The 123,012-nt window shown below is 45.0% G+C and overlaps 5 protein-coding genes across 8 annotated transcripts; all 5 read left to right on the forward strand.

Annotated features, from left to right (window-relative positions):
• Nucleotides 1-62,578: 62,578 nt before the first annotated feature.
• si:ch211-159i8.4 (matrix-remodeling-associated protein 5) lies at nt 62,579-75,580 on the forward strand. The gene is made up of 9 exons (XM_062476401.1): nt 62,579-62,852; nt 64,580-64,668; nt 64,802-65,064; nt 66,528-66,657; nt 66,876-67,114; nt 67,338-67,489; nt 67,835-71,386; nt 71,755-72,706; nt 73,145-75,580. Exons 3-9 carry the CDS (start codon nt 64,832-64,834, stop codon nt 75,048-75,050), a joined length of 7,164 nt encoding a protein of 2,387 aa, XP_062332385.1. The 5' UTR covers nt 62,579-62,852; nt 64,580-64,668; nt 64,802-64,831; the 3' UTR covers nt 75,051-75,580.
• Nucleotides 75,581-75,727: 147 nt separating this feature from the next.
• rab33a (RAB33A, member RAS oncogene family) lies at nt 75,728-78,695 on the forward strand. Its single transcript, XM_062476402.1, has 2 exons — nt 75,728-76,506; nt 77,360-78,695. Exons 1-2 carry the CDS (start codon nt 76,234-76,236, stop codon nt 77,807-77,809), a joined length of 723 nt encoding a protein of 240 aa, XP_062332386.1. The 5' UTR covers nt 75,728-76,233; the 3' UTR covers nt 77,810-78,695.
• A 911-nt stretch (nt 78,696-79,606) lies between these two features.
• On the forward strand, nt 79,607-82,885 carry selenot2 (selenoprotein T, 2). The gene is made up of 6 exons (XM_062476558.1): nt 79,607-79,949; nt 80,533-80,643; nt 80,774-80,900; nt 81,002-81,089; nt 81,547-81,698; nt 81,835-82,885. Exons 1-5 carry the CDS (start codon nt 79,738-79,740, stop codon nt 81,666-81,668), a joined length of 660 nt encoding a protein of 219 aa, XP_062332542.1. The 5' UTR covers nt 79,607-79,737; the 3' UTR covers nt 81,669-81,698; nt 81,835-82,885.
• A 559-nt stretch (nt 82,886-83,444) lies between these two features.
• Nucleotides 83,445-87,343, forward strand: rnf4 (ring finger protein 4). 3 transcript variants are annotated; one of them, XM_062476804.1, is made up of 8 exons: nt 83,445-83,579; nt 84,699-84,815; nt 84,990-85,128; nt 85,484-85,566; nt 85,796-85,808; nt 86,024-86,174; nt 86,261-86,312; nt 86,488-87,343. In XM_062476804.1, the coding sequence occupies exons 2-8, from the start codon at nt 84,804-84,806 to the stop codon at nt 86,635-86,637; spliced, it is 600 nt and encodes a 199-aa protein (XP_062332788.1). In that variant the 5' UTR covers nt 83,445-83,579; nt 84,699-84,803; the 3' UTR covers nt 86,638-87,343. The 3 variants fall into 3 exon arrangements, with proteins under 3 accessions (XP_062332788.1, XP_062332789.1, XP_062332790.1); XM_062476805.1 differs by having other exon boundaries at nt 86,048-86,174; XM_062476806.1 differs by lacking the exon at nt 85,796-85,808.
• A 767-nt stretch (nt 87,344-88,110) lies between these two features.
• On the forward strand, nt 88,111-120,414 carry fgfrl1a (fibroblast growth factor receptor like 1a). 2 transcript variants are annotated; one of them, XM_062476169.1, is made up of 8 exons: nt 88,111-88,369; nt 88,500-88,568; nt 89,293-89,388; nt 100,254-100,526; nt 114,844-114,921; nt 116,319-116,618; nt 117,577-117,930; nt 118,221-120,414. In XM_062476169.1, exons 3-8 carry the CDS (start codon nt 89,325-89,327, stop codon nt 118,634-118,636), a joined length of 1,485 nt encoding a protein of 494 aa, XP_062332153.1. In that variant the 5' UTR covers nt 88,111-88,369; nt 88,500-88,568; nt 89,293-89,324; the 3' UTR covers nt 118,637-120,414. The 2 variants fall into 2 exon arrangements, with proteins under 2 accessions (XP_062332153.1, XP_062332154.1); XM_062476170.1 differs by having other exon boundaries at nt 88,111-88,342.
• Nucleotides 120,415-123,012: the final 2,598 nt, after the last annotated feature.

Genomic DNA, 123,012 nt, shown 5'->3' on the forward strand with positions numbered 1-123,012 from the left:
GATGATGTTGGATGAATACATTTTCTCTGAGTCAGACTGCAATGAAGGCAAGCAGAATTGGGTTAGCATAAATCACATGCCTACCTGAGGCCATACAACCTTCACATTGAGTGAAATGTTTTAGTTTGTTGTATGTTCAGAAGATCCTAAGTAAACCCAGAGTAGATAACTTTATTCATTTTTCAGAAAATGATGAACTTCAAAAGGTAAATTAGTCAGTTTCAAGGACACAGCCCACAGCAAAAGGTGCTTTTGAGGCACAAAATAAAGAAAACATTTGATAGATTTCATCAATTCAGCTTGTCCCATACTGTACATTAAAAAAGGGAGCAATTACAACGTGTGGAATTTCAGAATTCTGCTTTCGACTGGACTAAACAACCAGATAAAAAATAAATAAAAATTAAATTAATATATGTTTTTCTGGATGTCGAAGCCAGCAACAATGTAGCTTCTCTGGCAAGACAGCTTGCAGGCTTAATGAGGAGGTTTCCTCAGAGCTGTGACTCAGAGCCACTCGGTTCCACTGTGGAGGAATGACGTGTTTGCCTCCACTTCTTCTCCCTGCCCCCACATTATTTCTCTCTCTTTCTCTCTCCATCTTTCGCTCTCTCTGTCTCTAACTCTCTCTTTCTCTCTCCCTCCTTCGCTCTCTCTGTCTCTAACTCTCTCTTTCTCTCTCCCTCCTTCGCTCTCTCTGTCTCTAACTCTCTCTTTCTCTCTCCATCTTTCGCTCTCTCTGTCTCTAACTCTCTCTTTCTCTCTCCCTCCTTCGCTCTCTCTGTCTCTAACTCTCTCTTTCTCTCTCCCTCTTTCGCTCTCTCTGTCTCTAACTCTCTCTTGTCTCTCCCTCCTTCGCTCTTTCTATCTCTAACTCTCTCTTTTTCTCTCTCCCTCCTTCGCTCTCTCTGTCTCTAACTCTCTCTTTCTGTCTCCCTCCTTCGCTCTCTCTGTCTCTAACTCTTTCTCTATCTCAGTTTTTCTGTTTCTCTCGCTTTTTCTTTCTCTGCTGTGTCTCCTCTGCTACTCCCACTTTCTCTCTCTCTTTCTCCCTCCCACTTCTCCTTAGGACCCTCTTACTCTCGCTCTGTCACTCTGTCTTTTCTTCTATCTCTTATCGGCACTCTTTGTATCAATACAGGCTGGACCTTGAAGCTGCATCCCTGGCTGCCACAGAAAAGTGTCCTCCCACACAAGAGACACCTCATCCTTTCCCAAACTACAGAATACTGTTTGTATTGCGGTCAAATTTTGCATTCAAGATAGAGGTTGCTGAATTGAATTAGTGTGCCTATGGAGGGGAGTACTGTGTAATGAACAGTTAGGAAATGTGTTATAATTGCAATTATCTCAACTGGTTAGGAAACAAATAAACTTGCAGAGAGAAGCAATAAAAAATTGGTTGATTGGAGGTAACAGCTTCTTACATCTATGTCTTGCTGTGCTGCCACCATCTACTCAAGTTTATACTACCCATACCCTTTATCTCATTATTTAAAGATTGAATTTACTTATTTTCAAATTCTCTTTTTTGATGTAAACCCCAAGCCTGGAATAAACCTTCTAATTCGAATACCCCCTATTTTTACTTCTGAACATTCCTTTTTGTTGCTGCATGGGAAGGACTCTCATCAAAGTGTGACAAAAGGTCCCTACACAGACAATATTTACGTAACATGACAAACAGGCTTAGTGTGGGGTCTGCCTTCCTCTCTCTACACACTCAGTAGGTCAGCACAACGAGCCTTTAGCTTTTGCTATAGCAGCTACCTTAAACTCTCGTTCTCAGGGTCCACTGGGGCTGTATTGTGTCCCTGACAGCCTGTCAGGAGGCCTCTCTCCCTGGGCAGTAAAAACTAGAGATCCTTCCTGCCCACCAGGAAGCCGATGCTAACCATGCCTAGCATGCCCAAGGCCACCAGGGAATACCTTGTGAGGACCCACTGACGCAGGGCCTGACGGAAGATCATTTAAATGATAACACGGCTAGCAGTTTATACCTAACCCATTGTCGGCCTGGCAGCCTTAGCAATCTCTGGGGTGTTTTTCCTTTTCTTCCTCCCGCCTCCACACTGACTTCCTCGGAGAAGCAAAGCACCCTGAGAAGCGAGATCCAGCCTTTTATTTTTGCTTATCTCTGCTCAACATCCAAGTCTGAGTCAAATACAAAGGCTGTTATTGTGCACATGTCATCACTCCTGTGCTGTTTGCTGTGTAACCATACACTGTATATCATCTTGGATATCATACGCTTTCCTTCCCTTCACAGAGTAGGCACAAATGTTTGCTCTCTATCACCGCAAAGCTTATTGTGTTCTGAAACTTCACTTCGCTGTTCAATGTAGCTGCATACAAACTTCCTACAAATAGATGTCAACATTTAGCCCAGTTTCACATCAACAAGTCAATTTATGTCAGTCCACATTCAGATAAAAACATCCAAATAACATTTCAAGGGATTTAAATGTTTTCCATGAGTCAGCTGGAATTAAGTCAACTGGCCCCAGACCAGGCCATAACAATATGATTGGCAATGTCATCCACCTCTGTTGGAAGGTGACCTCTACCAAAACTCACGTAAAACTGTGTCATTGATTGTGATGTGTGGGCAAGCACGTGGTCTGGAGTACCCTGATGAAACTACAAATGAGAGACCACATCGATCGCGATACCAAGACATTTTGTTAAACACAAGCATGTGTACCTGCACACAATTTATTGTTGGCCCTGACAGCATTGTTTGGAGATAATGTTGCCACAATGATGCAGAAGACGAGTTTTGATTAGGTTGTGCAGGAAGCAGTAATGTTTGGGGTTCTGGGTTTACAGTTTGTAGATAGTGGAGCAATTACGTAAATGAGCACATTCTTAACCTCTTAACAAACAAGGGGACTGCTTGTGTTCCCTCCTGACGTGGAAGCAACAGTGACAAATTGAAGCGCTGGGCGAAAATTGGTGTTGCTGGGCCTTTCTGTGTCAAGAAGGACCTTCGGTTACATTCATAAAGGTTGTCAATGTCTCAAGACCATGTCAGTGTGTGTTAGTGCATGTGTGTCTGTCTGTGTGTTGTGTGTGTGTGTGTGTGTGTGTGTGTGTGCGTGTGTGTGTGTGACGGGAGGGAAGGGGGGTTAGAGGGGGGGTTGGAGTAGGGGTGCCTATGAGTGTGTGTGCTTATGTGTGCAAGCGTGTGTGTGTGTGTGTGTGTGGGTGTGTTTGTGTGTGTGTGTGTATGTGTGTGTGTGTGCGTGTGCGTGTGTGTGTGTTACATGTGAGGGTAAATGGGAGCAGAAGTACAGAGCGCCATTGTAAAATGTGTGTGAGTGTTGGCTTTCATCCCCAGGCTGAGAGAAAAAGGACTCTGGGGAGTAACAGCGTCTTTGGTATTGAACAATAAAGACCTCTGCTCTGTGCCAACACACACACACACACACTCACACACACACACTTGCACACACACCCTTGTACACACTCTCACATAGACTCTACACTTTTCTTTTTAACTATCATTGTTGCAAGTCAGTTCAACTGTAGCAAGGTTGGTTTTCAATAGATTGCAGCACTGGATAATGCAACTTAACTCCCAGTTTGATGAATACACTTTATGCCCAGGAAGATCTATTAGGTAATTAACAGCAGGCCGAGGGGTCATTTTTCTAATCCAACCTAACAAATAAACAAAAGAGTCTTATCAATTGCTTACAAATATTTAATGATTAGAGGGATTCCGAGAAAAAGTGCAAAAGGAAAATTACTCAAATGGCCAGAAGGATGAACCTGTAGCTCAACAGATGCGTACCACTCTTGACATGATTTCAGAAAGTTATGCTGTAAATCACCGCACCTTTACTTTCAGCACTTGCTTCATGGTCGAATCGAACGGACATGCAGGAGAACCCCTCTATGTACACTGTCATATGTTTTTCGTTTCCTTCGTGTGTGCTGCCTGATCCTGAGCTTTAAGAATAAGGAGAGAACATTTAGCAGAAGGGCCTAATAAAACATGTTATATACTCCACTCCATACATTTAGTCATTTAGCAGACACTTTTATCCAGAGCGACTTATAGTAAGTACAGGGACATTCTCCCCGAGGCAAGTAGGGTGAAGTGCCTTGCCCAAGGACACAACGTCATTTAGCACGGCCGGGAATCGAACCAGCAACCTTCAGATTACTAGCCCGATTCCCTAACCGCTCAGCCACCTGACTCCCTAAAAACTGATATATTTTGAAATTACATCCTTTTGGCATCAGTTAACTAATAGGGTGTGTTTGTATATGTTCTGGATTGCTTCAAACACAAATATATATGGTATAAATGTGTCTGAGACAGATCATTTTGTTGAATCTCCAGTCTGAGGCATATCCAGAAGGTTATGGAGCACCAATCAATAATGGAAAATTGTTTGACTCATAGAGGAGCCACTGTTTATCCTCGGAGGAGCTGGAAAAGGAGCTCCTTTGGGATGTTTTTTTTTAGATGGTGGTCTAAGCCAGGACTTGTTGTACTGTGATTGGTCGTGGGATTACCTTGGAGATGGCCAGAGAAAAGAAGGTGAAAAGTGGAGAGATAGTGTAGGTGGTTCAGGGTGTCCAACAGAGAACATTGTACAGAGAGAAACCAGGAGAGAGAGAGAGAGAGAGAGAGAGAGAGAGAGAGAGAGAGAGAGAGAGAGAGAGAGAGAGAGAGAGAGAGAGAGAGAGAGAGAGAGAGAGAGAGCTACGACATCAGTTTGATTCCGAGAGGGGATAATTGTGCACAGTGCATCACAAAAGCCCAGGTCTCAGTCGTTTAGAACTTCAATGCTTCTGGTCTGAATTACTTCTGCCGTACCTGAGCTGTGAATAGAACCTCATACGTCTCATGATGTGACTCCCAAGGCTGTCCAGCACAATGTCTCCCTTTCCCTGGGAGACCTTGTGTACGATATTCACCAAGAAAAGAAAGTTATGATAGAAAGTGTGGGAGTGAGTTTATAAGCATAGACGACTCAACACCATTTCATTTTGACACTGGAAAATATGTGAAATGAGGACAAGGAGATGTAAAGTATGTAAAATCTTTCCATTTCACTTTGGTACAACAAATAAGTGTGGGTGCAGTGGAGGTTACACCAGAACGTCCTTGGTTGCTTCCATTAGAGTGGACTCGCAGAGGCTTCTCCCAGCTTCTCCCAGCCACTGACGCAGTCCCTATTCACAGTCTGAATGAACACCCGCCCACTTGTGCTTTTAAAACCCACTATCCAGGAGAACAGGAGAGTGGTGCTTCCCTCATCCCTGCCACCTTAGACAGACGAGAGGCACAGAGGCAGAACACCTCCTAAAGAGGTGACAGATTGACAGAGTTTGTACTGTTCAATCAATCAATCACTCAAACTTTATTTATATAGCTCATTTCATACCAGAAGGCAACACAATGCGCAACACAATGTTCTTTTACATTAGTAATGGATTATATCTACTATATACAGTATATACAAGTGGAACCAGGCAATGTTTTTTTCCTATACACAGTGCAGTCCATCGGTATTTGGATTTATATAAAAGTAGATAGCAAACGAGCCAATGACAATGCAATTTCTACCCTTCTGAACAATCCTTATTTCCCTGAAGATCAGTAATTCAAAGTCTCCATAACTTTATCTATTCGGCTATAAAGCACAATTTACCAGCATGCTGGTAAAACTTGGGCAGGGAAATGAATGACTGGGATGTTCCAGGTGACTTGAAATGGTCATCCCAATCTACATTAATGAGATGTTTGTGGCTCTCCATTGTCAAAATATGGAAATGTGGTTAAATGATTGAGTCCAGGTGAAAAGATTGTCGTCAAGTGTTTCACATAATGGTTTTCAATTTTTAAAACTGGTTTACAAGATGCCCGATAACATGCTAGTGTAAGTCTTTCCCTAAAATTTGAAATGCTGAATCTTGAAAGTGTCAGTTTTAAAAGTGTCAGCATTCCATGTGGTCAGTCACAAGAATTGAAAGCATTTGAAGACAAATGGGCAATGTTGTTTACAAGGGTATGGAAAGTGGAAAAAAGTAGCAGTTGAAGCTTTTAACACCCACGAAAGAGGTTGTCATTACTCCCCTCGTTTGAACTCAAGGTGAGATGAGAAGAGGGAGCCCAAATGAGCTCCCAGGCAGTTGGGACAGTCTCACAGAGTTGAGCAGTGGTCTGAGAGCAAATTAAATCCGAAGTCTGTATTGTCTCAGCAGACACAACCCAACTAACAGAGGGGAGGAGATGGCCTGGGTCTGTCCTTCTTAGAGACTTCCAAATGTCCTCAGGAGGAAGAGAGTGAAGGAAAGAGACAGACAGAGAGACAAATGGTAAATCATCCCAGCTCACCTCTGCTAACTATCAGGGGAACAACTCCAAGTTATGAGTGGAAAGAATTACATCCAAAACTACACTGGAGACTTTTAGCAATATTATCTGTGCCAAATCAGACAACGATATATGAATGTGGAAAACGAATTGAATATTAACGCTCTATTCAATACTCATTTGTTCCAAGCACACACACACACACACTGTACAGTGACACACACACGTGATGTACATCCATCACTCGCACACACACACAAGCCACGCTCTGTCAATGCGATTAAGTCAGGGATGGTAAATATCTCTTTCTCTCTACCCAGCAGCTCTCAGTTCTACTCAAAGTGCCACGTCAATGAAAGGCTTAGTGAACTGGCCCACATCCCCTGGAAGAAAAATCCTTAGCTCAGTCCAGGATTTCTGTGCCCAAGATCTGCCAGTCAACAGCAGCTCTGTGTCTTTAATCTGACCAACACTGAAGACCGAAACCTTGAAAACAGGGTTCTTACATACAATATCAGATTAGCTGTCAGAGGCACTCAAAAGACCAAAAATCCAGTGCTGTCATCGTGTCTGTTAGCATAGTGTAAACAGCAGTGTTGAAGGATTCAGGAGTCATAATACAGAGTAAAAACATGGCAGTAAAAATCCATTGGACTAATAGCCACTTGAAATAATAACTAATGTACTATGAAGGCATATACCATATACAATGGTCTGTTAGATCCAGTCATCCTGGAAAAAAAACATTTATTGTTCTTCATTTATTGTCAGAGCACAGTCCAAGTATTGCAAATATGAGAGGCAAGTGTAACTAGTTTGGAAATTCTCAAATTTCTTCTGAAATTCCTCAGTTTATTTATTACTATAACCTTGGGACTCCAGTTCCCAGTGTGGATTACAGGATACGCATGAGCAGTAGTGCGGATCATATGTGCAAACAAAATTAGCATTTGATAAATCATGTAGATGGCCTATCTACTACAGCTGTGAGTTGTGGGTCTTAAGTCTGGTGTATGCCTGTGTGTGCATGTGTGCATGGGGTGTGGGGGGGGAAGCACAGGAACAACATGTAGATTAACAAACTATAACATCAAATTGAAGGTTTTCTTTCTCTCTACATGGTCTTTCTCAACTGAAACATCAAATAATTTAGACATAAGACCATGAATGAAGCCAGAGAATATCTTAAATTTAGTTGCTTTCGATACTTTATTCATGCTGAAGTGCTGTACTGTTAGAGCGTAAGAAGATAGTGTGAAAGGAATATGAATGCTATACTCCAGGCAGTGTGATATCGCCCTCGGTAGGCTATATATTATGACTGCTAATAATTTATTAAAAGTATCTTGGTACTGTTGTCACATGGAGGACTTCTGAGAGTAAATGTAAGCTGAACATTTTTCATTGTAGTTGGTCCCTGTTCTCTTTCTCTCTCTTAGGCTTAATGGAGTGTCAAAGAGCCGCAAACAGTCTTGGGCTTGAATTACGACAGGTCGTTAAGAGGTCGTAACCACAGGGACGGCCCTGGCAGTACTCTGCTCATATTAACCATATTGGGGCAATATTTCAGAAGCACGCGCACATCAGCTACTGAGTTCTTGTAGAAGAGAACGCCCTCTGCTCAAGTGGTGGGTTTGACTGTCTGTTTGGCTGTAGTCATTTGCTACCTTGCCTCTGCGTATGTCAACAAACGTAATTTGTCCTTACACAAGGTGAAAGTTGCTAATCATTCACACTACATAGTGATGCATGTACCACCTGCTTATCTCTGTGTTGAAAGTGTGATCTGTGCATGACGCGTGTTGCCGTGTGGCAGAGAAAACATGGAACTGCTCCTTCTCTAAAATAATTTCACCCAAGGCAGGCCATTTTGACGTGAAGTGGACCGTGGGAAACATTCAACAAACACTTGTTCCATCTGAGATTTAATCCACCAACTAAAAGTAATCAAACTTGGGTCTCAACCCTATTTATTTTTTTCTGACTGTGTCTCAGGTAGTTCTCAGCTAAATGTGCCATTTCAATTTAATTGGGTGCACATCTGATTTACGGAGGGACAAAATGAGAAACATGAAAGCTTTAGACGTGAATAATGTTTGCTTGGCGCTGCCTTGATGAAAAGCAGTGATGACGTGTTCATGAGATTGAAGGAAAATAGAATGACCTTTTCCATGTTTCTGTTTGGGAATGCACGCAAGCATGGGTAAAGCAACGACATACTGTACAGTATTCTATGGATAAAAGTGTATGCGAGACAAACGCAGAAAAGCTGCAGAAAAGCGGTACACGTTTATTCTGCACGTTCCATCCTCACCTAATCACAGTTGTAGCATTATTCAGCGTGTCCTTCAATGCCTCCATCTTAGAAATGAGAGAGTTTGCAACATGTCAAGTCTTAGAAAACAAGAAGAACATAAGAAAATGTCTCCCTGACATGTAAATGTGTATGCACACCGATCTCAGTCGGACCACAAGAAATAAAGCTACCTCTTCTTTTACTTGCTTGTCGTGGACCATTTTCTCTGAGCTACAACTGAAATAGGAATGACAGAAAGAGAATTTTGTCATCATTAGGCATTAGTAGATACGATAGGGTGCAGTTGCTGGTGTGTTGCCTGTGGTAAGCGAGTGTCTGTGTGCCTCTGTGTGTGCGTTTGCGTGTCTGTGTGTGTGTGAGAGAGAGAGTGACAGAGAGGTTAAGCGCGAGCGAGTGGGTTTGTTTTGTCTGCACGGGAGGTTTGTGTCCATCCACATGCTTGTGTGTGTGCGCAAACGTGTTTGTGTAAGCGTGTGCCGGTCTGCGTCTGACGGGATGCGGAGGATGGGAGGTGTAGCCCTGCACACACTCAGATGCTCTCCTCGAAGCCTTCCACTCTGCCACACTCCTGCTCGTCTGCTGGCGTGGAGATGGGGCCTGTTCACTCCAGAGCACCGTCCATCGCGTCCCTTCCTCACAGCTCTCACATATCCATTCATGTGCATAGTTCTGTCTGTCTCTGCCAGGGCTGTATCCTCAATGCTAATGATTTGTGTGTTCCCTTGTCCTGATGCTCGGGTTATTTATAACTTTCTTTTTATGACTTGCCCCTCAGCTATCCTCCACACTCAACCTGACTCACTCTGAACACTGCGAATGCAGAGGAACACCAGGGAGGGGCGGTTGAGGGAGGAGAGGAACCTACTCTATTTTCAGGCACCTCTGTCCCTCAGAAGAACGGATAACTGTCTATTTAAACACTGTGTTTGTGAATGTTTCTGGAGAGAGAGAACGTGAATGTATGCCTGTATGTGTGACAAACATAACACAAGTGTAAACAGACTCTGCATACAAAGGGCTTCCATTGCGCTGGGTCCTCTGTAACCCAGGCTTCAGTTGCAGCGTGGTTTCTTTGTGCGAGCCAGGCCAATATTCTCAGAGTATTACCTGGGGAGCATTGACTGGCAGAGGGAAATGGAGGTTTGATACAGTGTGTAACAAAGAACATCAAGGAAACAAATGTGTGAAAATAAAAATACATGAGAATACACCTGTATTTCAACCTGTATTTCTTCACGGCACGTTTTAGCAATCTATCGTTATATAACTGAGAACGCACACCAAAGTCAACAGTTGGTTTTTAGACACCTGAGATGCAATTGATTAAGGTGCTGTTTGTTCTTGAAAGTGTTTCTTCAAGCTGAAATGGAGCTGGCTAATTACGTATTTAATTGCTCAACAAGATAGACTGCGGTTGTAAATTAGCAATAGCAGAGAAAGAGGACAGGTGATGATGTTCACAGGGTTTTCCTGTTAGAACTCTGTTCGTAAACAATATTGTGTTAGATATGGTTAGTAGGTTTCACACAACTGACATATTCAATGGGAAAGGTGTCCTTATGCTGTGTTTTGAGTCAACATTGTCTAAACTTCCAGTTTAAAAATATGTTTGTTACTCATCCCTTATGCATACATTGTAGTTTTTAGGATTTCAGTGATATGGGTAAACAAATGACCTGTGCCGGATATTGGAACATTTCATGAGATATGTACAGTAAAGGACATTTTTAATGAGATGGTTTGTAATATATCTAACATCATCAATCAAAAAACAAATCTAGTCTTAAACTTAGTCTTAAATCTAGTCTCAACCTAGATTGCCCAATGCTTTCACTTACTCACTAAAGTACGTATATTATTTGCTGCAATCGATTAATTGTTGATTACATCTATGTCCTTTTTACTGCTTTATCTCATGCTGTGACACACTGTATTCTCACAAAGTCAAGATTTAGTAACATAACGATGTACCGGTAGAACCAGTACATGACCAGAACAATTTGTGGTTATGAAGAAAAGCGGTCAGAATTGTGGTTTGTATTTCTTAGTGGAATGTACTCTCTGTAGTATATACGTTTTCCTATGATGATGAAATGGTAAGTGAACAGCATTGAGATGGACAAGAAGAAAGGTGTCTATCAAACGAGTGTCACGTGACAGCAAATGAGTTTAAATTAGTCATGTAGAGGTCATGTGGAGTTGGTGTGTGTGTGTGTGTTTGTGTGTGTGTGTGTATGTGCACACGTGTATGCTTGTGACTGTGTGACTGACTGAGTGAATGAGTGTGTGTATGTGGACAGACATGGGGTCAGGAAGAGGTCAGTCAGGGGGCGGGCTTCCTTCTTTGCTGCCCCCAGGTCAGGCAGCTGTACAATGTCATTACTAGCTGACGGATGAGATCATTGATAAGTGTCAGTCTGCACCCCCTCTTGGGTGGTAATACCAATTCCCCAAAGAAGAAATACATCAAAGTCAGTCGATAACTTCACCTATCACCTCCCTCAGACTGCAAACCCCATCTATGTGTATCCTGACATAGCAGAGCCTAAAACCTGATCTATGTGGTACAATTATTTTTGCGCTGCATTTGTTAATCACAACATGACACTGACGTTTCACTGCCCCTTCTCGCACATGTAGTACAGTATGTGGATCTGGGAAGAAAAGCATTTGAGAAGCCTCAGGATCGTTAAACTAAGAAGTTAAACTGAGATAAAGGTGGAGTTAGTGCCTCATCCTACCTCTTACATTGATTTGGTACCAACGTTTTAAATTGAGTTTTTAGTCAACAACTTAACAACAAGCATGTACATCTCCTCATTTCTCCAACTGAAAAAGATAGTAAGAGACAAGAGAGAGAGATCATTGATCTTAGCTGTAGATGAATACTACCCATCAGTATTCCACACATGACAAGGGCTTGATAAAAGATTAAACTATATTTTTCAGCAAAGCCATAGCCGGCAGAGAAATTAATTAGAGAGTCATAAGAAGATAAACATGTTCGCCCATCTATAACTCCGCAGGATGAAAGATGATTGGACGAGAGACCTCACAGATCTTGACAGCCAATCAGCTCCTGCCAAGGTTGACTTTGTGTTTCCTTTCCTGTCACTGTTACCACAAGGAACAGCCTAGACACGCTGTCTTCCTGTACATAATGATTAAAAGTGACTGCCAAATATATAATTAATTGTATGCAAAAGCCCTGCCTTTATCAAAGCAAAAGCATATGGCAAAATATTAAGCATAAGGGAAATTGCCACTAGGCCTATGCCCTGCTTCATCCCTGCTACACCACCGATAAAGGAAAAAGTTTCCTTAGGAAGATTCGCCAAGCAATCATCTTTTTACTCCTTAAAGCATGCCGACAAATTATTCAGGAAAGAGATGATATCATCGGTAATTAAAACGAGCTTATCTGATCGGCTTGCTCGACAATGGGTGTGAATGAAGTGAGGAGATATTCTGTTGACAAGTGTAGATAGCAGAATATTCCGTTGAAGACTTGGATCAGCCTCACTGAGTGGTCTCACTATAATGATTCTTTTCAAAACTTTTACCTCTCATTAAATGAACCACCATGCTCCAGGATCTCTTTGCAAGAGACGGTTGCTATAAGCTCCAACTTAATCATTGTCCATGGCAAATGACTTCCCAATTACCTGCTCGCAGAAATAAGAGTCTAAACCCTGTTACATCGGACCACTTCAAAGAGTTATGCTTCCTAATAATGCCTTCTTTAAAGACTAATTATAGTTTTGTTTTAATGTTGAAAAAAACTGTCATTCTGTGATAATACTGATATCTTTATGTATTGCACTCTTTCTAATGAGTTTTAGCACTGTCATCGAAATGTTCCCATTTATCGCTTGTGCTTTCATTCATTAAACCAGGTTCGGGTTTTAATTTAGAAGCCCCTGTTTTCAATATTTTTTTATCCAAGCTGTTGAAATAAATGGTGAGAGGGAAACCATACTTAAGTGTAGGCCTACTCTCCTTTTTATGAAACTCCATGGCAACCGCTTTGTTAAACTGAGAGGTGAGCACCACTCTTTTGTCCCTCTGTACTCAGACAGAGAGAGAGCGAGAGAGACATAGAGTGACAGAGAGAGATAGAGAGCGACAGAGAAAGAGAGAGAGAGAGAGAGAGAGAGAGAGAGAGAGAGAGAGAGAGAGAGAGAGAGAGAGAGAGCAAAAGAAAGGTAGGCAGTCAGACATCAATCTTGACCACGCAACTCCAACCTTAGAGAAATCTCCCACCTGATTCATGACAGTCTATCAACAGGCCCTAGCTTAAATACTCCTGAAGGGCACCGCTAATAGCAGAAAGAAGGGAGCACCATTTTTCTCATGTCACAGACTCTGCATTTTCTTGTCAGCCTCTTATGTTTTATCATTTGCTGCAGTCTCACAAAGCTATCCTTTTTTCAGACACAGTCACCTAGAGATATGAAAGATGACATTATATTTATGGTTCAATATTGGTCAATTATGGACCCAGAGGCTGACGTCAAGATGAGAGAAGAATGTTACAGGGTCGGGCGGAGGAGTGAAACAATATCATACAGTCCTTTTTCTCTGATCCTTCCACCACTGAAAAGGTAACATCTATATTTCATAGGTATTGCTTTTGCTCACCTTAGATATTGTCTGAATGATTGTGTTTTGCACGGTGCCTTTCCTCCAATTTCTTGGAGCTATTGTTTTTCCAGGCCTGCCGATGACGGCCAGAAGTCGTTTGAATTCATTGTTCATCTTGAAACTTCTCTCTCCTAAAAACAATATAACATTGCCCATTCAAGAAATTAAACAGTGCTACGTTAATATTCCCCAAAACAAATATTTGCAGAGTGGAACAACAAGTGAGTCAGTGTGTACCATAGATTGTCTGAAAGAATCATTTGCAAACAACACACTCTGTCTAATCTCTTCTTCTTTTTTTTACTGTGTTACTTACTGAAACACCATTCATCAGATGCACTTAATCTGTTCCCGCATCTCCATCCATCCCTTTCTGACTCATCCTTTGCCATGGGCCTCCTGACTCTCTGTCACTCTCTCCTCACCCTCTCTCATCCCTTCTCTCCTCCTCTCCCCCCCTTTCCTTCGAGCCATTATCTATAAAGATGGGGGCTATTATGCGTTGGACTGTGCAATCAGTTGATTAAATGTCGCTTTGACCCCAAGAGTCAATCAGTCAGCAGAGGTTTGAGGTGGTCGGTGGGTGGGTGGGTGACTTAGAAGCCTCTGGATGTCCATGTGCCACCGTGGGCTTCTGAACGTGCTTGAGACTGGCACTCGAGAGATTCACTGACGGGAACTGGAACATACTGCACCCTCCATTGTTCCGTCATTTGTTTGATTTTGAGTTGATCATCTCTGATTTATGGGGGCGTGATGGCTCAGACAGTGCAGGAAAGAGGTCTGCCATTTTCATCTAGAACACCTAAATGCAGTTCCTTTCTTCATTCAGGTATTTTGGGGGGGGGCTCCGTATTCTAGGGTACATGTATACTAACCCTCGCTAAGCTTCATTAAATTCTGACTCGTACATTATGTTGAAAAAAATACTTTTCCACTGCAGCAAAACTCTTTCTGTGCAGATCGCTAGAGACCATTGAGCCACAGCCCCAGTATTAAAATGAAGGACTATAAAGGGTAGGGTGGAGGAGGGAGGCAGCCCAGTGTTAGTGTACAGAGTTGCTGTATTGTGTGGTATTGTAGTGAAGTAGTAGGGGGAGAGAGGGGACAGGAGTTACTGGACCCAGTTTTACGTCGCAATTTGATGGTAAAAGCCAGAAAATGTGCCACGTGCATGTTGTGCAATTGTGGACAGTTCTTAAAATCGACACAGGCCTCTGCACTCGCTGCCGTTTTGTGTCTTTCACTCTCTGTATCTTAGTGTTCAAACACCAAGCCCTCCATGGCAAGAGCATGAATGTGTTGTCTTTTATAAACGCTTTAAACATTGGATAGGCCCGAAGTGTATGCATGTATTAGGTTATGCGTATGAATAATTCATTGAGTTGATATAAAGAGATGTATAATGTTGGTTTAGCATAGGCTCTGGGACTAATGAAATGGTTGGTAACCACACGGCGGAATGGTTAAACAGGGATAACACCCTTATCCCCTGCTCTACAGACACATTGCAAGCCTAACCCAACTAACTCAGAGCATTTTATTAATGAATAACATGTTAATGTAAATGTGCTACATCAGTCCAACTAATTGTAGCAACACATCATCTTCCTGAACACCAGATGTTCTCTGCAATTCTCAAAAGGATGAGATGTAAAATAGCCTTTTTGGAAAATGATCGGAATCCCCTGCTGTCCCCCCCCCCAACCCTCCACTGTCACCCTCGATCCCGGACGTGAGTGTGACGTGAAAATTTGACCTCTCCGCCTTGTATGTTTCTGACCTGTAAACACTTAGGCATGCATAGCCACGCAGTCAGGTGACCTTCATCCAGAACTCTCTCAGACTCGTTCATGTGTATAAGTCTTCAGGCCCCTCGACCCACTTAAGTGAACTGCTACCATATCATCTCCATATAAATATTAAATATCTGCAGTCAGTGGAGTAGGCCAGTGAGTCACAGTATGTGTGTACAAAAAGGGCTAGGCTATTATCTTGGTAATTGTGTTGTACTTTGGAAGCCAAACCTGTGGGTTCGTCACATCACTTGTCCTGGCCCCCGGTCTCCAATGCCAGAGCCCTCCCTTGCCCTGGCCCGATCTCTGTCCATCTGTGTGAAAATTGTCACATTGCAATGAATGTCTCCCCTCCGCCATTATCATCACCGGGGAAGAACGTTCATCATGTCAAGCGGTCTTAATTTCCTCCGCCCCTCCCTCCCCTCCCTGCGAGCAGAATAGAAATAGAACGTGTTGTGGGGGCACCCCCATTGATTTCTGTTTTGGTCCGACAGCTGAGGGGAGCATTGGAGAGCAGGATCCACTCTGCTGGCAAAAAGCATTACACACAGCAACTACATACACCTGTTATGATGAAGGAACTTTGCTGAGCGATAACAAACAGCCAGTGTATGTTGTGTCACAGGCACGCGGCCTCTGTTAAGCTCCACGGACGGCTGGTTCATTAGTGGGTTTGACTAAAGTGCCCTCTAGTGGTCTCCTGATGTAACTCCACTCCAACACCACGGCTTCATCCAGGGCAGGAGGAGCAGCTGTCTCGTTTCTGTGAGCAAGGACTGCGTGTGCTGTACTGCAGAGGACCAATGGATCATCCTGCTAACAAGTAGCTACAATTAAAGTAGGGCTGTCACGTGTACCGTCTCTGAGTGTCTTTCTTGCGCGCTCTCTCTCTCTCTCTCTCCCTCTCTCTCTCTCTCTCTCCCTCCCTCTCTCATGCACACAAACACTCACACACCCTGCCTCTCCCTATTTATCGCTCTTTATCACTATTTACGTACCCCTTTCTATCTCGCTCTCCCTCTTTCTCTCTCTCTGTTGATTCTGTCTCCGTCTGTCGCCGTAAAATGCTGCTTTGTCAGGAACCGAGTTTCCGACACGTTCTCCACAGGCCCTCCCCCTCCCCTGAAGCACTCCGTCAAACAATGCCCCTCATCCAATAAGCAGGCTTTTCAGCAGGCGTTATGCTGAACATTACTGGCGACCGTTAAAGCTTGGTCTAAAGCAGTCCATTGCACAAAACGGTAAATCTGCCATTACATTGTCTATTATGTTAATGAAGGCTGTGTTATACAGCCATCAGTGTGGTATTTACCCATCTGGCATACTGGTTGGAGCCTTTCTGTAAGCTCAGCTGTGAAACAGCAAGCAGTGCTGTACAGTGTAACAGGTTGGGTGAGATCTTTGTACATTTTAATTCAGTGTCTTGCTTGAACTATCACTGTTGTTGGATCAAATTCTAGAGCATGTATGAGTGCTGTATTCCTGTAATGAAAAACAAGTGGTGGTGTTTAGTGTAGCGAGGTTCTTGCAATGCCAAGGTTGTGGGTTCAAATCCCACTCAAATAGAGACTATGTTTTATTCATTAGGCATTTATTATATTTCAATAATTCAAAGTGTACAAAGTAACGCCCTGGTATGGACACAGAATTAGCATGAGGGTGTTCTGTTCAATCTGCTGCAGTTGTTGCTGCCGACTCCCTCAGAGCTGTGACGCTGCCCCTGGCCTCTTTATCACGCTGTCTTCACTGTCTCCGTTAAGGAACTGCCCCAGAATGCAAAATTAGAGTAGCAGCCCAGCACCACTCATTTTCAGTGTCTTTCCTCCTCTCGACGGGAAAATGCGTTTTCTTCAACTGAGACCTCAAACTGTCTTTGAAGCCATACCAGTTAAAGGGACAGTCTGCTCTGAAATCAAAGTTTGTGTCAGACGCGTTATAACTTCAAAGCTGTTTTGTATGATTTGACATGGTAAAACTGTTGCAACAAATGCTGCAACAAATCTATTAGAATATCACTTCACTTCTGAGATTGGATGCACACTGCATTCGCCTCACCACATTTCAGAGCAATTTCTTGATTGTCAATGTAATGAATTATGTTGCGTAGTTCTGTTGCCCAGTTCATGCTACTGCAGATTACACATCAGTGTATAATAGGAGCGCTACCTCTATTTGGGTAGACAAGTGCATGCGTTCAAGTTCTAATTGAAAAGTACGAGACAGTATAGTCGAGTCAACACCCTGCTGTACACAGAAAGATTCATCACACTCCACCCCTCCATCGGTAAGGTTCACTTGTTAGGTTAGTTAGTTTTTTCTGGGAGTGGTGATCCCTGAGGGAAGAGAAGGAAAAGCTCCCTGTTAGTCAGCAGCCCTGTTGTCTCCACCTCCTCTGACCTGATAACAAATGGAAAGACTTAGAGATACTCAGGCCTGAAAACAACAGGACCTGATCATGGCGATTGTAATCTTTCTGCTTACGGTGGAGAGTGGGATCTCTGTGGCTAAGCTTAAAAAATGGAGAATGGGAAGAGAGGCAAGCTCTCTGCACACCGTGTCACAAAGGTTAGAATTGAATCTGGGTCCTCCAACTGAGAGACTTGCGACAACTGGCTAATCCCAATCTTCAGGTCCTCCAATCCTCAAAGGTTCAGCAGAAGTGTGCAGTCATCGATTCACTTCTGGTGCACTGGGTTTCCTCTCAGCTTCCTCTGGGGTTTTTCACGTCAAGCTTTGAGGTCCAGCTGACTCTCCATCCATCCATCTATTCATCCATCCATTCATCCATCCATCCATCAACATCTCCCTCGAGCACTTTCCTACAATCTCCCTTCATCTATAATTCCCACACTGGGCAGCTCAGCACAACCCCTGTAGAAAAGTTCCTCTTCTCTCTTCAGGATGCTGCACCCCACAGAGTACCTCTCTCCCTCTGCCATCCCCCCATCCCAGGCTCTCTACGGAGGTTTGGTCCCAGCGGGGACGCTGTTCCTGGTGGGGGTTGCCTCTTATCTGCAGCCTCTCCTCCCCGCGGGATCTGACACCCCCACATGCTGCTGGAGCGTGGCCAGAGTCAGGGCCAGGACAGGAAGGGGAGGAGGAGGGGGAGGGAGGGAGGGAGATACGACCTGGGAGAGATGAGGGCTATGTGGGTCGGCCAGCATCGTCATCAGAGGAAGGACATAGAGAGATCAGGCTCTCCTGTTCTCTGTGTCTATCTCTCCTTCTATTTTGTTTCCTCTATGCCTAGACAGAGATGGCTTCTTTTTTTTTCCAGACAGGTAATTACGGTTACTTTGAACAAAACTTACTTGGCCACTACATTCTTCCAAAGAATTACCCCGAACTACTTAGAAACTGCAAAACAAGGCAATTTGTGGCAAAAAGTTTTCTACAATTTGGCTAACTTGCTTTCAAAGTCAGACGTACAGTGTTGTACACGCTTAGAACATGCTTTCCAAGCGTGTTATAAATCACCTACCAACCCCACCGCCATGCTAGCAGACCAGTATGTAGGTGGGTGAGAGGGTGATGGTGAAGGGGAACCAAATATTGACTGCGAGGGTTCATATTTTAAATACACTAGTCTTAGGATTGAGCTGCAGTACAGTTTAACATTTAGAACACACTCACATAGCCTCTAATTTACACCTACCACACAGAATTTGTCCACCTTTCATCAAGTAGAGAAAGAAAGAGAAGAGGATTCATAAGTCAGGAGAGGAAGAGATTCTTCAGACAACCTTGAATTCTTCTCTCTTTTTCTCTTTCTCACACTCCATCCATCCATTCATCCCTTTGAAGTCCTTCTGTACAGGCGGATGAACGGCTCAGTAATTGGATTTGATGGAGAAAAAGGTCTTAAGTGATGAGACACGAAATGGGGAGGAGGGTGGAGAGAGGGAAGAAGAAGGAGGACAGGAGGATAGCCCTTCTCATCCTCTCATCCCTGCTGCTCTGCTCCAGCTGGTCCCTGAGATGACAAAGCTGAGAAGTAGCTAGGGGACAGAGAGTGAAAAGCCCCTCTCTCTCTCTCTCTCTCTCTCTCTCGCCCCCCTCAACCTCCCTATATCTCTTTCTCACTCTCTCTCGCCCCCCTCAACCTCCCTATATCTCTTTCTCACTCTCTCTCTCTCTCGCCCCCCTCAACCTCCCTATATCTCTTTCTCACTCTCTCACTCTCTCTCGCCCCCCTCTACCTCCCTATATCTCTCTCGCTCTCACTCTTTCTCCCCCCCTCTCTCTCTCCCTCCTTCTCTAACTCACTCTCTCTCCCCCCCTCTCTCTCCCTCCTTCTATAACTCACTCTCTCTCCCCCTCTCTCTCTCCCTCCTTCTCGAACTCACTCTCTCTCCCCCCCTCTCTCTCCCTCCTTATCTAACTCACTCTCTCCCCCCTCTCTCTCTCCCTCCTTCTCTAACTCACTCTCTCTCTCCCCCCCTCTCTCTCCCTCCTTCTCTAACTCACTCTCTCTCCCCCCCTCTCTCTCCCTCCTTCTCTAACTCTATGTCTCTCTCTTTCTCTCATCCTTGCTCATTCCACTCCTCTTCTTCCCTCCGCTTTGGCCCCTCTTTTCCTCCCTCGCGGTCCCACGAGACGGTGCTGAGCTCAGGGGGTAGCAGAGCAGTGTTCCCAGGTTCGGATGATCCTTAGGCTCTTGGCAGGGGACCAGGCTCAAGCGCCGTCCAGCAAACCAGAGATGGATGATCAGAAAGCAGAAGGAAGGATTGAGGACACAGTGAACGGAGAGTTCTCCATTTCTCCCAGCAGTGTGTGGCACATAGTGAGAAGGAGAAGAACTAAGGTAATTCAGAATAGAATTGAGAGGAGAGGGTAGGTAAGGTAAGGTCAGGTCAGGTAAGGTGAGGGGAGGGGAGGGGAGGGGAGGGGAGGGGAGGGGAGGGGAGGGGAGGGGAGGGGAGGGGAGGGGAGGGGAGGGGAGGGGAGAATCATCTCAGTGTGTCCTCAAACTTGTGAATTGATACATTGCACAAAAATGCACATAAACTTCCTATTGTTACAATATTTTTGAATTTTGAGTGACCATCATATGCTGCAGGTCTCAATGGCCATCTTTTTGTGGCTCAGTGGATGGAATGAGGTGAATGCAAAAGAGCAAAACAAACAGATCTTCACAGAAACATACACTTTCACTTTAAAGAAGCAGTCTGGTTCTTAGATGGGGTTTATAACTGTCGCCATCCAAATGTTGCCCCTTTGACACAGTCACACCATGTTCTTACACATCACCCATGTTATGTTGTCACGCAATCTAGTTTTACATGTAATGAAATGTTTATTTTCTAAAGACATAACCTAAATGTTTATGACTTCATGATGTTGGCTTTATGGCAAGGTAATAAAATGCCTTTCCCATGCCCAAATGATACAGCTGGTGTGTGTGTGTGTACACATTTGTGCGTGGGTTTGTGTATGTGTATGTGTATGGATGTGTGCTCACGTGTGCATCATCCAATGGCCCTTCCATGTGTCTCTTCATATTCATTTGTGCTTTGGCTCAATCTTATGTGATTGCCGTAATTAGAGTTAAGGGGTCATTTTGTTGTTCATAACATCTGTGCTGCTACACTTGTGGGAGGTTTTCTCATAATGTACCGTTAAAGTTTGTTTGTCGTGTTCCACTTTTAATTTGGTTTGATTAAAGCATTCGTCCATTAAAGCTTTTCTTGATGGCGTGTTTTAATGAATACCCTTTGTAATTTTCCCAAATCAAAGAACGAGATGTATCTCTGAGTCCTACTGACTGTCTGTCCAGCTGTGTTTGTGAGTTAGGTCTTGTACACATCGATGAACTTCTCTCTCAGCTCTCCCGGGTTTCTTTCTTGAATATACTGATGCATCTTGGTGTTTCAAAATATATCCAACTGAAACTTTTCAAGAAAATAATAATTTAAATCCAAACCAAATAACTTTCTACTCAAGTCTTTTTTTCCTTTTGTCTGTGCAAAATGTTTTTATAAATTATATTTGATTCTCTCAACTTGATACTACAAGCTTGTTTTGAAGAAATTTAAAGCTATGATGGATGGTGAACTAAACGGGCATTTGCGTCTGTCTGTTCGACAAACTGCTCCTCTGACTCTACTCACCCTCACACAGCTCCCTCCTCACCTCTGTCCTCAAGCCCATCTTGGTCAGCCTTTTCTCTCCCTTCTACCTTTTGTTCCGGAAAGAGGGTCAAAGTTTAATCCAAACTTTCCATGTGTAAACTGCCATTGAATTTGGTTTAATCCAATCCTTTTCTTGCGACTCCCTCTTTTATCATAAAATAGTAAAGACATGGAGAGAGGTGGCCCCATGTGTGGAGAGTAAGATGGCAAATGAGATAAGGAGGGGAAAAGACAGAGAATGCACTTACAGAAAGGGGGGAGAGAGTCAAGATATGAGAGCAAGTTTGACAGAGAGTGAGGGAAGAGAAAGATTAAAAAGTGTGGGTGTGAAGGGATGGTAAAGAGGTGTTTGATAAATGGGAAGCTGAGCTGAACACTATGTACTGTATGTCTTGGCAGAGGGCTCTGTGTGTGTGTGTGTGTGTGTGTCTGTACAAAGATTCTCTTTCTCTCCTTGTTCCTGTCTCCTTTGTATGCCTTTCAGCTGCTGATTTGGAAGTTCACATTTTGAGATCAACATGGACATAGGAATTAGCATATTTAAAGCACCTAATTATATATGCAATATATATTTTGCGATATGTTCTGGTTGAATGTAGGCGTGCGCAGTTCATACCTGGGTGAGGGCATTTTCACAGATGAAGAGTTCAAGCCCCTGGTGTTACGACGCTGTATGAAATGTGTAGCTTGCTTCGTGACTGGCAGGATTACAGTGTCATGTCAGGAAGAAAACGCCCATGTTTGTTCCCTGTCCCTCTCTCATCTCACTGTTTCCATATCTCCCTGTCTCTCTATCTCTCTCTCTCTCTCTCTCTCTCTCTCTCTCTCTCTCTCTCTCTCTCTCTCTCTCCCTCCCTCTCTCTCTCCCTGTTTCTATATCTCCCTCTCTCTCTCTCTCTCTCCCCATATCTCCTTGTCTCTCTCTCTCCCTCCCTGTTTCTATATCTCCCTGTCTCTCTCTCTCTCCCTATATATCCCTGTCTCTCTTTCTCTCTCTTTGCCCTTTCTCCACCCGTAATGAGGATAAAGTGTTACCATGGTAACCTCGGCACTCAGGTACAATTCATCATTGTGAGGCCGTTAACCAATAGAAGGCCCATGCTGGTCTTATGGAAGACAGCAAAGGTTTTCTTGCTTAAAGCATTGGCACTGCAGACACGACTAGAAAAAGTTATTTTTGTCTTTTCTTCTCTTTCATTGGCAAGAAACGCAATTAATTTTACTGGCGCGAGCATAAATACACAAATACGGCTGATCTATGCTAACACCTTTAAATTCACTCAGAGTGCTAGGTTGCTTTTACAGTGAAGAGAAAGCCTGTAATTTTCCGCTCCATAGCATCTTATCTGACTCTTCTTCTCCCCTCTACAATCACAATTAAGCAAGGGATAATGCCTTCAAATGTTAATCTCTCTCCCATAATCACAGGCTCTCAGGGGGAAACAACAACTTATGAAACAAACACCCCAAATAACCACACAAAAAAGCAAGGTCCCACGGCAGCATATCCCCAGAACTCTCCTCGCCATAATTACCTGAGATTTAGCCCAGGCAAGTGGTTGGTATGGCGACCCCCCCCCCATGCTTATCTTCCCTGTCCTTTCTCCTCCCTCCATCCCTCCTCACTGCCAGTGACATGCTGAAATGGAGTTAGATGAATAATGGATGGAGTTTGATATTGTGGCAGGGCGACAGAAGCATTTCTCTCCCCTGCAGAACCTCCCCTTTTAACTTCCTTCCTGTCTTTCTGCTGTGCCAGCGAGCCGGAGTGTCAGAATATATGTGTATTATTTGACTTTAGCAGAGAGGCCGGAGGAATGAGGCCTATTAAGCCCTGCCTGGCTGCGGAAAAGGAAAATGCTATAGCTTCATTGCCTGGAGATAGAATGAAGGTGTGAAAGAGAGACAGTGGGTAGAAAAGCAAGACAGCGTGGATGAAAGAGAGGGAGATCCTCTGAGCCGTCTCCGGAAAGTCCTTGTGGAGGCTAGCCCTCACTTTTGAGTTACCTATCCCCTCCCCCCGCCTTGCTCGGCCTCTCTGTCTCTCTCTCTCTCTTCTGACGCACAAGGAGGGGGAGGGCGGGGGGGGGGGGGAGTTAAGAAGCTGAAAAGGAGATTTAGAAGAAGCTCAGCTTGTTGGAGAGATTTCTTGGATGTCTCTCGACAGTTCACACCTCTCCTGTCAATGCCTTTAGACTTCTGTACTTCTGTACCACTGTGAACGTGAAGTCTCCAACTCACTGCAGAGGCCGCAGGAAAGACAGCTTTGCAGATTGCGATCATCTGACACCCGCAGCTGGGGGGGGGGTCAAATTCACATGTCAAACACTGTGCTCACATGCTGACCTTTCACTTCTTTCAACATTCTAGATTTGACTGGCACCCTAAAATATCCACGAGCAACAAGTGCTCACATGAAGAAAATTTTATTCTTTGAGAAATATCCACGGTCCAGATACAATAGGGAGTTTAGATATCCGTCCGCTGCCCAGACTTCTTGACTTATCTACTCAATTAAGTTGTAAGTTGTGGCAGTTCTATACACATTTTACTGGGGGGGCCAAGGGGGGGCCAGTGTTTAATTAGAGGGGCACATAAAAAAACGGAAACAAATTATATTTAAACATTAAATACTTAAATTTTGCTTTACATTAAAATCATACAAACTGCTCTGGCTCTCCCTCTTCCAGCTCCTCAGCTCTCTCAATACCTTGATATGTTTCTCTCACTTTTGTATTTACTGGGGCAAAAAAAGCTGCCATATCCCTTCCTCGTTTCATGATGACTACTAGAAGAAGAAAAACAACATAAAAAAAATAATATATATATTCAGTCAGCTCAGGGGGGCCACAGGGGGAGCCACAGGGGGGGCCAGGGACATTTTTACAGGGGGCACTGGCCCCTGTAGGCCCCCGTGTAAAACCGCCCCTGACGCACACGGCAAGGCTTTCCTAAAATACACCTCAAGATGTTTGTATTCTGGGATTTGCTCCAAGCTTTCACGCACAAATGAGTTGCATTGGTCACGCTTCAACTAGTGGTGTTCTAGATGTTGATTATGACAGGTAGGCCTCTGGAGCGTGTCTCATCGCTGTCTCGCCACCTTGTTTCCCAGTGCGTTCTTCTTCTTACACAGTAACTCTGAAGCTTGTTTGGTGCAGCATCTTCAATGAAAATACGGTTCACCTTTTGGTTGTAGACTGTACAATGTCTCTTTCTCTCGTAAATGCTCCTGTCTTTGTATTGTACTTTCTAATTGATTTATTTACTGATTGTTAGTCAGAGTCTTGTCCTATAATGCATGTTGTTTAAATAGCAAGTGTGGATTGATGGGTGACGGAAAATATGCCATTTTAACAACTAAGCCCCTCCTTCCAGCGCCCCAGAACATGGCGGTTGTATGAAGACTCCTTGAAGATCCCCTGCATCCAATGAGTAACAGCCCTTCTGCATTTCACAGTAACATTGCTTAGGGAGTGCTTTAACACTTGAGTTTAATTTATTCACTCAACACTTCACACGTCGGCGTCTCCATGGAGACGGTTAAACGCCTGTACCGCGAGGTGCGATGGGACCACCTGCGAAGTTGAATAGGACGACTGGTGTCAAGATCTGATTCAAAGTTCTCTGCAAATCCAGGCTTGCTACCCGGACAGAGGCAAGGCAGCAGCATGGCTTGTATCTTGCTCATTACTGTCTCAGTTAATGAGTCAGTAACTTAAAGAGACAGAATCCGTGGATGTATCATAGAGTCCAGTTTTGCGAGGTTTCTCTGCAGAATCAATCAATTAGAATGAATCGGTGAATTAAAGAACAATTTATTCAGGTGTCAACAGCACATGTCAGTTCAACTGAGATTCACCGTTTCCTCACTTCAAATTGTTTTCCAACTACTTATTTGATCCAAATATTTTTCTATCGTTCAATGAGTTGGTGTTAACCTCATAGTTGGGGTTAGAATAAGAGGGTTGCCCTGGTGGAGGAAGACTCAAGGTCAGTTAGTAGATCTATGGCCACTCCCCCCCTACCCCACCCTTCTCATGCCCCCCCCCCGTACATTTATCTGAAACTACTTGTTATACTAGAGGCAGTTGCTAACAATCAATACCTTCTAAATGTCGAGCAATAAATCTCTGTACCTAGATACATAGAGGATGTCTTGTTTAAAACTTGAGGCTACCATAAAAAATATATATGGGCTTTTAGTAAGCACATTTTAGTAAGTGGATCAGTCTGTGAATCAGTACTTGTAAGCATCTATTTCTAGTTTTTTTATGTCCCTTGATTAATTCTCAAGGCCGAAGCTATTGCTTTTTAAGTAATCTCTTCCTCTGTCGGGGCTAGAAATTAGTTACTGTAGGTTGGTCAGGTAATCCTTTAAATGAAACGCAGAGAGCATTCAGAGCACAATCCTTCTGTCTCCCCTCCTGTCTGTTCTTTCTGAATGACGATCATTTGTGTCAGGGTGGAGGGGACAGGACTGGTGGTGCTGTAGGAGAGGGGGGCTTAAGGTTCAGATGAAGCTTGACAAGGGTGCCATCCCCCACAGTGCCAATTATACAATGACAATCGGGGGGGTCAACTTCTTCTCCAGGGCGTGTATCGACCCCCCCCCCCCCCCCCCCACCTCGGATCTGTTGTTTTTACCTCTTTTGGGGGGTCCAAGTCTTAATTAGGGGGGTCAGACCCCCCCAAACCCCCCCATAATTCGCAACCTGCCACCCCCCCCCCAACACTCATTAAATCTTCCATCAACATGGAATGAGTATGAGTTCAATTCAAAGCACTGAATTCAAATGAATGCAACCAAGGAAACCGTCTTTGTAGCAATCGGAATAACTCTGGAGTCGGCTTGTCCCACTCTATATTAAATATACTTCAATTATTCACACAATGTGGGGGAGGAATGGCGCCGTATTTGGAAAGTCTATCTGATCTGCGGATAGTCTCTTGACCGTAGATCTCTTACAATAGGAAGTGTTATGTTCTGCACTGGCACCACAGCACACCTGCATCAATTTGTTTTGGGTTTGGAGTGCAGGGGCTTTACACATTTAGTTTTATTTCCATCAGATCCATTTCACCAGTGCAAATGTACCTGATGTCTATTTAATCCAGATACCCCCCGTTTCAACAGCAAAGTGCATCCCAAAGCAATTTCACGACATAACCTCAATTAAGGAGTACAGTAGATTTATCCGCACCTAAGTCTATCAGTGTTCATCTATTTCCAAATACTCTTTTGAGACTGGTCAGCGTGTGAGGCCTCCTCTGGGACTGCAGCCTCAGTCTCTCCCCCAGCATCTATCAGACTCTTCATTACAGCAGTATATCATTGTTTGTTTCCTGCGGTATGAATTTTGTATGAAAGACCCTCCCCTGTCATGGAAAATACACATCAAATATTCATTCATTCGTTCTCCTCAGGGGAAATCTGGGGGGCCTAGAGGCTTGGAAAACTCTTTCCAACACACACATACTGTACACAAACAAAACACACACATACTGTGCCCAAATACCCGCAGACAGTCCTCCCCTGTTTCCACGCTATGTATATTCTTATTTCCCCTCTGATCTGCTGGTTAATCTCCCTCAACCGTGACAGTTTATAGAGGCTATCCTCTACGTGCGGTGGAGATGGAGACATGGGAATTGGGGAGAGAAAGAGAGCATACATGAAAGAAGAGAAGAGAAGCGAAGAGAAGACAGAAAATACTGTCCTGTCACTGTAGATTAGCTTGAAACCCAGGGTTGAAACCTCATGGAGTTTGGTTTCAAATCATTAGACATCCTAACGTTCCCATCATGCCTCAGTGACCTCAAGGGCACCTATGGCATCCCGGTGTGGCTCCGGCTTTGTCCTCAGGTGTTTGTATACTTTCATGTAGGAGCTCCTACAAGCTGACACCAGCATATCAGTAGTTCAAGGAACATTAGCTTTAACAGCAACAACATGGCTAGCTAGTGGGAACACAACCTTAGGCCCCTGTTTGCTACCTAATGTCCTCCATTAGTCCTACAGTATATGATCCCAGAGCTGCGATAGGTACAGTATAGTCAGCACATCAAAGTCATGGCTAGTCACAACAGTCTTGTTCCTTAAGTACTTGGCTATGTCTACTATTTGGGAGTCAGGTGGCTGAGCGGTTAGGGAATCGGACTAGTAATCAGAAGGTTGCAGGTTCGATACCTGGCCGTGTCAATTGATGTTGTGTCCTTGGGCAAGACACTTTACCCTACTTGCCTCAGGGAGAATGTCCCTGTACTTACTGTAAGTCGCTATGGATAAGAGCGTCTGCTAAATGTAAATGTACTATGCAACGTGTCTCTGATTGAATGTGAGATTATACATTTTTCTCAAAATCTTCATCTCTTTCTGCTCTTTCCTCCTATTCAACCTGTCCCCTAACATGTCTGGAGAAAACACTCTGTAAAGGCATTGGATTTTCTGGATGTGTTGACCCAGAACCGCTCCCATCAACACCACATCGCTTACTGTCAGCTGAGCCACTCAGGGACCAATCAATAGCTGGTGGACTGAAGCAGTGGATCACAATGGATATACATTTATTTTCCTGTTCCCTGCTCTGCTATACCGGAAACCTATTATTAGTGATAAATGTGCCATTGTAACAAGTCTAATTGTGTCAGGACTTTGTCAGAACTGTTGAGCCATACATTCATACATGAAGTCTGCCTTCAACTGCAGTTCACAAAACGGCTTTGTCAACAATTTTTTTTTTTAAACTAGGCATTCATTACTTTGAAAACATTCTCCCAAACCTAAACATCCAAATACCTCGTATTTTTGCTTCATACAGGTTATGGTGAGTTATATGTTCTCCAATTAATGAAGTTAGGGAATGATCAACCAATCATGGATTGACCATACCATAAATGAGTGTTTTAACGATTACAAATGATCATTGCATGCATGTGAATGCACAAACAAAAGCTGTTGTTTTTTGTGGGTGATTTTACAGACATAGTGTGATATTTTGCTGTGATAAAAACAGCCAGTTGACACAGCTGACTGTTAGGAAACTCAAAGAGCACCTTTGGAAGCCCAGCCCATGGCATGGACATGGGCAGGGGCAGGGGCTGAGTATACCACACTCAGGAGGTGACTGGTGTGTGCTGGGCAGAAAGGGCATGTGGACTGTGCACCCAATAACGTCTCCCGTGGACGGTGGAGTGATGAATAGCGTCAGGGGAACTTGCTTCCTCTGTAGCCCTGTGCCTAGTCACAGTGCTGTGCCTAGTCACAGTGGATTAAAACATTGATCAAATTAATGCTCAAGTGTCATTTGTATCCAGAGTTGCAGCGGTACTAACACTGTTCGCAAGGAGGGAGAAAACAAACTGATAAAATGAGAGAGAGAGAGAGAGAGAGAGAGAGAGAGAGAAAGAGAAAGAGAGAGAGAGAGAGAGAGAGAGAGAGAGAGAGAGAGAGAGAGAGAGAGAGAGAGAGAGAGAGAGAGAGAGAGAGAGAGAGAGAGGTGATTGTAGTTAAAGGGGTTGGGGGACTGAGGGTTGAAGCAGAGGCAAAATAGAGCAATGAGAAGAGGGAGGGAAAAGTAGAAGACAAAATATTTAAATTGAGTGGAGAAAGGGAAGATAAGAGGAGGGATGAGAATGGTGGAGAGGGAGGGAAGTGAGGAAAGATGGAGGGGACAGAGAGGCGTGGGCAGTCAAGCAAAGAGGAGGGAGTGAAAATAGGGAGTGAGGTATCCAGGGAGGGAGGGAGGGAGGGAGGGGAGGCCTGGGAGGGAAAGCATTTGTAAGGCTGTGGCAGAGTATCAGCATTGATGGGAGACACCGTCTTATTTTAGTACTGCTGCATGACTCATAGGCCGCACCATTGTTGGCCTGGTCGAATAAATAAAGTCATGGCATATTTAAATAACAGATGAACATCACTTATTAATTCCCCCCTCCACCCCCTCCACCCCCTCCACACACACACACACACACACACACACACAGAACATAGATACTACTACACTGTGTTTACATGTACAGGTAAGCACCTACAAATAGAGTTTTCATTAGGCCTTTCTTTTCTTTGTTAGTTTTGGGGTTTGTTGTGGCTGTGTGGCTAGTCATTTGCACAGAGTGGGACGTGCTGTTCATTAGCCTGTACCGTGTGCTCTGCTCAAAGAAGACGAGAGAGGGAGAGAGACAGAGAGGGAGAGAGACAGAGAGGGAGAGAGACAGAGGCTGTATAAAGAAAGACAGCCAGCAGCTGGTTAGCTAACTGGCAGGATGGAGTCAGAGCTCCACTCAGCCTGCAAATCCTCCAGGAGCGTCCACAACACCGCAGCACAGATTAAAACCTGGAATAAGGATTAAAAACTCTTCCTCCCTCCTCCCTCCCCTCTTTCCATGCACTTGAGCACAGCAAAAGCCTGCTGGTGTGCATCAGTACAGAAAAACGACACATTTTACCATTAATGAATAGCACCACGGCATCCTGTTGAGAAACAGTGTAAACGATCTAAACTGTGTTACTGAGGTACTGAGTCTCATAGTATGTTTTCTATGGTAGTATATTTTTTTAGGATGTAGAATTGTTTGACGAAAGTTTGCTCTTGAAAGCCTAGAAATATGTCAATCACAAGGTAATCAGTAATTGATCAGTAATTGTATCAATTAATTACAATGGTAAACTTACAAAGGTACACCTTAGCCATCAATTACACTGTAGTTTAATGTTGTGTTCTGGTTGAGAAACCGTTGTTTCCAAACGATTTGATGAAGGTAATCCCACCACATGGCTCTCTCTATCCCCCAGATGCACAATGATGACATCATCAGCAAAACCCATGGTTTTCCACCCACATAAATGAGCCTGCTGACCCTTTTGTAACCTGTGTATATGTATATTAGTCATTATTAGACCGCCTCCTCAAACATGCAGACTCCCGGTGCCACCCGACAGAGGCAGGTTTGAAGAGTAAAGGTGTTCCAGTAATGCCACCTTCTTCTGGAAAGGTCCTGGGTGCCTCGGGAGTATCACTATAATTATCAACTGTCAGGGGCTTTGACCTCCGCCCCCCAGCCATATTCATGAGCCCTACACTGTGTTTAATGAAGGACCTGAATACATTAGAACGGTTCCGAGGAGACGAGACAGCGTTTTAAGTCCTCCACAACCCCACGGCTCTCTCCTACAGTCAGGCTTAAAGTGAGACTCGTCATTTGATTTTTCCCTTTGAAAAAGATGAATGGGTCTGTCATACAAATAGACAGGCACAGGTTGGGTAGAATGGGAGCTTCCTCAGTTTAGGTATAATACGGTCTGAATGGTTGCGGGTGTACTGTATTTAATCTGAGTAACGTTCCCAAGTTGACTGAATTCTGGATTGCTTTTGTTCTCATGCCGCCTTGAGTGATTGGAGACATGGAGCATTTACCACATCCACTCTGTATTCACAGAATAATTTCAGAGGCTATTTTGTTTATGTTCTTCTGTCCTTCATTCAGTCTGTGTGTCTGACTGTCTGTGTGTCTGTCAGTCAGCCTGTGTCTGTCTGTCTGTCTGTCTCTCTAGGAGAGATAATGCTTGCTATGGTCCTGTTGCCCCAGGGCCAGCACCACCCGTCAGTGGGTTTGATCCTACCGTCGTGTCATCTGCTGGCTTTGGCTAGCCCTCACTTTGTTCTTAATTAATTATGCATATACGGCTCCCGCAAAACAGACCTCCGCCTACGCTCCGCGGCCCGTGTTGTACGTCCCAGAGGGACTGTCTAAAAGGGTGCTAGACGGGGCTCAGGAAGGAGGAAGACACTCTCACAGCTCCTCTTCTCCGTGCTAATCCACCTCCCGCTGAGCCCTTCCTCTGCACTCAAGCTCAGTCCTTAGAATAACCTTGAATGACATGTTTGTCTGTCTGTCTGTCTGTCTGTCTGTCTGTCTGTCTCTCTCTCTCTGTCTGTCTCTGTCTGTCTATGTCTGTCTCTGTCTGTCTCTGTCTGTCTATATATATTTTGCTCCCTTTCTCCCTCCCTCGCTTGTTCGATATCTTCATGTAAGCACTGACAAAAGGTGAGGTGTAGAGTCATTAGCAGTGAGCGGGGGGGGGACTCTGAACCCGTGAAGTGGTCTGACTGGGCACTTCATCATGGATGTCGAAGGCCTTTGGATCCCACTGCTTTTAAGACACACTATCCTCAACATTGTTTTCATTACGCTAATTATCGAAAGCAGGGTTTTGCTAATTTGATTGAAGTGCCTCTCTTTTTAATGTTTGGCATTTTGGCCAGCTCCCCAGTCGGATGTGAATTGATGGAGAAGGTGTCTGTCTCTGTCTCGCCTCCATGTTACAGCAACGCTGCACCAAACAGACATCTGTCTGCCACGTCACTGCACACTCTTGGTAATGCATTTTCAAGCAATTAGTAGCTGTACTTTTGGTTTTGTGGGGACAAACAATATTTACTCAAGCCTAAGTAGAGGGAACGCTTCTGTAAAGTGATGAATTGTGCTGTTCTAGAATTGTGTACAGATGCTGTGTTGAAGTTGTAAACATATCTTAAACATATTTCTTCCATTCTAGTCTCTTATTACATTAAATACATTGTGTTAGGAAGAATACACAGAATACATAGAGCAACCTGGCCACCCTGCTCTCTCCATTAGTCAACCACAAGCATTTTACAGTCAGGCCCCTTGATTCAATCAGAAACTAATGCCTTTTACCCTTGGTTGCCCTATAGAGAGAGCACACTTGTTTAGTGCAATCCCTCATGGTATGTCAGCAGAATGCACTAGAATGAATGAGGTGAATTTCAGGACTGTTTCTCATGGCAAATTAGTCTCCAGCAAGATAGTTGTGTGTTTGTGGAGGCTGTATGAGAAACAGATCCTCACACTCACGAACACACACACACACACACCTTGTGTGTGCTCACTATACACTGGTCATGAAACTGAATCCAAATGCACACACATACACACAGGCAGACACTCCAGCTGCACTGCAGTATCCAGGGTCTTACCTTCTTATCAACCATTTACATGTTTGACTAATACCCCTAGTGGGAAGGACCAACTTCCTGTGTCACTGCATTCCTAATACACAGAGCGAGTGTCACATTCGGAGTCACTGTGTGTGCAACAAGACTGTGCTAAACTCATCATGTTGCCTTGCCATTACGAAAGGTCAGCAGGCCTGGCGAGACGCTGTCTGATTCTGGCTCTACTACCGTGGAGTCACTCCAGAGTCTAAAGCAAGGGCTGTGTTTTGGATAAGCTGAAGCCAGAGGCCACTTTAGTATTCATCCCCTGCCTGGGACAAAGGGCTCTTAAAATAATAATAATAGAACCAAATACATTTAAGAGGGGGTTTTATTCCCTCTTTTGCATATTTACTTTTTTTTGTCCTTCTCCTTCATCCCTCCTTGATACAAGTGCACTAATATCATTAATGGGTTTTTTTTCTTCTTTTAATTTCGGCGATGGATCTGTGGATCAAAGGCAGCCAGGTGAGTGCGATGCAGACAGATAAAGAGCTCAGGCCGTCTGAGAGGGGAAATTGTTCCTCGGAATTGTTCCTTCTCTTTCCTTTTCTTCTTGCCTCGTTCACGGAGAAGCAGTTGAGGAGTCTCCTCAGGGAGAAAAGGAGATGAATTGACCAAAATCTCAATGCCTTCGAAGCCCAGAGCGGTGTACTCCATAATCATCACCTCAGCAGTCCCAAGTTTTCAGTGCTATTTCTTTTGCAGTGGCAGACATGGTGTGTCTTCTGTGACTTTTGGTTTGAGAATAATTATTTCCTTCTGGGATCAGTCCTATTTCGAAGTCAAAGGCAACAATTATATTATAAGCAAAATTATATTCTGAATCAAACCCACAGGACAAGCAACAATGTACTATGAAGATGTATAGCTCACCTCATTTTCACACACTCTGTCATTTATACATGCATGCACACATACATATCAAGACAAATTTTTTAGGTGAACTGACACACAATGCTGCAATCAACTGTAATGGCAGGCCATTCTTCTGTGATTTCCTGTGGGAGGTTGATGAAGATTAATGCTTTTATTTCCCAGGCTCATAAACTCTTTCCAATCTAATTTTTCTCTCTTTTGACATGATTTGCTCCAACTCCGGTAAGTTGAAGAGTGTCATTTAGAATATGCACCCACTCAGTCTAACACACATAAATGTACACACACACACACATACCTTATTTAAACAAGCTATTGAAGGTTTTCAGTAGAATGATGCTGCAGTTCTTACTACACACCTTCATAGACCTAGATATTTGATGTCATTTGTAAATAACTTCCTAATTTAGTCATATTTAGCACTAAGATTTTTTTATTTTGCAGGATTTCACTAAAAAGTTGAGAATTCAATTTTCATGCTGAATTCTTCCCAAGAGGTTTAAGTAGATTTAATATGTCTCATTTGGAAGTGATTACCTTTCATAAACAGCGCATTGGCTATAGAGACCTCTATGAAACTCCCTTCCCAAAGGAGGACTGTGTGTAATTTCAATAAAGGAGTCAAAGATGTTTCATTCAGAATGCTTTAATTACATTATACATTCTATACATGATACACAATGAACTGAGGACGTAGGTCTGTGATGTGTTTATATATATATATATATATATATATATATATATATATATATATAACTATCTCTTCCTCTCTCGTTTCCCAAAATCTTTCCTCTTTCAATCCTTAACTGCCTCTCCCCTCTCTCTTTACTTTTCACTCTTTTCTCATTGTATCCCTCCCTCTACTCCATCTCTCTCTTTTTTTCACTCTCTCTCTTTCCCTGCCTCTCCCTTCCCTTCCTTTCCCTAACCCACCCTTTTCCAACCAGGGTGACTCATAGTGATGAGGACAGAAGCTTGTGACAGGGGACAGTGTCATTATGTAGTCCCCAGGCGAATTCTGTTGTCTCTGGGATGAGTTTACCACACGTAGGGGTGAAGGGGTACGCTGGGACGGAAGGCTAATGTTTGTCTCTCTCGGCATGAGGGCAGAGATGTGTGTCTGTGTCCGTGTGTCTGTGCGTTGACTGCATATGATCTATCGATATGTTTTTGTCTCACGGATGTCGATAGGCCGGCTGCACTCTCGGAAACACATCCACCACTACACCACAATACACCATCTCAGCCCGCCCCAAGCTGACCTCACATGGTGCTTTGGCAGTTCCCTTCCCCTCCCCCTTCAACCTAGCCAGAATTCAGCTAAAGCCAACTCTCCCTGACATTCAGTGCCCTTACAATTATACCAGGGACTGGAAGGGAGGGGAAGGGATAAGACAAGTCCCCTTAGCCCGCAACGTTACTGAAGTAGAGGGCAGCCATGGCCGTAGTCCTCAAAGTGTGTTGCATTCTGGACGTGTGCGTTTTGCTGTCACGGCACGGTGCTCTGACACAGCTGTGGGGTACAGAGTGCAGGACAGTGATGTGACAAGTTCCCCGAGAGTGGGTGCTCGGCAAATGTCACCCAAACCAGCAGAATTCGTCATACGTCGACAGTGTCTGACTTGTGTGTAATGACTCTTGGTCTAATGGCTGATGTGTTTCGTTGCTGTTTAGGAGACCTGGGGTCAACCGCCAGGCAGTAAATCCCAGTTATGTAAAGAAATTATAAAATACTGCTCTAGAGAATCCAGCTGCTCCAAGCCATCTTGTGTCATCATCACCCTAAACCTTCACATGTGGAGAATCATAAGCAAATGTACAAACAGTCGAGCCGGGCAAGTCTGGATCTTGGCGCTGGGATGTGCATGGTGGGCGTTTATCACGCCTCTTACCCGCAATCCTGCATGGGTGGCACTAGGCCCCACAATGTGACGGGAGAGTTGTGTGCGTGTAAGAGAGCGAGGGCATGTTTGTATGTAAATGAGAAGCAGTGGGTGTAAGTATGTCTCTCCGGGTGTGAGTGAGAGAGAGCGTCTATGAATGGATGTGTGAGTGTATGTGTGTGTGTGGCTTGAGTAGAGTCACAGTATGTGTGTGTGTGTGTGTGTGTGTGTGTGTGTGTGAGTTGCAGTGTGTGTAGCGGAGGGTGGGTTAAGCAGGCTGCTAATGCGCTTGTGTTTGAGAGGGCTGCTGTGTCTGCTGCTGATGCGTACTGGAGGCTTGCCGTGCCCCTAGGTGGAAGACACACTCCCCTGGATGCACAATCCATTTGCTATGCATGATTTAAGAGATTTGGTGCTGGGGTACAAATGGAAATCCTAAGAGTCTTTTCTTTTTTTTCTCCTTCTCTGCCTATCCTTTTACTTGTGTTGAGTGTTCACTGCTGGAAACACCCTGGCGGAGAAACAAGAGAATGTTGACAACATTGTGCCTTGTTAGCGTTAAATTGATTGATAGCCTAGCGTCAAGCTAATCACTAACTATTAGCATATGTGCAAACCCTGTTTGACATGTTCTAATCTTTCGAAGCAACTTTTATCTCTTACAGTAGCTCTACTGATGCAATGTTTGATTTAAGGTTTTGTAATTGTACAGTTTATATGAACTACGTTTTGCCCTATCACTACGTCGAGTGATAGGGCTAAACTAGCCTGGCTAACGGAGGTCACTTTCTCAGGCAAATGACGAATGAAACAGGCTCGGTTAAAGAGATGCTGGCTATCTTCAGCAGGCTCGTATCTACATAAGGCAGTCCTCCCTGACGATTTTACTGTAGAATGGAGTGAACGGGCAAAACTAGGCTGGCTAGGGCAAAACTAGCCTGGCTAACGAAGGTCGCTTTCTCAGGCAAATGATGAATGAAACAGGCTTGGTTAAAGAAATCCGAGATGCTGGCTATCTTCAGCAGGCTTGTATCTACAAAAGGCAGTCCTCCCTGACGTTTATAGTGTAGAATGGAGTGAAATACAACATTGTGCACACTGCCAGTGAGCGACCCGAGTCTGACTGAGGCTAACGACGTCAAAACAGTGTAACGGGGACGCAGTCTCACTCGCCAGTTTTACACAAATCACAAAAATAATCGGACCAGCTGGCTAAAAGCAGAATTCCCATATCTCTTTAAAGCTGCCCTGCTTGACTTTTTAGGTGTATAATTGACTGTAAAACTGTACAATTCTGAACTAACATGACGTGAAGACATGGCTGCCGCATAAGATGCGGTCTACCGGGCGACATTCTCACTCAAATTTCAAGACTTTCGTAACCCAAATCAAAATCCTAATGTGACAGATCAATGGGGAATCGCCTTTTCTCTTAAAGGCTGTCCTCCTCGACCTTTTTGGTCTTTTTAAATCGAACTATTTGTATAATCCGTGTACTTCTCTAGCCATTATAAAGGCTATCCTTTCCCGGTTTTCTGCAGCCACATAGCGCGCGCATCCCGAATGTTTACAAACAAATAATTGGTCTATACAATAAAACACATTTATACTTCTACCACTCAATACACTAAAAACACATCACCAGTCTTCATTTTCGTTGCGAATGACGGGTCACTCTTTATGTTAGCTAGCAGTTAGCTAGCTAGATGACGTTTGCTAGCTACAGAAGCTACAGGTTGTTGCAGCCGTTTGAATTCGAGTCAATGAGAGAAACTAGCGATGCCATGGTGTAGACTAGGCCCAGTGTTCTTTAGCTGGCAAGGTGACAAGAGTGTTTGTGTCTACCGAAAGGTACTCAATGCACGTAGCATAGGCTAGCTAACATTAGGTTAACCCAGTCAATCGCACCATAGCGATTTTGTTATGTCTGCAGGGTTCACACACACACAAAAGCGGAATTTGCAGATGGAATGATCAAGGCCGCAAACATTAACAACTAGCTAGCTAGCACCTACTGTAGTTAATTTACAGCACTACTTTTGGTGTTCCCCCTCAGAAATTGCTCTTCAGAAAATGTTATGTAATTGTCCCCCCAACAAGATTTTCGCCCCGTTACATATATGGCCCACAGTGAATCCACATTTGCTAGTAAACCACGTCAAATTCTTCGATACAGTATCATAGGCTTAGTCTACACCTTCATTATTCCCTGTACTGGTCAGTGAGCCACTTTATACAAAGTAATCAAGTGAGGTACATTAATTGATTATCACTCTCAGGGTCAACTTCACACAATCTTTTAAGTCACTGCACTTCTTAGGGTTGTCAATTATTGCTGAAAGAAAAACTGTTCTGGTATTTCAAAACACCCTTAGGCCTACCTCTGGAACAAGGGACAGGACTCTTCCAAACAACCAATTCCTCCATAGCCTATTTTGACCAAAATTCTTAAATCTCTTTCTCACAATGCAACTCATTTGTAGATACCAGGGCCTATTGTGTTGTGGCCTTGAGCGTAATGCCAACTGGCACAGACAATGACTGATGAATGAAAGCTATTTCATATAGTTTAGTTTAGGAATCAGCGAACCAGATAATAAAAATCCACAATGTTCATTGGTTTCTGATTGAATATAAAAGCTGGAACGAGTTCGTTAAAAGAGACAAACCTCTTTGTCAATAATTTGTATGATAATCATCGATCTTTTTGTTGGTTTTCAAGAGGCGAGTTGGTTCCAGAATGAGACTGGCATCAACTATTGGGTGCAAGTAAATACATCAAGATCGGTTCAGATGGAAGATTCTCATGGCATAAACAGGGCAGTTACCAGGGAACTCAAACTTATCTGACATTGCCGCTAAGTGTGTCACTACTATACTGGAGCCGAGTGCACCAGCTGGGCGTAAAACAGTTGGTCTTAACTCCTACGTCGGTCTTGCTACGTCCGACTTTGTGATTTGAATTTACACCGAGTGCACCAAGCTTGACAGGCCACTGTCGTAGCTACGCCTGGTTTTAAGATGCGCGTCCTTGTGAAAATGCGAAAGCGTCGATCGTTGCCAAGCAACACATTTAAGAGCCATATCCAAAGCGCGCTTAGCTAGCCTATCTCCCTTCAAAACAAGCCATGGATTTAAAAAAGAAAGAAAAGGAAAATACATTTTACTGATAGAGAAATTAGAAAACTTCTAGAGTTGTTTACTCAGAATAGAAGCGTGCTCACGGGGAAATGTAATAATATCAACACAAACAAACAGAAACAATCAGCTTGGAAATCGATCACCAATAAAATTAACAGTGGATTTGTGCGATCACGGACAACTTTTTCTCGCCTTAATGTCCTTTCCATATGTTGCCTACAAGACGCGCTGCATGTGCGATCAAACTGTTGTACATTATAATTACCATGGATATTAGTCCGATTTTCCAACTTACGCCTGCTCCCCACTAGGCGTAAAATCTACACCCAGGTGCAGCACATAAAGGGCTTAAGTCTAACTGGTGCACTAGTCGTAACTTTAAGTTAGTCGTAACTTTCAGTTCTACGTCGGACGTAGCGTTACACCCAGGCGTACGCCCAGCTGGTGCACTCGGGTACATGTAGGCTACATGTAGCCTACATGTACTCCACAAGATAGCCTACAGTTAGGAGAAGTAAAAATAATAATAAAGTTAATTAAAACAGAATAGTTTTTGTCTTACTCATCCTAACTCTACCTCAGGTGAGAAGGTACCTCAATGGGGAAAATGTATTTACTGGTTTAACCACAGTACAAGAGTACTCCTCTTACTTGCCTTCCTTATTTTTCAGCTCCTTCTCTCCTCCCCCCATTGAGCATGAGGCTGTGTCAGGCCTTCTCAACTCAACAGGAATAAACCATTGATTACCTTGTGTAAATTTCATTTGGCAACACAGCACCTCGTTGTTGCATTGGAATGTGAGGAGAATAGCAAATAGGAACGTTGAGACCTTGGGCATCCTCTCTGAATAATGTGCGGCAACTGTGATCAAAATATGGACATTCTTTGATAAAATGCTGTCTGCTCTGTATCCGCAAAGGCTGTTGAGATGGAGGATATAAATATTCAAATGAAGCTGAGCAGGGGATTGAATAAAAATGTTTTCTGTTTTTTTGAGAATGTTAGGAATTTCACAGGAGGGGAGCAATAATTTTAGAGCTGTACAGTTAGAGAATTGTGTATATTCTCTATATTCTCATATAGAAACAGGTCTGAGATAAAGTAGAACCTGCCATGCGTGAAACTGACTGAGACCATCCATCCTATGTAAGTGAACATCATGCATCTCTGGAAAGCCTTTGTGTTTTAATTAATTTTATTTTTATGGCTTGATATTTTTTTCACTAGTGTTTTTCAGCTCAACTCTCACGGATGAGTAGCATATGATTTACCATTTCATTTTACTCAATAATTCACTACATCACCTGATAAAACCAAACTGACTGAGAATCAATACGTTATCTTTTAATGTTATCTCAGTATGTCACCATCACCTCCCCATACATTTTCTTTGAGCAAACCCAATCAATATCCAGTGGGAGTGAAGGTTATATATGTGTGCTTGCTTGCGTGAAGCGTGTGCGTAAATGTGTGTGAGTGCGTGGGCAGGTGAGTGTAAGTAAGAGCCTTTGTGCGTACCTTGTCATCTGCGTGCTCGGATGTCGGAATAAGGCCTAGCAACAGCGTCATTCTTCCCAACCCATGTGTCAACGTCTTCCTCTGGACTCATTATTGTAGCAGGTTTGATGTAAGATAAAAAGGTAGACAAGAGGCGGTGGTTCAACTGTAGTCCTGAGTCTACTGAGTCTGTGGCAAATGCCATGCAATTACTCGTTTACAATAACAGCACACACAGAGACAGAAATGCTCTTCCTAGGGGATTGAAACACTGTAAATTGCAGACCATTTCGGATCTCCTCCAGTACATCTCATATTTTGTTGAGTTGTTGCCATGGTATATCAATTATAGGTTGCTTCAGTACACATGACTCATTTGGTCTTGTAAAATGCATGAAAAAAAGTTAATTCAAAGTCAACCAGCTATGTGTGAGCCTTGTTAACTTCTGCTTTTTTTATCACAACCTTCAAATAGATGAAAATGAAAAGAAATGGAAAAAGTTCACTATCAAAATGAATGCAAAGGACTTGTGTTTCAGCAAGTGTGATCATTACTGTGTGTGTGCTTTGATACTGTTGACACACACACACACACACTCACACCTTAATCACCAAATAAGGTATACCTGTGAGCATATACACACAGTCTCTCTTTCAATCATACACACACATATGCAGTACACATCCCACATCATCTAATGAAGTGTTTGAACATCTTCCTGTGATGTGGTTTCATCTTTTATGGAATAAGACTCTGGTGTTGATGCTACCATCTCCCTTTCAATACCAGTCCCATCAACACTCAATATGCCCATAAGGTACATTCTATCCCTTCCTCTGCTCTGCTCTCCTCACTCCTCTCTTTTCGACTCTCTGCTCTGCTCTCTTCACTCCTCTTTCTTCGCCTCTCTCCTCTGCTCTGCTCTCCTCACTCCTCTCTCTTCGCCTCTCCTCTGCTCTGCTCTCCTCACTCCTCTCTCTTCGACTCTCTGCTCTGCTCTCTTCACTCCTCTTTCTTCGACTCTCTCCTCTGCTCTCCTCACTCCTCTTTCTTCGCCTCTCTCCTCTGCTCTGCTCTGCTCTCCTCACTCCTCTTTCTTCGACTCCTCTGCTCTGCTCTCCTCACTCCTCTTTCTTTGACTCTCTGCTCTGCTCTCCTCACTCCTCTTTCTTCGACTCTCTCCTCTGCTCTGATGAGCTCTTTTTCCCACCTACTCTCTCCTGTCCTCACCCTTCTCTCCTTTCCCCTTTTGTCTGCTGCTTCCAATCAGAAGGACCTGTTAATTATGGCCTTTTGCTCTAACATACCAGCAGAGGCTCAGCTGTAAATAGACTCTTAGATCTAGGCTGCCGCAGTGTGTGTGTGATGCCCCGTTCATGACTCGCCTAATGTTCCTCGCCCTGGTGATGGGCATAACTTGTCTGTCCATCCATCAGCTCCAAATGCCAGAGGAATATGAATGTGGTGTATATGTGTGCACACGCATGTGTGTTCACAAGTGTGTGTGTGTGTTAGGGACATCAGGGCTGACTGCTGTGTAATTAAGTGCAGGCTAATTGTGGCGGCTGTTGCTGTAGTGACAGGGTACAAGATCAGTGCTCAGGGCAGCTCCCCAGGGTGAGGAATTCAGGCTGATCTCAACACTTCTGCCATCTCATGATGGACACACAGGTACCGCTTGTGACCCGCAGTCGTTTTCTAAAAACAACTTGTCAAGTTGTCAAGCTCTGACCTCATCCAAAGCCAAATAGTTTGACCTTGGACTTTTCAGAATTTGTATCATGTGGGAGTGTTTTTCTCTCCCTGGGACTGGTCCCAACTCGTTTGCACTCTTGTGGACACAAGCTATCAACTGAACACAGTAATGAGGAGAGGCTTAGTCTTGTCACTATCAAACACCTCACACCATGGGAATTACAGTCTATCATGCTCTCTAACAGCATATCATGCAGCCGTACAAGAACAATGGCATTATCCAGGGCATAGTGAACACTCACACACACTAGTTATCATGATCAACAAAAGAATTGAATGGGCATGTTTGGATAAGTGAACAAGGTGTTAATCATCATCGTGTAATGTGTATACACTGTGTGTCCTAACTCTACTGTACTCCACACACACACATATACACAAAGACGCACACAAACTGTACACTGACATAAACACTGGTAAAATAACACACTGAGACCCCCAGTCACTCACAGTCACCTCTGTGTATTCTCATCAAACCGTGGTCCATGGTCAGACCTGATTGTCTGACTCTGATGTGGATCTATGGGGCCCCCAAAGGGGGCTTGTTGTGAAGGTAATGATGAGATCACAGTCTTCTCTAGGCCGGGCCCCAGCACCAGTACCAGTACCACACAGCCAGGCCGGAGCTGGACATGGGGGATGCAAACTGACAGGTGCCCTTGGCTGGTCACAGACCCAGGTGAAAACTGGTCACGAAAACAAGGCAGTAAGACTGGAATTTCCCTTTGATTATTTGTTTTTTTGTTTTTGTCCGACGGAATTGACCATGGGAACGAGAAAAACCAGGAACTGAATTGATCCTTCGATTTAACTCCCACATGCACGCACACCCACACGGACGGGGTTCTGGAAACGGGCCAGACAACATGGCCGTTTCATCTGCTAGCTCTTCATTGTTTGTGTGTGTGTGTATGTGTGTGTATGTGTGTGTGAGTGTTTTTGCTAAAGGAGACAGAGTAGTGGTAGCCCTTTGCCAGACAAAGCCATGCATTGCTTATGTTCCTGAGAATTCATTACTAAGACAGAAGGATTCTAATGCTGTGCCTGCTTACTTAACAGGCACAGCCATGCCAATGTACACACAAGCACAAACTTGACACTTTTCTTTCTGTGGGTAAAAGAACTGTAAAGGAACTGTGGTCTGTTGAGTTCAGACTGCAAAAAAAACGTTCCTATTTAAAATTCACTGCTCATTCTAAATAGGCTGTTTGTCTACACAAAATAAAGCACAATCAAACAAACCATTAGCTTGAAATGTAATGTGTGCATGTCGAATGTGGTAACAGTTGGTGATTTAAGGTTAAGGTGGGGTACTCTAACCTTAACACACAGACATGACCGTGGTTAGAGTAAGGGTTAGTAAGAAAGCACATCAGTAGAACGTGGGACTCAAGGTTGCACTTGGCTGTTTTTAAAAACTAGGATTTTGTCTGAAAGACAAACATATTGAACCTTTGGCCACCCCCAGCATATTACTTTAATCAGCATTTGTTCTAAAAGTTCGTTTTGTGCAGCTAACACATCGCCAGTGCTAAACAACAGAGAAGACACTGTAGCAGGATTCATTTAACAACAATAATTAACGGATCAAAATTGTAAGTTAGAAATTACCGTCCGGTGCCTAATTAGTGTATGCATTGTAAAGCATCCCCAACAGACCGTGCGATTGGGGTTGTCCAATACCATTGAGACAATTTAGCTCTGTTCGTTTTTTCTGTGTGATGTGAAGCAGTGATATATCACTCGTGTGAGATATATTGTCTGAGAATATGGATTTCAAAGCAATAAAGACAAATAATCACAAAAAGAGTGCCAGTGTATTTGATGAGCAGCGCAAGCAATTAGTGAATTAAAGCATCTGTCTTTGTTGGCTAATGAATCAGGCGTTCCTCAGCATTGCGTGAAGCAAACGATTTTCTGTGATTTATGCCGGCCTAAAAAGTTCCGGGAAAAAGCCATAATTTACAGAAACCCCTTCGTCAGACTTGGAAGGCGCCATGCTGAAATCTCCTTTCCGCAGATTGGCCTCGTAAATACTTGGTGAGAGGGTGCACGCGTGTGTGTGCACTGGGGTTCCACTGTTCCAGGAAGCCGCTGAGAGGGAGAAGCCAGCATGCTGTGTCTGCGCTCTGGGGAGAAGGAGTGAAGGAGGGAGGGGTGGGGGGGGGGGAGAACAGTGTCTCACATGGGCACACAGGCACAACACCCAGAGCTTTTCATTCCAATGGAAACCTGGCCAATTACTACTCACCTACCACCCCTGCTGCAGCCTGGGGGGTTGAGGGTGGGGGGGGGGGGAGAAGAAGGGAGGAAAGAGAGAAGGATAGAGGTATGAAGCCAAGCTAGGCTGACTGAGAGAGAAATTAGAGAATGAGCAGGGAGGGAGAGAGGTAAGGACCGGGCTGGGCTGAGAGAGAAGGGGGAGGGGGACGGGGGCAAGGGGAGGAAGGCTGCGGTTGCTGTTTACACATGACCTATTACCTTGGGGCAGGGGGTACTGGTGTTTAGGAGAGCAGCCCAATGGCTCTGTGAGCAGGACAGTGGTGGATGGAGAGAGCGAGGATGATGGGAATGTAGAGGTAGGGTAAATAACAGTATGGGGTTGTTAAGGTCAGCCAGGTGTCCAGGTGGTCTGTCATTAATAACGTAACCCGACCCGGGCAACGTTATCCTATTTCTTCCTCCCCCTCTATCATTTTTCTCCCTCTGTCCCCCTCGCACAAACATTCATATACACACAAAACTGTTCTGCACTAAGAAAAGATGCACACAATCACTCATCTCTCCCTCTTCTTCTTTCTCCCCACGTCTCTCTCCCTTTTTTCATTCAGCCCTGGCCGTCTCCTCTCTGTAGTGGATGCTCTCTTGGGGCTGGTTTAAAGCCCTTCGTCTTGGCTCAGAAGCTCAAACAGAAGTAGTGACACAGGATTCAATACCAAAAATGTTCACATTCAAATTACCCAACCTAATATCTAATATATACAGTTGACTGTGACTTAACTGACTTTTCAAAAGGCAAGCTCTTTTTTTAGTCAAGCAATCTCATATTTGTTCCAATTCTGCTAACTAACAAGCAACACATCCATTTTGACTGTGCCACGGGAAACGTGTTTGAGCTTTTTAAAATCTACAGAGAACCAACTTTTCTTTAATGTGATGTTATCCAGCGAAGACTGCAGTGTTCCATTTATACCTTAATCTACCGAGGGTGTGGAAATTGTGGTTTTTCTTACACGGTTTACACAACATTGCGCTCCTCCCACTCTCTCTCTCTCTCTCTCTCTCTCTCTCTCTCTCTCTCTCTCTCTCTCTCTCTCTCTCTCTCTCTCTCTCTCTCTCTCTCTCTCTCTCTCTCTCTCAGGTGAAGGAGAGGTTGTGTACATATCCCTGTAGAGGGGTGGACAGCCAGCACGTCTGCCAGGCCTGGTGTGTAACTAGCAGATAGAGGTATTAATGAGACGAGCTACTACAGTACATACCAGCCAAGGATACTGACTAAAAATACCCAACCTGTCTGTGCCCTTGCCAGCCTGCCTGCCTGCCTCCTTTACCTGTCTGTCTGCCTGCCAGCCATGCCTGCCTGCATGCTGTCCATCTGTCTTTGTCTGTCAGTCCATCTGCTCATCTGTCTGTCTGTCTGCTCTCCTATCTGTCATCCTTATACCTGACACACAACCCTATCGTCTCGTTTGACTGGCTAAGAGGCTTATTTGTTGGGGACCTACAGTACCATACAAACTGCCAAACAGTGTCCCGTGCAAGCATGCTGTCAACCTCAACAAAATCTCAGTGATTTGTAGAAGCTCGACTCTCCAGTTTCTGTTTCCCTCATACACTTCAGACTGCCTCTATTTAAACTTCAAAAGGCTCCCCAGCCTCCATTGTTAGCGGACATCTTCAGAATTGGGGATTAGCCGGCACAATAGGAGAGTCAAATGGCATTGAGAGCAGAGAAGTAGCAAAGCCCCTTTGATGTTGTCCTGTGTAACAGGTGTAACCCTTTTATCTCTGCCAGCATCTGAGGAGACTCTTTGTAATAATCAAGCCTCGGCATCACCAGATCCGGAGGGACGAATACTCGAGAGTTAATGAGCGAGGGGGCAGAGGCACTCAGAAACACTAACATACTCTTATGCATGTGGGGAGGTTGTTAAAGATACAGGTACATGCACACACATAGGGACCCTGACTCACTCACGCAGGTAGACAATTCCGCCCACAGACACATGCCATTTTCTTTTGTCCTGTAAAACGGGTCCTCTCTTGTCCTCTCTTGTCCTCCTCTCCTGTCGTCGCCGGCCCCCGAGCACGCCAAACCGTCCCGTCCTCTCATCTGACCTCCCTTCCGCTGCCCGCGCTAATCCGTGACAGTTCGCTTTGTGCCTCCCTGATAAAAGAGGAGAGAGGGGAGGCAGAGTGCAGAGCGTCGCCTGTCTGATGTGTAATCCTCACGCGCGCGGGCCTGAAGAATGAAATCAAGATAACCCCATTTTCTCTAAAGCCCCTTGTTGTATCCATGCCCACTCAGCTTAACTCTTTAACATAGCTCTCCCAGAGCGTCCAGTGCACAGTCATTTCAATCCTGCTTGGTGTGCTCTTTCGTGACATGGCATTTCAATGTTGACGTCACGCGCAAGTACACGGCCTCACAGTAATTACCGGACGAAGGAGTGGGGACTGGATCTTGTCCCAGACAGCTTCTGCACTGTAGGCCACGTTAACCAGCAACAACATACACTGTTGTTGTACACAAACTGTTGTGCATGTGAATTCTTCGGTCCCTCTTTCTGGTGGAGAAAATTAGTCTGAACATTTGTATCTGTATTTTCATGTAGATCTTGAACTATTGAGAGTGAATTCTCTCTTTTTGGGGGGCTCAAACAGCATGCATAATTAGAAGCTAAGAATAGTGCCCGCTAGGGTGTATGTGTGCGTGTGTGTGTGTGTTTCCACTCGTTGACATGCCAACTGTTTCTAGGACACCATATGAAGAATTGAACTGTGATTCCCCTTACAGTAGTCTCAAACAATAACATCACGATTGAAGATGCCAGATCCACAGTGAGGTGAGATGAAAGTCATATTATATGAAAAATGTCTCTGCAATCCAACAAACATAGTATGTCATTGACATTATTTTTTTTAATAATAAATATTTTCTCATTCAAATACTACTTGTTTACTGTGAGCTACACAACATATTAAGTCAACACCAGACGTAAGATTTCCCAGGTATGGTTCATTTATAATGTATATGTTATTTTGCAGTAAGGGATAATAATATTAAAAAGGAATGTCAGCCCTGTCCCAGGCAGAATGGCTATTGGACCATAATTTTATTCTCTGTTTTTGAGGCAGCTTCGTGTATGGTACTTGATGCACTTGTCTGTCAAAGGGGCCATGGTTATACTTATCAATGCTAAGTGTCTGGCAAAGGGGCACTAGACACCATTTTCACATCTACAATCATAATGTTCCTCTGATCATCGAAATCCCTGTGTATTATAATCGTCTTCCAAAAATAAACCCATACCATGTCTTCACAAATCTTGTTTGTTTACTGAGAAACACCACTAATTGCAGAAAAAAGCTTTTTTTCACCAGTTTGGTCTTGACATCAGACCATCGACTGAACTCTAAGTAGGAAATCTATTCTCCTCCACCATGTGACTCCAGGGACGATGCTCCAAATACCACTGTGTTGCAACAGTGTTTGTGTGTGTGTCCAATTGAGAGGCCTATGTTTGAAAGATGCTGAGTGTGGCCCAATATCTTTTCTTACTACCCCCCCCCCCCCTCTCCCATCCTTCACTCAATAAAGTGCTTGGCTGCTCTTTCCATTCCGGCCTACGTGTCGATCAATCCCCAGAAACGCGCATGGCGGCCAAAACCACAGCTGCCTTGTGGGCTCAATACCTGGCATAGAAGCACTCTGTCATCGGCCAGTGTTGCTACCAACACATTGGGTCTGTGGACGCCCTGGTCTTTAACAGGAGGCTCAGGAAGACCCTGACCTTAGCCTCACCTCTTGGCGGGTCAGATGCTTATTGGATATTGATCAAATACACTACTTAGTCTTTGAGGTAAACTCATGATAGTATTTTACTGCTCTTTAGTACCGCCTTCTACCCCACGGCCTAGGGTCACCGTCTAAAACACAGTGGCGACCAATGTGGAAAGCTTTTTTGGCAAATGTCACACACCTTCTCTTCCCCTGAAAAAGTATGTATCCCTGGTTTCTGGCAACAAGTGCCCGTGTGTGATTTTGTTTCACCTCTTTCTAAAAGTTGAAATGTAGACGAAGCATCAACCACACATTATTAGATATGAACCGTCAAGGGCCTGTAAACCTTTCCAAATTCACACATATTTACAGGCTGTGTGAGTGGATTCTGGATCTGTTTATCCTTTCCCCTACTGATGTCATTGCTTTAACACCACTGTAATGTAACAAAATGAGGTTAGTGACGTTGGGATTCGTCAACCTTCTGTTGTGTCAGTGTGCTTCACTCCAACTGAAATCACTGTCACAGTCTTTGATGACATCACTCATCCAGCTTGTTATTTCCTGAACACCGCGGGACACCGACGATCTTCAGGTGAGTGTGCCAGGTTTAGAACATCTCCACCACCCCCACCCCCTCATAAGCGACCCCCTCGCTCATCTTACTCAGCCTTTGATTCATTTGAACTATTACTTCCAAAGAGCAGGAGAGAGAGAGAGGGAGGGAGAGAGGGAGGGAGAAACCATTTGTTCCCTTATCTTATCTTACCATGGCGAAGACCTAGGCACTACACTCCTTACACATCGCAACGCCCCCCCTCCCCCCCAACTCCCCCAGTTACCAAGGTAACAGATATTAATTCAGCTTTCCATCGATTCGAAGTTATATGTATTCATCATCCCTCTGTAAGCAGAGGCCTCGGCAGCTGACACCACGCTACTGGCCACATGGAAAGAAACCCAGAGAATATCGATCCTTCTGTGATGAGGGCCTGTCTGGATGAAAGCTCTGGTTGTGTACGAGAAAGTATCTCAGCCATGTCAGGCAGTCTGCAGCGGTCGGAAGGATACTGTACAAAGAACAGTGCGCAGCCCTCATACAGTACAACACCAGGCTGTCAGTGTAACTTTGGCTTTGCTTGGGGGAAACGATGTACACCACCTCATGCACACACTTTGTTGCAATAATTCACAGTATTTGACTCGAATACACACATAGAGTACACACCCGCCTCTTCTAATTTCATTATGTGTGCTCTGAGATCAGAATGTGAGCAGGCACCATGGTAACCAAACCAGCCAAGGAGACAGGAGAGATCGTGCCGACTATAGTCCTTTACACCGGCAGGTTGCCAGGCGGATGGCTAGGAGAGTGGAGCAGGAGGGAGAGAAATGACGCCAGAGAATGGAGAAAAAGAGAGAGAGGATGAAAGAATTAGAAAAACGAACGAGAGTGAAAGAAAGAGGAAAACAATGTTGCAGGGAACAGCAGAGAGGGACAGGGTGATTAATTTAATGTTGTCTTGAAGAGAAGAGAGAGTGAGAGGCAGAAAGAAAGAGAGGGAAGGTGGACACCTGTCGAGACCCAGAGCTCCCTCACTTACCAAGGATAATTATTGTTATTCCAACAGGTTTCTCTGTGGCAGATTTCTTTCCATCACCCCCCCCCCCCCCCCCCCGCCCCCCTCACCCCACCCGCCCACCTCCCCCTGCCCCTAGAACTCAGGCCTACATGGCAGACTTGGAGGGTCTTTGTTGACTCAATAATACCGGACGGAAAATATACCTGGCGGTGGGGAGGGGGGAGAGGTTATTTACTGCATGTGTGTGTGGGTGACTCCAGCCAAACACCTAGCCTTTTTCTCTCCATCTCTTCATCCATCCATCCCTCCATTCCCCCTCCGGTCTTGTGCAGTGCATTGTCCTCATAATAAGACCTAATATCTGAGTGAAAGATACAGAGGCATGTTGTGATGTGGGTTGGCATGAGTGACTGAAATCCCCCCTCTGGTTTATAATGATATCACATACAATGAGAGGAGGGCAGAAGAGACAGTCTCTGACTGGTTGTGACTTGGCCTTTTGTTGCACCACCTGGGCTCCCCCGAGCCATGCCATGCCCACAGCCTTGGCTGCGGTTCTGGTGAGCAGTACTGTCTCAGACCCCTCCATCTGTGCCCGTGTGTGAATCCCTGACCCTTTGCGCCAGCATCAGACCCGAGGGTTCGGACAGTACAGCGGTGAGCACAGGGGTTTTTTGCTTCTGCAAGGGTTTGAATGTGATACTGTGCGTCTGTGTACACCCCTTACCCTTCCTCTCTTTGTTGAATCAGTAATCTGTTGGAGAAAATGGAATTTAAGTAGCCTCCAGCCTTGCACAACAGGCTTTGGGTTTTGTGTACACAAAGTGGGACTTCTCCCACTGTAAAATTGAACGAGGCTACAGGTCTAGGATTTGTTTATGCCCCTTAAATTCTCTCCCTTAACAATTACTGTTCTGCAATGGAATACCGACCCCCAGATCAGCCTCTTAAGGGAAACAACTTCTCTCTCCTTTTTGCTAAACCACAGAGATTGTGTAATGACAGGGAAACTCAGATGTCTCATTCTGCGACTCAGGTTCTGACATTGTCATGATGAGGGAGAGAGAGGGAGAGGGAGAGGGAGAGGGAGAGAGAGAGAGAGAGAGAGAGAGAGAGAGAGAGAGAGAGAGAGAGAGAGAGAGAGAGAGAGAGAGAGAGAGAGAGAGAGAGAGAGAGAGAGAGAGAGAGAGAGAGAGAGAGAGAGAGAGAGAGAGAGAGAGAGTTGTCTCTTCAGGTACAGAGCGACACCTACTGGCTGGGTAGGGAGCACTCAATGAGTCATGGAATTTGATTAAGGCCTTTTTTACTTTGGGAGGTTGATGTCATTGGTGTTATCACAATTCTGTATGGAACAGTAGTCTGAAAGAATGCCTGCATTAAAAGTCATTTGAGTATATATTTACATTTACATTTACATACATACTGTATACATATCTGTGTGTATATACTGTGTGTATATAAAGAATTGCTTTTACAGTTCAAGCTCTTCAATGTGTGCATATGTATAAAAATAACTACTGCTTTAATCCTTGGAATGAAAAAATTATTACGAATGAAAGAACAATCAAGCAATGCGAGAGGTTCCCTATCACAAGCACAGCTAAACGTATGCTTGCCTAAAGGCAAAACATCAAAGGTCACTTGAAGCTCGGCAATGAGATTTAAAGAGATCTATGTTTGCATTAAGTGCATTACGGTCAGACTTTAACTCGGAGGGCTTACACCGGCTTGTGTCAAGCAGAAGAACCAAGGTTTAAGCTTATTGTGCCCCTGAACCGTCCTGTGCTATGCATATCTCCATGCTGCTGCTGAAATGCTGACTGTCTGCTTGGCTAGGATAAAACTACAACAAAATGAGAAAGGGAAAAAAAAGCCTGAAAAAGGAAATATCTGCTGTATATTCAGACTCACTCAAGAGTCACCTCTAGCAGAGGAGTGTGTGTGTGTTGGGGGGGTGGGGGGGTGTGTGTGCATGGGTGTGTCTGTGTGTTCTTGTGGGTGAGTTTGTGGGTGCAAACAAGCATATTTTATATTTGTAAGTCTGCATGAGGAGTGTGTGTGTATATATATTAGGTAGAGAGTGTTTTATTGAAGGGAAGCGTGCCAGTGGGGTTTAAGTTAGTGAGCTGGGAGGCTGAGGGAGGGAGCCTTTCCCCTCTTGCCAGGGGAGACAGACTGCAGTGTTGGCAGCTGTCAGTAAGGGTGGGAGCCATGTGCCCACACTCCCAAGGCGGCTTTCCTCACCCAGGCCCCGGAGAACTCAAGCCCAGGAGACAGTGCCCCAGCTGGGCCTGAATCAGCCAGCTCTGTCCCTGGCCACAGGCCCGCCTGGTGGATACGAGATAGACATGACTGGTCAAATCCGGAGGCCAGCAGCACAGTCGAGACTCATATGAGGTAGTGATCCAAGAGTAAACACAAATAACTGCCATCTTTATGAAGCCATCTCGACTGTTTGGAGGGACATGTCCTTAGAGCCATGTAGCAAAACGCACATGACTCTTCTGAACAGAGAAGCACACACAGGCGAGGCAGGGCAACACCTGGACATTTCCTGAGGGAACTCAGGCCAGATGAGGTGTATTAGAGTAAGGAGCAGAGAAGGCCCAGAGGGCTGTCCTAACCCAATCATACCTCATATCATCTTGCTGCTCTGGTCGCAGGGATACAGCAGGGAAGGGGATCAACATGGATGTTCGGATTTTCTGCGTGTAGGGTTTGTTCACGTGATTGATGATTGATGCCATTGCTTGATTAACATTTTGTAATTTGTGAACATATGTCTATGTCTTTGTCTTTGTCTGCATTGGCCATACACCAGCAAAAGTGGCAGATTGTGAGTCTTTACTGCATATCCCAAGCAACAGTCTAAACCAATCTGACCAGGTCTTTTCAGTGGAGTGGAGCATCATCTAGTGGAGAAAAGATGAACTAGTGACACAAATTCAATCGCCCAAGAGAGAGAAAAAAACGGAACTATGAACTCTTTCATAACAGAGTAAAGGGCTGTAACAGCTAAATCTGTTGGTTTTCTCATGGTAACAAATGGGTCCATGTGGCACCATTTCACACACAAAACATGAGCTACCTCCATGGCTGTTGGAGCTTGGGGCTAAAGGGATTGGTGAGGGTCATGGTGTACATGACTCTTCAAGGCAGTCATGTGTCCAGTCTATCATGTGCTGTTCTGGAGGCGAGAGGGCTCCACCGCTGACAAAGTTGGTCCCAGTAGCCAGGGCCTTGAACCACATCGTCCATGCTGCTCCCCAGTGCCCAGCACCAGACCAACTGAACCTGGAGGTGTAATGGCTTTTCAAGCTGTGTTCCTGCAGGCATTCCTTCCCCGGGACGAGGCTTGGTTGGGTCTGAGCGGAGAAACAGAAAGAGGGGAGGAGGAACAAATAGAGATGGATGTGTGAGGGGGGTCGAAGAGCTCCGGAGTTGCCCCTTTAGGGAAAGGGGGAATGGGGGCAGTGTATGAATGTGTTTGTGCGTGTTTGTGCGTGTGTGTATGCGTGTGTGTGTGGGTGTGTGTGTGTGATTGGGTGTTAGGAAGTGTTGTTTGTAGGAAGCCCATAAATCAGACCTAATCCCCAGGGTGTGGCTGTCAGTGTGAGGAGGACAGACATGACCCTGGCTGTCTGCAGCCATGTCGACCTGCAGACCTGCAGGCCTGCAGATGTGTACACCACATCTGGGTCTCCCATCAGATAGACAAGCGTCTGTCTGCTGCCTCATGGGGGGGCCCTCTCTCTCTCCCCTCTCTCTCTCCCCTCTCTCAGGTAGCTGTCACTGTCACTCAAACACAGGCACACAAACACAAAAACATACGCACACGTGCTAACTCCAGCACATCCACTCTCAGGCACTCCAAAAAAACACCTTGGCCCTCCTCCTCTCTCCCACACTATTTTCTCTTTCTGTCTCTCTCACTTTCTCCTGCTCTCTCTCCGTTCCTCCCTTTCTCGGTCTCTATATCTATTTCTCACACACATGCAGCCACAATGGGATGAGCCCACTTACCCGCCACTGAGCCTCCCTCCTGCTTGTGTCTCTAACACACCCCAGATGAGATCCCAGACAGTCCAGTCATTGTCGAGACTGCCCAAAGGACTTAATCGCTCATTCACAGGTTGTGATTCCTTCTGTGGCCAAAACGAGACCTCTGAGTTCAAAGGCCCCCTTCACTTGAATTGTCCTTCCCCTGGCAAGCACCATGTCTCTTTTACATAGCTGCAGTGCATTTAGCGAGTTAGCATCCACCGGCGCCGCGCGCCAGAACAATGTCCTGCCACACGTGACGACTGATAGGAAGCAGCCGCGGTCAGTCAGTCTATGTTACCGTGAGGGGGCCGCACGGCACAGAGAAGTGTTTTGCGAGGGGAAAAAGGCGTCCATATTTCTACCTCTCACCGTCTCATCGCTTCGTTGTGTAGGCTGAGACACAAGACGGGTGGGGAATTTAGTTCATTTCCCCCCAGAGTAGCGCATACGGCTCTGTTGTCAAAGAAAACGAGGGATGTAAAACAGTTTAGATAGATCAGTTGTTCATTCTGGAGGCTCAAGTGTGGGGTCTGAATCAGATGTAGGGAATGGAGAACAAGTTTCGGTTCTCGCAAACTAAACTCTTGCCTTTGTGCCCTCGAGCGAGGCACTGGAACAATTATACATTGTTCAGTATACTTTCTTACCTCATTTCAACCCGGTGATTCAGACAAGCACACCTAAACAGATGCTCTTTTTCTCCCATGCATTTCTAAAGTCCACTTCTTGAAAGTCTCTCATGTATAAGCTTTGCAGCACAGTTATCTTGATAGATCAGAGGGTTTTTGTGTGAGAATCAAACCCATCTGCAGTAAGCCCACACAAAGTCCACAATCCCCCTGAAATGGCCATGAAGGATTGGGCCATAACGGCTCCTGTTAGTGTGAGGGTCTGGACTGTGAACAGTGTGTGTGCATGTGTGTGTATGTGTGAGTGCGTGGGTGTGTGTGCGTGGGTGGGTGCGTGCGTCGGTGTGTGTCAGGCTGTGAGACGTGAGATCCCAGGCTGGAGAGTGTGAGAAAGTGTCTAAGTCTCCCAGGTCTTCTGCATGATCGAATAAGGGCAACCTGATCCCGTGGATGCCTGGGAATTACTGCAGACAAGCCAGTCAAGGCTAGCCTTGTCCAGAACAGATCAGAGGTATGAACAGAGACAGGTCTCTGTCTGGAATGGTGAAAAATGGTATTGAAAAGCAAGAAATGGATGAAAACGACAGAATGGATGACCCCTGACCTCACGTACGGTTGTAGCATCAACATGAATCCAACCCTGCTTGCATGAGATGGCTTGTCCCATGTTGTGCGTTGGAATGCGAGTGCGTGTGCGTTCGGCATGTGTGTTTGTGTGTACATGTGCGTGCAGGCAGCCTGCGAGCCCCAGAGAAAAATGGCAGGCCCATTTATCTGTTCAGCCCTGGGGTCATCACAGGTGAACATAATGCAATGTAAATCAGGCAGGATGAGGAAAGCAGTTAATCTGATGAAGTCAGAAGAGCTCCCTGTCTATCATTCTCCTGCTGTACAGCTCCATTCCCCGGGTCCCATAGAGCTCTGACTCACAAGTGTTGGCACTCGTTGAGAAGCACTCTTCACGTTTCAAACTTTTATGATAATTGAAGTCTTCTGAGCCATCATTAGTCCCATTTGCATCTTTCAGTAGCGTATGGGAATCTCAATCTCATTTTGCAGGCATGTTATGGCCCCAGGCAAGGCCTCTGTTCAGTCAGGCAGCTGTCTCTGCCTGTTTGTTTAAACGCTGAACACGCACGGTATCGATGCTAGCGCGCTTCACAAGTACAATCAAAAGTGTATCAGTGTTAACTGTCTTTAAACATTTTTGAAAACAGACTGCACTTGAGAGGATCACAGTTGACACAAAATGCATTGAAAAAGTGTCAATGGGAAAAGTGGCAAAGTCTGAAGTTCATCAAAAACATCAAAGTCCTTCAGTGTATTTGATCTTTGCGGACAGTGTTTGTGCCAGGGTGAGTGGACATGTAAACAAGACTTGGTAGGCGTGTACCCTGCATAGCTGAAAAACATTTAAAAACTCAACATATAGTTGGATTCCAATTGAATCCTTGCACAATGCTTAGTCACAACAATGTATTCATAAATTGTTAGCATAGCCTTGAGCACAGCCTTTCCCGAACCTTTTGCCAAGTGTCTTTTGGCTTCACAGAGCATCAAAAAGATATAAACACTGGTGATACAGATTGGTATCAAATGTCTTTGTTCAGTGTGTCAGTTAGAGAAGTCTTCTGTAACCACGCTAGATGTTCACCGATCCAGCTCCTCAATTCAAAGGATTAAGGCTCCAAGAAAATTTTGGTCCAGAACAAAATTGAGGTTTATAAAGTGGATTTTGCTGTTTATGCTGAGATGTTCTGGGAAGATAGTGAGCATTCTCCATGCTACAGCTGTTTAATCTCTATAAAGGACACACCACCGTGTCGTTTGTGGACTCAAAGGGGGGGAAGTATGAAACAGATGGTTTTCATTTCACTGGCTTCCTGAAGTTGTTCTGTAAATTATGTTTCAGAGGCTTGTGTGATGGTGGTTTTGGCTTCTTTCTGCAACTTTAAAATACCAGATACCACTTTCAACTGCTAAAGGTTGGCAGAATGTTTCAGAATGTATTTGTATTTATATTTGTGGCAAAATTTGCTGGGCAACACTTACATGAAGGTTATACTGACTACTTACTGAATTGCAGTTCCTTCATAACTACAATGTTGTTGCTAATTTTATGTAGTTACAAGATAATTAAGACAGCCTTAATGTAAAGTTTTGCCATTTTTTGTATGGTAGAAAAGGACCATCAACACATTGTTTATCAGAGAAAAGACCACACCAATGCAAAAACAAGACTTTTATCCTCAGAGGAAACATGACCACCAAATGACAATACCACACACTCCAAGATCAGAAAAACATCCAGCGTGACAGTACTTGAGTTCGGTCCAGAAGGGGATCCTAGTCCAATCCCTTCCAAATCCTGTGTATGACAAGATACAGTGGTTTTGGGAAGAAAAGGCTAACCTAACACCAGCCAGCAGTACACCGTTTTTGACTGCATCAAGACAACAAAGAAATATAGAGGTCTATTCACAAGCCTTGTGGGGCTGGATGAAAGAATGGGGTAGGATATAAAATCCAATTTTATCATCCATTTCACAAGCGTATTATATTGCAGAGGAGATTTTCTGTGCCCTGTGTTTTGTAACCAGAACCAGGTCACTCATGGTTGCATGTTTCCACTGCTGTGACCAAGAGTGCAGGTGCGATACCAATAACCACTCTTGTACAGTTAAAACAATAACGAGCTGTCATCCAAACTTGTTTATTTCAGACCGATCGCTATGACAATTAAAATAGATATTTTCCAACAAATTGTCGTCTCACAGCATAGCTCGTCTCAACAGTAGCCAGAGATGAGGCTAGCGTGAGTATGGTGCCACAGTGCGTGCTGATGGAGACAGTATTGCATTACCCGGCGGTGGGACTGCGGCCAGCCCTGCCATATGGAGAGATGGCTGAGAAGCTGTGGGGCGAAGGGAGGGAAGCCAGGAAGGCATTTCACACATATGACACGAAGCTTGTACAAGCTGCTGCCTACAGGACCCTATGTTGGCTTGTTGGGATGCAGTTGATACAATGGGCTTTAGCTAACATGTGTTTTCCTTTGTTTGCTAAAGCTACTGGGAGGTGAATGCACCTGGTGTAATCAATATGTTTACAGTAGGTATTGAACCCCAATAGTGTTTCATACAGCATTGAAGACAGAGGGATAGGCATCTTAATCTGGGTATGCCATGATACAATGGAAATGGGATACAGTAACCATATTCTCACATTTATATATATATTAAAAAAAAGGTTATATTAAGTGTAAGACAATATACCACAAGAAGCTGAGGTTGAGTTTATAGGAAGGTCAGGACTTCACACAATCAAATCTAGTACAGCTACTGTACAAAGAGAAGCCCGGCCAGTCCCTGGGGCTGTGAAACACACACTCTGGAACCAAGATATCAGCATCCTAGAGATATACCGATTCAACAACATTCTGTAGCTCTCCTCTTTTCCTTCTGTGCAGTGTAATAGGCACAGTATTGGCTTTCGATCTTGGCAAAGGTGTGGATGAACAGCAAGGCATGCTATCTATCCTCTTACCTCCTCATATCAAGCTCGCTCCATGGAACCCCACGGCTGTCCAGTCATTCCCACATCGATACACATGTGCAAGAATGCATCCAAGCATCGGGCCAGACGTCTTTCCACCCAGAAGCCTCGTCTGGTATTAATTATTGATCCAGAGTGGAGTGCATCAGGCCCCCTGCTGTTGATTGATTTACTGAGATTCCCCACTGTTGCTTGAAAGGAAGACTCTCTCTGGGGAGAACACTGATATGATGGATACACCATCGTTGCTCTGCTTTATGTTCACAGTAATCCAGTCCTGTTCTAGTGCATTATCCATTGTTTTCATTTTTACATGCAATGTATTGCCATACTAAAACTGATGGGAAAGATAAGTTGCAGTTTATCTCCCTTCTCAAGTCCTCTTTGTCTACCGCTCTCTCTCTTTCTCTGTCTGCACTCCTAAACAGAGAAAGAGAGATAAAAAATAGAGGAAGGAATAGATGGCAGGGAACCTGCAGGCCCTGAGGCTCTCCTGGAAAGCCGTCCTCTACGAGCTCTGTGAGTCTGTGAAGACCAGCTGGGCCAGACAGCGGCCTCTCAGCAGGTGAGAGCTATTATAGACAGACACTACCAAATCTCTTTACAGCCCTGCCCTGCCTGTTTGTCTGCTTCCCTGCCTTCCTGCCTTCCTGACTGTCTGCCTGTCTGCCGGCCTGCACGCCCGCCCGCCCGCCTGCCTGCCTTCATCTGGGGGTGATGAAGGAACGGGCTACGGGGAAACACCTGCTAGCGTGACCTCTCCCAGTCCTCTGGCAGGGCATTGGCACTCCGTACAGGGAAATGAAAGACATCCGAGGCTCTTTTCCCTGACACGTACTGTCGGCATGAAAATACATCCACACACCGTGTACTCACAAAACATGTCTGGCCTTTTAGAGAGCTCATGTATGTGGTTGTTTTCTGTTGGTGTTGTTGTTGTTGTTAATTGTGGTGTTTGAGTATTTAAGGACAAAAGGATGTACTGTACTGTATGTGCTGAGAAGAGACATCTGCAGTCCTTCTTGCCTTGTTCCAACTCAATAAAAGTATAGGAGTCTAAATCACGACAGAGGGTGTCAGGGCTGTGCCGATGATGGATTGTTCCTTTCCTATAAAGCTAGTCCGCGTCAGAAAACTTGGCTGACTGACTGCCGGCACACATGGACCTGAACACTGGCACGCACACACATGCACACCGGCAAAATCACATACCCATACATATACACTGAAAACAAGTAATACTGCACAAGTAAAAGCAATACACATGCAATAATACAATGATATACTATGCAATAATATCATATCATGTAATAATACAAGCTTGACAGAGGCTGAGCAGCCTTGGACAGTATATCTCCTGTTCCCATCTCTTCTCCAGATCCCCCCAGCTGCCCAGGCTTATCCTCCCAGGGATGACTAACCATCTCTGGGCTTGGCCCTGCTCCACAGCTGGGCTGGGCTGTGGGAGGCGGTGGGGGAGCCTAAGCCCTGGGAGGGGAGGGAGGTGCCGACAGACACGCAGACTGACAGACAGAGAGAAAGGAATCTAGAAAGAGACTTAGTTGAGACATACCTGGAGTCCTTCAGTTCTAGTGTTCAGTGTACTCTACGTGTATTTGCATAGTGTATGTGTCCTTTTACTCCTTAAACTCTGTTTAGGGAGAAATGTCTTTCTTGACTCAACAAAGGAAAAGAAAATAAAGAAACTTAAGACGGGACAGTAATACAAATTAACCTTCTCTGAAGAGGCAGATATCTGACAAAGAGCCATGCCACTGGATCCGAAAGATTGGTCAAGGACACTGCTGAAGGGAACAATCACAGAGATTATCCTTCAGCCAGACTGGTAAATGCCCCCAAATTTTAAACAAGGATAAATAACCTATCCGAGTTAAGCAGCTTACCAAAGAATGAGCTCTTTCTGACTCTTTCTGAAAGATGACAAGACCAAAATACAGAGTGTAAGACAATAACAATCCCATGTTTCGAACTATTCACTTCTCTTCCAATGATCTTGGCTTACTTCTAGTGAGTAGAGCGTGAGAAGAGATGTCTCCCAGACAGGAAGGAAGGGGAAACGAAGGCATGTTGGTAGAAAAGTCATTTAGATCCCAGTCAGGCAGTGGACTCATCATGATTCTGGACACTGTGATTTTAAGTGCAATTTGCTAAATCTGTTAAGTGTGTGATTGGTTAAACCTGGATAAGTGTGTGATTGGTTAAACTCTTACAATGTAAGGGAGGCTGTCCAATCATCCTGACCCTAATTTGTTCATTATACACTCCACTCTTCTTAGCAGGGGATGGGGGAGCTTTCAAGGCTAAGAGAGTGGGTTGCTATACATCACTCTGCTACATTCCACTAATCCCAGTGTTTCCCCTAGGTTTACAGCTTTGGAGGGGGGGGGGGGGTGGACCATGTGGAGACAAAAATGACATGCCGTCGTGTAAATTAGATAAATAACATAAGACCATTTAGTTTGTTTAATAAAAGAGAAAGCTATAGACCTGTTTTATATGAAAGGTATCCTTAAATGACTTATTTTGTGATCGGGCGCTATATATATATATATTATTATTTATTTAACTTGACCTTCCAGGGGGTGTGGGGGGTGCCGTTGGGGGGGCGGGGCGCCCCCTTAATATAATGGTAGGGGAAACACTGAATCCCTAATGGACTGTGGGCTCTGGTGAACTAACGGAGCAGGACTCACAATCACAAGCAACTAGCAAGCACCGGAATGTTCATCGTTTGAAATGTGGAATTTGTGTTCAACAGTTCAACAGACATTGAGGAACACTGCATCTCACATGTCCAACCTTAAGGGAAGGTAGTGTGCGCTTGAGCAGTGAAACTGCAGATTTCTTTTCTTGTGACCTTTCTAATGCTTTACAATGGTCTATCCAAGTCCTTTTGAGTGTAGGTGAAAAATGATACAAGCCCACACTTTGGAGAAGGGGTGGAGCATTTGTTTCTATTGTATACTGTAGGATAGATAAAACTCCTGTTTTCACCCTACGAAGCGGAACACAAGGTCTAATCCATATTGTCTCGGCTGGAAAGCGAAACAGTAGAACAGGGGCGCATCTTAGGGCTTGTTGTATAAAAGTGTTTGTGTGTGTGTGCGTGCGTGTCTGTGTGTGAGTGTGTGTGTGCATGCACCCGTGCGTGTATGTGTCTGGTGCGTGCAGCATCAGATCTGTTCTTGAGTACTGGTGCTGAAAGCATGGCTTGGTCTTCCACTGACAGGAGCCCCAGCATGGTGGGATAATGAGCTGCGAGACAGAGAGATGCCTTGTCCCTGGAGCACGGAGGAGAAAGAGAGAGGGTGAAAGAGGAAGAGAAGCCAGATCCGTCTCCAGACTATGAAGATGAGAGACTTGGGGAGGGAGAGAAACAGACAGAGAGTGTTCTCTGGAGAGAGCCATGAAAAGTGACGAGGGAGTGCGCAGGAGGGGTGGCGGCGTGTGGAAGAGAGAGAAAGGCAGTGAGCGTAAAAAAAAGAAGAAGAAAAAAAGATAGAATTAAGACAGAGAGAGGGACAGTGAGCAATGCTCTGGATGTAGAGAATCCTAACTTCTGAGCCCATCTCCGGCCTTTTCACCACCTAGCCACCTGGGAGATAACACACAAATGACATATTTCTACACATCTCCAGTATCTGGGGCAGCACATTGCAGATCCCTTGTTAGCAGCCTAGCACAAGCATTCTCCTATTTCTCTCAGTCATCCATGTAGATAGAGCAATAACAAATTAGAATTGGATGGAACCAAGCCCAGAAAAGAGGAGAAGATGGAGAGATCCTTACACACATTCTTCATGTTCTGAGCACTTCTCAATGGGCAACGTTTGCAGACTGGTGTCTAGACCGGTTCTTTCAATCATCCGACTTTAGCTAGTCTCTCAAATATTACGTCTTTCAACTGAAACTGTGACCGAAACTCAGTAAATTGTCAATTACTGTAAGACCAAAGGCCAAAGACCTGCAGGAAGCAATTCGAAGCATAACATTTGTGTCATTGTGAACTTTTAATGCTCAAAATTGCCAAAAATAAATTAAAATGGAATACAATTACAAATTGACGAGTTAGATGGCTTTAAACCTCCCTGGCTTGTTCAGGCGTAGCTAAACTTATTTACTTTCTTCCACAGTTTGAATACCTCCTAGCATCCCCTTTGTGGCTGCATCTCACTTCAAGCTACTCGTCGAGTCAAGCAGCAGCCCAGGGATATCTCGTCGACAGAGAAGTTCGAGAAATTGGCTATTTAGCTATTTATTCACTTTTCAAGGTTCCTCAAGGTCTGTCTGTGGCAGTGTCTTATTATCTTAGCCTGAGGCATCGTCAGCCCTGCACTGAAACATAGAAATCTGTTTTAGAGGTAGAGACAGCCAAATTAATTTGCCAGATGCAGCTGAGACATGGCCAGAATGATGAGTGGACAAATCTTATACTCTGCCCCCCCCCCCCCCAACCCCCACCACCGTCACACACACAAACACACACATACAAACACACACACACAAACACACACACACAAACACACACATACAAATACTCAAAAGGCGCATGTACACATAGATTTCACTTCACACTCCAATACTGCAGACACCAGAGGAGAGACAGAACAACAGTGAAGAAATGGGGTCAATGACGAAAAACTTGACATTACTAACAAGCGGCTGGTAATTGGTCTGAGGGAGGGGCAAAGGGTGGGAAGGATAGAAAATACGTGTGACTTAGGGTTGTGTGTGCCAGTGGGGTGTTTCTATTACTCAGGAATTTCCCAGGTCCAGGTCTCGGAGGACTGATGACAGAAGACATCAGAGATGAACAGACTATTTAACAGACGAGTTACACTGCAACTTCTGAATTGTACACCAAAAACTCTCAAAGAAATTGTGTTCTGTCTTACTTGTTATCGAACGTTCATTTGATACATGATGATGATACATGATTTGATAACACCGCATGTTAGTTTTGAGAATGATAAATGGAAGGTCAGAAAGTCACCAAGACAAAAGTCAAGAAAGAAAGAAAGAAAGAAAGAAAGAAAGAGATGAAAAGCTACCGAGCAAAAGCGGGAAACTGAAAGAGATACACCCAAAGAGGGAGGAGAAGGAGGAGGAGGTATGAGGTGTTTATGCAGAAGACAGCGAGAGGTAGAGAGAGAGAGAATGAAGGGGGTTGAGAAGGGCCAGTAAGCAGCATTCCTCTCCTGTACAGTGGGGTTCTCAGGGAGGGAGAGAGAGAGAGAGAGAGAGAGAGAGAGAGAGAGAGAGAGAGAGAGAGAGAGAGAGAGAGAGAGAGAGAGAGAGAGAGAGAGAGAGGAGAAGAGAAGCGAGAAGAGTGGAGAAAGGCAAAAAGGAGAGAAGTTGATCTGTAATCCAGATGTTGGGAATGCTGGGAGGGATAAGTGGACCAAAGATTGAGTCCCACCTAGCTTACACACAAATACATTCACACACTCCTCTCTTCCCTTACTCCTTACAGAGACTGACAAGCTGTATTGCAGAGGGAAACAACAGAGACACTTCGACACTCACTGGATTATTTCACTGCTTGTTCATTTCAAATTATTTGGACTTGTCAAATTCTGAATATTGACAGCTGTCATTTCTTGGAGTAATTTTCAGGTAGGTCTCTCAAGGCAAGATGGTGAATGTGGTTATACTAAAAAGTTCTCGTTGTAGTCATTGCAAAATGTTTCTTCCTAAAGTTACATTTTTTTAATTTAATATTTAAATACCCATCGTATTGTTAAATTGTTGAAATGATTGAGTCTGATATTTAGCAATTTGAAAATATACAATGTCAATCGTTTTTTGGCACAGTAAGAAAAAATCCATAATTTGTGTGCATAAAATCATTCCTATTTTACTGTTGTTTGTTATGAAGTGATTGATATGTGCTTGGGATGTCCATAAACATTAATCATTACAGTGGAAACAGATCTTGTCCACGTGACAAAAAAGACCACTTACATTTTACAGCCAGTCACGTGAAATTTACGATTTCTCTCAAACCGAACATCCTAAACACTAACTTCAAAGTCCAGAATGGCTTCAATTTAATCCAAATGAACGTAAAAGATGTATTGACCGTGCCCTGCCCAGCGCATTTCACATGGGAAAAATATGTCTGTCTTCTTATAGGACTCGGACGCCTACAGAACATCTGATTTTGGTATGAGTGAGATCCCCTCTACTGTATGTAGGTCGTTCACGGAGTTTTGACAGTTCCTGATGATTTGTAGCTCATGGAAAGCCCCTCTCATGAGGTCTGACATGAATACATGTTAAACCAATCAAGAAGGAGAGGGACGGCTTCTTTACCAGACTACACTCACCTGTTTTGAACCCTTCAGAGTCCAACGAGAAGTCACTGAGTACACTTTGGTTCGTAACATACCACACTTGTACACATATTTAGAGTATTCTAGTTCACTCACACAAGCACGTACAAAACAGCTATTTCGCAAAGGCAATCAACATTTAAATAAGCTTCCTGTTGGAGCATGACCTGATCTCAGGTGTGTAGTAGAGATAAAGATGAAAGTACACAAAAACAAAACCATCTGAAAGATCACTTGAGGTGTAGAACTTAGGGATCCTAGTGAACACAACTGTATGTTCTGAGAACACCCAAAGTACATGATGCAATGTACTTATACAAACAGCCCCTAAACATACCCAGACCCAATGGGGAACTAATTGTTTACATACCATCTACTTGCATTGTGTCAAAGCCCATGTGGGCTCTAAGGGGGCCAGTTTAGGGGCTGGTAGCACAGGCTGGCGATGCTGCTGGGTTTCCTGCACTCAGAGCTAGGGTCTAATTCAACAAGCAGCTGGAGGGAGCAGGAGAAGGTAGTGTGTGTGTGTGTGTGTGTGTGTGTGTGTGTGTGTGTGTGTGTGTGTGTGTGTGTGTGTGTGTGTGTGTGTGTGTGTGCGCGACAGGAAGAGAGGAAGTGAACAGGCTTATTTTGGCCCCGGCCTAGGTCATTATCCCTGGTCATTATCATACTAACGACAGACTGATAATTCATGGTATCCTGGTTGCTTTCCCTCTAAACAGACACAGGCACACACACACATGCATCTATTAACCTTTTACCATCAAGATCAAATATTTTGTTCAGGCTAAGGTCACAAATACCTCAAAGCATTATGCTATGAGTCAGTTGGGAGACTTGTAAAAGTCAGCAAAAAGTGTTTCAATGTTTTTTGGGAGCTGAGGTTTTTGTCTTAAAATCCCAAATTTCATCATTATGAGTTTCCAAAAGTATCATAACACAAGCATTTTACAACAAGCCAACCCACTGAGCTGGCAAAAATGCTTACTTGTTTTATTTGCCCTGCAGGTGAATATTCTGGCACTGGAGAGGTTCTGAAGTTGTCATCAGTTTTACTCTCCGAAGATCTATTTTTTCAAGGATAATTGAGCTCTTCAGTATGTACTAGCACAGACTTGTGCATGAATTTATTGCTGTGCATTTTGTTAAATGCTAATACCGGTATATACCTGCAGTAATTGTATTCTACGAATTTGACGTGTGTGTATGTGTGTGTACGTGTGTTTGCAGGTAGTGGTGATGGCGTGAGGAAGGCCCATCATGGCTGTTGAGGGTGTCCTGGTTTCCAAGCTTAGGGCAGCCTGGCTCCTACTGCTCCTCTCCCCCCTCTCCCTGCTCTCCTCCTTGGTCTCCACCCAGGCCCAGGCCCAGGCCCTGCCCTCCTGCCCCAAGAGGTGCAGCTGCCCCGGCCAAAAGGAGGTCCATTGCACCTTCCGCCACCTCACCTCCCCACCACGCAACTTGCCGAAGGACACCGAGAGAGTGAACTTGGGGTATGGGAACAATTAACAAATGAATGAATGTGCAGTGCTGGAATCTTTACTAGTGCCTCAAAAGTGTGAGACTTCTGAAATTGAGTCTGTGCGGCATAGGTAGGAGAATATTGTCTCCAACAAGGTTACTTAATACATAGTAAGTAAGTAAGTACATTTTATTTATAAAGCACACTCTCAACACAGCAAGGCTGACCGAGGTGCCGAACAGAAGCACACAAATAATAATAAAAATACATTTAAAAAACACTATAAAATACATAGTAAAAACAAAATACAAAACAGTCAACAACAGCAAAACAAGTAACATCACAACTCAAGTTGTGGGAAATGCCAGAACATATAAGTGGGTCTTAAGCCTGGATTTAAAAACAGACAATGAATGAGCCTGCTTAATAGACAGGGGAAGCTGATTCCACAGCCTAGGACCAGCAACTGCAAAGGCCCTACATGTGGTGAGATGTGGTGTGGGTGACTGTACAGTACCCATGTGACTGAACAAAACTGGACCTAGAATCTCTATGTCAGTTGGTCTGAAGTCCAGTCAGACATCATCAGACGCAGATCTCATCCGCTTTTTTCAAAGTCTTAGTTAAGATATCACATGTAGGTTATCTGGTTACTTGGGGTAACAGGAGGATAACATGGGTTTGGCACTGAGGTAGAGGATTTATGAAGTTATTCAGCTCTCTTAAGCTCACTAATAACAACCTACTTGAATCAGCTGAAGAATGTTCTTGTACTAAAGCTAAACAATACATGACCTTGAAAAGGTTCATGCGGTATATGAAGTTGGATTAGTGCCGATATTATAAAAATAAATGATGTGCAATAGAGGTTGATGTAGACTGTAGTGTGCTTTAAGCTGCCAAACTGTTTACACATGGGAGCTTCTGCTGTTGGAATGGGTCACACTAGTGAGGTCTATTATAAATACCTTGAGCCCACAGAATGGATTACATTATATTTTCAATGTCTAGGGAATTTGTATTCTTTGGGCTCACGACTTGGTTTCTATTTTATAAAGCTTTTACTCATGGGATAGGAATAGCTTAGAGGTAGAGCATTTGACTGGAGATCAAAAATTGCAGGTTCAAATTCCCATCTGTAAGTTGCTTTGGATGAAAGCATAAAAAATACATTTTATGATGGGATTTTGAAAGAAATATCATTCTGGTTAACATGGTTAAAATAGAAAAGCTATAATCCAACTTTATGGAACACCATCTGGTGATAGCTGTATGTTAAAGCAGATAAAAGTGTATTTTGAGAACACTAATTAAGTGAAGTTGATGGCAAAATTATCTTTGGGGTTTTGCACATAAAAAAAAAAAACATGGAGGGTGTTTGAGACCATTCGAAACTTGATGTGACTAGTTTCAACTTGTTTAAACATGTTTTTCTTGTGTTGTTGTTTACACCTCGTTACTCATTGCTGCTAACGGTGTGTTTCCTGTGTGTAGCTATAACAGCTTGCAGGCGGTGGAGGGGTCAGAGTTCACACACCTTCGCCTGCTGGAGATGCTCATGCTCCATGGCAACGACATCACGACTGTGTCGCAAGGAGCATTTTACAGTCTTCGGTCGTTACAGGTCAGACCTCTTTTGACCTTGGCTGTTTGTCATTACAAGAAAACAAAACAACATAAAGTGCTGTTTCTATTTTGTGCCAAGAATGCAAGAGAACACATTTTTACCACAGTTATTCAGTTTAATATGTTCAGTCTCTCACAGACTTTGCTGATATACTGTAACTCTGTCAATATTAAAAGTTATTTTATTTTTCTAAAGTATTTCTTTCACCCACATAGATTCTGAAACTAAGCTACAACAAGCTGAAGACAGTCACCCCAGGCATGCTTGAGGGCCTGGTCAGCCTGGTTCGTCTTCACCTGGACCACAACATCATCAACTTCATCGAACCCTACTCCTTCACCGGCCTCACCTCCCTGAAGCTACTTCAGCTGGAGGGCAACCAGTTGGCGGACCTCCACCCTCACACCTTTGTGACGCTCTCAATACTGGGCACCTTCTGGGGTTCTGGTCTGCGGTAGGTAGCCATGAATTTGGAATAGCAGTACAAGGGTTGCTGGTCCATATCCAATACACAATTACATTTTTTTGTAAAAACCCTTTCTACTGAGTTTCTGTGAGTTCCACCAACCAACAGAGCATAACGCATAACTTTAAAAAGAGACCAAATTGAAATTGTAAACTGTGAGAATGTACCAATCTTTCAACACATTTTCCCTGTGAAATGTTTGCTTGTCTAGACACCTCCACCTGTCAGACAATCATCTGCAGTATCTCCAGGCTGCAGTGCTGCAGCCTCTGACCAGGCTGGAGATGCTCACCCTGCATGGAAACCCCTGGACATGTGACTGCCAGCTGCACTGGCTTCTAGAGTGGAACTCCAAACATGAGGGTGAGGATGGATTCATCATAATACCCTCCATTCATTTACAAGAGTGCTCGGGTCTGTTTAGTAAGGTCTGCAACAGCATAAGTGAATAATTAATCATTGTATTTTCACTAAACATGTATAATTAGGACCACGTGAAGGGGCTCTTTGCATGTTCTCTGTTTATAATGTGTCACCATGTTTATGGTTGTCTCCTCAACAGAAATGAAGAAAATGTCATCACAAGCTCGAATAATTACCTTTTTTTTATGTACATGACATTAAACTTCCCCTGATCCTAATCACACAAATAATTAGAAAAACTCTTCTCAGAAATATACTGTTTCTGTTTCCATCTCTTTCTCCTAGGTGTTATCAAGTGTAAAAAGGAACGTGAGTCGGGCTCCAACGAGATATGTGCTGCCTGCTTCTCTCCTCAGCCCCTCAACGGCACCCAGATCCTGGGTTTGACCACCGAGAAGCTCCCCTGCCTGCGGCCTTCCATCGAGTCCCCCCTCAAGCAGTGGGACAGTCCTGGGTGGAACGAGGATGACTCAGAGCCTGACCTTCCCTACACCCGCGACCTGGAACAACCCCTGGGCGCCCTGACCATCGTCCTGTCTGACAGCCACGGCAACACGGCCCACGTCCAGTGCGACGTCCAGCGTCCCAGCGAGAGCAGCTCGTTGTCGTGGGAACCCCTCCGCTCGCCCGGGGAGGTGTCTGTCAACGTGACGCTCGTGAGCGTTCTCGAGTGTGAGATCGACAGGGACGCCTTGCAGAACTTGTGGAGGCTGGTGGCCTACTACTACGAGAGCCCTGCCATTCTAGAACGAGGCCCGCAAAGGGAAGACACCAACCAAACCACATTTAAGTACTCTCAGGCAGTAAACGAGGACTCGCCCTACTTCACTGACTTGAAGGGGCATCTCATGGCCAAACCTACCTGGCTCCTTCAGCCTAGAGTCACTCTCCAGCTTAACAGACGACAGACCACGACTAAGAAACTAGTGCTAGACTTCACTACTGTCATCTTCAAACATGTCGGAGGTCGAGGACAACAGGAAGAGGAAGATGGTGTAGACGACATCACTTCCTCCTGGGCACTGATACAGCGAGGGCGGGAAGGGCGGATCCAGACCATCCTGGAGGGGTCAGAGGTCAATCTGGAGTGTGACATAATTAGCTCTGCGTCGTCACCGACTGTGCAATGGATGCTACCCGACCTCTCAATCCTGGAGGCATCCAACGCAGTCATGGCCGTGTCGGAGAGAGGAGGGCTTGTGATCGGCAACGCCAGCGTGTCGGACGCCGGTTTGTACCACTGTCTGGTGCGCTCTCAGGTGGGGGTGGATGTAGTGCCCGTCAGGCTGACCGTCAAGGAGCGCCTTCTCAGCCCCAACGCTCTCAACGGGAAGAAGATGACCGTGAAGAGCGGAGAGTCCCTCTCCCTGCCCTGCTCCGTGACCTCCACCCTGCCCAGCCTCACCAACTGGTACCTGCCCAACCACCACCCCTTGCTGCCCTCCCAGCAGGCTGGGAAGGTGTCAGTGACCCTCAACGGCACCCTCCTGATCGGAAAGGTGGGTCACGAAGACGCGGGGGAATACAGCTGCGTGGCCTCGAACCTGTATGGGGTGGACATGCTCTCTCACCTGTTGGTTGTCGTGGAGGACAGAGAGGAGGAAAAGACAGGTGCTGTGGACACAGAGAGAGGAAAAGTCCTCCTGTTGGTAGAAGAGGAGGAGGAGGATAGAGAGGGGTCAGGGTTCCAGGAAATCATACGCCATTACACCACGCAGTCTCCCAAAAGGTTAGGCGGCGGACAGCAGAGGAATGCCGGAGGCGGTCTACGTCCTGGAATGAAAGGGAAAAGAGTAAAGGATAGTAAGAGGAAACCAAATAAATCTGTGAAGGAGCTAGACCCAAACCGCTGGGCTGAGATCCTTGCTAAAGCTAATGCCAAAGCTCCAACTGCACAGTCGACAGCCCCACCACTGACTGTGCCCTCGACCAAAACAACAACTAAGATGACAACTGAAACCACTGTTACTACTCCTACAACTACTGCTGCTCCTACAACTACTGCTGCTCCTACAACTACTGCTGCTACTACAACTACTGCTGCTACTACAACTAGCCCTCCACCAGAAACAACTCCTGAAAAGAATCCTATGGAAACAGTTGATACAACAAGTAAACCTCCTACTAAAAGTAAAAGTAAAGTAGTAACTGTCACTCAAACTCCACATCTACCAATCACACGGACAAAGGACAAGCATGTGGGAGAGGGGAGAGTGGGCCCAAAAATGCCTCCTGGCTGGACGAACAGACGCAGGCCCCCTTACAGACGTGGGAGACCACCACTGAGACCGGTCCATCCTTTAAAACCCTCAACAAACAAGCCCCAGAGGATCCTCCCGCTACCTTCAACTGTAACCACAGCGACAACGACAACAGAGGCAACATCAAAGGAGGACGACCAGAATCCAGATGAATCAGACCATTCCAAAAGAGTGGACAGTAATAAAAAGCCTGTATCAACTTTATCAATTGACAATGATAAAGAGGAGGGTAACGATGACAGCAAACCCCACGGTGCAATTGGTAAACCCGATATCATTCACGTAAAATCTACAGTGGGTAAGGAAAGTGTCATATCTACTAGGCAACATGTTTCCAGACCAAACATTATCCCCACACCAGAACCTCATATCAGACCAGAACCAACCACCAAGGTGTACATAGTCGAACAAGGCCGAGATAGCTCCATTGAGGAGGAGGTTGTCAAACAGATGGGCAACAAAAAGCAAACAATACCACAGTTAGCCACAACAACGCCATCCCCTACTCTCAATTATGAAATGAACTTCAAGCCCCCACCTTCATATCATGCTGTTACAATGGCAACATCTGTCTTGAGAAACCTTGATGTGTCAGACAGCAAAACAGCGCAGAACCCAGAGACGTATTCGATAAACAAACATGAGTCCCACTCTCCATCAAGACACAAGGAGGATGACACACCTCCGAAGACGTCAATAACGCATGATAATCCTTCCAGGCAAGATATACAGAGACAATACCACACCAACAGAGACAGAAAAAAAGAGGTGGAAGAGAACTTTAAACCGATTACAGAGAGTCCTGGGTACCCCAAGGCCCTTCCAGTCCACCCCTGGATGCACCAGCACAACCAGAGGAGGGGCCAGACACTGCCGTCTCCACGCTCCCCCTATCACACACCACAAAAGCCATCCTTTCACTACCCTGGGGGGTCACGGGTTCAGGAGGGCCCGCTTCCTGTCGGCACACACCGACCCCGGCCCATCCCCCATCTGTGGGGTCAGGGGTCATGGGTGACCAATCGACCAGAAATCACCGCTGAGACCGTCAAGCCCACGGCTTTTATCTCTGGTTCCTCGGGTCCCCACGTCGCACCACACGGCCCCCTGACCCCCCAGACCCCCCTCATCAGTCAAACCCGAGACCTTCTCCTGCTCTCAAAGCTCAGGAACAGATACAGGCAAGCTCAGCTCGACCGCATCGCCCAACTGGGAAAGCGAGTCACACCCAGGCCCAGGGTGGTCCACCCTACCCCTCGTCCCAAGCTGCCAGTTATAACAACCCCCACCCACCTCTCCTGGCTTGTCCCTGCCACCACATCTCCCCCCCTCCCCAGGCTGCACCCTACGGCCAGCATCCTGCACGGCAGCCACTGGAACCACGGCCGCTGGAGCCCTCCTCAGAAGCAGGGAAGCGTGCTGCCGTTCCCAGGCCTGATGGGGAACGGGGGGAAACCCCGGATCACCACGGTGAACACCGTCAGTGTGTCTGCTCTGGCCGAAAGCGACGTGTTCCTGTCCTGCGAGGTGTCTGGTGACCCTGCTCCAGCCCTATCCTGGACCAAGGTCTCCACAGGTACAGCAAACACTAGCATTGAAGACAAGCATATACTTTAATACTACTATTAAACATGACTCTTTGTAATTCTTAGTAAATCTTAGTAATTGCATCCCCCTTCACCCAAGTAAGAACAGAGGCATTTTGAGAACATAGAGGCCTTATTATTTTGAATATTGTGCACACAGCTAAAGGACATTAGCCACAGTACCCCTCTTAGTTTCCAGTCATGCATGACTGTTACCCCCACGTGGACGATATTTCCTTGGGACTTGGGAAACCCTAGACAAGGCCTCTTTACGACATTCACATTTATGACATGGAACTAAATCATCGTTTCTCTTCTCTCTTTTTTTTCTCTTTCCTCCCTTCTCTGTCATCAACAGGTGCTACCATCCCAGCAAACACCAAACACGGACCTAGGTTTGAGGTCCTCAAGAATGGGACTTTTGTCATTAAAACTGTCCAGCTCCAGGACAGGGGCCAGTACCTCTGCACAGCACAGAACAGATTTGGGTCAGACCGGATGGTTGTCACTTTGGCTGTATTGACCCAACCTCCCAGGATCCTCACCCCACCCTTCACAGAGGTGTCTGTCTACCTGGGAAAGTCAATAAGTCTCGACTGCCTCGCCTCAGGAAAACCCCCCGCTCAGATCTCTTGGATCCTTCCCGATAGGACATTCGTGCGAGATGTGGGTATAAATATGAACCGGATGGGGGCTTTGCTCCTCCCTAATGGAACCCTAAGGATCCAATCAGCTGAATTTTCCAATAAAGGTGACTACAAGTGCATTGCCAGCAACGCTGCGGGAGCAGACACAGTAACCTATCACGTCCACGTAGCTGCCCTTCCCCCCACCATCACAGAGGGGGGGGCCGAGAGCATTACCATACAGCCGGGGAAGAGTGTGTTTGTGCATTGCTCTGCAAAAGGAGAGCCCATGCCTGCATTGAAATGGACTGTTGCCACTGGGGTGCACGTTAAGCCTTCCCAGTTTCTCGGCCGCCGGCTCTTTGTCTTCCCCAATGGAACGCTTTACATCCGGAACATCTTGCCGGTCGATGCCGGGAAGTACGAGTGTTCCGCAACCAATGCTGTGGGTGTAGCTAGGAGAACTTTAAATCTGGAGGTGAGGCAGGACCAGCCCGACCTGAGGAAGCCGCCCCTCTCTCCTTCCCCCTCACTATGGCACGTGGTCTCACGCCCCACCCAGCAGCACAAGGTCACGGCCATGTACGGGTCCACTGTCTACCTCCACTGCCCTGAGTCCACGGGCTCTCCCAGAGGCACAGTTTGGCAACTGCCATCGAAAACAATATTGGAACATCGTTACAGGTACAGAATACGAATTTCGGTTTTTAATTTGTTATTCAGATGAGGTATGTTGCTGATACCGATTTGAAAGAATGTGGTTATCAGACAGCCAATTTTGCATATTAATGCTCAACTATGCATGTCAGGGTCAAAAACATATCATTATCTGCCCTTCAGAAATATAACTGGAGTTTCTGTCCAGTAAATCAAACAAATGTATCCTACAATGACTTTGGGTTACACAAAAAATCTATGTAGCAACATAACTATTCATAGTCATATTCCAAACTAATATATGCACATCAATGGGATGACAGCTTCTCAGAAACCAACATGCTGTACATAATTCATTTTGTTTTTAATCATGTCATAAATAAATAAACCTTGCACAAATATGAACATAACTAACAAATGGTTGAGTGTACCTTCAACACGTCTCTCCTTCTGTTCTCCCTCTAGTCCTGAGAGACCAATGAAGGCTTTTCCCAACGGAACCCTCCGGATCCTGCAGCTGACAGAGCTGGACGGCGGCAGCTACCTGTGCATGTTCCAGCGGCCCAACGGAGACGACATGGAGCTCTTCCAGGTGGAGGTGCTCATGACTCCGCCAAGGATCGAGCACCTGGGCGCTGCCCAGAAGAGAGTCACCTACGGGGAGAACTTCCAGGTCGACTGCGTGGCCTCCGGCCTCCCCGACCCAGAGGTGACCTGGAGCCTGCCAGACGGAACCATGATCAACAATGCCCTCCAGTCAGACGACAGTGGCGCGCGCACACGCCGCTACGTCATCTTCGGCAACGGGACGCTGCTGCTTCAGCAGATGGGGAAACAGGATGAAGGGGACTACACCTGCTATGCAAAGAACAAGCTGGGAGAGGACGAGAGAAAGGTTAGCGTCAAGGTCGGTCCAGAGGCCCCAAGGATCACCAGGGCCCAGTCTTCACTCACCGCTAGACTGGGAGAGTCTGCCTCTCTGGCCTGCCCAGCAACTGGGGAGCCTCCTCCGAGCATCGTATGGCTCGCCCCCAACAATGAAGTCATATCCACTTACACCAGCACGTACCTGATACTGTCTGACGGGACTCTGGTGATTAAAAAGGTGACCACGGCCGACCAAGGGAAATACACGTGCGTGGCACGGAATTCGGTCGGAGAAGATGTGAAGAACGTGAAGCTGGAGGTAGAGGCAAGATCACCCCATATCAACGAACAAGGTGGGAGGAGCAGTGTGAAACTTCTGGCTGTTTCTTACCAGACGACCCTACTGGACTGTAAAGCCACTGGCAAACCAGAGCCACATCTCACATGGACCACACCCTATGGCCTTTCCCTGCCCACCCCTTACATGGGTGGACGCTTCCAGGTTCACAAAAACGGCAGTCTGGAGTTGAGAGGGCTGAGAAAGAGTGATGAAGGGCGTTACATCTGTCTAGCCAAGAACCAATTCGGCGAGGCGAGCCTGTCTGTGGACCTGGAGGTGGCATCGTTAGCCGAGAAGCCGAGCTTCCCAATGCCCAACATTGAGATCTTGCCCATCAAACAAGACGGAGGTGCTGTCGTGCTGGAGTGCCCGGCCCGCGGTAAACCAAACCCAGAGTTTGTTTGGATCCTACCCAATGGCACAGCCATGTCGCCTGGTGCCCAATTCCAACGTTTCACCCATTACCCGGGAAACGGGACTCTGCGTATCTCCCGGCCAGTGGCAACCGACAAAGGGGTCTACCGTTGCCTGGCTAAAAACGTGGCTGGACTTGCCGAGAAGCGTTATGCCTTAGAGGCAGGGAGGAAGCCAATCATCCGTGGCACAACAGGGGGTATGAAGATTACTTACGGCCACAGCCTGAACCTGCCTTGCACTGTGGATGCCTGGCCGCAGGCCGCCATTACATGGACCCTCCCGAATGGCTTGGTGCTTGACAAGACCCAGTCGATTGGAAGAGTGATGTTTCTGGCCAATGGTACGCTCCTGCTCAGAGAGATTGCCACCTTTGACAGAGGGACCTATGTCTGCAAAGCCACAAACACATTTGGCTCCTCCACATTGTCTTACCCTGTCGCAGTGATGGTGTATCCCCCACGAATAACTAGTGCACCTGCTTCCATCACTAGAGTGAAGAGGGGAACGCCAGTGACTTTGAGCTGTGTGGCAGCGGGCATACCCAAACCCGATATTACCTGGACTCTGCCTGGGCGTACCACCCTGGTGCCCAACAACCGTTTTACTGCCCAGGGAGGCATCCACATGGCGGAGGACGGGAGCCTGGTCCTCCAGGATCCAGGACTTATGAACTCAGGGATTTACAAATGCAACGCTAAAAATGCGCTGGGAACTGACTTCAAAGCCACGTATGTGCAAGTGATCTGAGTTAGTGGTATTAAACAGTGAACAATACCTTTAAGCAATCTCCAAGAATTATATCTCAATGTAATTCGAATTCTGGAGAGCAATGTGGGTCCACATTGCTCTGCATAACCATGACATTCATGTCCATGTTAGAGGCAGTAAAGATTTTGACACAAATATCACAGAAGGTGTGAAAAGAAACTTTGGCTATGATTATTCACAAACATATCAACTCTCTGAACCCACATAAAGTGGTTCCAATGAACGTTTAGTGTGCCTTTAGATATCTTATTGTCTTTTTATTTATAAAGTTTGTAAATAAATAACTATATACTGTTTTAAACTTTATGGAGCCGGTTTCCTTAACACTTATTATGCCTAGTACGCTCCCTTTTCAGTGGAGACTGAATTGACAATGGACAGTAGACTTGGTTTTCTCAGAGTCTGAGTATAACCATACATCTGTATGTGTTTTTTACATTTAGTCTGCTCATCTTACAGGTGCTTAGTGTCCCTTCACATTAGTCACACAATAAATGTGAATCCTTTCTGTGTGTGTACGCTGTCTGTAAACTGTGCAGATCTCAGTCTGGGGCATGCTTTGGGGTTTGATGCTGACCACTCAGAACAAACAGGCCTTTCACAGTGAGAGCAGAGGAAAGCTTTGTGAGACACAAATGTTAGAATTGTTCACAAGTGCTAATCAAAATGGACACAGCAACTAATTCTCCTCGGTTTTGAGTAGACATGAATTTGACGAACAGTATAGTCAACCTGCATCACAAAATCTCCAAGGCCTGCGGATCACCCAAATAAGCTTTGCAGATGTGGAGGTAGGCTATTGGTTTACGTTCTAAAGAAATAGGATGATGCCAGTCTTTTTTTTATTTTATTTTTTTTATTAAAAACGTAAATCACAAGTAACCTGTGCTAGAAATATTAGTTTACCCTTATTTTTTTTATTTTTTTGCTATTTATCATGCGTTATGACATTCTTACAAAAACAGCCATATTTGTTCTTCTCTTACTTTAAAACAGACTTGAAATAGTGAGCAAGGCTGTTCTTAAGATAATCGACTATTCTTTCAGGAGAGTGCAGGCGACTCGTCAGGGAGTGGGTCGCTGTTATTGTTGCCCTGCCTCACCTTCCCCCATCCTCGAGATCAGTCGGTGTACACAACTGTATACATCATTTTAACGTAATATGGCAAATGAATCTCTTGAGAATGACAAAGCAACGGCTGCAACCGGAAACTCGAGAATTGCAAACCTCACATCATCTATGGATCTCAGCACATCGTTAGATTTAAGTGTTCAAACTAGAATATTTAAGATTATAGTAATCGGGGATTCAAATGTCGGCAAGACCTGTCTCACATTCCGCTTCACCGGGGGAAGCTTTCCTGAGAAGACAGAGGCGACGATCGGTGTGGATTTCAGGGAGAAAGCCGTCGAGATAGAGGGCGAAAAAATTAAGGTATGGAGGAGGATTGTGACAAGGCCAGTCTTTGTTTGCGTTAAAGAAGTGTTGTTTATATTGCTAAAACCTATATTCTTTAGGTCTACGTCAAGGAATAAAACATGTTATAATCATAGACAATTGATTTGATTTTGCCATATCGTAGGCCATTATTAAGAAACAATGACTTGCAGTTATATCAATGACATTGCATTGCATATTATAGATCAAATGAAATCCTAACAAATCATCAGCTCAACTGCCCCTTGCATCTGCCCAGATCACAGTCAGCTGGTTCCTACTACACTGAGTCTGCAACCTTTAAACGCCCCTGACTACCTACTTGCCATATCTAATCTACAGTCATAATCAAAATGCAGAGACGACATATCCTAGATAAGTTCTTGTCATTTGTATTGTTTCTTCGCCCATTTGTACTCACCCCCTGCCCAGAATGACTCAATCCTACAAGAACAACCAACCATGTTACAATGCTCAAAGTATTTGAGTATATGCTTTGACCCTGCTTAACAGCTAAATCAATGTGGCATTCATGTCCAAATGTAAATGAATGTCTCTCTCCCTATTCAAATGGAAATAATAGCATGAAGCTACAGACATTCACAATAACAATGCTATGGTTATATTTCCTTTAAATAATGTCAAGTCTGATATAGTAGCTGTAATGCTGGCCCACGTGTAAACCCTAGATCTCTACACATGTCCAAAGAATGTAGGGGGGGTAGATAGAGTTGCTTTTAACTTAATCCAGCAGATCACAGTGCATACTGTTATTTACAACTTCAGATCATGAAAATGTACGATAAATAATTTCTTTGGTCATGGTTCCCTCTGCTTTCTGCCTCCGCAGGTACAAGTGTGGGACACGGCAGGTCAGGAGCGCTTCAGAAAGAGCATGGTGGAACACTACTACCGCAACGTCCACGCCGTGGTCTTTGTTTACGATGTCACCAAGATGGCCTCCTTCCAGAACCTAAAGACCTGGATCCAGGAGTGCAACGGGCATCGGGTCTCATCGGCTGTGCCACGCGTCTTAGTGGGCAACAAATGCGATCTGACAGAGCAGATCCAGGTGCCCTCCAACACAGCCCTCAAGTTTGCAGACGCCCACGGAATGCTGCTGTTTGAGACGTCGGCAAAAGACCCCAAGGAAAGCCAGAATGTGGACTCTATCTTTATGTGTCTGGCGTGCCGCCTTAAGGCCCAGAAGTCCTTGCTCTATAGGGATGTGGAGAGGGAGGACGGCAGGGTGAGGCTCTCGCAGGACACACAAGATGTGAAAAACAACTGCCCCTGTTGAGGAGGAGGGTGTGTGTGTGCGGGGGGGGGGGGGGAGGGGGGTACTGTACTATGTGGAGGTTCCACTGCCCTGCACTGTGAAACCCTTGCTGCCATGGCTACACTTCCTATTTCAGTATTACCCCCTCTGACTTGAATGGAACAATCTGACCGTTCCATGAACAGCGTCAAAGAGAGATGGTACTAACATTAGTGTCTCTGAAAAGAATGTGCCTGCAGTTACAGTATTTCCGTTTAATTTAAATGAAACTGAATTAAGTCTACTGATTTTTCTTCACCCTTTAACCTTATTCAGTTTTATTATGGCTTTTGTTTGTGCTGATGATGCAGTGACATGGAAAGTTTTTCTTTGCTTTCAGTTTCTACTAAAGCCTTAAGAGAGGTCATCTAGTTGTTATAAAAATGTTATTTATTAACCTTTTGAGTTGAACATTTACATTTTTGCTATCAGTATTGCAGTTTCACAGACTATACTGTACCACATAATAAAAGGGACTCCTCAGAATGTGCAACATTTGACTTTCATCACTAACATATCTGTGCAGTGATTCACAGGGAGTTGTAGTCTTTTTCCATATTATCTGTCATCTTTGTCATTTGTTTTCATCATTATAACATCACCGATACTCTTGATAACCCTGCTGTATGGCTAATCTCGTGGGTCCGGAAGCAATTTTCCTATTTCTGTTTTTGTTCAAGCTAATCATATTCCCTCTTCCTAATGCCTACTGGAGTCTTTTCTGCTTGCAGGTCTTGCAGGTCTACCTGTCTTGGGAGTTCTCTGTTCACTTATTGTATCATCCATCATATTCCAGACTCGAAGGCCTCTCAAAATCAATGTGACTTCTGTATCTGGCTAAAAAATTAAATATTCAATAAGACGTGTCTATTCAATGTGTTTTGGAGTTGCTTAAAATTGATAGCATGTAAGAAAAATGATCATTGTATTGGAAAATGTTAAACTACAAAGCCTAAGTGTGGATTGTAGATATCTACTATTTAGATCAAAGCAACTCATAACCAAGGTCTGCTATTTGTGAATAATGTTTCCATTTACTCGAATAAAGTTAGACATAGTCAATTCTATCCAATTCAAATGTCCATATCTTAGATTTATTTGGGAGTTAAGTGCCCCCAATAGTCTTTTTATCTTGTTCATGAAATTTCATAATGCAAAAAAAAAAATATATATATATAAATCAAGTTAGTCATCATCCAACAAGTTCAGGTGCTCAGCATTGCAGGGTCATCCCAGCAGAAACTGAATGATGAGTATTTCCTTTCACCACAAGATGTCAGCCTAGAACCTTAGAAGGCAAACTGCTGCCATCTTGTGGCCATCGAAAATAACACCAGGGCACTGTCATCATCGCTTGAATTAGTAGCTATACAAATTTATACATGGATGTTAAACATACTTGTTCCTGGAGTTTACCGAGGTATAAATTGTCTTGTTCTTTGAATTGTTTACCCAACTTCTCCAATGAATCTAGGTTGTTCAGTCACAATTTTCAGTCAAATATTTGTAAACTATGCAGCAGGTTATGTAGGTTCTGTATTTATGACATGTTCAGTGAAGGTTAAATCATTATCATTTTCCCTTTATTATTCCCTGTCTGTTTACACGTAACACATTTTGTCAAGATGTGATGATACATTTTTCATTTGCTAACCTAATAATTGCACAACCTATGCTTAATTGATCAATGTTAGCCATGTGTGAATCACGCGATGGCTAAAATGGGGGATACTACTCTCAAAACTGGCAACCCTGGATGGTTATGTCGTAAGCATGTGGCTAACTTGCTAGGGTATGGTAAGCGGTCGGCAGAAATGCAGTCGCTTGGCAGGTGTCTGAGTTGTCTTGAGCAATAGACTCGGTATACAATTGAATTTTAGGTGTGTGATAAGGGACGCCTGTCCCTGGACATGGCCGAGTACAGTCAAACGGGCATTTTGACAGCAGTGCTGCTGTTTACAGTTGTCACGGTACGAGACATTTATGTCGGCAGGAACATGATGACTCAACATCAGGCCCCTGGCAGCCTGGATGTGTCGGGTGAAAGCTTGCACGATGTCGACTCACAGAAGCCGGGCAAGCATAGTCTCTACACTGGGCCTGTGCTTAAATTTCAATATTGGTAAGCTGGTAAAAATGTGACAACCTAGCTAGTGTTAGCTAAGGTAAAGTGTACAGCTACTCACTTTCAATGTGTAGCTCATGTACAGTACCGTACTTGCTAGTTTGAACAAGATGGCTAGCTAGCTATCACTAGTACTAGTAGCTTACTTGGACTAGCTAGCTAACTAGGCTAGTTAGCCTAGCTACCGTAAATTAAGCTGGCAAGCGCTTACATTAGCATTTAGCATGTAAAACACTCGAATTTGACTTTTGTAAAAGGTCCATGCTAGCTAGCACACTAGTTCAATGCTGCCTAACCAAATATGTGTCAGTACCATTAAGTTAGCTAAAGAGCTAGCCCCCCAACTACTACTACTAGGCGTGCTACGAGGCTGTGATGTGGAGCCAGCTAGCTGTTCTGTACCGAATTAGCATTAAGTAGCTCTACGCTAATCCAGCTAGTCAACTAGTCAGCTGGTGTTTAAGGTTTATAGCGTAAATATTCACACAGACCGTTACAGTACTCGTACAGTAAAGCGTCGTCTTAAGTAAAGGGCATCCTGACACCTTGAATCTTGTTTGTATTTGTTTGTTTCTTGTAGTATCTCTTGAGGGTACAGCAAGGTGTTCCAGGATTATTCCCGGTCCATCACCCAGTTGTACCCGGACATCAATATTGAGGGAGAAAACTACCCTCCAACAACCTTCAACAAGTAAGAGTAATCATTATTGCTGGGAAATGGATTCTCATTGTCAGAGCTTGATATTTGGGGTTTACAAGTGAGTCCATGCTGTCCAGTGCTGTGCCCCTGCTAATGTTGTGGTCGTTTTGTTTTTCTACAGGTATGTCGGGACCTTTGCTTCCTACTTCAAGCTCCTAGCCATAGCACTTATTGTGAGTGGGCAGAACCCTTTCCCCATGCTAGGATGGGAAACTCCTCGCGCTTGGATCTGGAGTCAGGAAAACAAGGTGCAGCCATAATGAACTCCTGAACCCTACTGTCTTACATAGGAGGTTGAATTCTGCAATGTGTTATACGTAGATGTCTAATGTGTATACATATCTTCCAGATTTTCTCCTGCCTTATGACCTTCTTCCTCAGTAACATGTTGGAGACTCACTTCTTGTCCACTGGAGCCTTTGAGATCACACTCAACGGTCAGTTTAACAGCAGACCACAATTAAATAGCACCTTTCAGATTTTTGATATAGACTTTGAATTTTCCAATATGTTAGATCACTCATATTAGTGGTAGTAGGTACTTTATTGATCCCCTAGGGGAGATTGCTGTATTGCAGCAGGAAAGAATATGAAATAGGAACAAGAAATCTAAATAAAATTAAAAACTGTTTACCAATACTTCATATGCAATATACAAAGAAAAGAGATACAAAACAAATGCCCATTGCTAAAGATACACAGGGTTTCACACGGGGTAAAACACTGGGTTAAATCACGGGGCGATGCATACTATGTACAAAACAATTTAATGTGTGACACACATGGGTAATACACATGTACAAAACTATTTACAAAACTGTTTAATGCAGACGACACACAGGGAAACACGTGCCATTTAACCTCATCCACGAACTGTTTTTTCATTTTCTGTAGATGTTCCAATCTGGTCCAAGTTGCAGTCAGGCAATGTTCCCAACATCCAGGAACTTTTCCAGATCCTGGACAACAACATGAAGATGAGCCAAGTGGATAAGATCACCTTCCCCTCCCCGTAGTTATGCTGGCGTTAACGTTAAGGTTTGCAGGTACTAGAAACCCTTCATTACTGAAGCTATATAGCCAGCATTTACACTAGGAATTCACACGAAGAGGACTTTGTTGAACCATCTGATTCCTATACATAACTAACAGCCTTCTCCATCTATACATCTTCTCCCTCAGGTTTGCGGGCTTGTGTCAGTGTCCTGGGTCAGTGGAACAGTGTCTGTTGGTGTTTATGAAGGCCTAGTCTGCAAGCAGCTGTCTGTGAGACCAGGCTGGATGTCCCCACCATCACCCCACTCTCCCTCTGCCTATGGAACTGGCATTTGACCTTGTGGCCGCAGTCTCAACAAGCACTCCACCATCACTCTCCATCCACGTGCTGCATTGGATGCCAAGAGATCACACCTCAGAGAAAAACATGTTTCATATACATGAAGTTTGTAACACTCTTTGATTTAGCTTCTCAAGAGTAATAGATCTTAAACTTGAGTGCCCAACTTAGAAGCACCTGCAAGTCCAGCTAAATCGAGATACTGCATGTTTCAAATGTTTGAAATAGGTTTTCAACCCTGGTCTACAGAGACAGCATCATTCATTTATTTTAGGAGAAAAAAAAGGTTTTAGAGGTAATTGTCAGTAATGTGTGTGTTTGTCCTTCCAGGCTATACTATAGATGGTAAGGGTAACAAGGCAATTGGTGGTTTTACACTGCTGTATGCAATGTATTTTGTATTGGGTTGTTTTCAGGTTAACTGCTCTGTGTCAAACACCCATCCTCCCTACATACCAGTTCTCCACCCCTTTCTCCCAACAGGTTCTCTAGTCTACACTCTAATCTGATATTAATGTCCAGGATTGGTCTGAATTTTAATGCTCAGATAAATCCTATGCATTCTTCAGTGTGCACCGAATGAAAATGGATGGAGAATTGGAAAGCAGGGAAGTCTTATACCTTCTAACTTGTGGGTACTGCAGGAGAATTGGGACTGTATTGGTATTGTCCTGTGTGCGTTTACAAAATCAGTTCTGTTGGAACTGAAGGGTAGAAATGCTATGTTTGATTGTGCTTGGCTTTGTGTTTTGTTTTCATTTCTGTGGGAGAACATGAATCTCGGTGAACAGTTTCTTATCTCTACTTTAAGTGGTTATTTTGTCTGCTCAATTTTCAGTAGTAAGGCTTGGTATGTATGAAACTGTGCAAACTGAATACACTTGTATGGTACTGAGTTTTAAAAAACCCTCCTCCCATTGAGTTTGACTATCTGTTGCACTTATTGTTCCATGGGGCATGAGAAAGTCCCCTTGATGCTTGTGTGCTTGTTTTTGTATCAAGTCAAACAGTGTGGCGCTATATCTCAAGGATTAGATCTTTAACCTTATAACTTAATAAACATTCTCAATGATACAGCATGTCTACTTTTTCATTTGTAAATTATTTGTGATTAGGTTTGTATTCACAGTTTTGTGCAGTATCTATTACCATCAAAATGAATACGATTTTTTTTTTAAGTGTGCGGAAAAGGTGTGCACACTTGGGCGTCAAATACCATAATGTAGTGAAAAAGCTTCTATGGAAGCAAATCAGTGACATCATGTTTTGAATTTTAAAAGGCATTGAATACTTCATATTGACATTTAAACACCATCGAAATAGTTGGTTTTGAATTCTAAAAATTGAAATATGAATTTATTTAAAAATATATATATCCCGAAAATCAAGGTTATTTTTTATATATATTTGATTTGGCCACCAGCTAGACACACTCCCAAACAGTAGGTGGCGGCACTTCATAAAGGTTGGTTGCGATCTGCCATAAGCTCAACAGAAGAAGACCTCACTAGAGCCAGAGAATGTCTAGCGCTATTCTCTAGAAACGAAGACTTCACTGGTTAGCTAGCCGACTTAGCTAAGGAAAGCAAAGGTAGCCGATGTGTGTTGTCAACTGTCTATAAGCAAGCTAACTAGTTATATATATACACAACTATATACATGTATGGCTATGTGGAATTCAACTAGTCTACCTACTAAGGCTATGTACTGTAAACCATCTCTGCTCTGGTAAAATGTCGATGCTGTTTGTTAGCTAACTACTGTAGCTAGCTAGTAATGCTAATACATAGGCTAGCTAACCTGTCTACAGTACTACAGTAGCAGCTTGTCTAATAATATGACTGAAATTCGCTTGCATGCTAGCTAGCTTGTACCACTAGTACTTGGTAGCTTTCCTACTGACTTGGCTTTGTTACTGTTTGTTGTTGTAGCAGTTAGTCTAGCAGGTTATCGACCGAGCCATTTTGACCAGCAAGTCCAGGCAGCTATGTACTAGTAAACCGACGTTGGCAGTCTCTTTGTGTCACTAACTAGCCAACGAACTAACTAGCTAACCATTTGACACCCTTCTAGCTTGCTTACGTTACGTCAATTCGGTTGTTATCTCTAGTTAGGCTACCTAAATTTAAATTAAAAGGCTCGTCCAATTAGCTAGCTACAAGTGCTAACTCTACGGATGATTGCATTTATTGTTTCCAGTGGAATGTTAGCTAGAGCTAGTCTAGCTACATTTGAATTTATTCTGTTTATTGTCTTGTTTTAATTGGGTGTTAGATTGACGTGTATACCAGTATTAGTAGATGGTAAATATTGCTTGCTAGTTGATCTAGCTAATATCCTCCAGCCATAATGGTACTAAATGAGAATTGGCACCATATTAGACTAATACTGTAGCTAGTAGCTTGATGTTGGATTATTGGCGACAGTAGTGTATTAGTAGTACGCAGTTTTCAATACATGTTCGGTTTCGGTTTAGAGTAACCAACAAGTTCCTTTTGTAAAGTGACTTCGACTAAAACATTAGCTAGTCATTAGCCATTTTGACACCAATATTACAGATTGACTGCGTAAATAGATTAAAGTAAGCTAACTAGAAAGAAAGTGCTACTGTACAGCTTGATGTCGGTTTTAACTGCCATTTCAAAAGTAGTCTAGCTAGCCTACAGAAGTCATTATTGTGTATATTTGAACTTTCTTCCTCTCTTCACAGGGATCTATGTAGATTGCAAAGAAATTGAATAAGTGGATGTTTATCTCTCAGCGTGTCATTCTGAGCTTCATGACTCTTTGCAAGATTTGATTTTCTCCCTGCAACATGAGCAGTACAGTAAGTCTATATATTATCTTAATGTACATTTGACAATCACTGTTTCTTGCCACCTCTTTCTTGCTCACAGACCTTCAGTTTCACTTGTTGACGTGAGACCATGGCTAATTGGGGCAAAGTTTAAATTCAGAGTCTTTGTCCAGCAACAGACTCCCTGTTATTGGTTTCATGTAGATTCAAAGAAAAAGAAGGAACGCAACTCCATCTAGTTCCAGAAGCAACGCTAAGACAAGCCGGACGGGTAGCGTGCCAGCAGCTGCAGCTCCAGACCAGAGCGAGACCATGGATGTTGCAGAAAGCAGCAGAGCAAGCAGTGCGTATTACCAACAGTCACTTACTAGTCCTGTCCATGTCAGTCTGAATTGGCCTGTAGCTTATCAAATATTGATAACCAGTCATTACATCCCTAAGATCTATCCCATATTTCTCAGATCTTCATCATTAGCTTCTTGAAACCTTGTGGAGGAAATTATCTGATCTAATGGCTTTTTAGAAGAGTAATAATCAATTGTGGACTGGCTTTTACGTTTTTTATCGGTGGATGAGGAGGAGAATTAGCAGGAAGGGCAGTAGCTCACCAGTCTAAACCAACCTTGGAGTACGAGGTTTGCAAATGAGAGACATTTTCTCGGTAAGTGTGAAGTTTGAGAGGGGTGTCTTGTCTGCAGGCGAAGAAGACGTGGTCGACCTTACCTGTGAGGGCTCTGAGCCAGCGGCCGTGGTGGACCTGACCAACAATGACTCTGTGGTGGTAAGCCTGCCTCTGGGGACTCTCAGATGGGCTAAGAAAGCTTTTTGTGACACTGAATGTAGCACATGGACCCACAGGCTAACTTGACATTAGGTACTGCATTCACAAAATATGTACAATTTGCAGGACTGTATACATGAATACAAGAATCTGTTTAAAAATCAGGATTTTTCTGAGTTTATTTTTGTGTTCTCTTTCCCATCATGTTACTGCGGAATTGGATAACCAGGTAGTAGATGAAGGTTAGTCAATGCACATGTTTAGTAGTGGCACTCTGGTGGAGTGTGGAAGCACTATTCACAACATCAGGCATCTCTCTCTCTATTGGCCTTCCTCTTTACTGTGTCTGATTTCTCTCTCTCTCTCTCTCTCTCTCTCTCTCTCTCTCTCTCTCTCTCTCTCTCTCTCTCTCTCTCTCTCTCTCTCTCTCTCTCTCTCTCCCCCCCCCCCCCCTTAGCTCCGGTTCTTTCCCTCTCCGCAGGCCCCCACAGCCGGCGTGCGGTCGACAGCGAGAGCTACGTGCTCAGTAGCGACGAGGAGGAGGAGGACACCAACGCGGCCCTCAACGCGGCCGTGCTCACCTCCCTTCAGGCTAGCAGCAGAGCCAGGTGCTCACCACCATCCCCTCTGTTTAAGGTGCTGCGACCGGGTCCGCTCCTGGACACGCCCCTTGACGGTGTCTTGTGTTTCTTAGGTCTACCCCTGGAACTGTCAGCTGCCCAGTATGTATGGACACTTATGGAGAGGTAAGAATTAGTCATGTTTGTGAGAGTTGGGGTTTGATCAAGTGAAGCAATGTTCGATCATTTTCACTGCCTGGTATATGTCATTCTAGCCAAAGACTGTAAATAACAAATGTCTAATATTGAGTAATATCACTTATTGTATGTCTACAATATCTAATTGTACCCTCCCCTGCAGATCATTGAGAGTGGGAGATTGGTGGTCTCCACTAAGTGTGGTCACCTCTTCTGTAGCCAGTGCCTCCGTGATTCACTGACCAGATCCCACACCTGTCCCACCTGTAGAAAGAAACTGACCCATAAGCAATATCACCCCATATACATCTGACGACAACACCATATATTTTCATTTAGCAAACTTGTGTCAAATTACACTTAGTCATTCAATTGCATACTGCGTTGTCGAGAGCAATCATGAGATTCCATCTGAGCTGGGTTTAGCATAAAGGACAAAAAGAGGTTTCAAATATTGCTTGACTCAGTACAACACCATTGCCTAAACCAGCCTACAGATTCACCTCATACAACCCCCCCCCCCCCCACACACACACACACACACACACACATACACATCTGGTTGATGTTACACAGCTTTTGTCTACCTCTGCGATGTTAAGTAGCATGAGCAAAACATTCTGATGCAGACACACAGTTATCCAATGTTTAATTTAATTACATGTTTTAGTTCTGAAGCAACCAGTAAAGGGGCAATTGTGACCTTTGGCTAGATACCTCAAATGTTGAGCTATAATATCATTAGGAAATAATGGGCTAAATCTTTCATATTTATTTCCATCACTTTGAGGAAATCCACATTTAGACCAAGTGTTTAAGTTATGTGGAAAATGGGTCTTATTGCTGCTGAAATGAGTTAGATGCCAGTGAGGCTTGGGTTATGAAAACATTGTTGCTGCTGTAAATAATGTTGTATGTATTGTATATATATTGTTGAATAAGTGAATCTAAACAAATGTATCGTCTACGATATCGTCCATCTTCAATAAAATGTCACATTTTTCATTGTAAAATTGCAACATGTTGGTTGTAATTATCCCTGTTTTTTTACTGGTTTAGGCCTACAAGAATCCTATCCTAAAAAAGTAAATTGTGGTTTACTTCGTCTCAAAAGGCTTTTCTCCTGAATCATCGTATTACTAAGAGTGTAGGTCATTCCTTGAACCTGGGGGTACAAGCAAGGTATTCTTGTTTGTGTTTCATCAAATATCCACAAGGGGGCAGCATTGCATCCTACTATTGATCATCTGAATCTCTTTAGAAATAACAAAAAAATCTGTAAAAGCAAACCTTCCCAGGTTAAAAATAGAAAGGAAACAGGAATGCAATATTTGTATTTACTGATTTGGGTAAAGGCATGTAATGTGTTGAAGAGAGGAAAATCTAGCGGACAGCGATCATCGACATGTCTTTATGAATTGTGAATCAAATTAATTGTGAATGAAACCTGATTGAAGCCATATATTGATTGGATTAGTAATTGACATAATCCAATCGTTTACGGCATTGCAGATTTTACTACATTGGCTAGTTTGTCTGTATGTTCTTAACAGTAACATTTGATTTATTTAGGGTAGGCATATATCCTAATACTACAAATAATGTTAATCTGTGAGTTTATTATGATTTAATATTTTCCTTATTACTGTAAGGAACCATTTGCATCCTCTAAAGACCAGAAGGAGAGCCACGATGTTACCAAATGGGTAGGCCTACGGCTAAAACGATAGAGTTAATTCCTTAAATTTGTTAGCTACTAGCCGACTCTGATTGGGCAAAAGTTCTGAGCTGGGACGGACCGTCGTCGCAACTGTTTCTTGCCTTGCGGTCTGTTACTGGACGACAAACTGTCATAGCACAAATAAATGTACTTACTTCAGGATTCCAAGCGGAGTTTGTTAAATAGATAATACCTTTTAAAGTAGAGTGAAGGACGATTTTTTATTAATGCGGACTTTCGCATTTTTTATCTTTACGCACGCCCGGTCTGATGTGTTGAGCTCCAACGAGCGACTAATGTGAGGACTGTCATTCAAAATACACAAGTTAGTTTTGGTCGCTCGTGTTTGATATTTATGTTATGGCCAGACTTCCCTATTCATGGACTATTTGTGTTTGCATTGGCCGCGTGAAAAAATGACTCAATATTGATTCATGGGGGTTTTTTAAATACAGAAAAGCATGTGGTTTAATACTTCAGTGGGAAACAGATCGAAGACAAATAATTGCTGCTAGAAGTTTCAGGTAAGTTACTAAATTATATTGGAGCTATTTGAACTAAATTGATGTTCAATCAGATTTTAATAGGTAGGTCTTGCATGTGGCATAATTATACAACGACTGCGAAAGGAAACCACCAGCAGAACATGTTTAGTAGGCTAGCCTTTTAGACCAGACTACGTCTTTTTACTTTTTAAACAATTAACAGAACAAAAGATTTTAAAGTTTTGTATGCACAACTTTAAAGGTGTTCCAACTTTGGAAGGTTGTATATTATGCCAGTCTTATAATTTAACTTGCATATTTTAGCCACTATAAAATGTAAAAAATCTGAGATTTAATTATACTGTATGTTTTGCAGTAATAGGCTATCTTACTGTAATCAAATAATTAATTATGACTTATTGTCTGGCATGACCCCTAAGAACAAACAGGCTATAGAGAGCAGGTGGATGATAAAATACAATTTGGCGGGATGTTTCCGTGATTATTTAGATGTAATCTTGTTGAAAACTGCAGAAAGACTGACAGAACTAGAAATAAATAAACACAAAATAAACTAGCTCACAAATAAAATGTCAAGAAAATCTCATTTTGGACCGTCTGGACAGGTTTCTATTTAATCTAAATGAAAAACGTCCCATGTTATGGTACTTTGACCAAAATTTGGTCTATACCTTTCCCAGTAGAGTGATTTAAACATTGACAAGTGATCTCACATGTCTCCAATGTGTATTTTATCTTGCAGGTTGCAACGTTGACGTCAATCATTGGAACAAAATGAGGTTCTTATGTATTGGCTTGCTGGTTTTTGAGATAATCTTATTGACGAACTGTGCCAGGGGTGAGTAGAGAAAAATGCTCCGAAAACTGATACACGTTTAAGAAAAATATGTGCACCTCTTTGTATCACATTAGCCCAAACTATGCCGCGATTTCACCATAACTGGAAAAGAAAGCAAGTTTTGTTCCGACAAGGACCACGATATGGGTTGACTCTAGCTCAGACACAACATCGACCTACAATGCATGCTGGGAGACAAACGGCGCCCATCCTTTCCCTGTTTGGCCAGATCAGATCTATAAGGGATCTTAACAAAGCTCCATTCACAGTCCCTCACAAGCCAAACACTACACAGGCGTTAGACTACATGTCAACACAAACACATAAAGAGCAACGCAATTAGGTTAGCTCATTATATTTGTTTGCTGTGCAATGCCACAGTGTTTCACATAGAGAGAGGCAGACTTGATTTGACGGTTCAGAGAAAAGCATACAAGTATCACAGATACAAAGACTGGCTCTCTAGATTAGCTTTCTGAGTAATCAGATAATCTGAGGACATAGTTTATGCCCTTGCATAACCCAGAGATGGAGCCATTCTGAGGAGAGTAATGTAGACGCAAGATAACAACTTGACAACAAATCAGTGGTAACCTTTGCTATCAAGACTCTCTTGACAAATGGATAGATGTTTTGACCTTTTTTCATTTCAAGGATTGTAGACTGCTGGTAATGGATACAGAGAGAGCAGGGAATTGTAGGGTGGTAGTAAACCAAAACATTTAGGGAGTGATGGGGGTATTTCTCGTAGCATTCCCATTCCTGACTGGTGTGTCCTTGGTGCACGGGGGTATGCATGAACATCACGTGAGATGACAAATATTTTCCGCTGTGAGCGGCAGCAGGATTCGGCCCATGTAGGCAGTTGCCTGCCAAAGAGGCACATGAACTGGACAGCTTAGCCTTGTGCAATAGTCCACCCCAGATCACCTTGGTCTGGACAGCTGGAAGATTAGCCTAGAACTGAGCTTTGTAGCTCAGTAAAGTGACGAGTGTTGGAAGCGAAACAATTACATACAGGCCTTGCGCCAATTACGTTTACGCATCTAAGTGAATCACAAAAGATAATTTAATACAAAAATCTGTGTAGTTGCACAATATCAGCACTTGAGGAATGACATGCAGGACAAGCGTGATTAAGAGTCCTTATAAGGGTTAATCATACTAGTCACACTTCTGGAATAATATACATGGATACCGTCAGTAACCTGTGATGCCATACATACACAACAAGTTGCGGAAGCATTCTGAACCCAGGGTTTGTGTTCAGCGGATGGTAGACTAAACAACACAAGTGTTAGCTTCAGACTCTAGAGGCAGCTATGTAGATGCATGGTTGGATAGAGAGATGGAGAACAACAGGGAATAGGGTTGGATGGAGGTTAAGGGGTGGAAAGATTGAAAGGATCCAGGGGGAGGATACAGAAAAGGAAGATAAGGAAAAGACTGATAGAGAATGAGGTTGAAAGTGTGTGTGGAGAAGGGGGGGGAGGATGCGAAATGTGTGTTCTAACACTGCAAGGCCCTATTGAATTTGTCAGAACAAAGACCACCCAGTAGCACATGGCTGGTGTGTCATGGACAGGCAGATGTTCAAAGCCCCAGTTGAGTTGAGACATCTGGCCATGTCTCTGTGCAGTAAACACTCACATGGAAGCACGCTGTAAACAGCGCCTTAACGTACACAACAGAGTGATCATGTAGCTCATCCAACAACCTCTCTGTGCTCTCGGTCCAGGAAACAAAAGCCTCAGGAGGAGGGAAGAACTGAGCACACTAACCATGTCTCATTCCGTCATTCCCTCCCTTTCCTCGCATCCTAGTTGTTTACTGCTTGCTTTCTGTCAGAGGCGAGATGTGTGAAACTTAAGAAAGGGACCTACTGGCATTCTCTAAGTCCACATAGCTGCCGTTCTTGTATAAAGAACAATACTGTCCAAAATACTTAGAGTGAAGTTCTAGATGGCAAGCAATATCTACCTGTTTGTGAAAAAAGCAAAAATAGTGCATTTCACTGTGGAAGATACTGATGGCCTGATTTGGATATTAACATGTCAAATGGTGTTGATTCACCTACCTAGTAACACCGAGCCTTGTTAGCATCCCAGCACTAATAAGATTCCCAAGTAATGAATCTGAATGGGACAGGAGGTAATTATGTTGGGCCGGGGGCAGTTTGTTAGTAAAGGTAGATGATGGTTGATGATTTGGAAACAGAGGAGATTCCAAAGAGTTTATTGGTCCTGTTTGTCAAAGTAAATATTAGCTACAGAAGATGTAATGGATGTCAAAATGACTTTATTTAGCCATTTTGGGAGTTTAGGGGTTCTGCCCCCTTTCCTTGCATGTGTGTGTGTTACAGGTGTGTCTATCTCTGTTTTGTAAATACATGTAAATGATGGTGTGCATATTGTCATTTGACAATTTCTCCCACCCAATTCTACCCACAAATAGAGCAACGTTTTTATCACAAATAGAAAACACTCTCACACACTAACACACACACACACAGACACACACACACACACACACTAAAAACACAACCATGAACACTCAGTGGTACCGGTTGCACTGATAACACAATAGTGTAGTGGTGGCTGGGACCTGTGTTTGGTCAGTCCTATAGAGCAGGGGTCAGAGGTCAGAGGAGAGGCCCAGGTTGGGTCAAGGAGTGTGCATGCCCCCCCACTACAACAACACATCCCCAACTCCTGCCTCTTCCCACTTCTCACCGTTCCACTCCACATTCCCTCTCTTTATCCCCTTCTCTTTCACTTGCCTGTCTTGATATGTGCTATCTGCCTCCCCCAACCCGCTTCTGTCTCCCTCTATCCCTCTCCCCCCAGCTGTTCGCCTGGTCACGTTACAAATGAGATGTTGAAAGATGATCCACCGGACTGGAGACAGCTCCTCTTGTTTTCTTTTGGATTTGGCGTGTCAGTTTGTGTTGGGGCCTGTGCCTCTGGAACAGCTGTGTGGGTGCGGGTGCGTATGAGAATTAGCATGTGTGCATGTGTAAGTGTGTGTGTGTGTGTGTGTGTGTGTGTGTGTGTGTGTGTGTGTGTGTGTGTGCATGGGTGTGTGGGGTTAATGCTGGTCTGAAACCCAACAAGGCACTGATGTGTTTTTAAGTCAATCTCTTATCTCCTAGGACCTCTGTTCTTCTCTCTGAACAGTTAAACCACTGACATGTTGACATTCTCACTCTCATCCTTGGGACTAATATTTCCACTATGATGTCACTCACAGGCATATAATAATAGGCCTCCTGTCCCTGGAGCACAGTTAATGCATTTTATTTTGTCCCTTTATGATAATATCTAAAAGTAAACATTTTCCATAGTAGTGTGTAGCAGGACACAATGCCCCTGTAGAGAAGTCTTCATGAACATCCTGGTCCAATCAATCTCCAGAGGTGCTTTTCTATGGTTTGTGGGTCAAAGGTGGGCCGTATCCTCTCTAAACAGTCATTATTGAGGTAGTAAAGTGTCTGGATGGCTTAGTTGGGCTGTTTGATGCTAATGTGAATGACAGACATGAAAAGTCAGAGGGATTCTTTCATAAACCTTATGTACTCAACTTTCCACATGTTGACATGCATAAAAGGAGAACTTTTGACCATTTGCTGGCGCACTCTGAAGAGATAAATGAATGTGGTTGATATAGTGACACAATCTGGATGGGGAAAAAAGACAAAAAAGTACTTTCAGGTGTTTCAGGTCTTCAAACCATACATACAGCCTTGTTCTCCCGGTGCACATTGATGAGGTATGTTACTTTCATCCGACTGCTGAATAACTTGGACAGCTTTGCCAGATTTATAAATGTAAATCTTACGTGTGCACAGGATTTTCCTGTGGTCATGTAGTGTCCGTGGGGCACAGACAACGAAACGAAACAAAAGTGTGACACGAACAATCAGACAGACACACATGCTCTGTAAAACATACGTTGGAAGCATACCATTTCTTCACGGTCGCAGCTGTCGCGGTGGAATCCACGCGGCATTAGGAATGTGGATGGAGTGTGAGAGATGTGGGGGTGGGTTTGGAACGACCAGAAAATGAAGGCTTTAGCCGTATAGGAGTATGCATGTGTTTGTGTGTGATGTAGGGGCAGAGAGGGACCTAGAAACGTGTGGCGACAAAAGAGAAGTCGACTAGCAGAAAGGATAGCGACTGTTGTGTGCGCGCGTGTGTGTAGGAAATTGGTGATCCTACACAGACGACAGACCCGCTGAGAAGAGGGAGCCACGGACAGAGGGATTTAGCCCTCTCTGGCAGGTACAAGTGGCATGATGACTGATTCATTGGGGCAGATATTCTGGGATTGTCTGCCCGCTGTAAGGGGCCAGGTGGGGGGAGAGGGGGGACTTCAGTGGAGACTTTGCGGGCCCTGGTCCTGCAGTACACACATGTGGCGCATTCATACCATGCACGCTAGTTCCTCAATACGGACAATAGTATTATGTGGATGCAACAATTGGGTGTCAGGACCTGTTTACCACTGCAGTGATCCATGTCTCCAAGTCCTACATTGGTTTGATGACATGACAAGAGGTGTCCATGGCATCGCTGAGCAGACAGAAAGGATTTCTTTTGGTTCCACACTTGACGGGCAATCACAACTGTTCCTCCCAACACAGCCCGATCTGCAACGGGTCCTTGTCTTGTATCTCCCCCAACTGCAAACAAGTCACCCTCCGAGTCGGCCTGTGTTCTTTCCACTTAGCAATGGTGGGTTTGCAGCCTGAAATCGTCTCTTCGTGTTTGATGGCATGCATGTGCAGCATTTGTGTCGGCTTGTGTGCATGTGTGTTTGGGCCAGTTTGACCTATTCAGTTGACTGAAGGTTTAGATGAGACCTTATCTGACAAAGACAGAGACCTGAGGTGAACAAATGGAGTTAGTCATGGCTGAGACTGGGTGTGGAATGTGGGAGGGAAGTCATACAAGCGGTGTGAGTGTGTATGTGTGTGTGTGTTTCTATGTGAGAAGGGTAGAAAGGAGGAATGCTGGATTCTCTACCCAGTGAACCAGAAACCCACAGGTGGACAGGTGAGAGGGCAGCATAAAAAAAAAAAGGTTTTACCTCCTCCAGAAAACAAACTTTTACCAGGAACTCTGCTGAAATTCCTGTTGGTCAACTTGCACTGCACATTTTGGATCAAGTTGTTTTAGAGGGAAATTTTAAACAACATCTTCTAGAGTAATTGTGCCATTCCAGATTGCTCTCATTCATGTCAGCTTGAGTGACCCAGACCTCTAGGCGCTGAATGTTTGCTTGGTCTGTCTGGGCAGCAATGGCAGGCTCCTCCACATCAAATATTGACCTCTGATTAGTGGATATGACTAGGGCAGGTGGTTGTGGTGTTGGCCTATAAGAAACAGGGAATGGGAGGGAGGGAGGATGTGTGTGTGTGTGTCTAGCGCCCTGCCTCTCAGATAAGACCCTTGGGGAGGTCTGGATCGGACACTATCACGGCACTGGAGGCAGCCGTTGTTACTCATTAACCACCTTGATCACAACACAAACACACGCCGGAACCTTCAGCTGCTCCCGTTTCCGTTCAGACACACAGAGTGAAGGAAATTTGTTTCACCACGAAGATGAAATGTTTGTAGTATTTAACAGGTGTTTCATTGTCTGTATCTGTCTTTCTCTCAGTCGCTCTTTCTTTCTGTTTCTCTCTCGCTTTCTCTTTCTCTTTCTACTGCAGCTGGAAAGTGGGAAGGTCTCTGGGGAAGGTCGTTTTTAGCTCCCTCCTAAGAAACAGCCTAGAGCCTCCAGAGAAGTAGAGCTGGAATACTACTTGTGGCCTTTAGCACACTTTTCTGCCCCAGCTGCCCTTCTCTTTCTCCCACCCTTCCTCCCTCCTTTCTTCCATCTCTTTTCAACCCAGGCTTGGGAATTAGCTAGCTCGGCTACTTATGCTGCAGTTTTAATCACTTCTCTCTCCTGGCCAGTACATCTGGATAATTGTCATTCCGGCCCAAGTTTTCTACCATTAAAAGACTTTATAACCTCTGGGAAAATGTTTTACATTAAAAAAAAAACCTCCATCAGGCTTTGGGTTTAAAACTCTTTTCCTTGAATGTTTTTATTTTTTTTCTGTTCCAGGCTGTATTGCAAAATGTTTTTTTTGTCGTTTTTTTATTTTTATCAGTTCACTCCAGAAAGACAGGTGTTATGATGAACGGATGAATGGAGGTTTGACAAAACAAGTGGTTATTAGTCGGGATAGGTTTCCTTCTACACCCTCTCGGTTTAACAGACTGCTATTATGTGTTGAGGCAATGGATATTGCACTGTGGTACTGAGACACAACCCTACACTGTGTGTGTGTGTGTGTGTGTGTGTGTGTGTGTGTGTGTGTGTGTGTGTGTGTGTGTGTGTGTGTGTGTGTGTGTGTGTGTGTGTGTGTGTGTGTGTGTGTGTGTGTGTGTGTGTGTGTGTGTGTGTGTGTGTGTGTGTGTGACTGTGTCCAAATGTGCACCATATTTCTCCTCAGCAAGACATGTTGAGGAGGTTTTGGCGTTGAGTGCAGCAGGAGGAAAGGAAGGCTCATTTCGCGTGCTATACTGTAACACGCTCAACACAGTGTTGGGGTGTGGGGGGTGCTTAAAAGACGCTGTGGAATCTGCTGACTGGTCGGCGTGGCAACATGATCCGCTCAGTGCCCAACACCCCTCGGCTTTCCGAGAACACACCAGGCACCAGGCTGCTAGCGAACACACCAGGCTGCTAGAGAACACACCAGGCTGCTAGCGAACACACCAGGCTGCTAGAGAACACACCAGGCTGCTAGCGAACACACCAGGCTGCTAGAGAACACACCAGGCTGCTAGAGAACACACCATGCTGCTAGAGAACACACCAGGCTGCTAGAGAACACACCAGGCTGCTAGCGAACACACCATGCTGCTAGAGAACACACCAGGCTGCTAGAGAACACACCAGGCTGCTAGAGAACACACCATGCTGCTAGAGAACACACCAGGCTGCTAGAGAACACACCAGGCTGTTAGAGAACACACCATGCTGCTAGAGAACACACCAGGCTGCTAGAGAACACACCATGCTGCTAGCGAACACACCATGCTGCTAGAGAACACACCAGGCTGCTAGAGAACACACCATGCTGCTAGCGAACACACCATGCTGCTAGAGAACACACCATGCTGCTAGAGAACACACCATGCTGCTAGAGAACACACCATGCTGCTAGAGAACACACCAGGCTGCTAGAGAACACACCATGCTGCTAGAGAACACACCATGCTGCTAGAGAACACACCAGGCTGCTAGAGAACACACCAGGCTGCTAGCGAACACACCAGGCTGCTAGCGAACACACCAGGCTGCTAGAGAACACACCAGGCTGCTAGAGAACACACCAGGCTGCTAGAGAACACACCAGGCTGCTAGAGAAAACACACCAGGCTGCTAGAGAACACACCATGCTGCTAGAGAACACACCAGGCTGCTAGAGAACACACCATGCTGCTAGAGAACACACCAGGCTGCTAGAGAACACACCAGGCTGCTAGAGAACACTGAGGCCCATCGCCCCCCAGAGCTGGTTACAGTGCCACAGTACACACGCGCGCACACACACACACACTGGTTTTCTTTCTCTCTGCTTCCTGCACGTGCATCAATATACACTGTCATGCATGGCATGAAATCTCTCCTATTACTACTTGCGTTATTTCTAAACATCAGCTTGTTATCGGCAAATATTTGTCTGTATTACTGTGTTAAAGGAAAAAAGTGTGTGTGTGTGCGTGCAGCCGCAGGTTTGTGCCTAGTGTGTTATAAGGGGGGAGTGTGTGTGTGAAGCATTCCTCTCACATGAGTCCTGTTCAGAAAGACATGAATCACTTTGAGGGAGTATGGTTGTGTTGATTGAACAGGGCTTTAATGTAAACGTCTGGCCACTATCCACCCCCCGCGCCCCGGGCTCAGTGTTAACTGTCAAGCCTCACCAATTGGGAGCAGTTGACCTATTGACAGAGTGGAAGTGAGCTTTGTGTACCTGTGGAAGAAGAGATGGTGAGCAGTGTCTTAATGTCTTCCCATCACTCTGGTCTGTCGCCCCGGGGTTCCCGACAGGCAGACGGGGGGGAGAGAGAGAGGGGAGAGGACTGGTGTTTGGGGCCTTGGGTCTCTGGAGCTGGGCCCAGGGTGTTGGCCTCTCTGGGCTCGGTCGAAATCTGTGGCTGAGGGTGTTGGTTTTACAGCTCAGGGCAGGCCGGGGTGGCACCAGGTGAGGTATCCACAGAGGTACATCCCTGCTGGACGTATTGTAACTTTCTTGTACTTTTGCCTGCTGTTTACGAGTGCTCTGTATGCCCTCTTCATCCCCAACCCAAGACAGTTAGGGTAGAAGAGTCAAAGCTGCAGCGTTAGCTTAGGGAGGCGAAAAGAAGTTCTGACGGTCTCAGGATAGGATACGTTTTCATCACAAACATAATCTGCAAAGCGAGGGAGTGTTCCGTAGAAGGAAGCCAACATTGTGTTGGTGTTGTGGGAATTCTGGCATCTCCTTCTTCCTGTCATTAGAACACATTCCAGACATGCATGCTGTGGCTACCTACAGGCTGTCTGGCATCAGAGGAAGGACTGAGAAAGAGAGGGAAGGAGGGAAGACGAGGGGGGGTAGATAAGTGGTGAGAAGGGAGACGGAGAAGGGGGAGAGGAAAGTAAGAAAGGAAGTAGGGAGCATCTTTAAGAAAGACAGATCTGTGGGCAGAGGAAGATGCTGTTGGACCAACAGCAGTAGGAAGGACAGTGAGGTTAAATGAGAAAAACAGACCCTAATGTATTTCCTAGTTCCACAGACACACATGTACTAACACAAACACATACTGTACACACATATCTGTACATAAGTAGTCTTATACTGTGCACAAAACAAATCACCATGCCAGCATGTATTTACTTGTGCACAGTGTAAAAGAGGAAAATATTTTTAGTCGGTTCAGTTTCATCCCCTGAGAGAGGTTAAAAGAGAGAGCGAAAGGTGCCACGGTAAGGAAAGATCTCTGGGTGTGCTGTCTGTTCTCCTCATCACCACAACCATGAGCGAGGGATGACAGAAACCGAGGGGAGGGGGTGTGTGTGTGTGTGGGTGTGAGTCATGCACGCTAGCTGGCTTGTCTATGAATGGGAGAGGGAGTGCTTAGTCTGGTCCTTAACTTGTGGTTGTGTAGGATCACAGGGAGGGGCTTGGGCTTTGACCCCGGTCTGGGATTCTAACAGAGCGACCCCAGCTGGACAGAGATGGCCAGTAGGCCCTAAATCAACACGGAAGAAGAGGGAGGAGGAGAGCGAGAAAAGACAGGAAAGAGAGAGAGAGATTTAAGCAGAGGGTGAGCGTAAGTGTGCAAGTGAGAGTCGGGGCAAGGCGGCAGCCAAGGGGGAGAGGGTAAAAGAGAGGGAGTAACAGAAGGAGAGAGAAATGGGAGAGGGAGTACGGGAGTTCAAGCTTCACCGAGTGAATGAGATTTCAATCTGTGTGTGAGAAAGAGAGAGAGAGAGGGAGGGGAAGAAAAAGGATTTGACGACCACTGCACTCCCCTTGATGAGAAAGCCATACCACAGGACAGGAGTCGGGGGAGGCCAGAGGGAGTGAGCAGAGAGATCAGGATCCAGTCAGCTCTTTACCATGACGAATATCTGTTTTCACACTCTGTACCTCACATCTATCATTGTGTCAACTTCCTGCTCCCCTGTGAACACTGCCGGGGTAACCGAGCTATATTCTCAGACCGAAAAGAGCCATAAGCTACAGATACAACTCTGAACAGATCTGTGTCTATGTAAAAAAAAAAACATATATGAATGAGAGACAGAGAAGGAGAGAGGGAGTGAGAGACAGAAATACAGATAAAGAGAGAGAGAGACAGACAGAAAGAAAGGAAGAGGGAGTGAGTAAGAGAGAGACTTAAACCAGTAGCCTTGGTCCCCAAGTCTACAAAGCTGCGGTAAGTGGCCGACTGACAGGGGACTGTGGATTCCATCAGCCTGAAGGCATAAACAGTGACACTAGTAATTTATAGCTGGCAGCTTCTGACAGTGTGTGTGTCTCTCTGGTCCGGAGCAGTCACTCAAACCACAGATGCCACATGCCTAGCAGCACAGAAGCAGCTCTAAACAGAGAACAGGCTAACAAGCTAAGGCTAACCACATGAGAGAAGGCACTGAAAGAGAGATTAAGTTATATTGAGCAATTAAACTTTCTTTACTGCAGAGTTTTGTACCATTTCGCATGCACTACTGCACCTAAAAGACTTGTCTGACGGAGTAGTAATGGCCTTAGTTCTTTTAGTAATGTTGGGACTGATGCTGTAAAATAAGCCTGTATCAGACATGCCTGCCGGCAGGTAGTCTGGTACAGAGACATATGAGTGGAGAGAGATAAAGGACTGTTGCTCGTCCCTTCCAGGATCTTGATCTAAGAGGAGAGAGAGCGTAAAACCAAAAACCTCTGCCCTGATCTCCTCTGTCTCTTCATCTGTTCATCATCTCCTTCTCCCACACGCTCTCCTCCCCTTTTTAGAATCTCCTTCCATCCATCTCTCTTTCTGTCTGCATCCTTCTGTCCTCCTAAATCATTCATTCTCAATCCCTCGTAAAATCCTTTGCGTTCCCTTGCATAACTTTTCTCCCTGTCTCGAGTATTCCGCCCATATTTCACCCAAAGCTTCTTTTCGAGGTAAACAATGTGTGAGTCAGCTGAATGTCCTTCTCCCTTTACACAACGACAGTATAAACGGCGTGTTTCAACCGCATGTTAAAAAGGACAAACCCAAATACTTGCCCATCGCCATGAGGGTAACCCTCTCCTGTCCTCCCTCCAGGACCCCCCCGCGTGGCAGAGCATGTGGCCCACCGGCAGTCCGTGCGCCTGGGCCGCACCATGAAGCTGGCCTGCCCCGTGCAGAGCGACCCTCCGCCCCTCATCATGTGGACCAAGGACGGACGCAACATCCACAGCGGCTGGACGCGCTTCCGGGTGCTGCAGCACGCGCTGCGCATCAAGGAGGTGGAGGCGGAGGACGCCGGGACGTTCGTGTGCAAAGCCACCAACGGCTTCGGGAGCGTCAACATCAACTACACGCTCGTTGTGATCGGTGAGTCAGGACGCGCCGTGCAGGGATTGTGGGTACAGCCACGTCAGCAGACACTCGCTGACTGGGGATGTGTGTACTGCACTCATACACACACGCAGACACAGGATACAAAACTTTGAAAGCATATAACACACACATAATGCCCCCCCCACACACACACACACACATACGTATATACACACACACACAGCGCTAATGAGGTCTGGTCTAATCTGGCCTCAGTGTCCCGGGGAGAGACGGATGCTGGGATGGAGAAGGTCAGCCACCCGTGGGCTAGTCACAAGATTAGGCTAGTCACGTTCCCCCTGTTCTTCACCTCTCCTGTTTAAGGACACAAACCCATCAGTGTGTTTTACTAATGGCCTGAGTGAAGATAGTGTGTGTGTGTACTTGTGTATGATGATGTGTGTGTTATGGGTTTGTGGGAGATGGAAAGTGGATGTGTGTATTGGAGAGGACTTTTTTTCTGTGTAAGTGTAAGATATGGTCCATAGGAGAGATTTCTCATTGGTCTGTTAACTTTTGGCAAAGACACCTATTGGCTCAGGAAAGTTCTATGGGAGATTAGCCAGTCTGGGGTGATAGATCTTATATGTAGGACTGATCAAGCCCAATGCAGTCCCAAACAAAGCTGAACAAAAAGCGGGCTCATTCATGAATGGGCTGTTTGTGTTATGGCTGTGGTCAGCTGGCAGGGGCTGGTTTGCGTGTCTGTGTGTGAATATCTCTTACTCAAAACACTACCCCTCACAGACTCACTGTGGGTGAGGTCAAGGTTAGGGCTGGGGCTGGGGTTAGAGCTAGGCCAGGCCGGGGGCTAGTTGCAGAACTGATCTGTGACTGAGGCTCAGGCTCGGGGTTTAAGATGGAGAGGTGCAGAGAGAGGCAGCTGCCAGCCTATATGACCTCAGAGGCAGCTGTTGCCCCCCCTCCCTTCCCCCCATTCACAACTCCTCTTCTCTCCTTCCTCGGTCTACCTACAGCCCTACTCCCAATCCCCCCACCCTGCCCACACTTGGTGCCAGCCCCAACTTTTGATGCACCGACACAAGGTCTGGAGATGCCATTTAGTCAGGCCCTATGAAGTTCCTCTTGCTTTCTAATCTCTTTGTTGGCTGGGTTCCTTCCATTGCAACCCGAGACTCTAGCCACCATAACCCCCCACCTCACCCTCAGCCCCCCCCCCTCACACACACACACACATCCCACCCTCCTCACTCCTCACCCCACTACCAGGGTCAGCATGTTGTTTACGTTGCAGGAATGAGGGGCAGCACTGGACAGAAGGCGGGAGAAGGTGTGTCGGTTGCTTGTTTCTGGGGTTGATGTTGGCAGCTTTGTCAGGGTCTGTAACCACACAGTCCTGCCCAGGATTCACATATCTGGACCCTTAGTTCGATCCCTATGCGGTATTTTTGTCTGTGGAAGTTAAAAAAATGTGTGTGGGTGCGTAGACCCTCCTCTCCTGTTCTTCCCTCCCCTTCTCCTGTGTGGTCCTCTTGGCCATCTGTGTGAAGGTTGGGTGGGTCCAAAACCAGCCCACACCTGGGCTTGTTGTTTTAAATCTGCCCGTAACGATCCTAAGCGTATTTGACACCTTTTTCTCATTAAGTCTCACCCTCCGTCCATCCCACTGCCCAACTCCTTATTCACGCTCCACACTTCATTTGTCTAAATATTTTCACAGCCTTTTCCCTTTTCCCTTTATTGTTTTTGATTGGACAAAGATCGACTGTACGTTTTAGCCACTTGGGCAAGTTAGAATGTAATGTGACGAAACTTAAGACTAGATTTTAAGGGGAAATTAAAAGATTCCTTTTGCTTTTTCCCTGCCATGCTTAGCGGTTATAACAGCACGTCATGATTGAGTCACTGAACACACATTCACTCACAGCTACACACAGACAAAAAGAAATGTATTCATACAAACTGTATGTGCACACATGGCCAGTCCTTCTGGCACACCACAGTCAGCCCTGGTGACAGATTTATTTTTCCTCTTGACCCTCCCTGGGCAACACTCAGTTTACTGATGGCTGCCTCGGGCATGCTTTTGTTTTGAATGAAGATTGCTGTGTGTGTGTGTGTGTGTGTGTGTGTGTGTGTGTGTGTGTGTGTGTGTGTGTGTGTGTGTGGACGGTTGCGGATGAACAACGGGAGATGGTTAGTGGTAAACCATGAAGGGCTCCTTAGCTCCTTAATCTACACAAATTCAAATGTATTTCTTTTATCGTTCGGGACGGCTAACCAGGCTAGCAGCTCGTTTTGACAGAGTCGCGTTTGGAACGACCTGGTTGGATGGAACTGGCATGATGATTTATAGAAGTTTTAACAGCTTGCTCAACCATAGGAAGCTCAGACTGCGCCAACATCTGCTAGTGATCACCGAACAGGGGCAATAAATTTGGATTCACAGTCAGATATGACACATTAGAATAAAATACCGTACAACAGTGTGCAATGAAACACAATGTCGTACAATTAAATAGAATACACTGTGAGATGTTACATTCTGCTGTATAGGCATCTGTTTCAGTTTGCTAAGATGAGAGACAGAATTCTGTCCATCAGATTGGGGCTGAAAGTTTTTTCAACCATTTTGCCATTGGAGAGTTCAGTGTTTGGTGTGGGTACACCCAGCAAATTATAAACTTTGGCGGCAACACTGTTTTCCTCTGTTGGGTGTGAGGTGTGGAGGTGTATATCTAGGCTTAGTCTGTTAATGTTGTTTTTTTTACCACCATCATTGTTTCTATTTGTCCAGGCATGAGCCATGCTGGGCTTTCACATACCAGTAGTCAAACCTAGTAGCCAGTACTAAGGCAACACATATGCATGCACACAAACACTCACCCATAGACATACTTACACATGCGCACCACATGCACACACACACAGAACCGTTAGTTTTTACAGGAGGGTAAATGAACTGAAAGCAAACTCTGGACAAGCCTATCCTCCTTAATCCTCACATATTCTTCCTCTCTTGCTTTCTTTTACTCTTTCTACACTGTGACGCAAGTGCCAAATGCCACAGCTGTGTCAAAGCATAACTTGGTCTGGTTTTGGACCCAATATTGCGACGTTTCAGGCTGCCACTGCACAACATCCTACTAGAAGATGAATCATTTGAATAGTGCCAGGAAATATCCTGTCTGATCAGAGAAAGAAGACAAGGGGGAGGTGGGGGTGACAGATTGAAGGAGAGATGAGGGAGAGACAAAAGAAAATGGGGATGAAACATGTCCAAGCGGAGCTAGGAGAGAGAACAATAAATGCAGTGATATGGAGACAGAGAAAAGGAGAAGAGCAGAATCCATAGTGGGCGATAAGGAGAGGAAAACAAAGCTCAAAACAGAGAAGCAAGGTGGGCGAGAGGCCATGAGCAGAGGGCTGCGTTCAGTCACCCTTTCGGCTCTTGTCAAAAATACAGCAGGTTTTCCAATAAGGTTTACTTAGAGGAAGGAACACAAATGGAACAAAACAAGAGTGAGAGAGGCACCCCCCTCCACGCATACACCCCAACTCTCTCCAGTTAACCAACCACCCACTTGAACAGACACACACACACCAGAAGGGTCCTTGGCCTCCATTTCACGCCTGCCTGTTCCTGTGGGTTCGTTCTGCCTCGTTTCCCCACCAAGACAGACGGAAACAAGATAGAGTGATGGAAGGAGGGAGAAGAAAAGACAGAAACCCGTTCTGTTTTGGTTGGACCTCAGGAATTTAGCAGACAGGCAACTCTAGAAGGGAGGGAGCATTTAATCATAGACAAGGCAATCAATCAAATCGAATTTCATTCGCGAGCTTGTTTGCGGGCCTGTAGTTTACAGAACCCGACCCACCCACACGTACAAAAATGGACTTGTGCTCCATCTCTTAAAGACACCATCATCGCTGTTGTTTTTCACACGGTGGATGAGCAACTAAAGAGGGTATTTGTTTTTGTGTCACCACATCTGTTCTTTGAATTGCCTTTTTTTTTCTTTTTTTCTCACTACTTGTTTACTCACGACTCACCATTTCTAACGAGAACTCTGAGGTCGATTCTTTTCTCCAAGTAGTGCGTGCACTAGTGAGTGAGCGAGAGCACTGGCTGTTCCCTGCTGGGCCAGCAGGCTTATTCATTAGTAATGCTTCATTGTCTCATCCTCCGATGAAGTGGTCCCTCGTCATCGCCCTGTGGGTCTCTACCTCTCTCTCTTACTCTCTCACTCGGTCTCTCTCTCTCTCTCTCTCTCTCTCTCTCTCTCTCTCTCTCTCTCTCTCTCTCTCTCTCTGTCTCTCTCTCTCTCTCTCTCTCTCTCTGTCTCTCTCTTACCTCCCTCTGAGGGGTGGCTTGGCTTGTAACATGGCTGTTGGACCCCCACAACTTTCATCAGGTGGAGGGGCGGGTTCCGGGCCCAGAGCTCCCAGTAAGCCGATTAGCTGTCATTCTCCCTTTAATGGATTCCTCAGGCGGGCCGCCTGTCCTCTCCTCCCCCAGTGGAGAAGGGGAGAATAGAGAAAAGTAAAGCAGGAGAGAGAAGGAGGGGGAGGAAGACAACATGAGTGAAAGGGAAAGAGAGACAGAGACAGATAAGCAGAGAGAAGAGGCTCCCATGATGGTGATCTCTACATCATGCTTCAGCCGCAGGTTGGAAGGCTCTGTTCTCCCAGGAGTTGGAATGGTTTCAATACTCTTTTCCCTGTATCTGCATGCTCTGTTTGAACCTTGTGTGTATGTATGCGTGTGTGTGTTAAACTAAAGCAGTCCAGGCCAAGTCAAGATCATTCACACACGTAACCTTTGAAAGGATTCTGAGAATTCCAAATTATTTTGTACTACTGTTCATTTCACTGAAAAATCCAAACATTCCCGTATGAGAGAACGTATTTTGGTAAAGGTTTGCAGCTGCCTCTTCCTTACCAGTATTTGACAGAACTATAGAAATCCATTGACAGTAAAAGCCTAACATCTACACTGTGACAGGGGCTCTGGGGAAATAGTTGGGCCTGTTACAGACATTCATGCCGTACCATCTAGCCCCCACACAGAACCAAGTCCATCAACTGTCAGGTGTCCAGACCCCAACCCTTCTGAGATGTTTTCCAAAAGATGGGTTTCTGGGAGAGTTTGCACTTGTGTGTGTACAGTATGCGTGTGTTTGTGGATGTGTGTGAGAACCAGAGAGGAGAGAGAGGAGATAGAGAGAGAGTGGTCAGAGGAAGGAGGTTTTCCAGGAGACTCTGAAAGGCTGAAAGGAAGCAGAGGGGTGTATTTGTGTGAGATCAGAGCAGCGTGCAAGGGACATTTCTGCACTGAAAGGAAAGCTTACAGCTCATTATGCCCCATGGAGGATTAAGCTTGTCCTGCATTGTTCCCCAGAGGTGGTACTGGGGCTTGGGGGGGGGGGGGGGATTGGCCCACCAAGGGAGGGGCCTCTGCTCAGCCACACACCTACCCTGGACCAAACCCTTCTTTCCAAAGGACCATAATAGGTTCTTCGTTAGGTAGTTTGGCTGTTTGGTAGAATCCTTTTTCATCAGGAAGGTTTTTTTGTTGCCGCTAGTAGTCCTTTGTCAAGCTAGAAGTGATTATGATCCCAAACCACGGCCGTGGGGGGACCTGAAAAGAGGAGAAACAAGTGGAGTGTGGATTTGGGGGTGGAGGTGGGGCAGAGTAGGTCCGGCAATTAGTAATGACATGTTGGAAGAGAGAGAAAGGGAGAGTAAAGGAGAGGGGGAGCGTGAGTGTGCTTTCATGGTAAAGGTTTCTTTTGAAGTATGAGGCAAACTTTTGTCTACTTTTCAACATTCCTCCTCATCAAAGCACACTCATTCTTCACCATGTTCCTCTCTCACTGCACCCCCTCGCTGAATTGGTATGTCCTTCAAGAAATGCTAGAATCGCTTTGATCAGTAATGAGGATGTAGCGATGTATTGTCTAATTTTCATCTCAATCTCTTCTTGTCCTGGCCTTTTGATTAAGTTTCTCCTTTAACTGTGAGGAAAATACTTCAATGCTGACATTAAGTCCAAATACATGAAATACTAGTTTAATAGTGCATGTATGACTAAATTGCAAATTTTTATATATTTTTTTGTTTATATATTTTATATATTCTTTATTTTAAGTACTTGTCTTCTGTAACAACTGTGAGTAACAGATATGCAACTGTAGCAGCTGGAGTAACAGACATGTAGTCTTTGTTTGAGAATGCGTGCGTGCGTGCGCACTGACCACTTGGGTATCTGTGTCATTGACTGTGTAGTTAGATCTGAGATAACTGAACAAAAGCACATTTTGACCTGCAGTCCTCTACTGTATCACAGTGAAAGTATGGTCAGTTTGGTTGTTTGTTCGACCTTCTCAGCGGTAAGACAAACATGGAAGCTGTTCCTCTATGGCCCTAATATTGACTGGTAGTTTGATCAGCACCACAGCGTGTTAAGAGCAATGGCTTGGAGCACTGTTCATGGTTTAGAACGACTGCCTGTTTCCGACATTCCTCTCCCCTGACAGCATCTTGTCAGACTCTATTCACAACACTCATTTTAGCGTGTCCACAGACTTCACACTTAGGCCTTGTAATTGTCACGGCCACAGCCGTGCCCCCCCCAGTTTCAGTTTATTGTCCTGCCCTAGTGTTTCCCTGTCATTGTCTTCACCTGTCTCGTTAGCGTCATTGTGTCCACCTGTGTCGTTTGGGTGTGTATTTAGGTTCCTGTTTCCTGAGAATAAAACCCTTGTTTCTGCCATGCCTGCCGACTCCCCTGCGTTTGGGTCCAACCCCACCTCACGCCGTGACAGAAATTCCTTTATTCAACCACTTTTTCTGCTCCTATGAAAGTCCACCATGTAGCCATCCACTATAATGCCGTTTTGTGTTTGAAGGAAAGAGGTTTGAGTTATTAAGAGATTTACCACAGCTTATAAAGGTATGTCTGTGTGGCAGAGACATTTTCCCCTGAGTGAGAGTTCAGCTTTGATGTGGTCTGGAGTCTCAACTGGGTGATTTGTAAGGTCTAAGTGAGTGTGACGTCTTGATTATGTTTCGGCACTGTACACGTTTGGCAGAAGGTACAAAGCTGTCGTATGAGCAAAGTGGAAAAGGAGTCAGACTTGGGTTGTAAATATGTTGTGTAAAATTTCCAAGCCCAAACCACAACAGACATTGCTGTCGTCACTTCCCCCCCCCCCTCCTCCTCCAGTTAGCTAGTTCATCTGGGATCCACGAGCCTGCACATTCATGCATGGGTGACGCTTTTTGAGTCCAAAGAGACGCCATTTTTTTTGTTTTTGTTGAATTGATCGAGTTCAATTGTATAATTGAAACCAGTACTACACAACCGGCACACACAAGCAAAAGAGTGACGGGCCAGTTTATGAGTGTAAACACTTCATCAGAGGCATCCAGTGTCGGCTGTACGCCACTGATCTGCGCGCGGTGAAGCAGGCCAGATCGTGGAGGTTTACTCCCTGGGATCAGTATCCTCTTTGAAGTGTGAGACGTGCGAGACATTCTCGCATTCCGGCAGGGAACGTTGCAGTAACGCTGTATTGCTGATTATTTATGTGTGTCCATGGGCTTCTCTTTGCTCACATACATGATATAAGACTCGTTTACATGTTCCCATGAAAGAGCTTGGCAGTGCCTTAAGTCGGCAGTTTTTCTTCTTTTTTTTTTTCTTTTTTTTGCGGTTCATGTTTCTTTTTGATTCGGTTAGTTACAGTACATAAACAGTGATCAACAAATCAATGTGATTCGTGATCATGTCCAGAAGTCTCCAATATTGCTGACCAATGTTTGTTCTGTTTCAGATTGGAGTGCCGTACAGTTTGTGTGTGTGGGTTTTCCCTCTATCTTTGAATGTTCTCTCGTTTCACTAAAACAGGAACCTCCTATATATTTAAACAATTTGGACAGAACTGTGCAGAAAGAGAGAGCGAGCAAGAGAGCGAGCGGGAGAGGCAGTTCAAAGTGCAGGGACGGGGGTGTCGGTTTCAAAGAGAGCGCAGAGCGATCAATATGTGAGATATGTTAATTCGGCAAAGCCCCGTCCTGGTCTTGATGTTTACTAGGGTTACACTGAAGCAGCTGGGCTGATGAGGGGGCCAGTTGAAGAGACCAGACAAGAGGTCATCACACATGCACTACCGGGTGGGGAGCGGGGGGGGGGGTCAAGGATCCGTGCTATCTTCCCCAGCTCATCCCATACCCATTACTGGAAGAATCCCCTTCTGCGTGACCCTGTGTGTACAGGCAGATTAAGTGCAAGCGTGATAGAAAGCAGCCTGGAGAAAACAGGCACTAGGAAAATCTGCTGTCTGACCAAGGCTGAAAACCCAGGGTCACACAGTGAAGCAAAGCAGGCTTCTTTAGTGCGCATACAAACAGAACATGATCCCCAACTGTAGGTTTCAGTACATATAAAATGCATCGCTCTTGACATTTATGACTAGCGGTCACAAACTAGATGTTATTTTAGACAGTTGGCATTGCATTTACAATGTAAAAAAAGGTGATGTTCCATGGTCTAAGGATATATTTTTCAGTGTTCGTTTTCTGTCTGTTCCTCTCAACAATCCAATTGTGGATTTAATTTGACCTCAACCTCGAGAATAACAATTATGTCTGGCATATGGTTTATTAATATACCAAAGAGCCTATTTGAGTATGAGAAGTGACTGATTAATACAATAATTCAATCCTCTGTACCACATCAGTCATGAATGTCCATTTGAACTTAATTACACTAAGTGTATTTTATAGATTTCATTCAGTGAAAGGCTGCACTAATGGTTTTGACTGTAATCAAACATCATCTCCCCCTAGTGGACATGTGTGGCGACTGTTATAAACTCAGACAGGCTCCTCACAGGAAAAACATTGTGGTTCTAAAGGCCTTGTTATCTCAGGGTGACACGGGTCAGTGTAGCCATCATAGAACATTACAGAGATGAAACAACTACCTTCTCTCACCCACACCACTTTACATGTTAGATTACACTTTATTTTTTATTTTTTCTTTCCTCAAAATGACAGTCAAGGACAATGTGAATTGTTTCTGTATGTGTGTAAAAGAGAAAGGCAGAATTAGAGAAAGAGAGATGGAGAAAGAGAGTGTGTGTGTGTAGAAGACGCAGAGATAGTGAGCGTGTATGGGTGAGTATGTGTGTAGAGAGAGAGAGAGAGAGAGAGAGAGAGAGAGAGAGAGAGAGAGAGAGAGAGAGAGAGAGAGAGAGAGAGAGAGAGAGAGAGAGAGAGAGAGAGAGAGAGAGAGAGAGAGAGAGAGAGAGAGAGAGAGAGAGAGGGGGAGGGAGGGAGGGAGGGAGAGAGGGAGAGAGGGAGAGAGGGAGAGGGGGAGAGGGGGAGAGAGGGAGAGGGGGAGAGGGGGAGAGGGAGAGAGGGAGAGAGGGAGAGAGGGAGAGAGGGAGAGAGGGAGAGGGAGAGGGAGAGGGAGAGGGAGAGGGAGAGGGAGAGGGAGAGGGAGAGGGAGAGGGAGAGGGAGAGAGAGAATGTGTGTGTGTCCCAGCTGTGCATGCTGATCTCTGTGGCCTCCAGTGGAAACAGAGGTGGAGCAGAGCAGGTCCTGTATTTCCTCACACAGGTGGCCACTATTAGACTACAGAGCCCCTTCATGGCAGGAGATCAAACCACATGCCAACACCAGGAAACACAGAGCCCTGCTCAGAGTTAGACCTACAGACACACACACACACATAGACACAAAGATACATATACACCCTCGTTCACTTTGTTTGTGATAGAAACACGTACTGGCCAGTACTCACTGCCCCTGTGCAAAATCCATGTTTTTATTATGTCTAAAAACTGATTGTTTGATCAGAAAATGGTACTTTGTTTCTGTAGTCCAGCTTACCTTCACTTTAAACATGCTGAGAGGTGTTACAGAGTTAAGACTTGTGAACTTCTCCTGGTTTTCTGTAACTTTAGAGAACCAAGGCTGAGGAGCTGCCTGTATGCTGGGGTTAAGTGAAGGATCTCTGCAGTTTTCTAATCTCTGTATTGTTGAGTCTAAGAATCAAGCGTGTGGAACTGGACATGTACAGAGATTCGTCATTAATATATCTGTAAAGTAAAGGACAGAGTATAGTAAACCAATGAACACCATAGTGAGAAAGGTACTGACAACAATTGTATTTTTTTTATTTTTTACATGAAACAAAAAAATGTTCTCAACCCAAGGAAATGTGAGTCAAGTTTAATGATAAACAATCTCGCCACCCAACCAGTTCTTCAGCCAGGTAACTCTTTAGGATCACTATCCAGGGTAAGACAGAAAGAGAGAATGGTTAAGATTAGTTACCCAGACCATTCCTCAGACTCCATGGTTCTCTGCTCCCAGCATGCCTTTGGGCAGGACATCACATGGTCCGCCTCGGCTTCATCGGTGCCGGTAATCCAGTAAAGAGGGGAGGACAGGCCTAATACCAGGGTCAATCTCTCCTCTCCACGGAGTAAGGCCTCTCTAAACCTGCCCCGCGCCCCACACCCCTGGCCAGATCCGCTGCCAGAGAAAAAGGCATGCTGGGTAATCAGCCCCATGCACACAAATTATCTTATGGAGCGATGGCTGAAAGCTGGAAACAATTCACAGTCACGCCAATGCATGTTCATATTTCAGAGAAACAGGCTCGGCGTTGTCGGCAAACGTGTAATCACATTTGTAAATGGTATTAGTCATAAACATTTTGTTGTCTTGGCAGGGGTCTGTAAGAGTTTATTTCTTAAGAGAAATTGCTATCTGGTAGAAAGAGCTATGAGAAGGAATGTATCAAAACGAATGGAAGACATTTACTTTATGACCTTTCTTTCTTTTAAATATTCTCTTCAGAAAAAGTCAAGTTTGTGTGTGTCTGTATTTTCTGTTTGTGAGCTTGTGTTTGTGTGTTAGGGTGATAAGAGGGAGAGAGCAAGAAAGAGAGAAAAAAAGAGAGAGAGCGAGATAGAGAGTTGGAGGAAGAGAGAGAGCTGAGAGAAAAAGAGGTCTCCAAATGCATTAAAGTAGACCACAGTTTGGTCAATTAAGTTCACAGACCTCCCAGTCTACAGAAACATTTAGCCAACAGTGCGGATTCAGTCAAACATTTAACAAACTTGGAAATGTTAGCGCTTCAAATATGTGTTGCCGCTGGTGTGATTTTGATCGTAAATATACAGGACAGGACGTTAATCTGTCGTCTTGTCAGTGCTGTTCATTCCTGCGTTGTTCGTCTGTAGCGTGTATTGTAACTCTGTCTGTTCCGAGGGCCTGCATCGTAAATCTGCCCCCAGTTTAGAGGCAGGAGCCCTTTGTAAATACAGAGCTGTGTAGCTGGAAAGGCTGTAATGGTTTCCATAAGTCAGGTCGCTGCCTGATGGTAGTGTAAATCAGACCGGAGGAGGGGGGGGGGGGGGTTGAAGGCCAGGACCAAACTTTTGAAAGCGTCTAACTGTCAGTACTCTCGAGGTCCAATTTGTGTAGGTAGAAAAACAATATCTCTTTCGTTTTGCTTCTCCAGTTACGCTGTACCAGCAGAGAAGATGACAGAGTAATTAGTATATACCTTAAGAGGAAATATTGCTTGTTTGGATCCGTGGATCTGGGAGTTGAGCAGGGGCTTTGATCTACCTGGGGATGAGGGGTGAAGGGTAACTGGCACTGCAGGGTCCTGGCGCCTGTCAGGTCAAATCATGGTGTGATTCAGCGGAGGGGTCTTAATTCTTTGAGTGGCCAAGCATCTCAACTGGATGTTCATGCCCGATATATTTTTGTGTGTGTAGAGTCAAGGTCTTGGAACATTTTGGAATTTTGGAAAAGGTTTTTCAGCTAGTCTTTGTTTCTGAAGGTTAGCTAGCTTGTAAGTGCCAGCCACAACTCAGTGGAGAAGACTTGTTATTGGCCAACAACATAATCCAACTACTGACTAAGAACCTTTAGGTGAACTTGATTTAGATCACTGAACCAACAGTTCACATTTTCTTTTATAATCCCGTTGCGCTACATCAGATAAACCAAGTACACCCTAGATTGTTTACAAGTTTTTAAAATAAATATTGCACCCCTCCTATACCCATGTTCTAATATCCAGTGTCTTGAAATTAAAATCCGAGAAGGACATGACCCTATAGCAAAACAGAGGGTCCCTAATGGCCAAGGGCCCGGCCGTAACAGACCTCAGTTCTCGTGTTTCTGAAGCAGGCCATGTAAGGCTGATCCCCACTCTGCACAGACGTGGAAGTCAACACGCGGAGGGGTTAGACAAACAAGCCCTGTCACACACACAGACAGTCAATGTGTGAAATGTAGCGTGTTGTTGTGCCCAGTTTGCCTCCCTCTCCTGAGGAAGGAACTAAGGCCAGAAAGAAAGAAGAGAAAGAAAAGAAAAAAGGAAGAACGAAAGAAAGAAATTGGGGTAAAGGAGTTTGTTTTATAGGGAAACCTGACAACCCTCCTACTTTATGTCTTTGTTTGACTTTCTGTAAATCACAGAGCTTTTGATGGGTGGAGAGGAAGGTGGGGCAGGGGGTATTTTTTAGGGGGTAGAGTGATATTTGGATGTATATCAGAAAGCGAATGCTGTTTCATGGAAGCTATATTACTGTGTTTTTGTAGGCAAGACATTTGGCGGATGATTGTAGTTTAGAAACTGATCAAAAGAATGGGGGTATGGTATTATTGAATGCAGCTGAACTGTGGAATGATTTTTGACATGTGTACCCTGTGTCTGTGTTCACATTTATGTGCAGTCCAGTGTGTGTGTGTTCGAAGAGTGCACTGGCCAACCGCCATCTGTGAGCCTAAGTGGCAATCTAAAGTGTGTGAGCTCTGGTTACAGCACCTTTCTCCCCGCTCCTCCCAGCGCTACATGACTGGCGTACTCTGGGCTGCTTTGTCTACATTCAAGTGAAAACATCAGACTGAATGGAACCTAGAGGACTACGAGGAAGTTCTAGGAGACACGGTGTATTGGCCTCAGTCGTTCTATTGGATGCACATTGAGCTGGCAACCTCAGAGCTGTGAGTTCAGTCCCTGGAAGAGCTTCATAAACATATGTGTACAATAAAAACAGATTTAGATAAAATAACTTCAAAACCAACATGGAAAACATTGCAAAATGCCTGAGAAATAGTTGGGTTTGCAGAGGATTGTCATGAGGTATGGCTGGTGCTCGGCCTGGCTAGTGTATGTGGCACAGTTGTCCTAGCAGCGGAGTGATAATGAAGTGTTCAGGTGTCCTAGCAATGGTCTGCGGTGTTGTCCCTCTGAGGGGTTTGTCGTGGCGTTGTGCTCGAAGAGTGTTAAACCGCCGACACTGGCAGATCCAAGTTCCCGCGCCGCAGGCTTCAAAGACAAAGCAGCCCAGAGTACGCCAGTCATGTAGCGCTGGGAGGAGCGGGGAGAAAGGTGCTGTAACCAGAGCTCACACACTTTAGATTGCCACTTAGGCTCACAGATGGCGGTTGGCCAGTGCACTCTTCGAACACACACACACCCTCTAAAAATACAGTCCAATACAGCCCGAGGGAAGTGGTTTTTACTGCTATTGCATTTCTTTATTTTCCTTCCAAATGGTGAACTTTGGGAGAAGTTGCCTCTAAATCAGTGTGCACACATGCAGATCTCACAGGTGGTCCTTCTTCTTCAGTTCCCCTCACAATCCACATCAGGTTCTTACTGAAACTTTCCATTTGGCCGAGTAAGAATGAGAGCTGAAGGCTGTGTGGGAGGCTGTGGATGGATGAAGGGGTCACTCATCCGATCCGGGGGTCTGCTCTGACCCAGTCAGTGCAGATGTGGATCCTCTGCAGTTGCCTCGCAGCTCAGAGAAGATGGTTCCATCTTGAAGTGGTTCCTAGCGTGACGCAAAGCAGATGTGTAAGGCATTGTGTTATCATTATTGACCCGTCACTCTGGTTGCTGGCTGTGAGGATGGATGGATGGAAGATGGCTGGACGGCTGGACGGATGGACGGACGGATAGACTGATGGATGGGTGGATGGGGGGTAGAACTGAGCATGAGGCTCAGATAGGAGTTGGGCATGGGTATTTCAACCTGCTTTGATACTGGGCATGTGACCATGTCTTGGCCATAAATCTGCAATCCCTGCAACTTCAGAGACATTGCAGCCCCTGCAACAGAAGCGCTTAGCCACAGCTGAAGATATGGGTTGGACCTGTGAAGTTTTTAATTTTTTTTTTTTTTTAAGTTTGTGACTTGATTTAAACCCTCTGACATTGCTTGTAAAAAGGGCTATACAAATCGATGTTTATGTCAATGTTATTTAATGTCTTTTTCCTCATGTTTTCCCTCTGTCTACATGCAGATGACTCCAGCTCTGTAAGGGATGGCACAGGGGCAGGAGAAGATGGAGAACACTCACCAGAGCTGACTGGAAAGCTGGGTAAGAACCCAAATTCTAGTTTTTATCTTTACATGTTAATCTATGCATAAAGATATGATTCTCTGCATTGCCAAGATACAATCTTTGTCATAACAGACCTACTCCAAATTCCAGCAGCATAGTCCTAAAAACTTAAACAGAGGTAGCAGAAAACAAACCGTTGAAGCAGTTAGCATGTGGGTGGCTATCAACTTTTAAAACTTTTTATGCATCAAACATTCCTGAGCACTTTGGGATCAATAAAGTGAATTGAATTATGCACGCACACACGCATACACAAACATACTCACACGTTCAAAAGACAGTGAATTAACAGCATATCATTCACACTCACACAGACTTCCCAGGGTGCTGTTTGCTTAGATAATTGCCTCTGACAGGCCAGAGAGATGGCTATTTGAGTGAAGTATGATAGGGGAAACATTCCATCCCTCTCTCTCACGATGGCCACCTTTGTGGATTCTTTGATTGCCTTTATATGCATACACACACACATACATACAAACATACACAGAGAATGTGGCCAGTCATGTTTCACCCTCTTCAAAGGAGGACTGCCATGAGTATTTTTACACTGTGAAGTGTTGCAGTTAAGTGCTCCCTCTGGGGCCAAATCCCTCCTGCTGTCCTTTCAGTTATGTCTCCTTCTCCAGCACTCTATTCTCTCCTTCCTAGACCCCACCCCTTCCCAGCCGCCCTGTGCTGCCTCCAAACCACAAACAGTTTTGGGGTCCCAATCTTGTGAATCACTCTTGTTTCTTTTAGGTATTTATTTAGTCAGAACAAACATGATCTTGCCAAAACAGACAGAATGTGTGATTCACAGAAACGTCTAACCGGTGTCTCATGCGCAAAGAGACTACGCGGTCTGTAAAATCAAAAGGTTCAGTAGAACTGTTCTCCTCATGAACCTCCCTCTCTCCTCTCCTCTCCCTCTCTCATCTCCCTCTCTCCTCTCCCTCTCCCTCTCTTCTCCCTCTCTCCTCTCCCCTCTCCCTCTCTCCTCTCCCCTCTCCCTCTCTTCTCCCTCTCTTCTCCCTCTCTTCTCCCTCTCTCCTCTCCCTCTCTTCTCCCTCCTCTCTCCTCTCCCTCTCTCCTCTCCCCTCTCCCTCTCTTCTCCCTCTCTCCCCTCTCCCTCCCTCTCCCCTCTCCCTATCTTCTCCCTCTCTTCTCCCTCTCTCCTCTCCCTCTCTTCTCCCTCTCCTCTCCTCTCCGTCTCTTCTCCCTCTCTCTCCTCTCCCTCTCTCCCCTCTCCCTCTCTCCTATCCCCTCTCTTCTGCCTCTCCCTCTCTTCTCCCTCCCTCTCTCCCTTTCTCTCTCTCCTCTCCCTCTCTCCCTCCTCTCTCTCTCCTCTCCCTCTCTCCTCTCCCTCTCTCCTCCGCTCATGGACCTCCCAGTCCGTCCACGGTTCACGCAGCCGGCGAAGATGAGGAAGCGCGTCATCGCCCGCCCCGTGGGCAGCTCGGTGCGCCTGAAGTGCACGGCGAGCGGGAACCCGCGGCCAGACATCGTGTGGCTGAAGGACAGCCGTCCACTGCTGGGGGACGCAGGCGACGGGCCGGGCGGGGCCGAGGGCCGCAAGAGGAAGTGGACCCTCAGTCTCAAGAACCTGACGCCCGAGCAGAGCGGCAGGTACACCTGCCACGTCTCCAACCGAGCAGGGGAGATCAACGCCACCTACAAGGTGGAGGTCATACGTAAGTATCTCTGCTTATGAACGCGTTTGATAGAAGGAGGTCGATCTTGCCGTGAATCACCATGCCCTCGTTTGGGTCGGAGGGGGTGATTCATGCACAAAGCATGGCCTGATGAAAGTATTATTGCTCAGACATCTTTTGTTCCTGTATCCAGTGATGTGGGTGGAAGGTACATCAGAGTAATGCTGAAGAGTGTTGAACAGCATACTTGCTGTTCAACAAAATATAAAATATTGTGCCAGTGCAAGTATTCCTGAATTTACTCATTGCAGGCACCGTGCTCCATAACTCTGAGATGTACAGTGTTGAGAACTTCTGAAACTAATGTCAGTGCACTTGTCAGACTGGCTTGGACTAAATGTTAGTTTTGAGCATAGGTTTGTTTTCATGTTGGTTAGTGTCGGTTTGTTGGGTCAGAGGAAGCGATGATGAGGCTCTGTTGAGCGGACCAGCTTCTCTCCCAGACGTCCCATGTGCTGCACATTAAATCCCAGCTGTGGTTGGACTCCTGAAACACATGTTTCTACCAAAAGGGATGCCAAGGAAGGAGGAGGGGAATCAAACTAAATGCGACTTGCATGTTGTCAAATGCTACTTTAAGAAAAACTAAACCCATAAACTTTGCAACTGTCAGCTGAGAGAGAGAGAGAGAGAGAGAATTATGTAAGTGTGTCAACTGCTGTCACATCAGCCACAGCATTGTAAGAAGAAGCGGTGAGCTCCTATCTGCCAATTGCGCCATTGAAAGAATCCTTACTGGTGCATTGTAGCCTGGGATGAGAACATTCTTTATGACATCTCTCCTCCTGCAATAGTTTTATTTCAACTACAAAACATAAGAGAAATTGGATACAAATTATTTGATACTGTATGTCTGTGCCTCGACTAATGAGCAGTTGTAGTGCCAAATGTCATCCCTAGTTTCACACGCAACCTTGTGGTCTAACCTGTGTTACAGAACGTACCAACTCGAAACCCATCCTGACGGGGACCCACCCGGTCAATACCACCGTTGACTACGGGGGGACGACCTCCTTCCAGTGCAAAGTGCGAAGCGATGTGAAGCCAGTCATCCAGTGGCTTAAAAGGGTGGAGCTGGGGGACGAGAACAAATACAACTCCACCATCGAGGTGGGCGAGCACCGCTTCGTGGTGCTGCCCACGGGGGAGGTGTGGTCCCGGCCCGACGGCTCCTACCTCAACAAGCTGCTGATCACCAGGGCCAAGGAGGAGGATGCGGGCATGTACATCTGTCTGGGGGCCAACACCATGGGCTACAGCTTCCGCAGCGCCTACCTTACCGTGCTTCCGGGTGAGCCGATCGACAGATCAAGTCACTCATAAGTCACTCGTAATCCTTACAACCGAAACTTTTTTTTTAATTGTCATAATTCTTTCTGTTGCTTTTGTCTGTTTTTACCTTTAGTTGCATTGCTTTTTTTATTTTTTTTTATGAACATTTCCAAGATTTCCAAAAAATTTTGACATACATTTTTATATTGTGTCATCGTGTATTTTCTAGAGTCCAGGTTCATGACAGCTGTTTTGGGGGTGTACTCTGACATGTCTGACGGCTTCATCTGTGTTTCTACCCTTGTTCAGACCCCAAGCCTTACCTCCCACCCGTCCCCACGGCAACGTCCCCCAGCCTACCCTGGCCTGTCATCATCGGCATCCCAGCGGGCGTGATCTTCATCCTCGGCACCGCCTTCCTCTGGTTCTGCCAATCGAAACGCCACTGCTCCGCCGCCCCGTCCCTGCCAGCATCCCAGCGCCCGCCTCCTGCCGACCGAGCCCTTCCCCCCGGCACCACGGCCTGTGGGGATAAAGAGTGTCTGGGCTCGTTGACCTACGAGGACTACATAGCTCAGCAGCAGCAGCTTCTCTTGGTCCAGGGGGGGGGGCCTGCTCTCGCTCCCAAGGTCTATCCCAAGATCTACACAGACATCCACACCCACACACACTCCCACGTGGATGGGAAGGTGCACCAGCATCAGCATATCCACTGCCAGTGTTAGCACCGGTTGGTTCTAGCAGCGTGAATGTAAAGCTCTGTTTCTGCCATTAAGGTGGAAATATGAAGGCTTCTCACGTCTATGGAATAGGCTGTTTTTTTTATTGGGCCAGTCCACATCCACTATTTTCCTGTTCCACACAGTACTGTACACAGATACGGCCAAGACAATGTCAAGGCACATGCCAGTGAGCCTGTGACAGAGCCAGTGTGCTCACACAAACTGTGAGGAAAAATTGAATATCCATATCACATATATTTTCATATTGCCTTTTGTCAAAAGTAAATGACAAACTCAAACTAATTGAGCCAACAGAGCAACTGAAAAACTTTTCACAAGAAACTTTACTGAAATGACATCTTATCAAACCTTAGGGGCAAAGAGAAACATACAAGAATCTGCCATGTTCTTGTTCTGGAACCTTCTCTTTGGCTGCTGAGAGTGGAGGAAGTGAATGTATACAGTCAGTTCTGTCATTTAAAAATATGTTTGTTCCTTTCTGAACATGGGGACATCTTATGAACACAAGCCTCAACACTACAGAGAAAGGTGGATGGACAGAGACACTCAGGAGAACAGAGATTGCATGTCACCTGTTTTCTCCCCTCAAAGCTGGATCCGAATAATTTTGGCTGTTTGATTTCTTTTAGAAGAAATGGTTGGACATTCACCTGCAGCCTACAGTATATTGAGTAAAGTCTTCCATTGCTGTGGATTCACATTGCATTTGGTCACCAATTTCACACTATTATGCTGCTTTGAGCTGCACTGTGCTCACCCAGATGGATTTATTTTCAATTGTTTCTTCTCTGCAAACTCATCCCAGCTTTGTTCATCAGTGTTTGTGTCCCTGGTGTGAAATCATCCACCAGGGTAGACAACGTGTCATCATCATCATGCTTCATCAGAGCTGATCATTGATATTGAAATTACATGATATAGCATTACAGTGATGCTTCAGATATACAGTACTGTGTTTTGTTCATGCTTGTTACTTTGGGAACTCTCAGTGGTACACCTGTGTGTGGTACATTAAAGCTAGCCCAAACCACAAAAGGACTTATTACTCTCTTCAAATCTCAGGTGGCTCTTGTGTGTTGAACAGTGTGCGTGCGTTTATAACTCTCTGACCACTATATGAAACTGTTGCCTTTGACTGCTCATGTTTGTAATGACCCCCTTTTTAAGATGCTTTTTGATAAGAGTGAAAAGCAACAGAAAAAAAATGTTCAAATTGCTGCGTTATTGGTGAGAAAAATGGGTGTTCTGTTCAGTGTTTACCCCAGTAATATGTACTATGTGTCAAAGCTACGGACTGCCACATTACGTATCCATGCACTTATCCCAAATATGTTGATGGAAATGTCTTTGATGTTGTTTCCAGCTCTCCTATGGGGAGTTCTGGACTGTTCTTGACCCCTCAATGACCCCCACATCCTAAGTGAGTGTCAAGATTCTAAAATCAATAAGGTGTGTTTAATTTATTTTCCTGAGTGAGATTGTGTTATTCAAACAATTGGGCATTAAAGCAACTGTTTTGATCCAAAAGGTTGGTAGAAATAAATCAGTTAATGGCATTTTTGTCTTATAGTTACAGTGTAAGCTATGTAGTAAATACCTAGCAAGTGTAAAATATTTATATGTGTCGTTGACATGTACTTATACAAACTGTCTTTGTTTTGACAATCCTGTACTATCATCTTTTAGGTTAAATAATGCTTTTGTCAAAAGAAAATATTTTAATCATTTTACCAATGCCATTAAAGTGAAAGTAAATCATGTTTTTGTTTTTAAACTTTTTTTAAACACAGTGCCTCGAGTACAAAAGTACTTTTCTGCTAACTTTTTCACAATCAAGTTGTGGACCAGACATTACAATGAAACAACCTGGGCCAGTATTGAATACTTAGTTCAATAACTGACTTGCATTAGGGCTCCCTAGAATGGGGAATGTAAGCACATTCAGTGCTTTCTTTCTCCTAATTTCAATGTGAAAATCAGACAGGAGTAAAAAAAAAAAAAAAAAAAAAAAAAAAACACTGCTATAGTCATCAGTATCGACTGCAAAGCTCAGTAGCAGCAGTGGGTGTGAAGCTGGTAGCAGAGTAAACGGTGGGATGACCAGACTGAGGCGGGGGAACCATCTTTTCACTGCAATGAACTTTACTCAGGGACAGCTCAGAAGTCCAAGAAACTGAATCTGGGCAGGAAGCAATATACGTCCAGAAAAGTCTAATCACAAGAGTCCAGACAACAACACCACAAAGCAATCGAAAACCCTTCCCACAACGGAGCCTGAGGATCATAAAAACTGATTAAACTGTAAAAACATAAAAGAGCAAAAAAGACAGCATAAAGAACAGACATTACTATGAGTCAGAATCAGATTAGATTCTTGTATTTTTATGGTAAATGCCAGTGCAGCAGTAGACAAGTCTATTCTTTAGTACAACTTCCTGTCTGTCAGTGTCTGTGTACAATCAAGATGACAGATGGACAAGTGTTGCGTGCCGAGTCTGGGTTGAGAGAGGTTCATGCAGTAATGGCATGGACCTGTGCTGCTGACAGACAACGTGCTGAGATCATGGCTGTGTGTTGGAGGAGGAGGACTCGGTGAAAGAAGAGATGAGAGCGGAGCCTTACTCACTATCTGACGCTTGATATGATTATAATGTGTCTGTGAGAGAATGGCCTGAATCACCTTTCCTTGAACAGAATGTTTTGATAGTAATAGCGGACAAAATTGAATACAAAGCGCAACATCAGATGTGTCTACTTCGCTCTGGGTCGGAAGCCATGTAGCGTGATTCCTGTGCCGTTGTATCAACAACAACTGTGTGTCAACAGTGCTCGACAGTATTCTGTCCAGTGATGTGTATAGGTACTTCCTCTCTGAAGGAACACTGGGTGAATAGAGTCGGCGACCATGAAGGACACACCTGGGTATCCCTGGCAGAGATCAGACGTTCTGTTTGCATACCTCCAGTCTTTCACAGCCATGCTCAGAACTCTCTCCTGACACCACACAAAAGCTGCCCATTTAAAAGCAGGGAATGAGAATGAAAAGGCACAAGAAAGGCTAAAAAGGTGCGACGGCGGTTCCTTTTCTCCTCCCCTCCCAAATGTTTACCTTCGCCTGTGAAAAGAGAGCGATGCCGAGTGAGAAAAGAAATCTGCGCGATGGGACGAGAGCCAAGGCCTTTAAAGTCTGCCACAGGGCCGTGACAAAAGCGGCCTAATCTCGGTGTTGTCTTTCAGCCTTTCTTTACACATCCTGCCAGGCAGGCTGACGGGGAAGGAATCTTTCCACAGCCCCGCTTACATCACTCAAGCATGGGATGCAGTTGAGTCAGGCCCCTTCAAAGGCCCCCACATGTGGGGCATCTGTCTTTCTGTGTGTGTGTGTGCGTGTGAGAGAGAGACCGAGAGAGACCGAGAGAGAGACCGAGAGAGAGACCGAGAGAGAGAGACCGAGAGAGAGAGACCGAGAGAGCCAGGAAGGGTCAGTTAGCCTGTCTGGTTTGAGTGTGTATGTACCTTTTCCCATTTCTAAACCTCAGACCACCATGTCCTATTCATGTATGGAACTGCAACACATTCACAACACAGATCCCAATCTAACTGCATGCTGTTACGTCTCAGTATATAGATGAATAACATTGCCACCTGTTGTTCAGTTTTGACAATTACAGGGAAAACTCATTTGTACACCCTGGGGCGAGAGAGAGAGAGAGAAAGAGAGAGAGAGGGGGGGGGGTTGGGAGGAAGTGAGGGCGATGGACACATGGCAGTACTGTAAAGCTTTTCTTTAACAGTTTTTAACACAATGACATTGTGCCTCCATGCATCGTTTTACCTTCAGAGGACCCAAAGAAAACGGAAACTATCCTAAATCCCAGAGAAGCGCAGGTGTTCAGACCATTCTGTTCTGTACAAGAGCATCCCTCCACACATGAGACCTGCTAAATGGTGTCTGTTTATAGCTATGAAGGGCTATCAAGTGGGAGCATGTTGCTCTGGGCAACTGCAGATAAAAACAGGAAAAAACCACAAGTTCCTCCGGTCAAAACCAACCAACAAACCAGCCCACATGACTACTAACTTCTATTTGTTTGCTATAAACAAAAGACTACAATGTTTTGAATGTTGTGACAAACGTCGACCAGAGCAGACAGCAACAAGTGAGCCCTGCAACCGATTTCACCAAATTTAAAGCAGCTGTCAAAAGCCAAATTTATATGGTTTTACCACATTAAACAAATATGCGGAAGAGAAGTGCCTTGGGTTCATTCTTTCCCCAATGGAAATGATGTGAACATTCCCCCTATTCACACCATGTTTGAGTGGTGGGAATGCTTCCCTCCATTGCCTCATTGGTT

The sequence above is a fragment of the Osmerus eperlanus genome, chromosome 13, assembly GCF_963692335.1.
Source record: "Osmerus eperlanus chromosome 13, fOsmEpe2.1, whole genome shotgun sequence".
Taxonomy (NCBI): Eukaryota; Metazoa; Chordata; class Actinopteri; order Osmeriformes; family Osmeridae; genus Osmerus; species Osmerus eperlanus.

Coding starts and splice junctions, on each gene's coding strand:
- si:ch211-159i8.4 (XM_062476401.1), top strand. CDS start 64,832: ATGGCTGTTGAGGGTGTCCTGGTTTCCAAGCTTAGGGCAGCCTGGCTC. Junction 65,065..66,527: donor ACCGAGAGAGTGAACTTGGG/GTATGGGAACAA, acceptor TCCTGTGTGTAG/CTATAACAGCTTGCAGGCGG. Junction 66,658..66,875: donor ACAGTCTTCGGTCGTTACAG/GTCAGACCTCTT, acceptor TCACCCACATAG/ATTCTGAAACTAAGCTACAA.
- rab33a (XM_062476402.1), top strand. CDS start 76,234: ATGGCAAATGAATCTCTTGAGAATGACAAAGCAACGGCTGCAACCGGA. Junction 76,507..77,359: donor TAGAGGGCGAAAAAATTAAG/GTATGGAGGAGG, acceptor CTGCCTCCGCAG/GTACAAGTGTGGGACACGGC.
- rnf4 (XM_062476804.1), top strand. Junction 85,129..85,483: donor AGAAAGCAGCAGAGCAAGCA/GTGCGTATTACC, acceptor TCTTGTCTGCAG/GCGAAGAAGACGTGGTCGAC. Junction 86,313..86,487: donor GTATGGACACTTATGGAGAG/GTAAGAATTAGT, acceptor CCTCCCCTGCAG/ATCATTGAGAGTGGGAGATT.
- fgfrl1a (XM_062476169.1), top strand. CDS start 89,325: ATGAGGTTCTTATGTATTGGCTTGCTGGTTTTTGAGATAATCTTATTG. Junction 89,389..100,253: donor ATTGACGAACTGTGCCAGGG/GTGAGTAGAGAA, acceptor TCCTCCCTCCAG/GACCCCCCCGCGTGGCAGAG. Junction 114,922..116,318: donor AGAGCTGACTGGAAAGCTGG/GTAAGAACCCAA, acceptor TGGACCTCCCAG/TCCGTCCACGGTTCACGCAG.